The sequence below is a fragment of the Vidua chalybeata genome, chromosome 8 (genome assembly GCF_026979565.1).
Source record: "Vidua chalybeata isolate OUT-0048 chromosome 8, bVidCha1 merged haplotype, whole genome shotgun sequence".
Taxonomy (NCBI): domain Eukaryota; kingdom Metazoa; phylum Chordata; class Aves; order Passeriformes; family Viduidae; genus Vidua; species Vidua chalybeata.
The window spans coordinates 29,812,135-29,955,846 of NC_071537.1; the positions used below are offsets into that span (position 1 = coordinate 29,812,135).

At 41.7% G+C, this 143,712-nt stretch overlaps 2 protein-coding genes across 4 annotated transcripts; one reads left to right on the forward strand and one right to left on the reverse strand.

Annotated features, from left to right (window-relative positions):
• Positions 1-3,943: 3,943 nt before the first annotated feature.
• Positions 3,944-56,390, reverse strand: RTKN2 (rhotekin 2). Of its 3 annotated transcripts, XM_053948959.1 has the most exons (15): positions 56,311-56,390; positions 42,266-42,357; positions 41,064-41,177; positions 35,104-35,303; positions 33,296-33,354; positions 29,656-29,709; positions 28,610-28,727; positions 27,012-27,212; positions 22,275-22,369; positions 20,663-20,769; positions 19,490-19,621; positions 13,240-13,405; positions 11,214-11,321; positions 8,960-9,231; positions 3,945-5,428 (listed from the first exon to the last, which is right to left on the reverse strand). In XM_053948959.1, exons 4-15 carry the CDS (start codon positions 35,262-35,264, stop codon positions 5,387-5,389), a joined length of 1,515 nt encoding a protein of 504 aa, XP_053804934.1. In that variant the 5' UTR covers positions 35,265-35,303; positions 41,064-41,177; positions 42,266-42,357; positions 56,311-56,390; the 3' UTR covers positions 3,945-5,386. The 3 variants fall into 3 exon arrangements, with proteins under 3 accessions (XP_053804933.1, XP_053804934.1, XP_053804935.1); XM_053948958.1 differs by lacking the exons at positions 41,064-41,177; positions 42,266-42,357; positions 56,311-56,390 and adding an exon at positions 38,230-38,272 and having other exon boundaries at positions 3,944-5,428; XM_053948960.1 differs by lacking the exons at positions 41,064-41,177; positions 42,266-42,357; positions 56,311-56,390 and adding an exon at positions 38,230-38,272 and having other exon boundaries at positions 9,163-9,231.
• ZNF365 (zinc finger protein 365) lies at positions 55,551-72,571 on the forward strand. The gene is made up of 4 exons (XM_053948961.1): positions 55,551-56,502; positions 65,395-65,575; positions 67,572-67,609; positions 70,134-72,571. The coding sequence occupies exons 1-4, from the start codon at positions 55,778-55,780 to the stop codon at positions 70,387-70,389; spliced, it is 1,200 nt and encodes a 399-aa protein (XP_053804936.1). The 5' UTR covers positions 55,551-55,777; the 3' UTR covers positions 70,390-72,571.
• The last annotated feature ends 71,141 nt before the right edge of the window (positions 72,572-143,712 follow it).

The window sequence follows — 143,712 nt, forward strand, 5'->3', positions numbered from 1 at the left end:
AACACTGCACTCAGAGGAGGAGCAGGCTCTGGAAAAGCTCATTTGCCTATTTGTTCTTTTATGTTTAGTTTACGAAAACCAGAACATATAATTTGATTATAAGATCAGGATGCTGCTAAAATGGGCCAAAAACTTGAGCATAGTCAGGTCGATAAAGGCTGACACATGGATATCTCATATGTGTAGCCTCCGTGGATGACTTCTGCCATACAAATAATTAACCCAAAGCGTACTGTGAAGTGTAATGATTATAAAGCACTTTAGAACTTTCTCCCAATGGGAACTGTTGTGATTGCACTGGAGTGAGATAAAAAGCAGAACAAGGCATGTGGGGATCTCGACTCTGGACCTGGCTAGGTAAAACTATTTTGGTGCACCTTGATGCTGGGGAATGCCACTCACTCCCTGACAAATGTCCAAGAGGGCATCAGGACAGTTTGTATCTTGAGTTACAAGATCAGTGCTTTGTTGGGACTATAGCATTGTAGAAAATAGTGGGATTGCTGATAAAGCACGATGAAGGCACTGAAGACATCAACTGGAAAGGGGTTTCTGATCTCTCCAGTTCCTTTATCAGCATGAGGAGGACCAGAGTGTTTCACGTGAGACAGTCCCAAACTCTACTCCATGGACAAGTCACAGCCTGCAACACTTGGGACTGGCCAGTCCCAAGCCATGCTTCCTTCTTTCAACTGCTGTAACCTTGTGTGCTTTGCAAGTCAACTGAGATGAAATATGTTTCTGCCAGATAAGACTAATTCCTACAATGACACTGGAAAGGAAAGGAGCACTTAGAGATCCAAAATTCTCTGTAGTAAAGGGCTTCAAAAGTGAAGTACAAGTACTAAACAATATCTTCTCTGAATATTCTGTCACTATAAACAGCTGAAAAAGTTGCCCAGTAAACTGAAGGGCAGTGATAATGTCAGGTGGCTTCTCAGAAATCATCCTGATTGGGCTTTTTGGTCACATCCCATTAGTAACACAGTCAGCTTTTCAAAACTCCCTTGTTCTTACATTAAAAGTTGTTAAGAGTTTGCTAGCATCATCTCTCTAGAAAAGGGAAGAAATATAATTCTTTTCCCTTTCCTGCATACTCCAAGTTCAGAGGGTCTGCAAGGATGGTGGTATTGAAGTCAGTCATGAATATGGCACTATGTTGCCACACCCAACACCCCTAAGGACTAATGCCTCAGAAGTGTGATGGAAACTTCTGTCACAATGGTTCATATTTAAAAGTGAGGGGCAGAGAAACTGTGGCCCCCCATCTTGACTCTTGTTTAAAATCAGTGAGAGCCCAAACGAATTTATACACTTGAATGTATCCTGAATCAAATAATTGTTTCTGCACCAAGCCCTTGGCTCTCTTTAATGCTTCAACATGAGACAGAGCCTAACTAAATAACTGGCTCTATCTTTTCCTTTTCCCTTTTCTGTTTTTTTCTTTTTTTTTTTTTTTATTTTGCAGATATGGTTGACAGAGTTTGCCCTACCAAAGAAAATATAGAAAGAAGCAAGTAAACAAGTTGTTGCTGAAGTTTGTATTTATCATTTTAGTAAGCTGTAGAGTAGCTGAAAACTCACATGTTCTGCTTTATCCTTATGAAAAATGTAAATAGCAGGTTACATATTAATGCTTAGAAATCACTAACTTTACTTGCCAAGGAATTATGCAATTTTTTTAAATGAATGAACAAAAAAGTGTAGATCAGGCTGTAGGCTTAAGTGGCTATTGCACGAGCTGGGTTCAATCTGAGGTGTTCCCAAGACAGCAGACCTTTATTCTTCTTTAGGATAATGATCAAGCAAATGTTTAAGAATCTTCCTAATGAGGTCATGAGTAAAATGTGATGTATTATTAGACACATAAATGAACGCTTATTAAAATAATAGAAAAATTCTGATATATAAAAGGCATAGTGTATTAAATTCAGCTTGACCTGAAGCCATGTGTTGGAATACCATTATTAGGATCTGTCCTTAATAAAAGGCTTTCAATTTAGTGAGTAAAATTTGAGATTCTACTAATTTTGAGCAAAGTTTCTTCCAAGACAAGCCCTCTTGAAGAGCTGGTCTGCCCCATGTCAGGTGGCCCATGCTGTGTGATAAAGCTACAGCAATGAGAAGAGCATTTTTGTCCTTTACATCCAGACCCTAGGTCTGGATTCAGAAGAAAGGCAAAGCTGCCACAGGCTCTCTATTTTCTTACAAGCCAAATATACAGGCTAAGAATCTGTCACCTCAGTGCTTTGGCAGCTGACACTCCAGCTGATCCATCTACATCATGGGAAGGTCAGTTAAATTGCTCTCAGTTTATTTCAAAAGCTCTCAAACATTTTGTACAGATGTTGGACTGAGGAGAAATGACCACTCAAAACCAAAGGAAGTGAAGCAGCTGCTGCCAACTGAAAAAAAAATGCTGTGAGGACAAAGCAGCTCATTCATGTCAGCCACACAGTTATAACAATTTTTCCTGCTATTGAGAAATTTGTGAGATATTAAGCTCACTATAACAGCACTAAGATCTTCACTTGCCTAAGTCATATCTTTCTTTAGGCACACACCATTCTGGCCACAGAGTGATGGAAATATTTTTATTTGGTTTCTGCTAATGCAGAATGAGTAGCTAAAACGGAGGCAATATTAATGAATATATTCTGTTCTTGTAAATCAAGAGTGCCCCTGAGCAAGTAGTGCGTGTTCAGCTCTGGGCACCCAGCTCAAGAAAGATATCATCAAAATACATATGGGATTTTGAAATAGACACTAATTAAAAAATGGAAAATATAATCCAAACAAAGATGGAAAAAACTGGGACCATTTTCCTTTAGGGTGATAAAATCAATGATATTTGTATTTGGAACCACTTTTATAGTGAGTGACATAAAAAGGAATGTGATGAACACTTGCTGACCCTTTCCTTCTTAGCAAGAGAAAATACACAAATTTTAAAGCTTGGAAAGAAAACTTTTGTGGCAATATCATTAAGCTGTAAGTGCCACAAGACAGTAGTGATGCCAAAATTTAAGCAAATTAAAGAATAAATTTTTTTACTTTTAACTGCCACTCTGAATTCATGTCCAGACAGAGACATAAAGTGAAACTTTGACAGACTAAAAGGCTTTCCACATCTGCATATTAAAAAGCCTGTAATTACTAAGGGCTGGGAAAAGGCTGTGTATATAACGACTTTCTTCTGCAAGTATTTTGTATCATTACCGAACACTGGACAAGAGCTCAAAAAAAACACCTTGAGGTGAAACAACATATACTATAAATAATGGCTTCTTGTAGCTATTTTGCAAGAAGTTTATAGAAATGTGAAGAAATACCGTAACAGAATAAAAGACACTTCACTAGCTATTATAAATTTTCTCCCTTTGGGGAGGTACATAAAAAACATTTAGAAAGCTATCTTGATATAAAAATCTTGAAAGATTGTTCTTTCCTCATAAAAAGCAATTTATTTTGATGTCTCACAAACTGGGTTTTTTTGTGAGTATATAACACATACATGGAACAATTACAGTTTAACCATTTACTAATGGTTATATGAAGAGCTCATCATATCTTATATTCCCATGATTCCTTAAAGGAAACTGCAGCAGCTTTAGCTGCAGCACAATTTTCATTAAATCACTCAGCTGCACTGAGTTGCCTTGCAATTGTCAATCTCACTTTCTTTGTTTCATCATGGACTCCAATTCCAAAATTAAAATGTCTCACAATTCCTTTTGCATTTATTACAGTAATTTTATAACTGGGTCAAAAGAACACTTGAGCAGCTCAGTTAGTTCTAAATTAGTAGTGTCACACTGAGCTCTAGCTGGTGAGGTGCATAAGAGCTCCCTTTCAGCACAAGGCTTCCTGTGAAAGGAAAACAATTAATGGATGGATTAATTAATTAATCAATGGATGTCAGTGGCTTATTTATGAAGCCACCTTACAAAGCAGAAAGCAAGATGTAAATCTACTTCATGGCATCTTTTCCTCCATGATTATGAGAGAAGTAAGATGAAACCTAAAACAGGCTGTTTTGTTTTGGCACATTTGTGGAAAAAAGGTGCATCTCATAATATTTCTAACTTTACCGACTCACACAAGGTGGTGTCCGTTGGATTCAGTGAATGGCAGGGAGCATTGATTTAACTGAAAGCCAGTTAAATGGCTTTTCCTCCCTTCCTCCAAGTCAGAAAACTGAGGCTGATACTGTTTGCTGTTGTCAGTATGAGCCTACAGGGCTACATTCATGGCAGGCCCAAGGGAAAAGGAGCTACCCCTGAGCTCTCTCATTTTACAGCAGCCATCACCCATGGCTTATACACTGGAGTAAACCTTAATGTAGTTCCAGATTGAAAAAAATTACACCAAAAACCTTTTATTCTAGAAATGTTTTTAATTTCACTTGCATATTTTAACAGAAATACAATATGCTAGCAGCAAAATAAGAAGATTTCTGTTCTAACATTTCACAATACATTAGTGTCTAAATCTCCATTTTTCTATTAAGGTAGTTTGCATTAATTAGAAATCAATTCTGAATACTACGACAGTATTTCCAAATACGTACAAGCCACCAAAAAATAACTATTAGTATTATTACCATGGGAAAAAAACCCCACAATACTAGTAAAAATGTAAGCATTTGAAGGCAATGCCTTTAAAACCACAGAAGGTACCATCTACCATTCCAAGACCAAATAAACAGCTGAAGACATCAGGTAAATATAAAAAGTTAATAAATTAAGGCTTTGTTCAGTCAATATTTCAGAAGTTCATGTTCTGTGAAATTTATATTCATGTTTGAACTAGCAATTAATTTCAAGTTGTACTTCCTAAAAGAAGAGTTCGGGCTGATTTCTGTCTCCCCCACTTCAAGACTGCATCCAACCCTTAATTCTGGTTTTAAGCAGCATTAATTAATCCCAGCAGAGAACAAGCAAGGTATAGTTTTCAGAGCAGGCCCGACACCTTCCTCAGACAAGTCTCTAATCCCACGTGTAGTTCAGCAGGTACCACCAACGTCCTCCCTGTGCTACACTGGATCATTGGAGCCATTCATCCTGGGAGAAGTGTTTCTCAATGGACTTCCCTGCCAGATGACAGCATTCCAGCTTGCCTACACAAATGTGAACACAGGGGAATGGGACAGAAGGGCTGGAAGAAGCCACAGGTCCTCCAAGCCTCCTCCCAGCAGGAAGCTGCCAAATGACTTGGGTTTTGATCCCTGATATTTTGAGTCACGCAATTAAAGCATCCTCACCGAACACAGCTGCTAAGATGGTGAAATGTTACATTCTCCTCTACTGCTGGGAGCAGCAGTTCCTCCAGGGGCACTGACTTTATTGTATAGCTGAGTTCTCTGTTTCCTGGGAGCCTGCAGGTTTTATTGGTTACACCAACTTGCTTCACAGAAGATGCAAAGGCACTAATGGCAATACAGAAGGGGGAGGGGAAAGAAAGGCAAAGTAACAATAAATACTAAAACCTAAATCAACTCTTTCTTCATAACAGGGATTATATAGTTCTGAAGCAGAAGAACAGAATAATTAATGGCCTTGTTTGCTTAGTGGTGGTCACTGCAATATCGTGAACTGGCCCACGTGAGTCTAATAAGGATAGATATAGAATATCAATACAGCTTCATGGAGAATAGGTCTTGAACAACAGTTTGCATTTTACTCTTTGATATATTAAGTTTGGCTTGCAAAGATACCTGCACAGAGGTGTTACCCACAAGAACCCTGAGTAACCTTCTGAAAACAAGATGAACATGTAATTTTCTTTAAAATATCATAATAATAATTTCAAGATACTGTATTAGTAGGGATTCAGCAAGAAATATAGCTGTTTTCCATCTTACTCAAAGTTTTAAAGGCTCTAGGATAAAAGGGACAGAAATTCAATGGCCTGCCTGTTTGCTTTTCCCCACCCCCTACCCATGTCACTGATGTAATAAAAACTTATCACCTCTCTCTACAAACCTTACCTTGCATTCAATTTTAAAAATCAATGATCTGGAATAAACTGTAAAAATCACTTGCAATAAATTTGCAAAGGACATGCAGACTGCTGGAGTAGTAAAGAATGAGGACAGGTCACTTAGAGCAATGTGGATCACTTCATGAGCAGTATTTTAATGCTGATAAAATACAATCTATATTTCCAAGAAAATATAAGGTAAGATAATGAGAGGATGATGTACCACATTCTTGAGAAAGACTCTGAAGAGGACATGGCCCATAACAGTCAGCATCCAAGGCAATGCTTCCACAAAAAAAAAAAAAAAAAAAAAAAAGCAATTTTTGAGAGGAGAGAGAGAGGGAGATATTCAGAGCAAGAGGATCACATTATAGCTCTACACAGTCCTGATGGATCACTATTGACATGTGGCATCTAATTCAGATGTCACCCTTACAAATATTTCTGTACATGAGAAATACAGAGAAGAACGTGAAGATTAATTAGTCTTGGATAACATTCACTGCCATAGGAAAGTTAAGGAATGCAGTACGTCTCATCAGAGAAAAGGTTAAAAGGGACATAATCATGATTTATAACTACACACAGGCAATTAGAAAAGCTGATACTACGGAGATCAATATAAGCAATCAAATGCATAAAAAGACCAAAATAACTTAAGGTGGAGCTAGAAATGCAAATAGAAAATCAAGTGAAAAATGTACCTGGGGTAATTAAGTGTTGCAACAGGAGGTATGAGTGAATTCTCATCACTTGAAGACTTCCAATTAATATTAAATGCCTTGCTAAAATACATATGTTCAGTTCAAACAAAGCCACTGAATTTAATAGAGAAACTGCTTGTTGAAATTCAATGGTCTGTTGAATTTAAAAATAAATCCTCATTATGGTGCCTTATTTCCTTATAAATGTATGAGATTTTTAAAAAAAATATATCTACAAAATGAAAGGGGGTTACTGAGAAAAGTGTTTGTTTTTTTTTCTTTCTGAGCACAGAAACATTTAAGGCTAGATTTAAAGCTAAATAAACTGCAGCTGCATTTTGGAAAATATGCTTCACCCCCCTCCCAATTTTTCCCATTTCTTGTTCAGAGTTGTACAGTCCACTTAGTTGACTGTCTGATTTACATAATCATGTAGTTTTTCTTCAGTTTTTCTGTTCCTATTTATAAGCCATTCACAAACCATCCACTTAAGTAACAGCATGATTTATTGTAAGAATTATTATGGTTGTTTCAGAGGGAAAATGGAATGTGATTAAATGAAGAATGAACAAGGACGTTCTAGAACAAAGGGCTCTAATCCTGCAAAAAGATTTGTAAATGAAATCTGCCTCTCAACCCCATCCCAAATGAACTACTGAGGGAATTCAGCAGATACCTTTACAACTGTGGAGCCAAGAGCTTAGCGGAAGACAATAAATTAAATAAAATAAATCAACCAACCAACCAACCGTGCCCACAGTATCTTCTGGAGAAATGGTAAAGCTCCCAGAGCTGTCCACACTTAGGGAAAAAATTAATAAATAATGAACAGTATGTATGCAGTTCCTGAAATGACCCTCTCAACACAGGTCTAAGCACCAAGTCTCTCCAGGGGAGAACTGCAAGCAGACCTTTGCCCTTGGATAAGTTCCAGCATCTGAGACAAATGCATCAGACAAGGAAATGGCTGGGTAGTGAAGCTGTGGGTCCAAGAGAACACAGCTTTTTCTTATGCAGTAGATATTTTGCAGGTGCCCCAGGAACCCTAACAACACATACTTCTTATAGAACTGGTGAACAGTCTGATGAAAGAATATCAAAGTTCAGTATCTTCACCTGAAGTGCTTATTCTCTGCTATTGCAGAAAGAACAACTGGTTAAAAAACCCTGTTTTGCTTTCTAGTAACACTGCCTGTTTACAAACCAGCTCCCTACCAGGAACAGCTGAGAGGCTCCACAAAGGAGGAGCTGTGTTACAGACCCACATTTGTCAGGAAAAACAACCCTAAGACAAGCACGTGCACATACCCAGCAACTGCTTTTAAACACCTGTCTTAGCCCAAAATCAACAGCAGTGATGGAGCATATCCTTGCTCGAAGACAGATAACCCTGGTCCATTCCAACTGCACATGAACCAGCAGGAACTTGGGAAATCCCACACTAACTTGATAGAACTGCCTCAGAAATTCGTATGGAGTTACAGAGCCATTCAGAACAGCACAAAAGCTTTTCATACTTGATTACCATATAAGCAATGTTTCCTAAACAGCAAGGGAGAGAGAGGATGCAGTAAGCATGGAGCCCAAGATTACCAGCTTTGCAAGATCTGTGTGGTGAATTTCCACTTAAGTAGTCTGAGGAGCTGTGGATGGGCTAAGCTGAGGCACTGGTAGAAGGCACTGATAACATGCCTGCTGTGGGGACAGCTGAGGTTACCCTGAACACTGTGGTTTTTTTCAAGAGGAAAGTACTGAACTATTGTTTTCAGAAATAGTGCCGTTACTCCAGACAGAGAAAACCACCCCCCCATTCTAGTGCAATTATTTTGATACTACCACTAATGAATACAGCTGAGACTGCAGCTAGCAGTAATGCCCTGGCTTACAGGAAACGCTTGAGCTAAATGCTAAAATCTACTTTTAATGAAGAGTATTAGGAGAAGGCTGAGAAACTTTAAATTCCAAAGACTCCTCTAAGCTAAATATAATGCCTATGGATGCAACCAGGACCTGGGGTCTAGTATTTCTGTGATGCTTTTATGTCTAGGGGTTGGTACTGGTTTGGTGTCAGACTTGGTCTTGCTCACCAGAGAAGTAGGATTCCCCAGGCCAGCTAAAGCACTTTTTCCACACGGACCAATTTTATGAGGGGGAGCAAGGGGGGTTTGCAGCTGCTGCATTTTCGTAGCTAACACTGACTCAAAGGAAGAGCTACTGGCAGGTGTGTGGTCAGGCTTCCTCCAGTTTTCCTTGCCCAGCTGCTCTGTGTTCACCTGTGCTTCTGCACTGTATGGTGACTTCTCAGAGGGTGGAGGCGGAGCTCTTCTTTTCTTTCCTCTGCTGTCCTTAGGACTTGTGGCATCTCTTTTTGGGTCCAGATGCATGTTTTTCTGAACAGTCATCTCATGAGATCCATCAAAGAGTGATGCCCATAGGGCAGATGCAGACTCTTGTTGCTGGCCAAGAAGGAACTCACCATTGCTTTCTTCAATTTTCCTGTGTATGATATCAGCTAAGCCCTCATGTTTCACTGGAGAATCAATGCCTGTAATTTTAAGGGACAGCAATTAACCTAGATTAAAACACCACCAATGATTTTACTTCTATTTTCTTATTACTACTCAGAATACAAAGCTGTATTAATTGTCTCACCAAGTCTGAACTACTAAGAGTATTAATGGATGAAATGGAAAATATTACTTATGCTATCCAAAAGAGAACTGAGGTGACAGGAGGGAATTATTTTTGTGACAGCTGGCATTGAGGCAGCAGGGTAGGCACTGATATTTCTTTCCTAGTAAAAGAAAAAATAAAGTACTACAGGGAAACCTGTATGTATTAGTTATTAAATACATTTTGTTGTATAGTGCTTTGAAAATTTTGTTTCACAGGAGGCCCATGAAAGTCTGACTAAATAGTCTTGTGCTGCCAGCCTGTAGAAAATGGGACATCTTCACATATATCATTTTTCTCTCTGTGCCTTAGGACTGCCTTGCTCCATTTCTTATTCTTCTTACTGAGTTTTCCATGTATACTGCAGAAGTACCAGCCTCAAACAGCAGGAGTACCTGATTTTCAATAGGATCACAGAACAGTTTAGGTTGGAAAAGGCATTTAAAGGTCAGCAAGTCCAACTGTTAACCCTGCCAAATCCACCACCAACCCATGTCCCTAAGCACCAAATCTGCACATCTGTCTTTCAAATACCTCCAAAAATGGTGTCCCCACCACTGTAGCCTGTGTCTCTGCTTGATAACCCTTTCTGTGAAGAAATTCTTCCTAATATCCAATCTAAACCTCCCCTGGGGCAACTGGAGGTTGTTTCCTCTTGCCCTATCACTTGTTACTAAAGTAAAGGGACTGAACCCCCCTAGCTATGCCCTCCTTCCAGGGAGCTGTAGAGAACCATAAGGTCCCTCCTGAGCCTCCTTTCCCTACAGGCTAAACACTCCCAGCTCCCTCAGTCACTCCTGATCACATGTGTGCTCCAGACCCTTTCCCAGCTTCATTGCCCTTCTCTGGACACATTTCAGAGTGTGTCTGGAGTGTGTCTTGTAATGTCTTTCAATATCTTTCTTGTAGTGAGAGGCCCAGAACTGAACACAGGATTTGAGGTGCCTCACCAGTGCTGGGTACAGGGTACTACAAATACTATATATAATTGAGGAAAAAAATGGAGTATTAAGAGTGAAATGTAGTTGTGTTCTGCTCCTCACTGAGGTACATGTGTATCAGTGGAATTATACTACCATGTTACCTTTGTAAAGCTTCTGTGTGGTTCATTTACTGCATTTCTGCTTAGCATTCACAGCTTAGATAAAACTTGATTGTTCAGTGCTCTGATGCATGGTAACTCAGTGACCCACATGGCATTTTGAGCATCATCACAGCTCCATCCCAAGCAGCAAGCAGTCAGGCCTTTAGAGTTGTACAGTGTTTCTCAGTCAATACTGCATGGGAGCCAGTAAAACAAAGTGACCTACTTTTTCTAGTCTGTAAATATTATTTCTGTATCAAAACTATTAAAAAAATCCTGCTGCATACCATTTTTCTCTGCAAAAATACAAGTCCCAGATACACTCTAGCTAGATTTTCCAAGCATATCTTTCAACATCATTACCAAAGACCAAAAAATTAGGTAACTTATGCTAGGTAAACCTTCAAATAGCTGTAAGAACAGCAGATTAATTTCATGCAATTGGTTTGCAAGCTGGACTATTTTACCTTTACATTTCCTGAGCTGTATACTACTCTTACCATGAGTGTTTATTTCTAGTGACAGCTGTTTTGAGTGTATTCAGGGTAGACTGCAGGTTTTTTAGCTCAAGGTATAAAAGTGTATTCATTATTTGCACTATTACAAATTCAGATTTAATACGAACTCCTTGGTATGCAGTTGTGTTGCTCTTTCATTGTCTGAATTGTCCTTGAAAAACTCAGTGTTTCACCACCAACACCAGAAGCCATCTGAATTCAGACAATGTTGTTTCTGTTACTCTGCAACTTGAAAAGGCAAATCCCACTTACTCATATCATGGTAGACGGAGGTCGCTTCCTTTGTCAAGAACAAAGGTGGTTTCCGTGGTGACATAATCTCAATTTTCATAAGTTCCTCACAACAATGCTTCCACTGGCCTGAGAGAGAAAAGAGAACAATGACTGGAACTTAAACACATCAGCCTGGAAAAAAAAAATGGAGGTTATTAGGTTGTGTCAGGAAACTATCTCCAAAGTAATACTAAACAGTGAGAATTTACTTTTGTTTAGCACAAGTGCTCAGGATGTGTTTGTATTTTCACCTCTGTATTCATTCTCTTAGCACAAAGGTCATAAGATCCTCGCTGGAATTTAAGCATCCAGAATTACTCTTACACTATGATTGCTAAAGATCATAATTTGCCTTCAAATCCCCAAACGGTATAAATTCAAGGGAAAAAAAATAGAAAAAAAAATTTAAGGTTTAGGAAGCTTCATCAAGTTATCAGGAACAACCTCCAATATCCTGCAAACCGGGTGTTATACAGCAATGTTACAATGTTATGGCAAAGGAACATTCTGTTTTTAATAGAGGATAACTTGCCTTTTATCCTTTAGCAGACAAGGAAACCTCTTTTTCTATTAATAGATTTTGACCTTAAGGAAAACAAGACACAGTAAAATTACTTTGTTCATACCAATCATTCTAAGTTTTCTGGGCACATTAATTTTAAGAGAATTTTAGAACCAGGGAAGAAAAAAGGCATTTAAATGCCAAGTGACCCATTTTTTCAGAATCCAAGGAAAATGTCTCAAAAAAATCTGTGGGTAGTATTCTATCTATAATGAATAAGAAGTAGATCTTTTACCCTACTCTACAGATAATTTAAAGAGGATGCCCTAGTTTTTGCTTGGTGTGTTTCTTTAATTGATAGTGCTTTTTCTCATTGTAAATCAAAGTTAGAAATGACTGGAAATATGACTACAACACTGAGTTTCTACAACCTCAATTCAATTATTTGATTGGTGTTATCTCTGACTAAAGACTGATATTTCATTAATTGACCTGATTTTGTTTTCTGACCTGATAAAAATGCCTATCAGGAAGCTACTCTACTTTGTCAATAGCAGCATAAAAGCTGACAGTCGCTACTCTCAATAAATCTGTGAGTCAAGCAGAAAGCAGAGAAAAAAGACACAGGCAAATTAATCTATGTAATTTTTATAATAAGGATTTGGTGATAAACAAGGAGCACAATATACTACTTCAACAGTTTTTCACACCAATAAATGAGTTCCCTCTGCCATGTAAGATCAGGATTGTTCCAGAGGTTTGCCAAAGGATCAGGGTAACACTTTAACACCTGTTACAAAGGCTGAGGTACAGCTTTTACCAGGTCCAGGTAAGCAGTGTGTATTTGCCCAACTGCATGGAGTGTGGCTGGGTGAGCATATTCCCATGTGATGAGGGCTACCAGAACATTTGAACTACAACAGAATCAAGCAATCCCTATTATAACAAATTGTAATTTAATTCATCCATGACACTGCTGAGCAAGGAAACCCCAAGTTTACTTGTGACTACTTCCAAGAGCTGGCTGAATCTGCATCCCAGCCAAGGCCCCACACAATTCCAGCATCCTCACCACTTGTCACTAAGACTTCCATACTAAGGCTTTATACTTGCAGGATCTCACCAAACCAACACACCACTGGTTGGATGCCCAGGCAGAGGTGGACTCCTCCCACTACAGTGGGAAGGAGGAAGAGACAGTGAGAATTTATCAGTCTTTAAAAACATTATCAAGAACACTGCCAAGAGAACAAGTTTTCTGAGGTTGATGGACATATTCTGCCTCTGATTTCCTGCAAGAACACATGGACTTTGGTTTAGTCAAATATTTGCCTTCCAACGACTTAGACCACCACCCAGTATTATCCCAGAGAACATATTTCTTTTTGTTCCTGCAAACAAAGGCTTATGAGGCAATTCCAATTCAAATTGCTCAAAGATCCCTTTGATGTCACATAATGCTCCATTCGGAGGGCACACTGCCAGCACTGCTTGCTTACTTACTCAGATCATAAAAGTGCTGCCAGAAAGCCTCCATCCACTGATGAAGTTCATCCCTACTGTCAGTAGCAAAACGTTGCGTCACACCCTCTCCAGACATGGGGTTGATAACGGAGAAGTTATTAGCTCTTCTCTTGGAGTCCTTATCCACAGCTCGAATCCTGGTTTCCTAGGAACAACAAACTGTGGTAGTGACTTACTGCTTCACACTGGCATCACCTTATGGCCAATGACAGTGTAAAGAATTTGGCCTTTTGTCTACTTCAGGTTAATACCCAATTAAAAAAGAAACCTAATGTCAGGAACTGGTTGAAAAATATTTTCTCATAAAAAAAAAAAATTCTCATAAAACTATTAAAATGGCATAAAACATGAAAAATAAGTTAATAAAGGACAATTATTGCAGTTCAGTCTGAATTACAGAATGTACTGTAATTCTGTGTTCCCCCTCTCTCTACCTTCACCAGCTCATGTCACACTGCTCACTCTTCTCCACAGTAGTTTAGTGAATAATCTACATTAACAGCAAGCAGCTCCTTTTCTCCAAATGATTCAGAATGGACAATCACATTAATACAGCTACTATTTACACCTCCTACTGCACTTCTTTGGGCCATCATTCACCCACTGCATTGTAAACTTGTATCAATTTAATGCTCATCTTAGTGCATCAAGACATGCAGGGTAATACAACAGTGACAGGAAAGTTAAAAAGAAACTTACTTAGGCCATCTTTAAAGGGGCATTTGTAGCAATAACCCATACAGTTCTACTAGAACAAGATTTTGCTCTAATAGAAAAAAACTATTTCCCATTTTAAAATAGATATTTTAGTTTTAACTTAATTAGGAAAAGCTACATAGAAATAATTAAATGTGTATATATATCCAGAAAGTATAACACAACTCTAAAAAATCTCTTCAGCTAGAATTAGAAAAACTCTCAGATTACACAGCAACACTGTTAAGGTTTTTCCTTCTGATCAGGGACATAGTTCAATTGCTCTAGACTAGATCCAGTGGTATTTTCAGAGTATTTACTTTCTTATGGCATTAGTACAATTAAAAAAAGTTATGGCATTACTACAATTAAAAAAGAAAATCCCCCTTATCCCTAACTCAGTGGTTTGTGTGTGTGTGTAAAATGCTAAAAGCTTTAAGTCTAGCTAAAACACAACTAAAAGAATTCCAAAACACAACTGGTCAACATTGCTGCTCATCACAACATGATGAGCAAATTAAAACAATTAACATTATTTACAGAAGTAAAGCAGAAGCCCTGGGAATATCTTTGCACATGTAACTTGACCTGACTGAGCAAGCAGCAGCCCATTACAACACTGCTCCTCAGAGGATTTCTGGCATACCCAGGAGAGCAGAGTAATGAGTTTTGGTGCCAGGGCACCAGCTGGCCCCCTGCAGCTGGCCAGCCCCGGTGCCCAGCAGGATATGAGGACATCTAACACACAGCAAGAGCATGCACAGCCCCCCTGCCACACCAGGGTATCCCTGGCATGGGCAGCGCCCAGGATTTGAAGGAAGCCAACAATCACAGCCAGGGCTGTGTTCAAACATCTCCTGTCTGGACGGACAGTGAATCTGACCACAAAGGTGGCTCCTCAAAATACAGTGGGGACAGAACAACCAGTTCCCTTCTACACAACTCAACCAAATGTCAAACATCTGCTAAAGACATTAAACATACACCTAGAGAAATTAAGTTTACGCATGGGATCCCATGGGGATAAGCCTAGTTCCGATACTCAGAAAAACAAAAGTTGCTCTACAGACCATTCCCCAGATTTGAAATGCATTACTGAAGTAACCATTTGAAATACCAACAACTGCTTGTAGCATATCTGATGGATATGTTCATTTAAATTCTTCTGTCTAAAAATAGGAGATGAAGTAATTCATCCATCAGTGCTCTATATCCCATTAACTCAGGTAACCATAGATACCAGCAAAAATGAAATCAAATAGATTAACATTTGACAGGTAAGAACTTCAAGCATACCATACACACAAGTTTATTTAATGATGTTTGCTGCACATTTTATCCCACAACTGTGGTATTATTCAAAGGAGATAAATCCTCAAGCAGCAATCTATATCTGATGCTTGAATATTTCAGCAGTCATACAAGACGCCATTACAGCAATGGGCTGATGAATTTGTCAGGCTTGGGTGAATTACACGACATGCCCAGTTCCACTTAATAAAAGCAAAACCCAATCCAACAAAAAGCTATTAAAAACAAAACAAAAACAAAAGAAGCAGAAAAAGCACCCCAAAAAAAAACCACAACAAAAAGTGTTTTAATTTACCATGTTGTAATAATATCTTTCCCAGTCTTATAAAAAAACTGAACCAACTCTGCTGTAGCAATTGTAAAGACCAGAACAATCAGTGGATGGCAATAGGAAAACAATTGAATCTTGAACTCAAGTGACTCTTCTGGGGAACTGAAAGCCAGTTTTATATTCTTTATGCAAAAGATTGTTTCTGTGAAGATGGGGAAAGACTAGAAGGGAAAAATACATGGTATTTGTAAATACCAACCTTATTCTATATTTTTTGATAACACCTCTCTGGAAAGCTCATATTTCAAGCTAAGAAAAAGACACAGGGATAAAGAGTACTTTTTTACTGCTGAGGTACAACATTTTCCTGATAAGCCAGTCTTGACATGCTAAGAAGCACTGGTTATAAAGACCATTTTAAGATATCAAAACAAATTACAGTTCTTAAAAATATTGAATAACCTAGAGACCCAGTTCCATGCATCTATTTAAAGATTAAACAAATCAAATCACATATAACAATCTCTCTTCATGTTTTTAGTACAAAAAAATAAACCAAACTGAAAATCAGTACAACACTGGAAACAAGTATAACCTGTACATACATTGGTTTCTGTTGTAATATTAATAATTTCCATGAAGTTTGTTTTAGGCAAGCAGGGAAAAAATGGTTAAATTTCAAATTATACCTTTCAAACACATTAATTGACCAAAATCAATCTATCAGCTAATATTTTGTCCCTTCCTTGTTTTGTCAGCTTGTACTAATCATCCTCATGGCCACTGGCTGGTCAGTACAATGTGTATGACATGGATAAGCAATATTAGGATATCTGTGCCATTGTTCTTGGGAGCAATGAAGCAGCTGAAAATATGGAAAAGGAGATAGCAGTGAATGACCAGCAAGCATTTTGAAGCAACAATGAGCCAATAAAGCAGCTTTCAAACTGCTCAATTTGAGCATGTGTGGCTCAAGGATCTGGGTGTTCTACCTGCTTCCCCTGCCTGCATCCACAACTTCTTTCAAGCAACTGCAAGACTCAGCTGAGCAATCAGTTATGAGTTACCAGACATTTGGAGGTACTTAACTAGTCTGTGCTTTTCCAACATATTTTCACATCTATGAAGGCTTTCCCTAAGCCAACTAGTGGGACAAAGTCCTTACTACAGATATTTTCAGGGCTTATCTCATTTCCCTGTGCTGGAGTTCCCCAACACATATAGTGGATATTGCTCATGTTGCTGGCTCCCTAAAAGCTCACATGGTCTAGAACTGACATCCATATTCCTCTGCTCCAGTCCAAGGATGAACTCCCTGCTTCCATAGAAATATGCATGGTTCCCTTGAAGTTACGCTGCGGCAACCATCACCACATTTTCCAACAAAGTCCTGTACCTGATCTAGCCAGAACAGCTGTACCACCAAGGACTGTCATTCAAGGTAATTCCAGATTGATTTTGTCCCTCTGCTCCTGCTGCACTGATCAGCAGTGCTCCCATGACCCTGAGCCTGTGGCTACAAACCCTTGTTCCTCAGCCTGCTCCCCTCAGTGATCAGCATGGGGACGGAGAGAGCCCTGGGCCTGCCGACTGCAGGGCTCCGGGACAAAGACTGCACAGACAAAATATGCCCGGAAGGAAATTGTGGGACTACAACAATTTGAAGCAAGATCCCAGAATCCCTCAAGCTTCAGACACTGATGGCATAAAAATAGTTTTATGATCTATGAACCAAACACAGTAGATTATGTATTCCAAACAATGAGCAACTAACATGAACTGCTGGCACATACACCAATTTACTAAGCTAACGCATGTAGGCAAGGCCTTTATTTTTCATTTCAAATTAAAGAAAACTTGAAAAAAAAATCAGGAACTGGCCCATAAAGGATATTTCTTCAAATTGGATTCCAGTAAATTTTCTTTGCTACAGAAAATATAATTTCTCTTTTCCGACTTAGTTGTGCAATATAATATGTTATAATCACATTTAGCTGGAACAATAACAGTAGCACTTGCATAATAGGAACTGCAGAACCATTCTTGCTCAACAGCAGTAGCAGTGAAGTCATCTAAAGTTGAAGTAATGACTTTGCTGGTCTTAATGGCTTCTTCAAGTCTCAATTCAAAGGGAATTGGAAATACAGCTAATGGTGTGAACATTTTCCAGATAAATCCATTTTCTCATAAATCCAGATGATTTCACTACTTCTCAGAAAATATCTTTAAATTACATGTAAAGAATCAGCTTCACATAAAAAATGAAAATGCCACATATGCAACCCTAAGAGATTTTAGTTAGGACGTCTAGAGCTGATGTTCAATCTCAACTTTCACTTTGAAATTGCTGTTTCTTTAACAACATGTAGCAGACAAGCCCATACGATTAGTCTGCTTTCATTTAATCCATAAGAGAAATTTCATAACAAAGGACTCAAAAAACATCTGCAGGCATTAAGTTATTTTCAAGAGAAACTGTTTAAGTAGTAAAGGATCCAAGTATGTTCTCAATAGCATTTTCTTTTTTTTTTTTTTAAGTTCCATTCAAGAAGCATTCACAGTCATTCTCCAGCAGCCTGATAGCTTTGTAAAATTGTGTAAGATACATAAATTGTGTATCTTTTACATGTTAGCTTTAAGGACACCCTGCAAACATAAAGATAGTCTCTCAGCAAAGGCTTATCAAGCTGGATTTTAGGTTCTGAGTGCATTGGTTACTCGAAGGAGCAAAATATCTTAGTACAATATAGTTATTTTAAAAGGAAAAGCAAAATTAGGATTTAGACTAAAACAGAGAACCCCAAGGAAAGATATGAGGTAGCCTGATAGATAACTTAAAAAAAAAATCCTGTAATGTTTTAGAATTGTTTAATCATTCTATAAATTACTAAAGTTTACCATTTGTTAACTGAACAGCAAGAAAACAGAATTATGGCAGAGGCTGACTTAGTGTGCCTGCCTGGCAGCCGCGGCGCAGCAGCAGCCGGGCCCCGAACACTTCTCTCGGGATCGGTGCTGGCACCGAGCGCTCAGGGCAGCGCAGCAGCAGAACCCAGAGCGGCCTGTGCTGAACACAGCTTCCAAGTGGGTCTGCTTACTTATGCAAGATGAACCCAGCTATGGTATTGCAAATAACATTTAACTCCTCTGCCCATCCTTATGGGATATTAACCCTTGATGCCTGCACCAGTTTTTGAAAGCATCTGTTCTCTCTAATGCTTGCCATTCTAGAGGGTCTTTCCAATAACATTATTAATTTAAATATTATTTCAGATTAATTACTGTTTCTTTGGCCAAATAGTAAGCAATGTTTTAAAATTACATTTTAAACTCAGGTTTTTCAATCAGGGCATGAACAACAGCAACAATATCATCCTAGAGAAGAGAGCTTCCAAAGTTATTATGCTCTGGACAAAAGCAGCATTAAGAAAAGCAGCTTATTTTAAGGCACTAAAATATTTTGAAAAATTTTCCATTTCTCCTTCTAATTAAGACTGTGGCCAAATAACACATAACAACAAAAAAGCTTTTGTTGGAATTCCACCTTGTTGAGGACAAAAGTCTACCAGAGTATTGCTAGGGGACTGTAAGCAATACATTTCTAAGGGCTGTCTTATAGAACTGTGATATAAAAGGTTATTACTTTTCCTATGGAAAAACACCCTCCTTTTTGCTTCTATGCTAACCAGTCTAATGCAATAGAAGGAATTTACATCCACAGCTAAGGAATGTTATGCTCCTGCTGGGGGACTGCAAATTTCACTGAAGTACATCCCACTCTCATTCTACTTATAAAGCACTCTGCATACCAGCAGCTTAGAGCCCAAATGACTGCCCATATTTCTTAAACTAAAAAGAACGTCCCCCAAAATAATAAAATAAATTTTAAAACCCCAATAAAAGAAAAAAAGAAAACAAACAAACAAAATACCCCCATATAACAAATTTTACCTTGTTGATGGAAACTGTCAATGTTGGCTCCACTTTAGCCTCAATTTCTTCTGGTGAGTAATAACAAAGGAGTTTGCCACCTCTCAGCACGCAATACAGCCTCCTCCAGCTTGTTAGACCTCCTACCATTTGCTAAGGGGAAGAAGCAGTCAGAAATTGCCAGACATAAACCTAAAATAAAACCATATTGCAAGGTGCACACATATCAACCCTGAGTGATCAGAACGTAGCCAAATTCATGAACCAAATTCATGCCTTCAACAAAGACTTTCTGTTACAGAACATTCCAGTCCTGATATCTGAAATGTTAGCAGTACTTTAAATGTCTTCTGATGTTTTACAGTTTTCGCAGACTTGCCATGTGACACTAATAGTACAGAATCTGCTGGTTCACACAGAATGAAATCTAGATCTGGTTTCTAGTGTAAAAAAAAAAAAAAGAAAGCACCTTTATTAGCTACAGCAATTACACAATAATAGAAATAAAAAGAGTATTTCACTTTGGAAACACACAGTACATTCAACAGATGTTAAGCAAAGACATTTGTCTAGAATTGCCACTTTCTCAAATGAATTTTCTGAACAGCTTTCATAAAACCATAACAGTTTCACAACCAGTTTAAAGCCTGTAATTCAGCACTCCTGACAAATGACCCAGACCCTCTGGCCCTCCACTATCACCTTCTCATTTGCCTAGTTGTGCAACCAAAATAAAAAGTAAAGTGAGTTCACATGAATAATTTCTGAAGGGATGAGTTTAATATGGCTCTGTTCACCAGCCTGACTCACCATGCTGTGCTAGAAGTTGTGTGACAGCACAACAAGGAGTATGAACAAGGGGTATGTACAAGGATGAGAGCCACAGGATTATTAGGACAGATGCCGTCAAGTACCGCTGCAAACCAACTCTGAAACAAGAGTTGTACTTAATCTTTCCTAACAGCCTACATCATTCATGCCAAGGAAACATTGATTTCTCCATGCTCAGCCACTGAAGGCACCTTTTGTGAATGTAGCTGTGAGAGAGCTACATTCCTCCTTGCTCTAGGTAGAGCAGGTAAAAAACAACAGTTCTCAATACACCACTTCAGGTAGAAGCAAATGTTTTAACAATTGACTCTTCATGACAGCTATTAATAGCCCAGGATGCAAACACAAGCAAGGTCTCCTTACCTGCTGATTTAGAAATCCTGCCATCATATCCCTGGCCATGCAGGTGGGCTGGACAACTAAACGGCAACACATGTTTCCATACAGGGGTAGCCAAAAAGAGGATTCCTCTGGGGGAAAGGAAAAGGCAAAAGACAGACAAACACTCAGGTCTGAAAAATTGCCCTAAACATATAGTTGAGCTTTCTACATCTATTTTTACATTAAGATCCTGAGTGTAAATAAGCATATTTTCATATTTTGAGGAAAGAATGTGGGATTAGATTAAAACTGATTTTTAGTCTTCAGGAAGTGTTTTTTAATTGAAAATTTTCATAAATTATAAAATAATTTCAAGTAAAAATGGCAATGTTGTTCTGCAAAAAAAAGTTGTTCTTACATAAAATGTAGCTCATTCCAGAGCTAGAAACTCTTGAAAGGTAAATACACTGGCCCTCTCATGTCGTGTGATCCCTGAGCCCATCCCATTGTGGCACACAGCTACATTTATACATGAGCACTTTGCTTCAGATTGTTTTAATAAGGCTTGGAATTTGTATCTACTTTTGCCTTCAGCACTAGAGGAGCTAATTTAGAGTTCCAAGGAGTTTCTAATGAATTGGAATAGCTCAGCTCTACTATGCAATAGGCTCTCTCTTCTGTAATTAGAAGTAGGTAATACAATGTTCCATTAATGTGACTCTGTCTTTGGTCAAGGTTTAGAAACGCTTGTAATGAACCAAAATGTCCAGGTATGTCCTTCCTTACCAGACTAAATTATGTAAATTAATGTCAGAAAAAGGAACTTCAAGAAGAAAGATATGAAGTACTATGAAAGAAAGGCTTACAAATATCAAAGGTACCCCGAATTATTCATCCAATACTTCAAGAAATAAATGCCCCACAGATCTTCAAATCTGTACTTATTCAAAATTACTGAAACGTAAAGAAGGCAATTCCCTTTGAGGTCAAGTTTACCCCAGTAAATGATTTAAGTTCCCAGAGGCAACAGAGAGACCCATGTCTTAAGTTAAGAGTTGGAGGATGGCTTATGGGAGGAACTGTCCTTGCAGAAAATGGACAAAGTACCAAAAAGTGAAAATACCACCAGCAGTTCCAGCATAATCCGTCCCTCACAGTGTCAGCATCCAGGCTGACTGCTCCCAACTTGTGCTGCCCCAGAGCTGAAGGACAGCAGCCAGCACAGACTGCAAGCACACACTCTTACATCCTGTGTTAAATCTGGGCCTCAAACAATCTTGCCAAACCAAAGTAATTTTTCTCCTTTCCTTCTGACTACAGAGGAACAAGCTGTTCTTCATTCTGATACCCTTCCTTGGTTGTGAGGAAGGGGAAATAATTTGTATATAACTACAACTCACATAAGATGGAGATGCAAATGACAGAAGAAACTCCCAAAAGAATTAAATTTTTATCTGGACTTGAAATTTTACTCAACATATAGTTTATTCAGCTGTGTACAGATGTCTGGTTTAGAGACGTTAAATATTTTATTAAAGTTGTTCTATATTGAGTATCAAGAAAAATAATCTCTTTAAGCTCTTTAGTTTACAAGACTTTAATGCAAAATGTTACTGGTTTTTTATTTCCTTAAATTGATGCCATATGTACTTACCATTTCCTGTAATGGTAAGGTTGTGGGTCCTGAAGTTGTCCTCAGCACTTTCCAGCCCCAAAGTGGTATATGCTAGCAAGCTGTACTTTGCTCCACTAAATGTGAAAGAAAAGGCATGTTTAGGACATTTCTGCTTCATGTTGCTTGGGCAGTAATTAAAGGGAGTCTAGACACGCCTGAGAGACCACATTTGGGTACAAGGAAACACCAAGGAGCAGGGCAGGACCTGTCAGTAACCACAGATGGACACCTCCACAACCTCTTCCCACACAACTCCTGTATCTCTGGTTCTTCTTGTAAACACTGTTCCACAGTCTGTTCCTCTCCTTCCTAGATCCTTATCTCCTGCCTCCATGTGTGTACCCTCCAGTTCCCCACCCCACAACTTCCAGGCCAATGCCATCATTCATTACAACTCTTTCTCTTGCCTCCTCTCTGGGACCTGCTGGCCAGGAGACTTCTCATGTGGTCACTGCCTATGAGCTGGGCTTGTGCTTCCTGAAGAGCCAGCAGCAGCCAAACACAGGCATACAGGCTGTGCTATCCAAACCCTCTGCACCCTCTGGATGCTCAAAACACCTCTCTCCTCTAGTCACACACCAAGTAACTTCCAATAGTTTTACACCTCTTATTACTAGGCCTAAAGCAATTAGATTTGGTAATAGGTTCAAAAATCCCTAAAGTTAATAGAACAACTGATGACAAACTTTATCTGAAAATAAAGGTTAAAAATTAAAAGGCATTATAATGCTTCTCCATGTTGCTGTGCTTTTTGGTATTCCTATGCAGACTACACTTTATAAACCAGTTGTTTATATATGTATTTTTAATAGGATCCAATAGATTGATGATTCACAGGCAGAAATCTGTAAAAAAATCCTATAGTCAGTTTTGTAGCAGAAAGGATTTCTTTTCACTTATTGGACTTAAGAGGTTTCAGAATCTTTTATCTTAGTTTTGTATTTTGCCTAGGGAAAAAAAGTATCACTCTTACAGTTCAGCACAGTGCAATTGTGGAATGCAGTTCTTGGAATAAACTGGTATAAATTTAGTACGTTTAACCTTTTCTCTAAAATACTCATCGGACCAAGTAACAGATTTATAGTCCAGCAATGCAGTAGGAATTCCACCTGGCTAACGGCAGTTAGAACAAAGTTCACAAGAAAACAAACCCCTCCAAATCACTAACTACTCTCCCTAACAGCATCTAGCATAAGATCCTTAAAATATCTTCAGTAGAATATAAGAAAGCTTAGTGGCGTAAAAGCTGAGAAGACAACATTGAACTAAGATCATCAAGAATAGTTTTCCATCTTAGTATTATTCAAATTTTATTTTTCTTACTAGCACAGTGGGAACATACAGTTTTCAGACCTTTGGCTCTGTGGATAAATAAGGAGAGTGTCTACTTCCCCCTAACCCTAACCAAAGAGGAGGAGGAAAAGTAGGAAGTTTGTTAGAGGGGAGGTCTATTACATATCTGTCTCCAGGGAACAAAGAGAAAATTGCATACAATATAACATCCTGGGTGAAAAAACACTGCTATGAAGCATTTGAAGAGGGCAATCTGAACAAAAAACTCATCAGCATTTGTGTATATTCCCTGCTAAACTGTTCCTTAACAAAAGATTCTCCACTGATTATGTTTGACCATGCAGTTGAGCAATGCATTGCCGTTCTATTTAAACTGTACCAAAAAGTTCAATTTCTTCTCACAGATAAAACTGCTGCGCTGATTTTAAAATTACTTTTTTTTTCTAAAGCATGACTAATTACCACCACAACATTGCCAAAAAAAATAGCTACTTCACTTTTAAAATATGCTCCACAGTAACATTTTCATTCTAAAATACAAGTCATTCCTTTCAGGCAGCTGCAATATAATTTAGGAAAGTTTTATCTACAGATATTTTTCAGATTTAACTGGCTAATCAGGATTGTTGACTGTATTTTTCCTTTGCATTTCAGAGAATTAGCTAACTGCCTTAAATGGCAGTTTCTCTGTATAACAAAGAATAATCTGCCTGCTGCATCTCATTCAGTACTTTGCATATCTGTAGTATTTTTCCATGTAACAACTTCATTTAAAAAAAAAACAACAGCTCATCTCCACAACATGCCTGTGGCAAAGGCTCATTGTTAAATCTGTTTACTGATCAAGACACAGAGGCACCGAAGTTTCTAAACAGACCCGGGTGTGGGAAGGTGTAACTATAACACTCTATCAATGTATGTTAATTAAGACATCTTCAATTCTAGAATCTATTCCTGAATATTAAACCAAATGTTAGAAATCCCAATCTTAGTTCATTCATTCAATGTGAGTGAAGGAGTGAGTAGAAGACTTGTGAGGTAAAAAAAAAAAAAAAAAAAAATTCAATATTCTCAATATTCAATCAGATCTTAAATAATAGAGGGTAAAACCAAATATAACCTTCAGGTGCTAACAAGAATCCAACCATCAAAGTGAGGCCACCAGATTAGACTGTGTACTTCCAGCAAAATATCACTGAGGATTTGCCAAATCAAACACAGGACACGGAAGCTGCTGCACCTTCAGCCCAGTGGAGGACAATATATCAAACAACAACCAGTGCATGCACAGGCCAGTTCTGCAAATGAGTAAACAGGTACTTGAGGGAGACTCTCCAGTGATTTATCCAAACAGCAACCTGGTTACACTGGAATTTAATAGCAAAACTGCACTAAAATTTTTTTTCTTCTATAAAAAATGTAAAAACTAAAAAAAAATATTTAAGGCAGAATTGAAAAACTAAGCCAGCAAAAGACTGTATAGAAACTAAATGAGGGATAATTAAGAGAGAATATCGGTATCTTTCAAATTAACTAACTTAAGCAACCAATCAAGCTCTTTGTCACTAAGTTCTTTCAAGAAGTTCCAAGTCTGACAGTTTCCTCACTAACCAGAGCGATTTCTAAGCCAAGAAGTTTGAAACAGAGGGATCACAGAGTTTTTGGAAAATTGAGAATTTCACTCATGTGTGCATTGGAAAGAAAAAGGCTTGTACAAATGAATTCTACAGAGAAAAGGTGTTCGCATAATATAGAAAGTTCACTTTTTTGTTGCAGTTTAATTTCCCCTGCTGGACTAGTAAAACTCTCTGGGAATACTTGAAAGATCTCTTGTAATCTTGCAGTCTCTTCCCTTTTATAAGGGCTACATACCAAGGTCTAACTAATATAAATCCTTGGAGGAACCTATAAAAAAATTGACAACTTATTTTCTGCCTATAATAACCCATTTCTTTCCAAACAACTATTTTAATCACCCAGAAATGCCATCATTTAACACTTCATTGTTCATTTAATTGTGCTAAGAAAGGAATAGTCACTGTGAGATGATTATCTGCAGTAGAAACAACAAACTTCCAAGATGGAGGGAAGGAAAATTCAATTGAGAAACCAAAAGCAAAACCCAGGGGAGGAGGCAGCTGTTTAAATTGCCTACTGGTGCTTTTTCCTTAAAAGACAGGCAATCTATACTGAAGCAAAGGAGCCAGTGCTTATATCTGATTCAAACTGTGTCTAATGATAGTGTCTCATGGCTCAGCTGAAGCTGGTGCAAGGCACAGCCACCTGACATGATGCAGATTGAAAAATGTATTGTCATTAGGTGGAATCCACTGGAAAGTTAGTGATAAAATTTGTTTTACTCTGTGGATAAGATCTCTTGGATGTCTATTTTTGAATCAAACAGAAAAATCAGTTTGCAGTTATATCAGTTCAACAAAGAGAGAATATGCTTGAATGTTTCCTTGTAAAATCCCAGCAAATAGATTTCTATTAGTCTAGATATGAAACTAGACTAAGACTAAACACAAGAATTAAGCATTGATTCTTTACTGTCAGCTGCCAAAAAAGAGGAATTCCTGGAAAAAATTTCTTTCTTAAAAAATTAAAACAAATGCAATAAACCAATGCTATTAATATTTGCAAATTAGGTATTTGGCCTGCTTAAATTCCAATGAAATTGAAGTAGCTGGAAAATATTAGTAGGTAGTTAATTCTTAAAAGGAAACAGGTACATTATTGGGAAAAGCATTTATATCTACAAACACTGAAAACTAGTAAGTCATTTTAAAGTGTCCTGTGCTAAAGTCAATTCAGAAATCTCCTGCTAAGTAACCTGTAACCATAAAGTGCCTTTGGCAGTGCAGAGTTTTACTGAAAAGCTAGCAAGTGGAATTAGGAAAGAGGGTACAGGCGTGGTTTATTCTGCCTTCATACACAACTTTTCCTATTTCACACAATTTGTAACTTTTACACATATCTACCTGTCAAGTATGAGCAACATTGGCTAGGTGCAAAAATAGTATGGGGGAGGAAGTAAACAGGGAAGGGGGAAGGAGGAGAAGGAGGAGAGGTGGATGGACAGAAAGACACAGACAGACTGTACAAGTTCAGCTTCCTCTAGAGATCAAACTAAAAATATTATGGAGTTTGCAAAGAACAGTGGATTTACCAGCTGGCTGGCTGTGGAGAACAAAGATAAAGGCCGTTTGTGTGTTTCAAGATCAGAACCAGGCCCCAAGGTTCAGCGACATGGTTGAAATTCACACATACTTTCTCATTTCCTATTTAAAATGTAAATTTTTTTTCACTTGGGCAAGTAGAGAAAAAGCAGTTTCTTGGCAGTTTGCCAAAAATTTACAATTATATTTGGCCTATTTCTATTTCAAAAGCTATAAAACCAGAACATCAATATATGTGGCTTACTGGATGACTGGGTCAGCAGGCACAAGGGGTTCAGTGCTGTCTTCCTCCAGTGCAGCTTTGAGTTTCTTCCCTGTAGCTTTGCTGAGGGATGTTTTAAGTTTCTTTGCCAGTTTCTTAGGAGTGTTTGTTATATATAAAGACTCTTCTGTACAGCAGCTATACACTTCAACCTTTACCTGGAAATCTGGGCTTGCTTCATCACTGAAGTGGGGGGAGGAGAAAGTTTCAGAGCATTTGTTAACAAACTGTGTACGAAGCCAAGGAATGCTGCTGCTTTATAGATTAAATATATTTCTAATCTAGGGAAGGAATGCCATCAAATTCAGGCACAGATATACATTAATATGGATTTAAGGACAAGAGTACACAGTAGTAACTTAGCACTGGCCTCATGAGATTGATAACTGCAGCATAAACAATTACAAACTGGAAATTCAACATTTAGATTAAAAATGGAAAAAACACCCACGTTATGGAATACACAGGCAAGACATTCAAACATACTTAAATCTGCCCTCTACTGTTATACAAAAATCACATGATTGAAAACCTATCCCTGCCTACGGTCCTAAATCAGATTGAACTGTTTAAAAGATACCTTAACTGCACCCCATCCCCTTCAAATTACTGAAAAAAAATGCTATATAATAAAATCTGTCTATTACCACTGAACTACCTACTGCTGCATCCTCTGGCCCACAACCTTTCTCAGTTTTCAGCTCTCTGATTGTCTTGTTCTCAAGCTTAGTCATCAAGCCAGAAGCCTAACCTCATCTTTCAGAAACAAATCATGCCATTACACACATGACATTATGAAATCATTCCAAAAAAGCTTTTGTATCAAGTCTTTCTATACCTTGTGGGATACAAGGCAAGTTAGGGTGCCTTTTCTGCTTTTGTTGCAGTGCTTCACAGAAAATTATAATGGTTAAGTTTCATAACTTTGAAGAAGCAGATTTAAATCTTTATCCCCACTCTTAACTTGAACAGGTGTTTAAGAGAGTTTAAAATTTGATTTAAATTCAGTTTTCAGGATCTTGATTTAAAGTTTTTGGTAGTTCTAGTTTTCCAGTCAGTCTTCCTCAGGAGACGGACTCTAAATTGTTGATATAAAAGTAAAGGAAGGGAGCGGAGTCAAGCACACACTCAGGTAGGTGTGACAGACATGAGGTGTTACATGAGGAAAGAGACTGTAACCTGCTAGACAGGATAAAAATGAAACAGGATAAAAATTCAATATAGGTGCAACATTTACACCTATAATGTCATTATGCTTTCAGGTTTTAGCATTAATTTAATGCTGTCCTTGAGATGTAAGCTTGTTTATCTCTTTATATAAAGAAAATGCTTCAGCAGGGCAAAAATGAAAAAAGTACAGATGAACTGTCACATCTACAACCAGCATAATTTTGCACAAAAAAAACCAGCCTTCCAGAGATGGGGATCCTCCACCCACTAAAATGAACAGAGCCTCTGCTGATTCCTTTGCCCACAGCAAAACCTAGTGATCCTCAGCCAATCTTAATCATAATCACATCCACCTGCAAAAGAAAACAGCAATATTTGTACTTCATTCAACAGAAGTAAATTATACTCACAATATGGTTACATTTTCAAAACAGATATCTGTTATTGCTTCATCCACAATAGTCACCTCAGTATCAAAAACCTCAGCTCCCATTCTGAACAAACAAAACACTGCGTAGCGCTGTGATTCTGGAGAGTCACAGAAAACCTTTATCAGCCACATTGCACATCACAATACTAAACACTGCCAGTAATCAAAACTATACAAAATGGTAATTCAGACCTCTAAGGAATTGCCCTCAAATTCTTCCCACCAGAAATTTTCATCATAGGATTTTATGATAATTGACCTATCAAAGCTGCTGTATAGGTAGAATAACATACACAAAAAGGGAAAAAAATGCCTACCTCTATTAGGAGAAAAAAAAAATGTTGAGTAATCAGGTATAGTGTCTGCTAGCAATTTCAAAAACATTAGTAAAAGTGTAATTTTGTTTAGTAAAATTGACTTTACACAAAAAAAAAAGAAAAACATTTGATCCAAAGTCTGTATCATTTTATGAATGTGCTCCATAGGATTAGACTATTTTGCCATGCTTTGCATCTCTGACCCTATTGAAAATCAAAGTGAAATCAATGCCAGGTGACAGCTGGAACAGATTTAGGATTAATCTCCATGACACAGCAAAATGCATGTACTTGAAGGCTATCCAATAATACCCTCAACACCAACAGTCAACTTTCATTTAAATTTCTCATTGGAAACAGCCTCCAATATGCTCTCTCAAGTGCAGACAAGACATAGAACAATGTGTTTAAGCAGAAATTTCCCAGTTAACCATTTAATACAACATTCTTCTGTTGTTTCCTCTGGAATTCTTCCTCAGGTGGACTCTTTAGAGAGTCGGGTTTAAACACAGAACCACAGGACTTTGAACTAACTTAGCTAACTACAACCAGCAACTTCAAATTACAAGCATTTACACAACAAAGAGTAAAATATAGACCTAATGAAAGGTCAAAAAAGGGGTTGAAGTGAGTATGAACTTCCTCATTCAGTTTAAATTTACAAGCATAAGCAAATGCTTATCAGAGTAATTAATTACATCTTACATACTTTCTTTTTTGCTGAAGTGGTCAGAGCCTTTCCACATTAATGGTATTCGAATATCTAAAGGGGGAAAAAAGAAGGAAGGAAGATTAAGTTACAGAATCAATATTGTAGATCTGTGATCAAAACAAATTACAAAAAGGGTGTTGTTTCTTTTTCTGATGTTCTAGTGGCAACGCGGCCTTCCACCCAATGAACAGCATAACTATTCCGAGATTATTATCCACATCAAAAGAAAATGCAATAATTAGTTCAACTTGAAGCGTCATTTCTGTTTAGAAATTATGCTAGAAAAAAGAATATTTTAAATCTCATTTGAAAGTACCTGAAATAACATTTCAGAGAAGCTGTGTAACATACTTCTGAGAGGTATTCTCTGAGCCCATTATTATGCACAGATGTAAACCAAAATCCTGCTTGCCTTGCCTGCTTGCCTGCTGAAAACCACTCATCCCACTGCAAGAGGAAAACCTTCCTGTTTTAATGAAAAGATTGGGATACTTATACTGCAAACACTTCAGTCTTGTTTGGCTAACCACGGAGAAAATACCACTTGTAATCACATTCCCAGTGAGAATTGTCTTAGCATAAAAAGAGTTTAGAAATCTTTTTTCTTTTAACAAAAAATATCCTTCTACTTCAGAACCACAGCAGAGAAGCAATTATGAAGCCATTATTTTAAATCATGCCTGTCATTTTAATATTAGGAAAGTATTTTCTTCACTAAATTTTCCAATTTATCTACTAAACTCAACATAGTAAATGACATTTTCCTCCAGCTTAGAGGACTCAGGTGAAGACATAATGTTTTTTATTAGTTCCCTATTAAAAGACAAATGCTGTGAGGGCTTTATAAATCAAAATCTGATTTCTGAAGTACAAGTGCTGTTTAAAAGTATATGCAATATATTAAGTGACACATGATGGCAGCAGTGAACAGCATGAACTCAGTTGTCTTATGACAAAAATACTCAATATTGTTATAAAGAAGCACTGCTGATTCCAGTGTTGTCTTCATATGAGGCTGATGGAAAAATCCACATTCACTATGCTGATACAAAATAGCGCCAGTATTTTGGCATCAAATAGTCATGTATTCCTACAGGGGTTTACCCTAAAAACTTGTTAAGTGAAATCACATATAGTCACTCTGTCTCAGAAGTTAACTGAAAAATTCAAATTTCAGTTAATTTTTATAATGAGACATCTTATTATAAAAGCTATTTCAATACTGAAACTTTCAAATTCATCTATTTTTAAGTGTTCATGAAAACAAATGAACTTGCAAGTGAACTACCAGCGTACAGCTTTAGACTTCTAACTTCCTAAAAATCAGTACATCACCATGTTCTGAAACTGCCTTCCTCTTCTAAAGATGCATTTGCATAGCAAGCATTTCTAAAAATAGGGGGTTTTACATAAAGAGAAATAGTTTTGTGACAATCCTTACAGAAGTCTCTCTTAAACTTTTACAAGATATATATATTCATCTTTGCCAGAGACAAAGCACAGAATGTTTCTTTCCTAAAATACAAAGGTCTCAAATCTACATTCATATGTAAAAACAGTTACAAATAAAAGCTTTTTCTGTCTTTAATCATAGCAAACACTGAATGACAATTTTAATGTGCTCAAGAGACCTTGTTAGCAATTAGAGTACTAGATTAAAGATTACTTCTGTATGCCACTTTCAATATCTTGCTAGCTGAAAAATTTACACCTTGGTCAGAAAATCATCAGGGTATAGACAATCAATCCTGGAACAAGTTTAACATGATATTTGTAAATCAGCTTTCAATTCATTCTTGTACTGAAAGAGCTGTCATTTATCAAAAACAAAGATCAATTTTCATACACCTTCATTTCAGTTACCATTATCTGTAAATCTGTGTGGATGCAAACTGAATACATTCAAATACTACAATTAATCAAATTTAAACCCAATGATTCCTTTATAAAATTACTTTAAATTATGATAAAGCTTTTTCATCAACATTTGATGTATTATCTTCTGACAAAAAAAAAAAATCGATTGGTACAGTAACATAAATTACAAAATTTATTCAAAAATATGGGGGATAAGTAAAAATTATAGAAGTGTGAAAAACTGTGGATTAAGGAATACACTTCCCACACAGTATCTGACATAGCTGCTTTCTGTAGGAGAATATTCCTCAGTAGTCCTGCATAGTTCTTCCCAAACTTTTGCAGTTGGTCACGATTGCCCCACTTTTTTGGTAATCGTCATCTGGCATGCACTAACTGTATGACACACTAATAAATTAGTGGATATAAATAAGTGGAAATATTATTAGTGGAAATAAATAAGTGGATGGATTACTGAGGGTAGAAAATCAGGAGGTGACCCATAGAAAGAATAAATCAGCAGAGGCCAAGAGCAGCATTTAGGCTTTTCTGCTGTAAACTGGACCTGGCCAGGCTTCCTGACACAAGTATCTGAAGAGGAGTGAGGCATGGCAGCACCCAGCACTCCCAGGCTGGACTGCACAGAGAGGCAGTTGGTTCTTCCTTCTCTTCACCTTGATCTCTGCCACACTTCTGAGGACATAACCTCCGGTTTTGAGAGCCACTGTGTTGGTAACAGTGCAGAATCATTAACAGGTGGCACCATATACAAAGTGGTGTATTTCACCCCCTGTGCTCTTATTCCATCAAAAGAAAGCAGCTAAATCCTTCATATCCTGAGCAAGTTTTTCATACTAAAAAGAGAGTTCTTAAAAAATTCTGATTTTCTAAAGATAGTAGAAGTGTATTATATGACCCTAAAGTCTTCACTGCAGATAGCTCTCCAAATTTGAAGAAAGGTGCAACTGCAACACAGACAGGCAAACAGATGCTTTCATCCAACTACCATAAGGAGGAAAGACAGATACACATTCTGCAAACAGCTGTGCTGGCAAAAAACACTATTGAACCATGTGCTCATCACTCTTCTACTAGGAGTTACCTTGCTTAAAGATATCTCAAAATATGCAGAATTAATTGAAACGGTTTCAGTAGTGAGCTGTTCTCCACTATTTTATTCGTAATGAAGCAGGTCAGGGAGCACAAACAGATCTGTTAGCAAAGCTGGCAGAACAGCCACAGGACTGCTGGAAATACTAACATCCACTGCTGTCACAGGCAAACAAAACAATAAATCCACAGTGCTGAAGTTTGAGAACAGGCTAGAAAACAGCCTACTAGGAATGGTTGTTAAATGTCCTCGTTACTAGCCTGCATTGAAGTCATACCGCTATACCTTTGCTGTAGTAATGTAATCTACACTGCCTAAACAACATTTGCATACTAGTTATAATTCTGCTCTCAAAGCCTGCCGTTGTGGGGAGAAAAAAATTTTCAGCTCACTCACACTAATTTAGCTTTGAAACGCATTCAGTGTTTAGTGGCAAACAGAAAAGAATTTCCCTCTGTGGGATGCCCTGTGAATAAAATGGAAAGAGAGGATAGGATCTTCAAAAGCCCATGTGTAACTTAAGCTCAAGTTCCCTTGCAGCATTAGAGGATTGATGCCTCTGAACCACATACACACTTTAAAAATACAATCTTTTTTGTATAGTTTGTATTACAAGACACTGTACGGCTAATTAGCTTCTATAATTAAGTGACTACTATGGCCTCTTACCTGATATGGCAACCTTTGCTCTGCATGCCATCCGGTCTTTTGTCTCATTTTCTGAAGACCTCCAGAAAAAAAAGAAGAAAAGAAAAAATATATTTGAGCTCAGTGCATTTAGATATCTAAAACTCAACCCTTTAAACACTAAGAAGTCTCAGGATTTTCATATTATAGCTCATTTCAAATGCTTTTCTTTAAAGTTAATTTTGGTATCTCTGGTTTAAGATATGAGTCATTAATTTCTTAATCATAACCTGGAAGGAAGGTACGCCACCATTTTTAAAAATTCCCTAGACGACTTTACTCCAAAGCATATGCAACCAGAGTATTAAAAGACAAGTAGATTCATCTTCCTTGTATTTTCCAGCCACAACAGGATCAAATACATTATCAATTTTTCCGTTCTGTCAGTGAAGATGCAACTTAATTTATCGGTTCTATTATTTAAAGAATTGCCTCCTCCTCTATTAATGAAAGTTTCTAGCTGCTACCATTATCATGACTTCCAGAGGCAATTAGAATATCTTCAGAACTCACAGGTGATAAACCCTAGAAAACCCTAGAATTTTCTCTCTCTGCCACGATTAAGCCTTAAACAAATTCCAGTCTGAAGCAAATATCAAAAGAAAAGGACTCCAAATGGACTATCAACTACCAAAGATACAACTGAAATCAGAGGAATAACTCTGTAGCATGCATCTCTTCTAATGACCTCCACGGACATCTCAAGTACCCCTGAGGACAGAAATCCAAGCAATGCATGGCAGACACAAATCAAGTACACAATGCAACTGTTCAGATACATGTCCAAATATCCCTGTCCTCTTCTGGACATGTGCCATCACCATGCTGTGCTCACAGACAAGGAGTTGACACACTTGATATTATTCCATCACTAAAAATGTAAATAAAAGATTAATCACTATAAAATTCCTTATTTTATTAGGAAAAAGCAATACAAATGCAATAATTACAGAATACCACATGTATTATTCACTAGTTTTCAAAATCAGCTTCAGAATAGTGGACAGAAAACGCTGCTCTTTCCTCCAACACGTTTCTCCTACAAGGCAGCATTTCGAAACCAAAAAGTAGTGGAACTGCTCCTACAGATACAATCAACTGGAGCCAAGCATGTACTCAAAGAGTTTCTACACTAAACTGCAATATAGTATTTCAATAAATTACTAACCTGAGAGCAATAGTGTCTCTGCACTACGATTCTCAACATTGCACCCCAAATAAATTCCATTCAGACCAAAACTTTGCAACATTATTCAAATAAAATACACATATTTTAACTCCTTCAAGAGTTATAGTGCAAGAGTATTTTCTTCCCATTGAGTGTTACATTTATCACTTCGCTGTAGTTAACACAAGTGACCAGCAGAGGGTACCAATTAACCACGATGGGGCCATTATTAAAGGACCCTTGATAACAATAGAAAGAATGAAAAATACGAACAGCTGCATCGTGTCTTGGATAGCTTTGTTTTGTCCCATCAGACTCGGCTAGGTACCTTTTTGTATGCTAAGGGTAATCAAGAAAATATGTCCATTTTGTTACTTGATACTAAATTAGAGTTTAATGTCAAAAATAAAATCTATCCAGGAAAATATGACTTGTATTTAATTTTCTAAAGCAAAAAGAAGACAATGGAATTATTTTATAAAGTAATGCTTTAAGGCAGAAGTAATTTATGTTTAGGAGATAAGGAAGGATTTAAATCCACATTCCTAGACAGACTGCTAAGAATTCATGTAAGTAAATGCCTGCTTCATCCTGCTCCCTCTGAATTTGAGCTGTTACTCACTGCTCCTCAGTCCTGCCCGGGCTGGGCTCCTCCTTTCGGCCCTGCAGCTGTGCCCTGTAGGCCCGGATGCGAGCATTGCAGACCATCAGGTTCTTCACGGCGCGCAGGAGCTGCTCCTTCTGTGTGCTCACTGCCAGCAGCTTGCAGATGCCTTCTCGCATGCGGACCTCAAAGTTGATTTTCTCTTGGGTGTCACATTCCTAGACATGCAAAAAAACCAAAGGATTAAATGAAAAACTAACTAAGAGTATTCTAATTTTTTTGCATCCTCTGCAGTTGGGACAGAGAATTCTAGGTTTTAATTATGCACAGCTACTGCAATGGTTACTGAATGTAGAATGGTAGTTCTCTCTTCAGGAACGAATGAGTAAAACATGGGACAAAACAGATTTACTACATCCATTATACATGCAAATTCCAAACCAAGATTAACTCACTGTACCATCTGAAAGTTACTATAATTTTATGTGCCTCCATGTGTCATTCATAGAATAATAACACATGGTCCTAGAGAGGGCTAACTGAACAAAGCTTATAAATTAACAACCCACTTTTAACAGTGACCCCTACTAAAACGAACTTTAAATTTAAGAAAATGTCTGAAATATTTAAAATCAGAAATTCAATCTCATCACCTCTTCAACTGTCTTTAAAAAAGTGAAGAAAATCTGGTTTTTTCACTATGGTTGATAAGAAATTCAGGTAACAGCAGAAGCAAAAAAAAAAAAAAAGGAGACTGATCTCAAACTCAACTGCATCAGGCCACGAACTGAAAAGTCAAACAGCTGTGGTGACTTCAAGACTATACAGGTATCATGTCAGGCACAATTTTCATTCAAACTATGAAGTAAACTAAACATGGCTGGCAAGTCACTGGAATTCACCATCACTGTATTTTGAAGGAATGGGGGTTTTTAAGGTTTTTTAAAATCTGCTGAGAAGTCAATTTTTCCTGCCCGCTTTCACAGAAAACATTTAAAAATGTGCATTATTCCTCACTTGCGGCTTCAAAGAGGTCAATCCACAGCAGGCCAGACAATAATTAAGGTGAAGGACCACAGACTGCTGTCTCCCAAAGGCCTGCTAGATGCCACTGATGGTTGATACACATTATCTCATTATGTGGCCATGCCTGGCCAAACCAAATATTTCTGACATGTGAAGAACAGAGTGAATAACAGAATGTGGTCATGGTATTGCAGGGTTGCATTGCAAATACTTTGCAGGCCAGTGAAGAGCAATGTTTTCTCATTACTAAACAAGAGTGCCTCAACTACCTGTGGAATTAACAAGTTCATGGTTGTTTGGTGGTAAATAGCTTCCAAAGCTCACATCAGAGATATTTTCCATAGAAGTTCTGCTGGTACAGAAGAACATGGCTACAGCTGATATATGCAAGCCTGGAACCCTGTATGGCAGCACAGACTATCCCATTTTTAACCCTCACAAGTTTGCTTTTCAAAGCTTCAACCACAGCCAGAAGGGGATAAAGCAGGGCAACAACACCTCTGCATTCTCAGCACCTGCATCTTTAGTCACACTTTTTCTTAGGACTCATTCCAGAAAAGAAAACAAAAAAAACAAACAAAAAAAACAAACAAAAAAAGTAGTAAATAGCTGACATCCATCTTCTTTTCTTCCGAGTCAAATTTTACATGGCTATGAAAACCTAAGTAAGGCCCATATCTGTCCTTAAGAAATAATTACTTATTCTCTGAGCCTAAACTAATAAATCAGCTCCAAAGAATGACATCCTACTTCCCCCTAATAATTCCCAAGACAGGAGGTCTCTGCACTGCCCTGGCTCCTCTCCACATCTATCACCTGTTACAGAACTACAGTGAGGAAACAAACACTCAGATTTGGGGCGTCTGCATGTATCCATACTGGCTTTCAAGAACTACACTAAGCATTCAGTCCACACAACATCTCAGCCAGGCTCGCGTAAAATATTCTGGACTAGCAGTAAATGGCTATTGGGCCATAGCATAAACCACACTATATAAATCTCATCTGAAGGAAGGATTTAGCAGCCTGATTTGGGAACGTATGAAGTTCTTTATGCCTACCAAAAGAGACTGGTCAGCCTTTTCCCCCCTCTCCCCCCATTCTGTCTAAAAATATAGGCACACCATCTGGACTTGGAGGAATGACACAGCACTGTATTGCCATATGCTGTCTACTAATGCACCGTTTCCCTGGTGGGGTCCCATCCTTCCCCCACCAGTGGCAGCACAATCCAACAAAATTATTAACAGCTGCTGGGATTTTCAGCCCCACACTCAGGAGCTACCTAACCAATGCTTCTAAGAAGCATTTATATTCCCCACCTAAGTATACCAATAAAATTTTCTAGTATTACACAAGTAATGCAGTCACAAAACAAACAAAAATAACAAGAACAGTTGAGAAAACTTATACGGATACTGCTGAAGGTAGGACAGGTGGAAATTTTACTTCATTTAATTGGTAACTTCATTAGAGGCTTTCAGAATCTTATTCCAAGGTACACACTTCTGATTTACTAACACAGTGGTTTACATGTAAAGCTTAGAAGTCTAAACCCCCTAAGTATAGTATATATTTTTAAAGTAAGCAAGTAACCAGGCAGTAGGTACTCTTCTAGAACACGGGCTATGAAGTCAAGGCAGCACCTTGGGCATTCTGTAGCTAGAGATAGAAATGAGCGTTTGCTGCAATGGACAGCCACAGTTCCACAGACACTCCCGAGCTCGACTTATTTGGGTTTTTAACCAACTCGAAGTGTAAAAAAAACCCTCACGAATCGGAAAATCAGGAAAGATTAAAGAAGTGCAAGGGAGCAGCTCCGAGAGCCTGCGGAGGGGAGCGTGAGTGGGGCCCCAGCTCGGCGCGGCCCAGAGCAGCAGCTCTGCCGGGGCGGCCGCCGCGCCCCACCCCGAGGTCCCTCAGGAGCGCGGCTGCACCGCCGCCGCCGCACAGGAGGGCCACGGTGCGCGGGAGGCTCGCGGCCACCACAGAGCCGAGCTCGGAGACAGCGCAGCTCCCGCCCCCCGGGCCGCCCGCAACGGGGCACCGCCCGCCACACCGCCCCCGCGGCACCCGAGGGTGCGGGCCGGGTCGGGTCTGCCCGGCCCCGGCACTCACCGGCCCCGCGGCGCCCGGCCCGCCCGGCTGCCGCCGCCTCATCATCCTCACCCTCCTCGGCGGCGCCGCCGTTCAAACCTCCCGCCCCGACAACGGCCGCGGCCGCCCCGCCCCCGGCCCCTGCAGCGCCCCGCGGGACAGCGGCCGGCCAGGCTCGGCAGGGAAAGCTGCAGGTCCGCGTCGGGGCCCGCCGACTGCTACTGACAGCAGCGCTAACCCTCTCATGTTCAGCCACAACAGCGAGTGCCAGTGATAAGGGCCAGGACAATACTTTCTTGGCTTCTTTCTTTCCCGAAACAGGTCGGTGCCGCCTCTTTCTGATGAGTGCTCTTACCGGGAGCGGCTCATAGCAGCAACCACTGCTGCTCCAAAGCATGCCATGAATTTTTAACCATGTTCTTGGGTTCCTGCAGTTCATCTAATTATGCATCTTTAATATGATGGTACTCCAATAGTTGCACTAGTAGCACATATTGTTAAAACTGTACTGTTATCTACTGAGTAAAAGTGCATTAATTATTCACTAGACTGGAGAGGAATGGGAATCATCTCTCTTCTGCTGCCAGTTTTGCAGCTCTGTTTCTCTTTGGCAGATGAAACAAATGAGCCAAATAGTGTCTCCCATCCATTCCTCAACCCTGATTTCTTGGCTTTCCTCTCTGAATTCCTCCTCAACAGGTGATGGTCAGAAGCATAGATCCTCATTGCTTTCCACAGGGTTGTCAACATTTGTGGGACGTAAAATGTGCTGGAATGAGTGAGATATACGGTGTTGCTAACAGCTTTCTACAGAAGACAGAAGTCTCCAGATTAACATATGCTTATTTAAAATATAAGAAAATGCAGTTAGAAGGGAAAAATTTAAAGCATCATTGCTTCATCAGGATTTCACATAGGAGCTCTGCAGTTCAGCTGGACCCCTGACATTTACAATTGGGGCACAAACACAGCAGGCTAGCCTTGAAGGAAAATCATGAACTTGTAGAACTTTGTAGACCAAAGGCGCAATGCAGAGGACAGGGAGCTCTGCTTCCTTCCAGAGTGCTCATCTCACCTGGAGGCAGAGATGGCAGAGGCAGCTGTTCTGGAGCTCCTGTCTCCATCTTGGGCCATGTTTCTTAGCGCATTCAGATATTCATTAAATACCTTCATGCCATGCTGAAGTCCTCTGCATATCACTGGCAGGGCACATGCCACAACTGGGAAGCCCTACCCTGTTGCATATAGGTAAAATCTTACAAAATAAGGGCCTTGTTACTCTTGTAAAATCATGGCTCAGGCCTGTTACTTCAGCTGAGCAGAAAAAGACTGTGGGAAAGTGACTCAGCTGAATTAGAGGTAGAAAAACAAATTACATAACCATTACATGTTCATATGTGGTGTGTGGTGGTTAGTTGAATTACATTTGTTGTGCTTAATTGGAATGTAAGTGATAAAGGCCTAACTACTTTAAAAGGCCTGTTTTTTGCAATAAAGGGCTGTCTCTTGCACCTGCCTGGGGAGTCTGCATCACTCTGCTTCATAACACTACCCCAGGTTATATATTTATGGATGCTATATTTTTTCCTGTTGTTTGGATACTCTCTCCTGTTCTTTAGGTACTGTGACTTTCCCAGAAAGTCGTTGTCCAATTCGTTCAGTGGAGAAATCCCATCAGGGAGCCAAAAGGCTTTTGCTTAATCAAGGTACGATACTTAGAGCTACGTATGGACAGCCAATATATCTAAGAGTGAGGTTAAGGGAGGTTTAAAGGGAAGTCTCCACCTAATCCTGGTGCTTCATGCACCCAGGATAAGCCTTGGGCCCATCTCTGCTGCAGAGTTCAGGATTTTGCATAGAGCAAAAGCAATCCACCAAATGAGGGGAGAACATGAGATGACAGCTCAGAATGCCCTTTTGCTTTACAGTATGGCATATCTCTTAAAGTGGGGCCTGCCCTCTCCTGAATCACTCAGGGATGGCATTTGAGCCTCAAAAATCTACAGGCAATTTTCTAGGCTACAGAAGAAAATTAGAAACAGTAACAACATGTCATGGAGTGGAATTGAACCAAACAGGTGAAAGTCTCAGGTGAACTGAACCATATTATCACTGAATCGGTGCTTGACCCACACTGAGTGAGGCTACAGTCTTGACTGAATGGCTGAAACTCTTTGATGATTTTGATGTAAACTGGGAGCAGCTGGAAATTATAACCTTACTGCAGAGATAAATAAGGAATTAATTACTGTAACTCTGCCTTGCTAACATCCCTTCACCAACTCACCAAATAGTGCCCTACCACAGAAAATTGATACAAGTTGTAAAAAAGACACACTGCAACACTTCCTATCCAGCACCATCCCAAGCAGTTTGGGTAAGACTCTAGAACGAACCCACTGGTTCAAACTTTGCAGAAGCACTGCCTCCAAGACCCCTGAGAACAGCTCTCAGGTATGCACCAATGGGGTTTTGTCAAAAGCCAGGATGACTACATGGACACAATAAAAATCACTGCAAAAGGACAAGTTATGCCCCAAATTATTTCAGGCAATCAGCATCTCTAAAACCATTTTGCTGGTGGTATAGACAGCTCCCAGGAATCTGTGGCAGTTGTCCAAGAATTTTAGATGCTAATTAACATGGTTTTCCAGTACAGTCTGTTCAGCAAATCTGAGTCTTAATAAAGTCCCAAAATGTGACTGCTAGTAGCATAAAGAGCCCGTGCCTGCAGCCCGTACACGCTCCTACAGACACTGACTTGAATTGGAGTCCTTAAGAAATCAGTGGCAGTTAAATGTGTAGGACTCAGCTCTAAGCAACATGAATAGTACCTTCTCAAGCTCAGTGCATACCTGCTCTTCAGCTGGTTCAAATGTCCAATTTTCCAGTACATTATGAACATGTTTCTGCAAAGTCTGGCTTCTCACATTCTTGCACCTGCTTCGGTCCTCCGTTGCATTCACCTTCTAGAGATGTTAGGTTTTTTTCATTATAAAATCATGCTTCATAATTCAGTAGATCTGTCAGATGCTTAATTAAAAAATTAAACATTTCACCACATTTCTAGTATTAGCTTTTAAAGGAACATGAGACTGAGGCTTTAAAAGGCATTTCTACAGGTTTAAAATGAGGTGAGATGTTCTTTCCACACCTCATGTCTAGCTCCAACAGGGCTCTTCTGCTGCTGTTACAGCACACAAACTAACTTGAAATGAAGAAGGCTTTATGCCATCTAGACTATCCAGAGATTTCGGATTCAACTAGTAACTAACTATTCTGCTTGCTCCCTAACTGAAGAGCAAATGCAGCAGACAGCAACAAAAAAGGAAGCATTGTAACCATGCTTTTTCTCCAGACAAACCTCCACTGAATGGCAGAGAAACCCAAAGGCACAACCTACCAAACAAGGAAAATCCTGCACAGTCACTGCTGCTAGTGCAGAGAAGTCAGAAGGGGGTAGGGTGAATTAAACAGGGGATCTATAGCCTGCCTTCTGGGGTTTCTTAAGTGAAACATTTTTTTCAGATGAATCACACCATCCTTTTATTTGGCATTTGATTTGCATTGCAAAGCACTTGGCTTCCTTCTAGTATTAGGGAAACTGGATAGCAGAGAAAAGATCATTGTCTATCTAAATCACTGTTCTGCTCAAGTGTTAGATCAGCATATTATTTTAAATGTTAGGCCCATCATTTTGGTTTAGCAGGTACAAAATGTCTACACCTACTCTTGACAGCACTGCAGTATTTTTCTTAATTTCTTAGTTCCCACAGCTTGCTACACCTACTCCTTGAATTTCATCAGAGTGTGCCAGTAGAAATGCATTCAATTCCTCTTCAGATTTATCCTAAATGGAAATCTATGAAGATTTGAACTGGACACATGGGAAAGAATTTGCAAAGGCTTTTTATAACTGACTACTTATTTAATTTTAATCTGAAGAGCAAACTGTTCTCATTGATTGCCACTGGCTTTGATTGCCGTGGTATGTGACCACTATAGATTGGTGAAATGGGCAGAGACTGGAATTTAGGGTGTTTATCTGACCACTTACTGGAGCATCAGTAACTCATTTCTTCATTTCAGCCTCCTGGGGTCAGTTGGAAGTCTCTCCATTCTCTTAGCTGGGCAGAAGGGCAACATGTCCTACAAAACAAAGTAAATATGGGTAATTACCTTATTGTAATGCACTTCAGGTTCAGTTTTGACTGGATAAGGTGAAAATTAATCATCTGACAGTGAGCTAAAGCTTAACCCTATCATGGTGAAAGTTATGGCAAGAGGAAAACTTTATAGGCTTCATCTTAGCTAATTAAGCAGTGTGAAATAGGTTCCTTCTCTAAGGTAGTCACGGAGCCAGTTGTTGAAGATGTCATCCTATAACATGCAGGTGCCTAAGTCAGCTATGATGTATCACCCTTATCTTCCTCCCATAATTAGACAGAGAGGCCAGAACAGCTTAGAATAAACTCATACTATTTCAGATGTTCTCAGATTAATTTTGCCCCAAGAGCTTGTTCATCTTCTGCTCAAGTTTTTTTTTTAATGTTCTGCAGTTCTCCTTCAACTACTATAGTGCTCCCAATGGCACCAAGATCACATCTCTGTATGATCAACTAAACACTGATACCAAAGTGCTTCAGTGAACTATTTTGTTGATCATTGCATGTCCCTGTAGAATTTCTAAAAGAAACTGTAGAAGGTTGAAAAAGCACAAGGAATTATTTTTCCTTTTTCCAGATAAGAGGCCAGAAACTGACTCCTCCCAGTATTCCTGATGTCAATCCTATATTGAAATGCCTTCAGATTAAATTAATGTAGCCTTTTTGAATCACCATATGAGATAAATAACTCAAAATACATTTTATAACAGAAATAGTAAGTTACATAAAATCCATCCCCATATGAATTTGGAAAACACTTCCTGAGATCAAACCTGAAAACCTTGACAATCAAATGAAACATTGCATGACTTGAAACTGCATTTTGATCGTTCTCTACACCCTAAAGTTGCCCATGCCCAAGACAGTGGATGAGTGACTAACTGAGCTATACCAGTCACATGTATTCTTCTGTTTCTGCTTGGGAGATCAGGGGCATTGCTTTTGAAGCCAATTCACATGTGGTTCCCACACAGGTATAGAATCAAGCCCATCAGAAGTATCCTGTTGGACAGGGATCTTCACAGGTGACTGACAGCTTCACTAGAATCCTTTGTCCACCTGAGAACACAATGTGGACACACAGGGTCTAACAAAGCAAAAGTTTTGCGGCCTTTCCCTAAGTTTAGAAATTTAAGTGGTCTGTCTTTTCTATTCCACTTTCTATCTTTACAGCAGCTGAAGGAATGAGGCTATCTTTAATTCCTTTCAAAATCAAAGGTGATTGAAATTGGCTGCTTGGATCCATTGCTAATAGGGGGACATTTATACACACAGAGAAATGGTCACACAAAAATAACACTGCTGTTTAAACCCAGAGAGGTCCTTTCAGCTCTATATTACAGGGACATTCCATACAAGGAGGATTTCCTGGAGATTCTACACTTCCTTACTATGCCTTCTACTAGGATTCCTCTTTTAGTTACAGAGCCCTGATTTGATTTCTTGGGCATTTACTGCAGGTAGCATTTGGTGGGTAAAATATCCATCTGAGACAGCTGCATCCAAATGTTTGCTAGGCAGTGTGCTGGTGAAGTCACCAGTTTGTGTCATGGGAGAATCCAGCTGGGCACTCTGTATTCTGGTTGCAGGGTTAGGCCTGTTAGGATTTTTCCCAATTCATCTTGCAAGTACAAGGCAAGTAAGAAGTCACTGGATTGTTTAATGGATTACCACTTTGAACCTGAAATGGAGAGTAAGTGCACTGACAATATCAAAAATCTAAAGATATACTCCAATATGAGAAAATAATGTCAGAAAATCATCTTCCTTTTGATAGACAGAGGACTTCCACCTACTGCTGTGAGAGCAGACATAAGCCCACTTCTGATAGCGCTCACCCAGGTAAAAGGAGCAATTCTACAGTTAGCTCTTGGGATTGGCTTTTTTTTTTTTCCTGAAGGTAGATCCAAGCTAACTATTTGCAGATGGTTTCTCTGTTTTTCCCAAATAATGCCGAACATCTCTACAGAACACAATACTTGGAAACAATCTCCATCTGAAGCGAGTTTGTAGTTTGGTCTGATTTTTCCAAGTACTGGAATATATGTATCTAGGGAGAGAAAAACAGCAAAGCAGTGTGCTCTGGAGACAAGCAACATTAGCTGCCCTCTGTTCAGCCACCTGCAATCAAGTTCCCCCTGCACTGCAGCATTGCTAAGTAAATAGTAACTTGCCCTTACCACTGCACGTCTTGAGGTGACAGCTGGCACAATAACCCAGTATAAATTGAATTCTTTGCATTTCACACACTATTTGGATTGCTTTGATCCAGTATCAGGGAGGATATTCAAAGGAGCATGGATAGGGATCTATACTTCACTGCAAATTCTCACTTTGCCATAAGAAATGTTTCTCATTCTTATGAGATTGGTTTGTCTCAATAGTTTTCCCAGTCACACTTGGGGCTATGACCATCTGCAGCTCCTTAGGTTTTCCTGCCTTGCCACAAAGCTGTAGTTTTTCTGCATTTTTCTGTCCCGAGTTGGGTTTCAGCTGCATAAATGGGCATTTGTCATACTGATCAGGCCAAGAAAGAGTGAGCCAAAGCAAGAAGTATTAGGGTAAATGTTATTTCATGAAAATAGCACAGTAAAAAAAAAAACAAAACCTCTCATTACTATCAATATATTTATTGATGTGTGCAACATAATAACCATTTCTGGTTGGAAATTTCTATCAGAGGTTTTAAGCCTCTGGTCCTTAAGGAAAATCTGGCTTGCAAATTATGTCCTGTTTCTTACAGAAATAGATACTGAATAAATATTGAACAGTTCATCCACTCAAGTGCTTAGATTAAATAAATACATCCACAGGAATAAAAGGATTTAAGTTTTTAGAACTGCGAGATAATTTTTCTATTCTCAGCATCCCTAGTTGCTGTGCCTTCACCAAACTTCTCCCTAAATCCAGTCTCTTCCTCTGCCCCTCAGAGTGCAATACCACTGTGAAATAACTTGCCTCCTTGAAAGCCCAAAAGCAAAATGTAATTGTCACATCACAGCCAACACTGGGATCCCAACAGGGATGTAAGGCTGTTCCTGGGGAATAAGTCCAGAGTCAGACTACATCTTTTATACAGGTGATGCTTTTTTGTGGAATCACTGTGGTGTTGGATCAAAATTGTCCATTCACCTGTAGGAGGGACTAGGATATCATTCCATAGGGTAGAAGGATCCATTCCATAGGGTAGAAGGATCCAAGGGGAGAAGCTTGCTGCAAAGGACCCTGTGGACACCCTGTGGCTGAGGTGATGGGGCAGCACACACTCTCTTCAAGCTTACCACAGCTGCACTGAAGGAAACCAACCCAGCTATTTTTTTCCTACTCCAGTTCCCCTCAAAGACAAACCATGGGGAGGGGATGAAACTGGGCTGTGCATGTGTTCTCCTCAATGTGAGATGGAAGCGATAATAATGATAATATTTTTTCCCTAACAAAATGACCCATTTTTACTCATCATTATGAAAAATCAAGGGTTGAGTAGCAAATATGAGTAACTACATTTTACCTGAGGTTGGTTTGTCAGACATTTCTATCATCCTTCTAACCATTTCACAGCCTGTTAAATGAGCTGAGACAACACTTGAAGTCACTGTTAGAATTTTAAATTAAAATTATGGTAACAATAAATAGCACCTCATGTTTTACAGACAATTTCATCCTGAAGAATAAAAATAACTAGTTCTGCCTGGATGCATGCATGATTTGCACACATGCACATGTTTACTTTCTTATCTAAAAATCAATTTGAGTTCTAGGAAGCTATTTCTAGCACTTGATTCTAACCATGTGTTTGTACAGTGTCATCAAAAAGCAATCAGGATGTTTAAAGAAAAACCAACAAACAGCAAGTGCATTTTTTATAACAGGTTCTTTAAAAAGCTAATGCAGACCCAGAGGGGAGGTTATCCAAGTCTGATACAGAGGGACACCTGTTCAAGATAATTCCCAAATACTTTTTTGCTAACAATGTTTGTGCACTAAGGCTGTTTCAACCAACAAGTTAAAATCTCTGCTTTCTTTTATTCCTTCTCTGTTCAGGAATGTTTTCCCTGTCCATAAACAATCTCTGCAACACTAAGTCACCCTGCTTACACAGATAAGGCATTGTATTTTGTGAGAGAAAACACCAGCAAAAGCAAGCCACTATCTAACATGAAGACAATTTTTTCTTAGTTTATTTCATAGTGTGGACACTCACAACAAAGTCTTATTTCTTTTTAAATACCCCTGCTCTGTCATACAGCCCCCTTCAGAAGCGTATTAACTTCCATCCTTAAAACACCAGCCCAGGAGGGAGCTTCGAGAGATACAAGTGGGCTGCTGCTTCTCAGCTGCCCTTTGTGTTGCCTAAAGTCTCTCTCCAGAAGTCCATCTCTCACACTTTTGTGAGGGACAGGTTCTTTCATCCATGTGTGTTGCTACACCTGCCTGCTACACAGACACGAGCACACTCTTGCTGAATGGATTTGAACAGCCACTTGGCACCACCAGGCACTGAAGCACCCAGAACTTCACTGGCAGCTTTCATGCAGGCAGTACACACATCACTAATCTGAACAGGTTTTTCTCATTACCACCCGAGTTACACAATTTTTAGGCATTCCTTTCAAATTGTCTTATGACATGACATTGCTAGGTTGGTGGAGAACTTCTTAGGCAATTTTAGAGGTAATAAATTTCATACCTATTTGGCAGCATAATGGTTTATGTGCCACCAAGTGTACTTTACTGGCAGTCATCTCAATAGCTGGCTAGAAAGTCATCCATGGCAAACAAGTTTCTCCAGGCTATGCCTTTGAGGGATCAGATTTTGGTAAGGAATGAATCATTCTCTTGTTACTAATGGTTTCACCTCTGGGCATTTCTAAACTAAATTTACTGATCCAACCAAGTAGCCTGAGTTTGGGATAAAATGTTTCAAAAGAGAACAGGCAGAGGACTCTAATCCCAGGTAGCACTGCAGCTTTCATGAAAGCCTTGGAGAGAAACCACATGGGTAATTTTGCATGCTGGGAAGGCTCACCTGAGGTTAGCATAGACATGAATCAGTTTGGAGATGGAACCAAGCCCCATTTGGATGAGATCAGTCTGGGCTCTGTTCCTGCTCCTAGTGGGAGGATCTTTTGCTGCAAATTATATAAAGTTAGCAGCCATCTGGGGGCAAGAAATTTGAGGAAAAGATAGAAAACACCACGGCCCAATAAATTTTTTCCTTTGGTGAACACATGTTCTTTCAGTTCCCAGCCTCAGATGGAGCTAGCTGGGAAGCTTTCTGGTCTGTCTGATGAAGCTGAATGGTCACACAGATGTCAAGACCTACTGCCTAAAAGATAGATGTGGATGTGAAAACATCTGTTTTCAGGAATCTTTTTACATATTAACTCTTACCTATCTTTCAAACTGTAAATATATCTATGTTTCACTGCACATGTGGCATTGGCAGGAGCACAGTATTTCCCAAGGCTGTGCCTTTTACTTATTCAATTTTTCCTAGGATACATATCTGTTAAACTATCTAGAACACAGCTTGTTTGCTTCCTGCATACATAGCTTTAGTTCATTGCATTTTTTAGCTCCTGTAATAAGAACATGTCATTGACTTCAGAGCCTTCTTTTGAGAAGAAGCTCCTTTGTGCATAAAACCATTTGACAGAACCTTCTTGCATGCTCTCAGGCAGGGCCTTCGAAAGTTATATTAAAGACAGTCCACCACCTTGCTCTGAACATTGCAGATTTAGCAATTGCAAAGGGTAGCATTCATTATAACAACAGAAATTAAACTGTCCCTCAAAGGACAACAAACTCACTTCAACTTGCACTACACAAGACATTGCTTTAACACAGACCATTTGGCACAAAATACCAGATGTAAATAGGGGCCCATTTCTGCAGCAAGACACTGCCTAACACTTCCAGAGTACCACTTAGAGAAGAGCTGCAACAAGAGACAAACAATGCCTTGCTTTCATGCTCAGATGGATTTCATCCCATCTAACAGATTTCTGTCCTTGCCACATGCAGCTGCTGTAGAAGAGGCAAAGGACTCCAAAACAGCTGTGCAGCCATATGATTTTTTTCTGCCCAGTCTGAGCATTGCTTGGCTACAATCTGAAAACTGCACATTAACAGCAAAGCTAAAACTCTGGAAAAAAACAGGCTCTTTCATCTCACTACCATGTAGGAAGTAATGAGTGCTCTGTACTTTTCTTCTAAGCTTGTCCCATTCTTGTAGATTGTGTCTTCTCTTTATCATATAGGAAGCCTGTTGGCTTAAGTGAGCCCCTCTCCAGTAACTTTGAGAGCCTCATTCATCCCCCCCATTCAGAGTCCGACCCAGCAGAAGCCTCCAGCCTACTCAGTCATTCTCCCAGGACAGCAATAGCTGATCCCCCAGACCTTTACATGCAATGCAAACATGAAAGTGAACTGCTCATATGAATATCAGAAAAAACAGGAAAGAGTGTGAAGGAATAGAATTGTCCCTAAGCATCCAATAAAATCAATATACTTTCAGATGACATTAAAGACACAAGTCTGAACTGTCTTCTGTGTCCCTACGTGATTCTTGGGATGCAGGTACCCTGAGAAGGGAATTTAATAGATGGAATCATTTAATATACGACATCAATGTGAAAAGCTGCAGAGCCAAATTTTCTCAGGGAATAGAAATGACTACACTCAAGCTACAGAAAAGTTTGTAGCATTCTACTAAGTTTTGTCAGTATTCTTCTGAATCCAAGCTAAGCTTTCCCTGTTGATTTGAATTTACTACCATTGTGTAATAGTAAACAGAGAAAATACCTTTTATTGCCCAAACTGACATTTTATTCCCTTCCTCTTGTTTTGGTCTTCCTCCTTTTGAAGGAACTGCTGTGTACTGTATGCTTCACAGTCTGGGTATTTTTCAGTATATTCTTCCTTTCCTGTTCCTTCTGAGTTACTGCATTATCATATGTAGAAAAGTGCCCCAAATATAGTGGTTCTTAAAAATCACATGTTAAGATTGTTGATATGTGACAGCAAAGACCAAGTAGCCCATGCCAGTAGGAACCAGAAGCAATATGGCAAATTCTCAGTGGCACTGAAGTCCCTGGCTATAAGAACAGACATGAATTTGAGATTTTACTTAAGAAAATTAAATCAAATAATTTCAAGTCATATTAGTATGCATACTACATAGGAAATGTAATGGTATTTTCTTCATGATTTAAGAATTCTTATCTGAATACAGAGAACACCTAAAGGACATTTGAAATTGAATTGTAATTTGAAATGAAATTCAAATTGAGTTGAAAGGACCACAAACACCTTCTGAGGTTCTTTCCAATGCTTCATTCCAACCAGCACTTGGCAATTTTTCTGCTAATTGAAATTTCAATGGATACATGATTTTGCAAAAATCTATCATCATTCATATTGATATTTTAACTTCCAGAAAGACCAGTGACAGAAGAACTGTGGGCTTTGTGCAATTGATTTGTTTGTATGGCCAGATGTTGTGTGGAAACTTCTTTGCTTGTGCTGTCACTTCCTGTTGATCCGAAATTCATTTCAGATTATGTGATAGCATTACCTGGCCAGAATATGGGAATAAGCAGTGTTTTCAAATAAACTAAAACGGGATGAGCTGTGGATTCTTCTCTTCCATTACTTGGGCTTTACTATCAGCCATGTTAGAAAGTGCTCCCCCCAAAAATATCTTAGCTTTAATAATAGATTACCATCTGCAATGTATTTTGATCTTAAAACTACAGAATCCTCATCCTGACAGTCCCAGTGCTGTAGACAGAGGTGCTGCTACACTGTGGCTGCTCACATGAGGAGCAGAAGTGAAACAACTCTGTTAAAAAGCTCCAGTTTGTTCTCATGAATGTTACAACTCAGAGCTTAGACTTCCAACCTCTGAAAAAGAGATGCTGTTCCTCTTCCCTTTCAAAATAAGCACAGTAAAGAGTCACTTGGCTAGAAGGCAAATCCCCCCAGCTTTTGTACTTGAGAGATGACAGTTGTATTTTCTTTATCCTCCTCCCTCTTAATTGAAGTCACTCTTTTAGAAGAAAAATTAAAATGGCTGAAGTTCCAGCCATATCTCCTGCTGACACTCCTCCCCACAGCCCATCTTCTCCTGTCTCTTGGCAAATATGCTCACAGCCATTTCACACCTGAGAACTCTCACCACATACGGACTAAATGGTGCAAATCAATCCATAAGAGAACCCTTTATTCTCTATTTTCCTATAAGAGCATGCAACAGTATGGGTAGATAAGAGGAAAGCTCTTCAGGAGTCAGCTCCAAGCCAAGGGTTTCCTATCAGGACAAAAAGGAGTTTGGAGAGCCTGAAGGAAGGCTGGATGCTGACTACAAACCAGGCAGGATAAGCTGCTGCAGGACCAGGGGCAGTCTTGCAGCATGGTGCCTCTCTTGATGCTGTGACAACTCATTTGAAAACACAAACTTGACTTCACTTCGGGATCCATCCCCATATGGGCCACCAATTGTTGGCATCAGTGCTTGGCACCAATCGATGGTGGATGGAAACTGACTGTCATCACCGGTTTGTTATCTCACTGTAGAACTTTCATACCTTCTCTCTGTAAGCTCCCACAGGCAGCTCCTCACAGCACTGAGTCCTTTTCTTTCTTCTGCACAGCTGGCTAACTCCTTCCTGTCCCTACCACAGCTGCCTGACTCTTTCTGTCCCTAGCAGCACAAAATAAACCTTACTGTCCCTATCACAACCACCTGACCCTTTCTGTCCCTAGCACAACTGCCTGACCCTTGCTCCTCACAACAGCACAGCAAACTGACTCCAACTCTCCTCTCAACCATCTAACCCAATATTTTATAACACTCATCCTTATTGGACACAGCTGTGATCTATTAAGGGCAAGGCTGTCCCTAGTCTTTTGTAATTAGTACAGCTGCAACTCCTCAGGGGCGAGACTGCCTTCAGCACTATCTCTATTCTCTCACAACTTCATATATGATTTCAAAAGATGGAAGACTGACATTCAGATTGAAGTCCCCCTCAAAAGGAGGAGGAGACAACAACTAACCCGCACCAACAGTCACAAACTCAGCACATACATTCATGTCCTTCTCCTTCCTGTTCACTCTCCCTGCAAGCAGAGTGCCATTCAATCAGTATGCTAAAATCCACCACCAAAAGCCTCTTTCCTACTGCGTGGGTATGAGTGCCAGTGGCAGCAAAATGAACATTGTTGTATCTTTGATGATTCCTGAATATATCTGCATGCAAAGGTAATATGAATCCTCATCTAAAGCACCACTGCCACATAAATCACTCAAATACTTCTTTCAAGTTTCTAAGGTCTTTCCTTGGATTTCACTACTCATTTCTTACTTCCTCTCAATAAACAGGAAGATGGCAAATATTAAATGCAGGTAAGTTTCAGCTGCTCAAGTTATGTGCATCTGTAGTTCACACTCAAACACCAAGAAAAACACAGCACTTCCCAGCATACAAATTAACTGAGCTGAATAGGCATACTTATTTCAGGCACAGCTTTACAGAATGAGAGGACTGAGCCAGAGCCAAACTCCCAATCCCATCTGTATGCAGTGGTAACGGATGTGCAGCTGTGAAACATAAACTTTAACAGATTTAGAGATTTTAGAGGAGCTAAGATTTTAGTTAGAGATAAGCCTTACTAGAGTTAATTAAAATAAATGAGTAGGCCTTGATGAAGTTAAGAGTTAGTAGTTAACTAATAACTGATTGCTTGTCAACACAATGTTTAGTTAGCTGGGTTTATAATGAAGAATATAGAAACTGACAAATAGCTTTTAGGAACATAAGACAGTTGTGGGCCTCCTCTGTTCTGAAACCAATTGAAGACAAGGAATGGGAGTTCTACCAAGGTTCATTTGTCATATTTGCATTGCAAAGGTAGAAAGGTCAGATGAGGAAGACTTCATTTACTTCCTCATTTTGGGACCCTCCCCATGAAAGGGACCACCAACCCATTTCAAGGAACAAACTACGCATGCTTTGAAATGATTAGCATACAAAGCAAGGAATGGGATGTACTAAATGATGAATATGTATTTGTGTTTTGGGTATTCAATTCTTGTGTGGATAAAAGGACTCTGTAATCATCTGAAAGGTGCAGTGTGTATTTGGGAGCTATCACACACGCTGCCCAGCGTCGCAATAAGCATACACTTTCTAACTTTAAACTGTTAGAGAGTTTTTGTCCGTCACAGTTGGATATCGGTGCTAGATCAATATCCATATTTCTTTAATAAATAAGCTGTGTGTTTTTATATAACCATATATAGTTCAGGCAAACTTCCCCAAAAGCAATTCCATGCAAATTCATGTCTCCTATAAACTGGCTAGATCATGCAATGAAGACCTGTGTGGGGAGCGTGGGCATGAAGAGGAGAGACAAAAATTTCTGACACTCCTTTTCAAAGCAAACCAGTACATAAACAAGGAAATTAGAGGCTGCTGAATGTAGCCAAAGTGATCATAGTGAATCCAGCTCTACACCACATAAAAAAGGCTCCTACAAACATGTCAGCATTGAGACCTGAATGGCAAGTGAAAACAAAACTGACTCACCCATGTTCCTCATTTAGAATAAGAAAAATAAAGTATAATAAGATAAACAAGTACAGTAGCATGTAAAAAGAAAACCAGTTTTATAATATTCCCTTTTCTATCTACCTTCAGTAAAGTGGAATCATCAGCTTTAAGGAACTTTAACCTATTTTAAGGTCAGATGGAACCCTATACAACAGCTACAGACTACTACCTGAAAAAAGGCTCAATACTATGAATATTTCACCTTCCTTGCAGCACCAAACAGGTTGGTACATGCTGTTTTCATTTAAGTAACTTTTATCCTTCTGGGAATTATACTGCAAAGTGTTTAAAAAGATCTTGAAAGAGAGAGACGTATACAAATAAACTGCATAATGCCTCCCCAGCAGCTGGAAGAATTTCAGAGTCCTACATTATGGCTGTGTCAACTTGGGCTTTGTCTAAGTGATAGGGGTAGATTCTACCCACTCCAGATTTAAATCAGAGAGGATAAAGCTCAGACGTAGAATGGCTGATGCACATTCTCTGCTACAAAATGCACAGCTACTGGTATATTAAAGGTAGTCTGTTCCTATCCAAATGCTGAGAGAATGACTGAACTGGACATCCAAATGGCAGCATCAGGAATTGAAAACTGAAGACATGAGGAGCTGGATCCCAATCCAGCAAAACAAACACTTGGTGTACAAGTAAACCCTGAGAAATCTTGAAAGAAGAATTGCTGGGGCTAAATGGTTGCCTGATTTCAGATCTAACTGGCCAAAACCATGCAGCTTAGGCTGCAGAACAATGGGCTCCTTCAAAGTCATCAACATTTTCTGTTCCTTAAGATCATGAGGGCTTTCACTGTCAGGCTGGAGAGGGCAGGTGGATGTCACCTCTTCTAAATGTGGATGAAGCCTGAGGTGGCATCCCATCACGCTAAGTTCACCACACTTGTATAGCATTCATCTGCACCTTGGAGCATCAGCACCTGTGATGTGGAGCAGGTAGGAAGGCAATGGGCACAACAGATAGAGAGAATGGACAGTAGAGGACAACAGCCAAGAAAGTGGGAACCAAAACATGGTTACATTCTGTCGGTGTTGGCCTCCTACAAAGAAATAGTCAGGAGTCCCAAATCTGGCAGCAAACATTGTTCAAAGCTATTCCCTCTTGACCTCCTTTCTAGGTTTTGGTACTGCTTGATGACAAAAGAAGGGCAAATCACCACATTTAGGCAAGGTAATAAAGGACAACTAACTCGTGCAAAATGTTGCAGACTGGATGGTAGCCCACACCACTTCAGAGATTAGCTGAAGCTCTGAAAAGCAGTTTGAGTAACTTCCTTTGATGTACCATCTGGTGAATAATTTACTGGGAATGTCTTAATCACATCAAAGGTATCTATCAGTGTGCTCAGATTTTCTCAGTGTTTAAGATTCTACCTGTATATTGCACTCAAGGAACAGACATATTAGTACAGAATTAAACTTTACTGCAGTACTCCCACAGTAATAAAAAAAAATCTGCAGCACATTATCAGTATGGCCTCAAGGACTAGGTTTAGGAAGAGCAATATTTCACTATTACCTCAAAAAGGCTGCTACTCTACAATCAGCCTTGCTCATGTTTCCAAAAATGTATAAAATAGACACATATCAGTGGCATAAAACATGTTAAGAAGCATATCTCCCTATTCAGAGGATGTATTGGCAGGGCTGTCTAACATCAATCACATGGGTCTAGACCAAGAGTAGATTTAGACTAGATATAAGGAAGAAATTTTGTGCAATGAGAGCAGTGAAACACTGGCACAGTTTTCCAGAGATGTTGTGGATGCCCCATCCTTGGAAACATGCAAGGTCACATTGGACAGGGCTCTGAGCAGCCTGATCTAGTTGAAGATATTTCTGCTTATTGCAGGAGGATTGGACTAGAAGGCCTTTGAAGGTCAACACAAACAGTTCTATATGTCTGTGACATCCATTTGTCATATTCTAAATGGAAGTACTATTATGACTGCTTCCCCTCCCTAAATATTGAGACTAAATTGGGGTCATATTAAAAGAAAAAAACACAAAACTTGCTGGCTATTAAATATAGTTTTAAAGTCACATAGATAATTACATTCCCTTAAAACCAAGGCCAGGTTATACTTATTTGCATGTGCCAGTCCTGTCTTGCTGCTTAAGTGCTTTAAATTGCGTTATCCTTCAGCATCACCCCAACGCACCCCGCGCAGCTCACTCACTGCTTTGCTGCGCTGACAGGACCCCGCGAACGCCCCCGGCCAGGTGCTCACGGCAGGCCGGTCAGGAGGAGGTCGCTCCGGGGAGGGGAGAGACTCCGGCCCCGAGATCGTGCCCCCGTCGGCTACTGACACCCACGCCCGCCCGCAGCACCCCCCGCCGGGCATCCCCGCCCCTCCGCATCCCCGCCACTCCCCGCTCCGCATCCCCGCGCGCGGCTCCGCGTCCCCGCCGCTCCCCGCTCCGCATCCTCGCCCCGCCCGCCCCGCCCCGCGGGCTGATTTACGGCTCTGCTGAAAACGCCGCCCCGCTGCCGCCACCAGCAACAAGTCGGGTGAGTGCGGCGACCTTGCGGGTGGCCGAGGCCCGCGCCGAGCCGGGGCCCGGCGCCGCTCCGCTCCGGCAAGGCCCGGGCGGCGGCTGAGGCGAGCGGAGCCGAGCCGAGGCGAGCGGAGCCGGCTGGGCCGTACGGCCGGAGCGCTGCGCCGGGTGGGCGCGTCCTCGGGCGGAGATGGCGCGGTACCCCTGAGGAATCGCCGGGAAAGTTTCCCAAGTTTCCCCGTGGGGCGCGGACACGGGCTGTTCCCTCCGGCGAGGAATGCAACAGACAGCCCGGGATGAAGGCGGGCACCCCTGGCCGGAGCCGCTCGGCAGCGTTAGCCTCCCCTTCCGCTGCCCGCGATGCGGCGACCACACCAGGTTCCGGAGCCTCTCCTCGCTGCGGGTGCACCTGGAGTACAGCCACAGCTTCCAGGAGAGCAGCCTCCTGGCCAGGAGCAGCCTGTTCTCCCCGCTGAAGGACGTGGAGCTGGTGTCTCCGCCGGAGCCCGCAGCCCAGGGCAGCCCGGGCAGCCCCGGCGGCGTTGCCGCGCAGCCCGCGGGGCCCTACCTGAACTTGGGCGGCGCGTCCTGCGGGAGCGGCAAGGGCGAGCAGCCGCGGGAGCTGGCAGCGGAGCGGCCCGGCTCCTACCTGGCCAACTATGTGTCGGCTGAGTCTCCCAGCGAGGTTTCCAAACCCGGCCTCCCCGCCACTGATTCCAAAGCCTCCTTCGAGGCACACGTCAGAGAAAAGTTTAACAGGATGGTAGAGGCCGTGGACAAAACGATCGAGAAGCGGATCGACAAGCTTACCAAAGAGCTGTCCCAGAAGACGGCGGAGCTGCTGGAGGTGCGGGCAGCGTTCGTGCAGCTGTCCCAGAAGAAGCAGGAGGTGCAGCGGCGAGAGCGGGCCCTGAGCCGGCAGGTGGATGTGGCGGTGGAGATGATCGCAGCCTTGAAGCAGCGGCTCAGCGAGTCCGAGGAGGAGCTTCACCGGAAAGAGGAGTAAGTGGGGAGGCGAGTGCCGATGGTTTGGCGAGGGCTGGCCAGCTCCTGCGTGAGTGACAGCCTTTGGGGGAGAAGGCAGGGAATGGCTCAGTTGCTTGCTGATTATGAAAGGACCTGGAGCTCACCAGCTTCAGATCGCTGTATTGCTAGATTTCTAGCCCATGTGACCATGTCCCCTGCAAGGCAGTGGACAGCTCCCTGAGCAGGTGGCTTTCCCGCTTGGCTCCCCAGTGACTAACTTCTACACTTTCTAATGCCTGTGTTGGGCCTCTGGTTTCATGGGGGTAGAGACAAGTAGACGCTCTCATCAAATGTGATTTACACTGACACCTTTAATGCATCATCTTTTAAAGAAGATATGGGTGGATAAGTCTGGATGAAGTATGTGAAAATACCTAATAGCACCTTTTCCCCTAAGCCATCTCACCATGGTCAGCCTGTGCAGTAACATAGTCTCCTGTGCATCAACGAGGCTTTACTGGAGACAGTGTTGAAAAGGCCATGTCCAAGTAGTTCATGTCTCGTGTTTTAGACACAGAACTGTGGAACAGGAATCACTTATATGGGATTAGAAAGCAGATGCCAGAATTCTGACTAACCTAAGCCATCTAAAAATACATTCGTGATGCATCCATTAAAAATGTAGTGATAGCTGATATATAATTTACACATGAACTACTTAGTTTATTCAGCACTTGCTGAAACCTTTCAGGCTTTTCAGAGCAACACAACTTATTTTAGAGAAATGGAAATAAAGAGCCTTGGTGTGCTTCTAAACCAATTCAACAGCTTACAAAAAGAAGATAAGTGGTAGTTGCCATGACACTGATCTTACAAGAAATAAGAAAGGTGGTGTAGGAGTTCAGTGTAGGAAGTTTGGAGGGCTTTCATCATTCCTTCCTGTAGTCTAAGGATAAGAAAGAAAAGATGAGATAGCTCCCACATCAGTAACAGCCATCTATCTTGAAGCAGAGCTATAGATTTTCCAGAAGAGGGGATACATAAAGGTGGTGGGATTTGAGCCTCTCAGATCTTCCTTGAAGGAAGGGATATTCAACAGAACTTCTGATTTTAAAGTATGAGGTGATCCTCATGGAAAAGAAGATTGAAAGACTTGAGGTGAAGCTGAAGCTGAATAGTGTCACTGAGACAGATTTGAAAGTATGCTGGAGGGAAGCCATGAAGATAACATAGTTTCAAGCAGTTTTGGTATTCCCATCTAGCCAGACTGCACTCCTGGGTTCTTTCACAGTGTGACTCATCCTGTTTCCTCTAGAAAAGTATCTTGGAGGGGGAGGGATTGCTCTGTGAAGGTTCTTCTTCCCTCTGCAGACTACCAGGAGACCTCAGGTAAGCAACTGAGCAGCTGTCTTAGGCTACATGCAGAATTTAAGGTATCTCAAGTTAAGTGGCATGAATCTTACCCCAAACTAAAGGCACATTGTGTTTTTAAAAGTCAAGACTAGGATCCCAAAAGGAGAAACATGAGTGTTGGGAGAGAAAAACCATTCAGTGGAACAAACCCGAAGGTCTGCAGTGGTGTAAAAGAAATGACCTTGTGAGAAAAGAGGAAAGGGGCAATTGAGTCATCTGGGTAGAAAGAATGGTTATGATATGGGAGGATGGCAAAGGACGCTGATCTTTGAAAAGAAAAAAAACCAGCTAAAGTTGTGATTTTTAACTGTATTAGGAAAAGGAACAAGGAAGAGGCCACTTGCTCTTTGGCAGACTGCTTACCAGCAGCGGTGTCAGGCTGGTGTTCTGAGGCCAGAAAAGGCAATATAGAATGAGGAGAAGTGGGAAAACATTGTCCTTCACACTAGTACATTGCCAGGCTCAGGAAAGGGGCAGGAGCTCAGATGACTGTTGTTAGAATTCTTGTCTTAAAAGGAGGTGGGTGAATGCATAAACAAATGACAAGGGGCTCCTAAGTTGGGGTTAGAGGGAAGGCTGAAGGTTACTTGGCTAGAAACACTAACCAAAAGAGGCAGCTTCACAAGAGACTTCACAGAGTACAGGGTATTGCTTTTTAGGGTTTTGAATCCACTTTCAACAAAAAGACTTGAAAGCGAGTGCAGCAATAGGAATGAGTGAACAGCTCTTGCATGGTAGTGTGTTAATTTCTAAAGGTAAATGTGTGTAATGCATGGTAGTGGGTAGGATGGAAAAATTGCAGCCCTGAGTACCAAGGGGGAGGAGAGCAGTCAGAATATGTTATTGCCTGTGTCTGTGCCCAGCCCCACAGCATTGCCTCTGAAGTTACTCTGAGGACACTGGGAGGGTAGGCAGGGTGAAAGAATAGGTTGAATTCACTTAGGAAAAACTGGAAGTGTGTTGGGTTTTTCATATTTAGATGTTTCCTCCATTTCCCATCTTGGGGGATAACAAGGGATAGTGCCATAGAAAAATGTACTGTTTGGCTTTCCAATTGAAAGGTCATTGTACAATTAGCAAATTGATAAGGAAGGTAGGTTTAAAAAATGCTTTGTAAGAACAGGACTGATAGTTCTAGAGAGCTTTTCAGAGTTGATTCTTTAAAAATGCCTGGGACAGTTAGCTTTACTCCAGCAGCAGGGAGGCACTGGGTGATGTGCTCTAGAAGAGAAAAAAATTCATGACTCGTAACAACAGTGACACTTGTCTGGCTTTTTCATGGGCCATTGGTAAACTCTGAGACCTGTCTATATATTCAATCCTTTGTGTGTTCAAAACTTACTTGGTGTGCTAAGAAGATAGTGTCCTTCAAAAAAGGAGGATCTCAACTTTGGCTTTGATTTCTGGAAAAAGTCCAGATGATTAGAAAGCCAAACAAGACTGCATAATGGAAATTGCAGAAGCAATTCTCACTGCAGATTGTGTAAAGTCAAAGGCATCCCTTAGGGACAGCTTTGATACTTGCTGACCTTCAGAAATAAATGCTTTCATCAGTTTCTTCGGATTTTTTTTTCCATAAGCAATTTTGTGAATATGGATAACTTTTCCTAAAATTAGCATTAGTATTGAGCTAGTGTAGCTGCAAATCTTTTCCTCTTAGCAGGAGAAAAAAAGAAAACACCTTCCCTGAAACATCTGAGTGTTGGTTTAGACCATCAGCAGGAACAGGGCTGCCCATTTGAAGAGCTTGTAGGATCAGTGGGGTTATTTCTTTAGACTGTCAGTTGATTATTTTTAATTTGTTTTAAATAAGGCCTTTAGCAGTCCAACAAAGACAAAAATGAATATACCTTTTTAGTTAAATGTTCTCTTTGTTTCCTTACAAAAACGGCAGTGCCAATATGCATGCAGGCATGTGCTGATACTGGTGTGAGGCCCTCGTGGAGGTGAACTCTGTTGAGGGGTAGGACAGCTGGAGGTATAACACTGACTATACTAATACGTAGTTGAAATGGTATTACTCTAAGCACAGAGCTGCTGAGCAAAGGAATTATTTAATTAGAAAATGTGCCCTGAAAGGGATTATTCAATGTTTGATGAAGAAGAATGCAACTCAGAGTGAGCACTGTGATCTTAAAGATAACACAGAAGCATGCCCAAAGGGCATAAGACTTTGTTGAGTAAGATATCAAGAAAACCATTGAAACAAAAAGCGGGTATGAACTTAACTTCTAGAGGACACTGAGAGGCTCGTTTCTGGATGTTATGTAAGAAAATTGAAACTGGTAGAGTTTGATTTTCAGTAAGTTGAACAGGGTAAGAAGTGATGGTCTTCGGCTGGAATCTACCTTCAATGGTAACTTGAACAGTTTCACTTTGTCTCCTAATCACAGAGTAAGATCATTAATGTTGTACCTTGCCATATCTCTGGCAGTAATTTCTGTGAACAATCTAATGCATTTGTTTTGAGACTGGTCATACCTCTGCTGTGACATAACCTGGAATGCAAGGATTAATTCAGAATAGCTGTTGTGGGCAGTAGTTATTCTTGCCAGTGGCTTCACCTTAAGTTTGCAATTAATGAAATTATCTGTTCAGATAACATCTTGACAATGGCATTAAGAGCTGGCTTTTAGAGATCACTGCAATTTGTGATTTAGAACAGCTTTCCTTTAAAAAGGGATTTAAATTGTACCACAAAACAGTTTTGATTTGCTTTAAGCAGAGTACAACTACAATTACACATTGTTCTTCCACCCTCAGTTTTAGGTAATCCTGCTCCCTCTTTCCTGTTTTCTTTCATCTTCCTACTCAAGAGATTACTCCCCGCCATGCAGCTGCACAGGTTTAAGCCTAGCATGACTGTCCCATAGAATGGCTCTCTGAAATAAAGCTTAAAATCTTCAGTGTCACCCCAGTAAATTCAGGGCTCAGATGTAGAACACAGCCCACTGAATGGGTGCAATAACTTTCTGAGGGAGGAGGTGTGAATCTCTTAAATCAAATGTGCTTTTAGTGGTGTGGTAATGTGAAACCACAACCTAATGAATAACAGCAGCCTTCAGGCAAAAACACCAGTTGGGTGATGCATAAGGTCAGTGGCATTAATACTTAATGAATACATATATTAAATATTTTGACAAGTAAATCACTTTACTACTTACTATGGTAGGAATTTTCCCACCTTCAGATAAAATAATGTGCTTGGTTTTCTATTGATTTTAGGCAGAGTTATGCTAAGTGTAATTCTTTGAAGTGATTTGATATTGGATGCAAAACCTGCATGGAGCCTCATGCTTATCTCCACCTCCAGAGCACTGCAGGTGTCAGTGTTGCTGTGCACAGTCCTGGGGCCAGCGCTATGCATCCGTGGGAGGGCTTGCTTGCAATGTGAGAACTCATTAGCCCTTCTTGTCAGGTGTTAAGGAGCTGGAGCTGTCCCACCCTCTGCACCTAGTCAGTGTATCACACGCTTGGCTGCTGAAAGTCATACAAACACTCAGCATATCCCAGGATCCCTGTGCTGGCAACTGCTCCAGTAAACAAGAACTGCAGCTTGCTCATCCTAAAGGAGCGCTGAATAATCTGGTGGTAAAGGGAGAAGAATAAATGTCACCTAGTCAGCCTATGATTTATAACTTTATTTACCACATCTCAAGTTGTTTCATGGTTACAGCCTCCATAAAGAAGTTTTTGGGCTAGGCTGCAGTTGGGATGCAAAATGCCAAACTACTTAAGTCTAGTTAACTGTATGTAACAGGTTAACTGCCTGGCAGAGTCAGATTAAAAGAAAAGCTTTGGCAGCAAGTCTTTCTTACTTACAGTGAGTTCTTCCCCCTGCACTTGTTTTTTCAGCTGAACACCTCTGATGTACCTGCTGTACTGCAATAAATTTCTGGCTCTGGGAAGAGCTCCTTTCTGACACTGGTAGTACAGGCATCTCCTGCTTCTGTTGGACACCTCCCAGGTTGCATCCCCCTTGTCTTTCCCTCTCACTTGCCTCACCCTGCTGCTGGCAGCTCAATACATCCCCTGCTCTCCAGGCAGCTGGACCAATTCCCTCTTCCTGAAAGGTTTCATCTGACAGGAGCACCCCCTAAGACAAAGCAAGAAATCCACCTTTCTCCCTGCTGCCCAGTCACAGCCTTACAAACATTTTGCATAAAGTATACCTTAGTATTGGTATAGTAAACTGTGAACAGATGAGATTACAGAAATTTAAGAGATCTAGGGTGCACTGAGCATCATCTACACCACTCAGAAAATACAGTGTCAGGATCTGTTGCTTACCCCTATAAGCAAGTGCCAGGGTGCAGGGCTGGGTGAAAGGGTGCAGGAGGTGCTGGGCAGAGGAGCAGAGCAGAGTGGTAAAGAGATGATGCTGAGAGCAGAGGAGCTCTCAGGAGGAGTTAATAACTCTACATAACCTTTCCTCAATATAACAGAAGTACTCCAGATGTAGAATAGTCAGTGCAGGGTAGCAGAGACCTCTTGTTAGAAAGGGCAACACCTCAGGTCTGAGCCAGACTTTAACAAAATTATTCCTGTTTCAGGTGAACGCTGCTCACAAGGCTGTGCTGTCAAGATACAGAGCCCAGTGGGCCCGTGCTGCTGTGCTCTGGTTTATGCCTCTACCAAGTGGGCCCCACAATATTCATGGCTTCAGCTTCCCCCTGACTTCATGAAGAGCAGTGTCAGACCTCTGTGAACATCCATCTTTCCACAAGCATAAGAACAGAGAGTGAAAGACAGAAATCTTGTCACATAACCCTCAAAAACTTGGCAGAGGTCTGGAGAAATAAGTTGAACGTAAAATAAAGAACATAAGCAAAAAATCATCACAGATATCCAGAAATGAAATTGAAGGGAGAGGATCATCAGTAGGGCTAAGAAAAAGTCTGGGCAAACTACAAGAGACAAGAAGGACAGTTAGACAGATAAACAGCGGCTGCAGGAAGCTACAGTTCTTTGAACCTTTTTCCTATTGTTCACAGTGGGAGGAGGGTAAAAATTCTGGGAACTCCCTTCATGGAGTGAGCTCTCTGAGGAAGAAGTGTTGGAGCAAGTAGAGAGAGTTATTAGCAGTCACTCCTCAGGGCTTGATGTTCTTCTGAGAGATGAGAATGAAGTGGAAACAAAGTAGCTGAACTAACAGAGCTCTGCTTATCAGTGCAAGGCATGTGACAGAGCCCTAATGTGTGGGTGTGTTCTGGCTCCTGTCTTTCCAAAGGGAATTTACAGAGTGCATTTCAGCCCAAAGGAAAATTTTTAGATTTAAGTTATTAAAGGTAGGTTCTTAGGCTGTACAGAGGCAGCTAAACAGAGAGAAGTTATGTATATGCTACTACTGCTGCTAATAACAGTTCCTACAATTAATGGCATGTAGGATGCCAAGTTTTCTTTAGTCTAGAAAGCAAGGACAATACTAGGGAATTTATTGACATTATGAGTCTCTTCTCCTGCTGATAATCCATCTAGATCTTCCTGAAAATAAACTCTGCTCCCCCCTGGCCTCCTTACAGCATTTTAATGAGATATTTGTAGGAAAGGAAAATCTATTGGTGAGTATTTGGGTCATAGAACAGGCAGTTAATGAATTATTATTAATTACTTTTGCTGAGATAATTACAAATGTTAGCATTCTTGAAACTATCACCCTTTTAAAAAAATGCCAGGTACTCATGTTTGTGGCCTCCTGCTGCAGCAAAACTCAGAAGCTGACTGACTCCCTGGGAGGGATATCTTCATGGTGTCCCAGGCTGGCAGCAGGGACTCTCCCACCTTCCCACTGGAGGGTCAGCAGCCTGCCAGGCTGTGCACAGCTCTTCCTTACCAAAAGGGATTTGGAGCCAACCTGCTGAGTTGCTGTCTTTTTGAGCTCCCTGTCCCTGATGAAATGGCAAGGACTTCAAGTTGTTCCTATGTTAACCCAAAACCATCATGAAGTCAAAGAAGTTAGTGTGGTGACAATAAAGCCCTAAAAAGGACCTTTATGAGTTTAAATTGGCTTCTCCCTAAGCATTCCTCAGTGGCTCTCTAGTATCAGGTTGCTCTGGGCAAGCTAATAATCACTAAAACTGTTGAGAGCCTCGAAATGGATTAGCTGAGCTCAACAAACAAGTTACCTCTCTGTTTCCTAAGCCAGATTTTATGGGTGAGTTAATATAAACTAATATGCATCCATGTTCTTCATCCAAACAATATGTCCTTGTTTTTACCTCATTCCTACCATTAGATCAGCCATGCAAACAGAACTCTGCTCAGCCTGAATCCTAGGTGGTGAACTTCCGTGGCTGACCACTCATGCCTGACTTAGCACAAAGCTGCTTACTGTTGAAACAACTATATTACATTGGACCAATTAACTACAACTATGCTGAGTTAAAACAACAAAATGCAGGGAAACTTTGGATTTGTTATAAACAAGCTAAGCTCTGAAAGGTTATTTCTGCCACAAACTGTTTCATAGTTTCTACTTAAAATGCTTTTTCCTCAGGCAATGTATTTCTACTGAGCAATCATGCCCTTTCTCATTTGGCAAGCACTGGTTCTCTCAACTCCCACCCATTTCGTACAAAGCAAAAATTAACATGGCTTCGCTGGCAGAGTAAAATATATTTATCCAGGCATTTATTAACCAGGGAAGTCCTACATGTTCGGATTTGTCTTCTTTTGTAATATATGCTTCAATCTATAGCCAAACTTCTTTCACCCAAATAGCCCTCTGATACTGGAGGTCCAAGTGGTGTCCTGAGTACTGATAGTAAGTATGCAGAGAACTTAGAAATGAATAGTGTCTCAGCTGGGAGCTTTCACAGTCACTGGTGCTCTCTGTTTCTTCCAGTTTTGTTACCAGACAAGACACAGTCCTAAACTCCTTACCTAAAACTTGCTCTTCCCACACATGTACTCCTTAGTCTATAATCTGTAGATAATCTGTTAATCTACCATGATCCCTCTGGCTCCAGGTCATAACACCACACTTGGACATACTTGCAGGATTGCAGCCAAAATTAAATTGAACTGCCACAGTAGCTCTTTTGAGTTAGGAACCACCCCAGCAGCAACATTAAGTGACCATTATTAGATTGTGATGAAATGAGAAGATAAAATTGGGAATTCATCTGTTTCTCTTCATGTTTCAGAGCTAATATTCTCATAGTTAAGTAAAAAAAGAGAAGCAGATAGAGCTGTCTCCAGATACTTTGAGAGGTGATGCTTAATGATATTTCTACCCTGTGGTCCACTAAAGACTAATTCCAAGACACCAAATAAAGTGAAAAAACCCCACCCCAAACCCACTGCTCATAAACCTAAATTCACCATTCAGGCTTCCAGATCTTCACTTTGTCCACAAAAAAGTGGAAATCTTTTGATAATGGTGGAGGACAGTAATTAGCACGACAGGCTATCACCATGACAAACTAGAGAAGCACTAGTAATTTTTGACAACGGTGAGACCAGGGACCTGCTGTTATCTAAATGTGGCCTCTTTGCAATGTTTCCATCTTGCAGAGAAGTTGTTACTTTCAACCACTTCCTGGAAGAAGCAGCAGAAAAAGAAGTGCGGGGGAAAGCCAGGCTCCAGCACTTCATCGAGAACCTGTTGCAGCGCGTGGATCTGGCAGAAAGGCAGCTAGAATATTACCAAAACCAGCAGATGGTGTGCAACCACACTGACATCAGCGAGCACGTGGTAAGCCAGCAGAGTCCTTCCCTGTGCTGTCACCCTCCCCCTGGAGCCAGAGTTCTGGGCTTTGAATATGGGTGGGCTCAGTGGCTCAGGCTAAGCGCTACTGCAGGCAGAAGTGCATTTGTGAAATGTTTCTTTAGGTGTGTTTTATTTGTGTTTTAGACTGCCACTTTACATGAGGGAAAGGAGCTGAGAGCATAAAAGCAGCAATAGCCAAAGATTGTAAAGGGAGAGCAGAGAGTAATGAAATATTTGATAGATATTTAAATTTTTTTCCAGCTTTGGCTATTGCTGCTGTTGCCTTTGCCATGAACACGTTTTTTAATGTGAATTGGCAGTCTTTTTGGGATGCCTGAAGATTTTCAGGAAAGACATAGGTCCCTATAGGTGACACATCAGCTTGCTGGCAAATCATCTTGCCTTTGGTAGTTACCTATCATGGGACTCTTAGAAAAATGGTGAATAGATTCCCACAGGTGTATATCCCATGGATTAGAAATCCAAGAACATTACTTTTAAAAATACATTATTTCTTTAATAGCCCTTATTTTTAATACCTAAACTCAGTATTTTCCTACAATACATTATATTTATATGACAAGTTTTAGGCACAGGACTTCCAAGGAACATTTCAGTTTAATTGAATACCCTGTGCTGCCTGTGCTAAGTAGTTGCTCACCCTGGGATGTGAGAAGAAGGCATTTGATCATGCACAGCACTGAACAGGTATGCAGTGGTGGAAAGGAAAGGTTCCCAGAGCTACTTGGAAGACAGCAAGCTTTAGGTAAGACCTGAATAAACATAGATGAGCTGAAATCCAGTGCAGGCATCTCAGTATCTGTGAGGAGATTGTGGGGCACTGTACAGATGGGCCTCAATAGTAAATCCTCTCTCTTGCTCTGGATGTGTTTATTGTGATGCCAGGCTCAGCAGTGTCCCTTGGGGAAGGCTCTAATTTTTAAGGCACCTGCCCTGATTTCTGGGTGACTTCAGCATTCCTCTAAGGTCATCCATCCAAATACTGACCATCCTGACCTTCAGGAGGTACAGGAAAGTATACCATGAGGTGGCTCCAGACTCCAACCAAGATAAATTACAAGGAAAGTCAGGCTGGGCAAAAATCCATCTGCAAAGTGTGGACAGAAGGAACATTTACAAGAACATAATCATTTTCAGGTGCCAAATCTGACTTGCTTGTCTCAGTGACTTCATTAAATGATATTCAAAGGCTCAGTGTAGAAGCTCTGATGAGAACTCAATACAAAGGACCTATTTAGTATTAAAAAAAAAAAATCAATTTAAAATGAGCTGGCATTAAACACCTCCTTTTCTGACCCCCACAAAAGAGGGACTAGACAAAGTGTTTCCACACTGTGAACCAAACTGCTGTGAAAAATGAAGTCATGCAAATTTGGCCTGGCATTGAAGCTATGCTGTCCCTAGCTGGTCTCAGGATTTGCAGGAGGGGGAGAAAAATGCTTGTGTCCTCACCCTCCAGCCTTCAGTGCAAGTCTGGCAGAGCCAAGGGCTTGTAGCTGGCGTTTCCTAGCCACTTGTGTAAATGAAATGAATCACTGAAAAATTAAAGGATCTGAGAGAAAGTTAATTTCATTCAGCTTATTCAGCCACTGGCCCTTATTAATTATCTTGAACACAATAATTACTTCTCATTGTATCCATACTGTTTAATCTAATGTGAAAGATCTCTGTTCAGCCCACACTTTTTTAGCAAGTTACTTTGATTATAGTTAAAATAAAAATAATGGGGAAAAATCCAACCACTAACAACTCACACATTATGAATTTTAAAAACATGTTCATAAGATGGAAGAGTAATAATCTGTAAAAGAGGTGACTTCTTTGGATTCTTTCCTGAATGTTCTAGTTTTAACAGCATGTGAGAATGGAAATACAATTTTAAAGATTGTGTATATTTTATCCTTGTACTTTAATTACTTGAAAATTTAATAGTAATAACCTGTTTTTGTTTTCATTGCAGTTTACAGACATTTCATTAAATAAGAAACCCAGATGCCTGTATGTATATCTCCTTTTTTTTTTTTAACTTTAATACACTAAGTCGACATGCTCAAATTCCTGCTTTTACATTTCACCTTAGAGGTTGGGACCTGCATGTGGTCATGTTATAAACATGTTACAACATGACCTACATGTCATATTTATATCATATAATGAGGAAAAATAGATTTCTGCTAAAACTAAACTAAAATCAGATATTCTCTAAAGAAAATAAAGAATGCTAATTTTCTGTTAAACAAATTACTCCTTCCTGCTGACTATAATAGCCTATTGCAAAGCTACAGGAGTAGAATCTCTTTGGCTTACACAGTCCAAGTTTCAGTTGAAAATGTCTTTAACCTTCTATAGGTAGGAGAGAGACAGTTGTCATTTCCTAACTGACAGTAACAATCTTATAACCAAACAAGTGCCCTGACAAAGCATGGGCACTAACAATCTCAGGTTACTCAAGCAGCTGTCCTGGGAGCAGCAGAACTAATTGGGCTGGTCTCCCGTGTCTTTGTGACTCGGTCAGGAGTCCCAGTAGGTGGTTTGGAGCATCACGTGCTGCTTGGCCAAGTGGCAGTCAGGCACAGCACCCTTCTTCAGGGCAGCCTTTCATTGTGGGGACACAAGTTCAGGACTTTTTCCCGTTGCATCACCACCAATCCTTCTCCATTCACAACAGATTAGGAATATATGTGAGGAGAGGTTCAGACTGTCTTACAGTCACTTATGTTACAGATCTGCTGCTTTCAGTGAAAAAGCATTTCCTGCATCTGGAGCTGGCAGCTTTGCATTTCACATGCAGTGACCTGCATCTTCCTCCATCTTGGGTACTTTCTTACCCTGACTGTGGATTGGGGTCAGACATCCATCTTCTCTACCATAAAGTCATTCAATTTAAGTACAGTTTAGCCCCTTTAGGTAGCCCCTCAGATCATACTGACCTTGACCTTCTGGTTTTAGTAGCTTCATTCAGTGCAGCAGAGAACTGCCTAACATCACCTGCAATAATGCCTGTGTATGCTTTGGGAATAAATGATGTTGCTTCTTCACTGTAACAACATGTGAGAAAAACAGAGCACTGCATCTTTATCTTAAGTAATGGACTGTAAAAAACAGTACTCAAGAATTGATGGTAAACTGGAGTGGCCAACACTTGTGCATTTACACAGGTCATTCCTAAACCCCAGCAAGTGGTCAGAGCCCAGGCCTGCACCAGGCCAGGATGGCACAATGCCTGCAAGCTCCAGCTTGGACCTGCACAGCATTTCAGCCCCCTAAACCTCCCCCTAGTGAAATCAGCTTAGCAAACCTGCCAACCACGTAATGCTGTTACATAGGTAAATCTTAGTTTCTACAATGTCAGATGGCCCTCACTGCCTCCTACCAACAGACTTCCGTGACACCCTTATCATCTTCCTAAAGAGCAGGAGAGGGTTTACACTGTACACACATGAGTAACCACAACTTTTTCCAAAACTGGCTTTGTCAAGTGTGCAATATGATTTAACTCTCAGAAGAAGTAATACTACAGATATATGGTTTTCAGAAATAACAGCTATGGAAAACAGCCCTATGGGATCCCTTAAGAGATCAACTTATACATCAGCACATCTGCTCTTCACTTCAGTCACAGGAGCTGGGTAGACATGACCTGGTGCCTTACATTCATAGTTCTGCTGTTACACTACATGTATCTGCTGTAAAACATTTCAAGATTATGTTAAAAGGGACTATAATGATCTTAGCTAAACTGTGGAACTGCAGTTTTGATGTAATATTTCAGAGTGCATGGTTCAGCCTTTGCAGCACTGGACACTTTGCTGTCACTCCACCTGAACTCACCAATTTCTGCAAATCTTCCTGGGCTTGAACCATCACAGAGAGAACAAAGAATTCATCTTACTTTGGCCTTTAAGCTTTCATACCCTTCTTTCACCAGTTTTTGTATTCCCCTTTCTTCTGTTTTAAATCAAAGCCTAAAAGGGAAGCTAAAGTTTCCTGGGTGGGTGGTCAGCACAAAGGCAGAGCACAGAGTTTCCTGAGCTATTGGCCATTTGTAGCAGCAGCTCCCTGGGGCCTGGGTGCAGTCCAGGGCAGCGCTGAGATTACACAAAAAAGTCCCTACAGTTCCTACGCCTACTTTCTACTCTTACTGGTGCTGTGTGCTCTTCCAAAGACCAAGGGATTGCAGAATGTGAACATGTGCATCTTTAAAATCCCTGCAGATCAGCAAGTACAGACCTCAGTAAGGTCTCAGCACTCCAAAATCAGCAGAATGCTGATCAGAATAAAGTGTAGATGAACACACATGAAGAGTGCACCAGTAACACACCTAGGGGTTATTTTAATGAGGAATGCTTTTGAATACTAAGGAATGTAATTCATCTTACAACTCTCTTTTTAACATGCAGCCTCATTCTGTAAAACAAAACTATTTTTGTTTTCAAAAATGTAAAGGTTTGGAGTATTTTGGGGACCTGTCAGTTTGCAAGACTGAATAACAGTTATTAATAATCACTATTATTAATTTCAGGAGCCGAGGGAGTCAACACGCTTCATATAACATCCCTGATGCAAAGCCTCATTCCTTTCAAAAAGGAAGGATCCTGTTGAAAAAAGCAAAGGATGAAAAAGCCAGCTTGCAGCCAGTGAAATGCTTCTATGAACCTGTTGATTGCCCAAGAGAAATATGGAGAGCACAAAAGAAGGGTGAGCCAGTCTGCTCTGCCAGGAAAGTGAGTGCAAAATCAAAGATGGGTAAGAAGGCCAAACCGCTACAGGAACGGTGAGCAATATACAGCAACGCAGGAACTTGGCTGCAACACAACAAATATTGAACAAAGTTAGTCATCCTACTTTTCCCTATCCATCTGGCCATGCCAAAACATATCAGATATAATATATAGAAATATATACATATGGAAGTTTTATATTATTTAGTTATAACATTGCCTCTTTGGGCGCTATAAAAGAAGTGACACTTTATTCAGTTTACATGGAGGTTTTTCTATTTATTCATGTATTTATTTATTTATTTATTTAGTCATTTATAGAGCTTATTTTAAATGACTGCAGTTATCTTGCTGGGCAGTACTGTGGCTGTGTGTTTAATTATTTTAGTGGCAGCATGCTCTAACCAACTGGTAATTTATTTTCCATCTGTGTTATTCCTGAAGTTCAGAGGAATCCATTTAATCAGCACCAAAATATTCAATCTTTCAGCTTAGGTAGGTGTAAGATCAGTGACTAACAGACATACTTAGATGCAAAAGGCCTACTCAAAGTCGTTTGAAGGCTGTTTACAGCACTAGATTGCTGTCCTGGGTTTTTGGCTATAAGCACATTGCCATCTTTTATGAAATACATCAAACTACTTCATCCTGCCAGCAGCCATGTTGTCTATTTGGTACAAGTTTGGGCTCCTCTGAGGTGTCCCTTTGCAAGGAGACCAGAAGCTGCCCTGAGAAGCACAGGACAAATTGGGCCAGAGGAGGAATTTCAGTGCCAAGTGCCAGCAGCAGGTTATCAGTTGTGGTGCATGCAGCAAGTGACAGGCCAAAGCAGTGTGTTACTGCATGGCATTGCATTCTATGTCTGTGCTTGGTCTCAGGCATGAGAGGCCAAATTAACCATGATTATACCCCAAATCCTTCACATTTTTATCTCTGAAGAATCTTTACAGGGCTGAGAGATCACTGACTTTGAGCTAAGAACCCAAGTGCAAGGCAGCTAGAGATGACTGCAGAACACAAATGTATATGTTTACATTGGTTTGTGCCAATTAAAAGGATCCTTATTTATCAGAGAATTTATTTATCAAGATGATTTTTTGTGTGTACAGTATTTTGGTAACATGAATCCTCATACCATGTTTACAGATATGAACATCCTGATGATGTTACTGATGAGATTTGTTTTCTCAAGAAAAAGAAAGGATAAGTGAAGACAGGTCTATGTGATTTATTTTTAAACCCTCATAACAGATGTAAATTGTTTATGTGGAAGGTGATTTTTATAGTATGTGTACAAAGATTTGTGAAAATGTTTTTCATTTTTTATAACTATGTCTGTAAGCAGAACTGAGTATTAAAAGACAGTGTATCACTATGATTACTGCTGCAATAAGCACCTGAGTTGCAATATTTTTAAAGCAGAAGATAACCAATCAGTCAGTTAGGATCAGGTAACTACAGATGTCATACATTTGTCAGTATACAGAGCTCCCAGAAAGTAGCAGAGAGAAGAAAAAGTATTATTCCTCACTTTTATTTTAAATAGTGTATATGGAACAATCAAATATATGTTTAAAAGTTTCTCAACACTGTTTCCGTAGAAAGTCACAGTGTAAAAACAATTCAGGTATTTAGGTTGTAATAATATTTCAATATTTATTTAACTATGTCACAAGGCCACACTTGGCCTCATGCTAGGCATTGTGTGTGGTGAAAAGGAGTTGTTCATTGTGTTGCATGGGCTTGGGTCAGATTGTGTGCTACAACAACTTTTATAGGCAAGCTAAAATTAAAGCATTCTTAAGATTTTTTTCTATTGCTTCCCACATCCTTCCACAAACCCGAAAAAGGACCTTTTCTGAAGATAACAAAGGTGAACATTAGATAATAAAGTAAAATATATTAATTCATTTCTTTAGCCACTTGACACTGAAAGCATATTTTTATTTTTAAATGTCTATCAACTCTGTTAGTCACCAAAGTTAAATGCAACTACTAGTTCACAAATGAGATGTTTATTTTATTATTTATCATGCCAAAATCTTGACTGTGAGTTTTCCTTTTGGGAGAGGAAAAGAGTAAGAGAAGTTGCATGGTTTTAAACTTTTCAAAGCCTAATTTACACTTACTTGCTAAACAAATGCCAGTTTAGTTAATTAGAAAGAAATTGGATTATACTGTAATCCCAAGTAAAAGTTTTTAGAATATAAACATTCTAATAATAAAGATATATTTCTCAGTTACTGTGTCATTTGACTTTGTCAAATACATTGTTTCTTACAAAAGCTTCTGAAGCAGCGCAGAAAAAGCCAAGCAGCAGCAGCTTGGACTTTGTTTTATCCCTCACATAAAGCATGGCAGTGAAGTTGGGTTGTGACCCTTCCCAGCAATTAACCTGCAGACAGCTGCTCCATCTTGCCTGCACAGCTCACATGTGTCACCTGCTGCTCTCCTACTGTAATGCTGCTTGAAAATCATTCTGGAGCTGACCCACAGGGTCAGATAACCTGCCCAAAGCACAGGCAGGGGGAGTGGAGGGAAGGGTCAGGCAGAGGAAATTAAGGGCGGAGGCGTTCCCAGGGAATGTCAGTGATGGTGTCTCATTCACACACTGCCAGTTGCAGAGCCATCATTTCATCAGGTATCTCCCTGGTTAGACTTGGAAAGAGAGGTTTTCCCATGGGGAAACCAGGTTCCTATCTCATTAACAGAGACAATATTTGAGAGGAATAGGTACCTGCACCAGGCTGAGTATAACCAGCTTTAGCCTGTGGGGACTTGTCAATTTTAATTTTTGTTTTTAAATGTCAATTAATTTTTTTTTTTTACATCTGAAAGTGTTCTAACAAAGTTGACCTCTCACCTTTGAAAATTAATTTGAAGCGGAGTTCCCATATTTTGCCCTTTGAGATCTCTGCAGGCACCTTAATAGGTTGTATGCTCACATCAAAGTGAATTTCATTAGGACCTGGATACCTCATTCCCATATGAATCTTTTTAATCCCACCTCACTTATTACTAAAAATATCTCAGAGCAGTATATGTACTGGCTGGGCCTTTACAGGCGAGCTTTCTGCTTAAAACAAAATGTTCTGACTGACATATGACATTATAGGGCAGGAAAACAAGAGACTAATTGAAAGGCAGACCTTTAATTAGAGCTATATGTAGAAAAACCCAATCACTTTGAGATGCTCCTGCCAGTTGAAGAGAGAGCATGTTTTCAGAGCACTTAATGACATCTGATCCCTGTCCCCAGGTCTGACTCAGTAGTAAGAACAGCTTCCCCCTACTCTGAGGAGATCTGAACACATTTGTTTTGTTTCAAGTAGAGTTACTGCAACTATTCAATGGCATATTCCTATTCAAAGAGATGGCCACCATTTAGAGCAGGTACTGGGTCAAACAAATCGTCACTTCTATCATCCCTAATAATCCGTCCAATGCCACTGCCTCTTTCAAGCTACTTGAGCAAAAACCAGCTCTTCTCTCTCGTTACTCTGCGTCATCAGATAGTTGCCTCTATTTGTTCTTACCTCAGACTAATGCTGATTGTTTTCATACATCCTGTCTGAAGTGTCTGGAGTGGACTATTTAGTGCTCTCTGCAGTGAGCCTGAGCATTATTTTTTATTGTTTTTTAGAAAAATTAATCCCAGAAGAGATTTTACTACATGAAGCTCTTAAAAATAGATCCTGCTGCAACACAAACAAAATGTCCTTTCCCATTCTGTTGCTAATGCCACCCACTATCTAGCCATGCTTTTTTTATTCTGATCTCTTGAATGTTCATTTGTACATCTAAGGAGAAGGAGAAACAAGCAGCATAAATTAAATGCAGTCATTGGTCTGACAAGCTTTTCCCTTCTCACTGTCTTGGTCCTAGCATCGCACTGCAAGAAGGTAAAAGTGCTTGAATTTTTCATAAAAGCATGGGGAAAACTATATACAACAGATTTTGAGTTCATTAGAATGCTATGGAAGAGCTGAGAGGGAAAGAGGAAGAGAGATACTCCACTTCCTAGAGAAGTCACTTTCAAAGATAAATGTGACAGGTTGGAGGAATTTAGTGTGTGCTGGTGTGAGATGAGGGAAAGCCAGAGTCACATATAAGGCAGCAGTGAAAGGATGGGGGCCTCATTACTGCCTGCTCTGCTGTTTTTTTGGGGCTTTGACCTACAGAACATCATCATAGATTCAGCCTGACACATTCAGTCTTTAAATCACACTTTACACACATGTTTTGCAGCCCAATTACTAGTTTCAAAGTAGTAGACTTTAGCACTAGGGTTTCCAAGAAACTCCCCAAACTCTGTTCATAGTATTTGTTCAGGCCATACATACTTGCCTTACAGTGGGAACCTGTGCTTGTGGGGGCTTGTCAGCAGTGAGGGATTTCTGTGTGCCCCCAGTCCTTGCTGTCTCCTGTCTCTGCTCAGTGACTGATGGCAGCTGGCTGGGTGCTGGCAGTTCTGCTGGACTCTCACCCCACTGACTGTCAGCCAGTTCCACAGCAGTGCTTTCCTTTACAGAACTGTGCTGATTTTTTTGTCTGCTTCCCTCCCCAGTTCCTTCCTTTGTTCTACCAACTCAGTGCCTTTAACATGAGAGAAGGCTCATGCAGCAGGTGTGTTCCCTGAACTTCAGCTTGCTCACAAGTCACTGCATGGCACCAGAGACACTTGCAAAATGCTTTCTGTGGCAGCCCGTGGGCAGCTGCTGCACTAAGGTGGCACATTCCCACTTGTTCTGATGGCTTTGCGCTGCCCAGGGGACAAGTGTGCCCGTCGCCAGTCGTGCTCCTCATGCCTGTTGGCAAACAGGCGGTGGACTGACTAAAGGTCAGAGGGGTGTGTTTCTGAGAGGACATCTGCAGCCCATCACCCCTCAGCTGGAGAACGAGGGTAACCTTGGCTGAGTGTCCTACACTTTACAAGTATTTTCACAACAAATGTTACACACATGGTACTTGCCCTTTGTTGAAGTACAGATCAGGCAGATGTCACAGACCCTTGCTCCTGAAGGGATTTCTTATCTCCCACCAGCCAGCACTGAGTGGGGTGCTTTTGTAAGAGAGGGAAGGCTGAATATTGGTCAGATGAACAACACACATACATGCTCAGGTGTACACACTAGGAGAGGGTCAAGAAAACAACCAAAAAAAGGTTGGTTTTGCTTTGATTTTACTCTACATTAATATTCTATTGCTATTAGAGAGAAGCCCCAAAACAAACTTTTCAAAATAAAACTACCAGCAAGCTAGTCCAGGAATTGTATATATTCCTTTCCCTGAAAAATCACTTCTGGTGTCACAGAACTATTTGTCTATAGCAAATTTCCGGAAAATTTTTCTCCTTGCAGAAAATAATAGGCTTTGAAGATACTTTAAAAATTGTTTCTCATGGGGAAGAAAAAAGCAGGCAGGAAAACTGGAATATTTTATCATGAATCAGCATCACCCCAAACCCACAAGGTTCATGCTAAGAAACGTACCCAGCAGAGTCTGTAATTGTTTCTCTGCCTGCCTTGCCTACCAACCCTTCTGAGATCCAGGCTACAGAGATTACCTCCTAAATATGGCATGGTTTAATTATCCCACCCTCCTGAGCTTTGTGAGGCACCTGTTTAAGAAGAGCACGTGGAAGTCACTGGTTTTGCATGCTGCCAGGGCATGCCATGGTGTGTGTGCCAAGCTATGCTGCGGCCACCCCCGGGCAGAAGCCCTTTGTGGGGATTAGCCTGAGGAACCAAGGGATGGATTAGGCATCACCCAAGCCTGGCAATGGCAGGGGAAGCAAATTGGATTTATGGGAGCTGAACCCATTTCTGTGACAAGGATCATGACTCTCCTGTGGCTGCCAGTGTGGCTGTGCACTTCCCAAGCCAGCCTAGGTTCCCCACCAACCCTAGGAAGATTTGGGGTAATGGACGGCATGGGGATAGGTTGAAAAACCCTTTTGCACACAGCAGCTTTAAAACAGGGTTTAAAAGGCACAGAGGGACTATCTCAGAGGACAGTTTTTGAGCCCACACAAGCTCATCCTACCCTTCTGTGGTCCCCCAGAGGCAGAGGAGTATTTCAGCAATGCTGGGAGCCAACTAGTTCAGTGATGGGGCAGAGACTGCTCCGCCAGCAAACACCTTGCCAACATACCTCTTAAGGGCATTAAACATTTTATCCATTAGGAAATAATTAAAAGAATAATTACAACTAAATGAAGGAGCCATAACTCCATTGTCAGTTATTTAATTGCCACAGTGAGTACACTGAGCTGTCGGTGACAAGTTTTATTGTTGCTTTCTAAAGAAAATGTTGTTGCCAGACATTATCCAGATTTCATCTGTAGACTCCCTTCCAAGGGAGCAGCTGAGTGCAACAAGCAGAAGACAAAATCCTGAGTCCAAGTGAACAAGGAGGAACATTTGCCAGGGGAGAGGCGTAAGTTTAAGATTGTAGAAGCATGGGTGGGGAGAATGAAAGTGAAGATGCAACTGAGGCAGTTCAAACAGACATAGCCTGTGCTAAAGAAAGGACCAGGACAGCAATATACTTTCTATTCCCATTTATTCTTTTAGTGGCCTTCAGTAAGTTCTTAGTTTTGCTAACCACTTTTTAATGAGGAAATGGAGGTGCCCTTCACACCTCAATACCACATAGTATCATCACCTTTGTTTTCTAGGGTACACCACTAAAGGACATAGAAGAACCAGATTATCTTTTACTTTGGGGACAGGGGTTTCTATTCCTTTGATGTAAGCAGATGAAAACCTACATCACAGATACCCATCTCTGTGGATTTCAGGATTGGTGCTGTGAATCTGAGTATGTGAGTCTGGGTGATGTCAAAGGCAGTTCACTTCCTGAGTAAATCGTAAATAAAACACTTCCATTTTAACTGCAGCCACACTCGAGGTGTCCAGGAGACAACATATATGAGTCAGCTTAGATGTCAGTTAGCAGTGGGCAGAAGTGATTCTCTGCACGGAAGAAAATCTTGCATAGTTATAAAAGCTATAGTGAGAAAAGCTGGTATGAGTCCAGGAAAAGACCGGCAAATGAGTACCCTTTTTGAAAATTCAGGTTTTAGGCAAAAATAGTTTTGCAAGTGATATAAACTGGCAGATGAATCCAGACTTTTTGCCACTAGGTGGTGATGGCTGACAATGAATGTGTGCAGGATGCTCTCAGCCCCTCTCTCGCCCCACCGGGGCGGCTCACACCCCCTCACTATTCCCGTCCCCCTCGGGGGCAGTGTATTCCACGGGAACACGCCCTACTGTTACCAGAGACAGGCCGCTCCATCTAATATCAGCTGAGGTACACGTTAATTAGAGGACTTGACTAAAGACGTGGAAGCATCATTTAATTAACTTGCAATGGTGAACGAAGAGACCAAGAAATGACACACTACAGGTGGTCACCTGCAACGGGATGCTAGCAACAAAGGTAGTATCAATAGCTGAGCCAGTTTCAAAATCACATTAACTGAACATAAATGATCAAAATTTGTTTTTCTGCCAGAGCCAAATCTGCACAATATCCACCCCAGTTCCCTGGCAAAAAGCAGGGTTTTCAGAGCAGTGGCTGAAGGCAGAGGTACTGGGCAGGCTGTAAAGTGCAGGGATTACATCACACGGAGACAAAAGCCCTGCTGCCAGAAGAGGCCAAGCACACCTCGCCAGCGCTGTGCCAGTGGCACTGGACAGCAGCTCTCCACCCACAAGCCCCTTGGCTGCGGGACACCCGTGCAGCCACCGTGGTGCAGGGCCACACCCGGCACCACGCCACAGCAGCCCCATCATCCCTTCCACAGCCCATCCTCCTCCCCGAGTTTAGCAGCTACTGCCCTTCCTATTAAGCATGTGATACTCTCCTTCTTCATAACCCTAATTAAGGGGCTTTATTCTTATTATAGAAATTAAGTCTACTTGAAACAAAATAGCAATTTTCTGTTATAAAATGATTGCTTTCTGAAAGACATAAGATGACTAATGCACTCAGCAGCAGCTAATGACTGCTTGCCAAAAGGTCCTTTGCTTTTAGTGTACATCAATCTGCTTCTTGCTTCTCTGCCAATGTGTTAGAATCTACTGAGGACCACCCCAGCCAGTCCAGGTACCCCTGAAAAGGGGGCTCACAAGGACTCACCCTCTCCACTGGGAGATGGCTTCATCCCACAACAAACAAGGAGCTTTGCTGCCAAGGCGGAAAGCCATGAGAAAAGGAAGGGAGAGGGAGAGCATATAGATCACATATGGGTGAGAACCACAGCACGGGATGTTCCCTGCAGTCCCGTGCCTGGTGAGCCCCAGGGGGATACAAAATGACCAAATCTATGGTAAAGCTCACCTAGGAGAGGTGCTAACACTGAATTGGACCTCTCACTATTACACTGATCAGTTCAACAAGTAGAAGCCTGACAATCAACTGTCTCCTGCCCTGAGGAAAGTCTGGGGGGGCTTTATGGTTGCAAATACATATTATAAAGTGGTTTTTTTTTTCCCTAAACAACATCAGATGACCTAAAAAAATATTTTAGTCCATCTTGGCATCGCTCCTCTTTCACTCCAGAAATTACTCCAATTCGTTTTTGGATTGTTTCAAGGGCAACCATGTCTTTCTGCACCTCAACTACCAGTGCCCAAGGAATGAGACAGGCCTGCCTGGCTGAATTCACCAGTCACCCACAAGTAGTGAGTGACACACTGGTAGAAAAGCAGTATTTGCCACTCTCAGAGCAATCCACAAGCAGAAATTTGTTTTTATGAAACATTAGTCATTTTAGATAACAACAAATTGGTACAAATCCCATATTCACATAAATTACAGCTTTGAATAGTTGACCCACTTTATAGCTAATGTTGGCACAAAATCTTGACTCTGAAATTTGAGGCAGATTGCTTTCAGTTTGGTCAACTTGGAAAGAAAGAAATGAAAAATATGTTAATACAGGGCTCAGAATGAGGGCTTTTCACTTGGACTGAAACTGTCTCAATCTTGCAGCAATATAGGGACAAAAAATCTTCTGCAAGTGTCCTGTTTAGATTATCTGCATCAGGTTTCCATTGCAGATAAATTCGAGTGACGGACACAGCTCCAATCTGTCATTTGTGTACTGTCTTATGAGTGTGGCAAATGCCGCTCCCCTGTGAATTGGTTTTGCACAGCCTGGTTTTCGGTAGCAGGGGGGCCACAGAGGTGGCTTCTGTGAGAAGCTGCTGGAAGCTTCCACCACATCCAGCAGAGCCAATCCTTGATGGCTCTAAACATGGACATGCTGCTGGCCAAAGCTGGGCCAATTAGAGATGATGGTAACACCTCTGTGATAACATATTTAAGAAGAAAAACAAAACAAAGTCATACAGTTTTTCTTCTAGCCAGAGAAGAGGAGGAGGTGAGAACATGTGAGGGAAACAACACGGAGAGACCAAGGTCAGTGGAGGAGAGGGAGGAGGTGCTCCAGGTGCTGGAATCAAGATTGCTCTGCAGGCCATGGTGATGCCCATGGTGAAGCAGCTGTGCCCTTGGGGATCCATGGGGGGTGCAAAGATCCACCCCCAGCCCGTGGGGAAGGTGGCCATGTAGGAGTGGGTGGATGCCTGGAGGAGGCTGTGGCCCAGTGGGAGACCCGGTGGAGAGAGGGCCGTGCTCCCAGGCTGGAGCAGCCTGTCCTTGGAGGATGGCACCCCGTGGAAGAGTGACCCACGCCACAGCAGATTTGGGAGGACTGTCTGCCTGTGGGAGGGACACACAATTGCAGCAGTTTTGAGAGGACTGCTGCTAGTGAGATTTGGATCCACACTGGAGAAGTTTGTGGAGGAGTGTCTCCCATGGGAGGGACCCCACCGTCTCACAGGGGAAGGACTCCTCATAGGGGAAGGACTCCCTGGGCCAGTGTCAAACCACAACACCCTGCTACCATACTCCCAATCCAGTGTTTCAGAGCTTCACAAAGGGACTGTATGGGGCAGTGCACTCATTTCTGAAGATTGCATTTAAGTAGAAAGGGAAACCACTTCATGCCTGGATATACCTACTTATATATTCATGATCCAGTGGGTGGTATCCCTGCCCATGGCAGCGGAGTTGCAACTAGATGACCTCTAGGGCCCCTTACAACCAAAACCCTCCTATGATTTACACTTCTTGCACCTAAAACACAAAAGTGTTTCTCATGTGAATTAACCTGCCAAATCTCTATGACCACAAGCCCTTGCTGGTTAACAAGCCTCTGCAGCTGTTGCAGGGTCCTATGGGCTGTCCTTCACCTTCAAGGAGCCACAGCAAACTTGACTATTGCTGACTTGTAGGATTTGAAAATGGAGCAATGAGTTTTGGATGTAAACCCTGTTTAACGACAAGATTTCTTAATGCAAGTATGGCTAATGGGAAAGTTAAGCCATGTTCTAGGGATGGTACAAACTAATCAGAACAGTAAATCTATATCACAAGTTGGCCAAAAATTCAGCTGAGCATCTTAACATAGTCTAAGCCAACACCAGCTTGCACCAGAAAATAAAACTCAAGTCTTCTGGAGACCAAACTCTAGTCCATCACCCAATCCTTCTCCTAAAGGATACCAAGACCCACCATTGTGTCTTCCCCTCTCACCTCCAACTTCAATGAAACATGCCATAAAGTTGCAACCAGTCAGCAAACGACCTTCTCTCTTATGCTGAGGATTCAGTTCAAACCCCAATGCAAACTTTTAATCAGCAACAACACTCATGCAGTATGTAGAAAATCTTTTGTTTTTAATAACACACAGAAAGAGGACTGAGAGCAAAGCCATTGATTCACTATAACAGAACAGCATGTCTGTTTTACAAGTGTGAATTTTCTCGTTGGTAAAGATTTGAGGTGACAAAATATAAGCAGACAACTTCTAGGTAATCAGAAAGGAGAGCTACACACAAAAGGTAGGTGTAATATTCAGAATACCTGCACACATTAACAATGTAATCCTGCCCTAATCATAGCTTGTAATGAACTGTGGCAATAGGGTTCTTGGAAATTGGATGGACTCACATAGCTTGTTACTTTAAATAAATGCCATAATTGGTATGAAATCCCAGCAACTAAAGTATGAAAAACAGTATGAACTACCAGTCTTTTATGGGACAGAAAGAATTATCCATAGCAATCCAAAGGCTAGTTTGGCTTTCATATACTTATATTTGAATTTTACATCATCTTGCCTCCAACTCTTTGTAAAATGTAGAGGTTTTGTTAGTAGTGTTTCAGGTAACTGCAGGTATTCTAGGCTTAGCTTGTGTAGAATGGAAAGAAATTCTAGCCTTTTGCTTAAAAGGAGAGAAAAATTGTATTTATATTGATAAAAGGAGAACAAGGTGAGGAAGCATGTATAAGCAACAGCATTATGAAAATCTTAATATCAGATTCTAGAGGAGAGAATTGCAGATATTTCTCTTCTTATGATAGACAGACCCAGTCCTGATCCAGCAGAGAAAATTCAGGTGATCTCACCCACAAAGCCTCAAGGAGGCTCTGCAGGAGCTACTCCTGTAACACAGGCAAGCCAATATCCTACAGACATGGGCTGCTTACAGAGCCACAGCATTTCAAGAGGTACAAGAAGACTCCTGTGTTATGGCAGTGTCCCTACTGCTTCTCCTGACTTCACACCTGATGCCCCAAAGGAGAAGCAGGGAGCATCAGGAAACCTGGCTCCTGCCACTTGGCCTCTCTGACAGGTCATCACCATTCTCTGTTTCACTGCCCCCACTCACAAAATACAATAACTGTTGGGGAAGATGAAATAGCAAGGCCCTATAAATATGATGGCCTGGTGAAAGAATCAGAGAATACAGATATTGAGATGAAAACAAGGTTTGAAATACCAAACCTTAATCACTGAGCATCTCGAAAACAATAATACAGCCAAGCTGAAAGCAATCCCCCCTTCTGATAGATCCTAAGGTCAAATGGAATGTCCTGTCTCACCCCCCAATGTGTGGTTCATCCCATACCTGTAACCCTCCCCTGAAGTATCAGGTGTCTGTAACCCCATTGGCCCAAGTCCTGTCCCAGCCCTGAAGCCCCCTGATAAGGTGTGGCCGAGGGACCGGACGCTCTCTTTGTTGGATCTTCCTGCTGGGACACCCACCTGGCTCTCTCTCTCTCTCTCTCTCTCTCTCTCCCCACTCTCCCTGGGCCTGCCACGAGTTGCGGCTAGCAACTCTAAGCAGGGCCCTTCATCCTTTACAATAAACCATATGCTCTAAAGACCGGGCCTCAGAGATCCTTGGTCACCACCCATCCAAACCGTCCTGGAGTCCAGCAGTCCCCGCAATAACAATTTCTCCTTTGAACACTTTTAGCCCTTTTGATAGCAGTTGCTACAATTACATTATCACTGCAGGATATTAAATAAGCTTTATTACTGTGTGGTGGAGTGCCCAGATGAGCAGTTTGTCCGTTTTACAGACAAACTGAGATATTGAGATGTTAGCAGAGTAAATTGCCATAAGAATGGTAAAAATAGATTATTCACTTTTGCTTTTCTCTCTTAGCAGCTACCAAATGCTCATGGGAGTACAGAGGGCCCATCCTAAGAGATGCCTTAAATGTTAAGTGTGCTCACTCATCTTAAAGAAACTTATGCTACTTCTCTGTTGAACCCTGTATGCATTTCCAACTTCTAAAACTGACACCAACTCCAGGGCTTCGCAGAGACCTGCCAGCAGCTGGCAGCGAGCTGGCTGCTCCCACTGCCAAAGAGGATTAGTGCCGAATAATGCTGACTGGAGGTAGAAAAGCTAATTCTATTTCTAGACATACTAGTATAAAACCAGAGCGAGTAATGTTGTCTACAAAAGACGGGTGCAATGGTGTAAAAGGATTGCAGTTGGAGAGTATCAGGCTCAGAGGAACTGATGGCATTTTTTTTTTTTAAGGACATACATGTTCAGAACTAATAGAAATGTTACATTTGCTGTAAAGATTTCCAATGGAAAAGTAGCACTACTCCAATAAGCCTAGCTCATGTAAATAATGTAAGTAGGACACATTTAAATTTGTTTGATAGTTACCCAAAAAAGTTATTTACAATCTGTAAGGTGATATGCCCTTAAGCATTATGGCAGCATGTGATTTTATTAGCAGCAAAACAGGCAAAATATACTGCCAGCCAAAATCTCTTTTTCCCCCCACCAACAAAAGTTATCCTAACCCTTTACACTAGAACAGTTGCAGTAGGAAAAGGCCTCTAGGGGGTTTGTTTGGATTTTGCTGGTTCTTTTTGTTTTCACAGAGCATGAGACATTTCCCAGTCTACTGTGTATCATTTGTCTTTAGGCAACCAGAACCTAGCTGCACAAACCCTTCCAAAGAGTGAGGAGAGCTGGCAGGACTCAGACAGCTGCAGCACTCCCAGGGGTCTGAACAGGTCACCCCAGCTCCCCTGGCATGTTCAGGCCACAGAGCATCATCCTGACCCATGTAAGTAGGGACGAGGCCGAGATGACCATTTCAGAGGCAGCAGCTGATGGGGTCAGCATCTAGAATCATCTGGACCACATTCTCCCTCAGCTTTTTTCTGGAGATTTTCAAGGAAAACACTGCTTTCTGAATTTACTGAGATTTAATTGCCTTTCTTTGAACTGCCCCAAGATGAGAACTTGTCTTCAGCATGCCCTGGCCAGATGGGAAATGTTATATCCCTGGTCAAGTTCTTCTCTGACCTTTTCCCTTCCCTAGGGCAAGACAAGACACCCACAGTGACACTGACTCTGTGAGTGACATGGGACTGCACACACTGCCACTAGGTTACGAATTCAGGCCATTTGCCAACACAGCTGGGGAGGAGCTGCTGTATGGGACAAGGACTCCAGTTTTGCCCTTGCTGTGCTTTCTACCAAGGAGGCAGCCATTGTCTGATAGCCCACATTCTGGGACAAATCAGAACTGAATGCAGTCTGGAGCTGAAGAGGCACACTGAATTGCTGGTAGACCAGCAAATGATTTGGTGGTATTTCACAGTGACCCTTTCCCTACTGGTAAAGTAAACCTAAGTACTTTATTTCTTCAGTTTCTTCTCACTGATCACTGGTGGACTCAATGAAGGAAGGACATGACAAATTCTGTCACAGAGCAGGGCAGAGTACCTGATGCCGAATCTCATCCAAACCTCATAGTGCAGCCTCACAGGCCTGCCATGAATGTGCTGATCCCAACACCCTGAGCGACTACCATGAGGACAGAGTGTGGGATGTGAAACTTTGTCTTCCTTCCCAGACCCCCCTAAATACTTTCAGTATCAGGAAATTAATAAAAATGAGTAAAATAAAGGAATACACAAAGGACTACAAATATCCCCTTTGTTGTATCTGATTTGGACCTGGAGTGTTTCCCAGCTTCAGTCTAGCCACTTGATAATCTGAAGTGGGAAACGCTACATAAATTACTCATTATTCCCACCAGATGAGCTGTCAAAGACTGCGGAAACCATGTTCACCTCACCTCTCTCTGCTGTTACTTTCCACTCTGCTAAGCTCTGTTGCTAAACAGTTTTGTCTCAAGACGCTAAAAGAGACAAAGAAAGAAGGAAAGAAATAAAGAAATCCTCCACAAGTGTCCTGTAACTGTACTTTGAACAAAAATCCAGAAGGACACAATGAAACCCAAAGCAACTGTTCTTCCTCCATGAGCTCATCGTTGTGCCCCACAGCTGCCAAGCAGCCTTCACAGCCTCTGCCTGCCTGGGGTTACCACCAGTAAAGACACAGGTATCCAGCCCAAAGACTCCAGGAAAAACACAGATTAAACTCCCCTCTTTTCAGAGGTGATCCCTAAGAAATGTAAAGGCAGTTCTGGGGCACAGTTTGTGCATTTCTTGAGTTGCAGCGACTTGTAGTTATTTTCAAAGCAAATCTCAATGTCATAGTATTGCATAAATACAGAGTCCTTCTGCTTTGCTGCAGCTTCTACTCATCACATCTAGGAACTCCAGCCTCCAGGCCACTCAGCCCAGAACTTGGCACCACAACTAAAATAACACCTTATTTTGATTTTTTCTAAATTAGTCATTATTATTAGATGTTTCCAACCAGTTGCCAGAACCTATGTTTCTGCCTGACCCTTATTCCTAAGGTTTCCTGTTTGTTTTTTGCTTCCACATTGCAGACAGCACAAGTAGCAGAGCACTATTACTTTTGAAAAAGATGTTTTAACATATGGGTCTACCCTAAACACCTGGAAGTACTTGTAGCCCTGGAAAGGCAAGCCCAGATACTGGGCGGCCTTAGAAAGCCAAACATCATTTCAAGTTAACAAATGCTTCCTGTCATTGCTTTTGGATCAGAAAGCCCTGGAGTGAGCCATCCCTAGGGCTAGGAGAGACAAAATTCAAGCCCAGGATGAAATCTAGAACCTCAAGTCTCTCTTGCAATATCCTGATGTTTCTGCCACACTGCTGGCTGGCACATCTCGGCACAAGCTGCTGCTGGTTTGCTGTGCTGCACAACACCAGGCAACACTTCCAATTCCTCTGCAACTGCAGCACAGTGTATTACTGTCTAATGCCATGTGTTCCAGGCCCTGCAGCAAAGGGCATTTGGCACAGCCAGGAACCACAGCAGCCCCCTCCAGCTGGGAGGCAATGAGAATCTCAGGACTCAGTGAAAGGCCTGGAGGAAAAGGGTTCAAGCCAGTACTAAATCCCTCAGGGCTGTGGCAGTAACACCCAAGCCAGGATGGAGCCCAGTCTCACCAGCACAGTCGTTATCAAATCACCGAGTGATGGCTGGAGCTGCACTATTCTCTTTTTCTCAGTATGGATGTGGCAGCCAAGAGTGGACACCAGTTTGCTTTTACTCCACCATGATCTAGCTGGTTGTATGACAGCTCCAAACTAGGCAGGATCAAAGAAAAACAGGGTTGGAAAGGCCCCACAGAGATCATTTACTCCAGTCCCTCATCCTCAAGGCAAGATAAATTTTCCCCTCATCATTCCTGTCAGACTGAAAAATAGAGAAGAAAAAAGAAACCAAATTTCAGGGAACTGGGGTTCAGCTATAACTACAAAAGTATAGTCTGGACAGGAATGAGGCTGAATGCACTTATTCTAGAAAACCATGATACAAAAATAGCGTCAGGAACTTGACTTTATTCTTTTCTAAAATAAACAAACAAATCTGGAAGCTTTAAAATCCAGTGTATGGGTTGAGAATTACTTCATAATCCTTAGTCACCTACATAGTCAGCCAATGCAGAAATGCATCATATCACATCCTAATAAACACTATGCAAATATTTTTGCAATCAAATGCTAATGATATCAAATATTATTAATATGTCATTTGGCACACTATTGTAAAAATTATATTTAACTATGTATTAACTGGAGTTGTAACAAATGATGTATTTAGCTAATTGTATGCAATTAAATTAGAATTAAAAACGGGATGTTTCATAATCTTCTTTGCTTTTCACTAAAAATCTGAGCAGGGAATTCAATAAATGAAAGCTGCTGGAAAATCACATGAAACATCAAGCACTGGAGATTAATATAACACAAGGCATCATATGTTGCTCATCTAAGTTTATTAAAAACCACACCAAGTCTAAATCTTTGCACACTTCATACTGAGCTAAACTTAATTCCTACTTTTTCCCTGATTCTTCATTCTATCTATTATATCCCCCAGGCTTAGATCTATTGCATCATTATATCCAGAAATGAAAATAAAATAAAGTAATATTTTTTTAAATCATGCCTGTATTGAAATGTGTGTTTATCTGAACTGTGAAGGTAATGCAGATCCAGTACAGTATTTCATCTTGAATAATGCCTCCCTATAGCATGCACATGTGCTCCTTGCACTTGTGTCAATAACTAGTAACACATATGAGCAAAAATACAAATGTACAAAGAGCAGCATGGTTTGTTTTAGGAGTTTGCTCTTTGCTTCCCAGTTAACTGCTTGCATGGTTGTGTAAATATTAAATGCCTGGATATGCTCAGGCTTTCAGAGAGAAAGACTGGGAACTCATCCTGTGGCCAGTCCTTTTTTGGACTTAGTTATTTCAAGGATTTCTCGCAGGCATTGATCCAACTTTGTACAGGCAACTGTCCTTGCAGTACTTATAACTGAGTAAAAAGGACTTGTGCGTACAAATTTGGCTACTAGTGATATAAATGAACAACTTACTTGCACATGAAAACAAAAGACAAGACCAGCTGTTTGTGCAGCACCATTGTATTAGTTTTCTCCATTTTTCTGGGCAGCACACAGACCCCTCTGAATGCAGGGGTGTACACCTGACCCTACTTGTGGAGGTCGACCTTTGCATTCACCTCTCTCTCTTTCTCTCTCTCACTTGGGCAGCCCTGCCCTGGCTCCTGCTGCAGTCACAAGTGGTATCATGCCCACTATAAAGGAAGCTGGATCAACTCTACCCACCACGCATTTCAGACTGCATAGTTTCAGCTTAAATCTTTGGCAACACATCAGGACTTCTCTCCTAATGACTCTAGCTAACTTTAGCTGCTGCTTCTACTATTTCATGTAGGCATCCATATCAGTGGAAAGCTCTGAACACATTTTAACTTTTGTATGGGCATCATTCTTTCCATCTACAAGGGGTGGAAAGGTCTGCAGAGGTCCACAGTCTGCTGGTGTGTGGCAGCTTACCGCCTGCACCCAGGGATTTCTCTCAGACCTAAGGAGCAGCAGAGACAAGTGAGCTGCTTTGTCCGCTCATAAATCCTTATTTGCAGCCCAAACTGATTCCTTTTTCCATGTCTATGCTTGCTACCTGCCAGAGGAAGGGGGTGTTATAGGGAGATGAGAGGGGCAGGCATTTGCACAGCAGGAACTTGCAGAGGAGTCCTCTTGCTATCCCTGCCTCTATCCACATCTGCCAAGGCAGCAGGCTCAGGCCTCCGTGCATGGGAACACAGTGCCAGGAAATGAATAAGCACAGAGACCAATGTTCTGTCAGGTTTTGTCCCACACTGCAGGGAAAGCTTGAGGACCCCTCATTTTAACTCCCTGTTATTTATTTAGACACAAGGGATCTCCACCTGCTTTTAGATGCTCATAGCTAGAGTGTTTTAATTCCTAGCCAAGTGGGCATATCAGATAGTGAAAGTTTTAAGATCAGGTATCCTGTCTAAACAGAGGAACTGCTTTCATACACCACTGCAGCTATCACCCAGGACCTGCTGGAGCTGGGGAGAAGCTTCCATTTGCCCTGCTGGTGTTGGCAGGGGTTCCAGCTCTCAGCACTTCCTGCCATCCCCCACCTCACTGGCACATTCTTCAACACCCCTCCACCCAACAGTGTCAACTCAATGAAGCACTGCCACAATTTAAATAGTTATTTGCATTTCATTAACAATGACAACATTTATTTTAATACAGTTAAATCAGAGTAGCATTTAATTTAATTTTAACAAGATAGTTATTAAGCTAACCAAATATCAATTGATTGCTGAAGAGACCACATTGTGAAACAAATAAGTTGAGAAATAAATCTTGTTGCCAGGCCATTAATGTAAAATCACATAAATAATAAACGTCTAATTAGCTTTTCTCTAATGAAGAGCTCCAACTGTTCACTGACATTCTCTGGGATGGCTGGGGCTTCCCAAGTTGGCTATTAGGATAGAGCAGTCTCATCCAAGCACCCAGAGAGCTGTACAGACAGACCCAGGATGGGCAGCTGGATTTAAGGAGAAGCCTTAAATCCTGCCTTGTTCCACACCCCTCCAGGCACTGGCTGCTCAGAGACCTGAAGCACCTCACTCAGGCATGGGTGGGAATCCAAAAGTCAGGAAGCAAGGATAGCAGGGAATGCAAAAGTGGGAATCCAAAAGTCAGGAAGCACCAGGGGCTGCTCCTGTCAACACCATGGGGCTGTAGGGTGTGGGGGTCATTCCCCCAACAAGTGCCACATCTTAATATTGTCCTTAGCATGAATAGTTTACCACATTTCCCTGCAAATTAGCCTGCATCTGGAACACCAAAAATGGGTCAGTTACAGCAAACACAAACATCTCATTTTCTAGCATTGCTAAGGACTTGTAATTTTCATCCATCTGTATGTGTGGATATCACTTTCAAGGGGGTTGTTTGTTTGCTTATTTAAACACAGATCTCTTAGGGAGATCTTTTTCTGACCATCTGCTCTGTCCAGCTGTACAAAACAGACCAAAAGACCTCATTCAGGCAATTGTGAATCAAGTTTGCAAGTTCTGCTTGAAAGATATCAAAGTACCTGCAGGCTTGATTTAAAGCCTTGAAGTGACGGAAAATCCACCAAAAATCCACAAAAATTGCTCCGATGGTTAAAATCTACCCACTGTGAAAAATGTTCACCTTTATTGAGCCTGAATTTGTCTAGTTTTAATGTTTATTCACTGTATCTTCCCATGCCTTCTTTTGCCAGCTACAGCAATCCCTCAGCCTCTTCCTCACAGAAGCTGAAGCAGAGCCTGCCATCAAGAGAGGGCAGGGTCTCTTCTCTCTAACAGCATGATTTTTGGAGGGAAACCAGAGCAATTTCAAGGAAAAAGGGTCAGAAAGCCAGTGAACTAAAATGCAAATGAGTTACAGCACAATTTTCCTTTTTAAAAAATAACAATAACCCACAGCTCACATATCCCTTACCCTTAAAAATTACATGAAAATAAGACTGACTATACAGAGCCCATGCCTCCAGATAACCCACACAAACTGCACTTCACCCAGAATTTCCCATTCAGGCACATAACTCTTCTCGCAAGTGGATCACTGGAGGAGAGGCAGTTGTGCTGTGTTTGGTTCAGTTTATGGATCACCAATGTGCATATTAAGATGCAGTGCTGTGTATCTTAAGATCTTTAAGATCTTAAGAGTGAGTGCCCAGTAAGAAGCTGCTCTCTCTGCTGGAGCTGTTGGAGCCTCCTAAGAGCTCCTCTGTTTGCATCACATTGGGAAGGTGGTACCAAAGGACCACCACCTCCCATGGATGGGCACTGGCAGCAAGGAATGAGGGGTGAGAGGGGACATGGGTGAGCTTGGAACCATGCACACACATCCCCTTGCTCCCTCCAGCTCTCAGGGGAGCTTTTCTGGGTCAACTGTGATCCCAAGTAAACGGTGCTGGATTAGTCACACCCATCAGATAGCCTGGTCCTGCACACTTGAGCTCTTGCAGTGAAGGTAGCTGCAGTTCACATCAAGCCACAAGGGCTCAGAGAGCTGAGACCACTCTTCTACTGCAGCGAGACCTGTCCAGGGGATCAGACACAGATACAGACCCATTCTGCACAATTCTACTGTACCATTCTGAGGCAACGAAGCCACCAGAGTCTGTGACAGCAGTGTCCTGTCTCCATGTGACCATTCCACATGATGTCCAGCTCCAAATCCAACACTCTCCACTGTCTCTGCCCATCTCACTTGTTCACACACAGGAAGCAGACCTTGAGCAGAGGCTGGGACAACACAGAGCTAATTACAATAAAAGCAGCAATGTGGATTTGTCAGTGTTACATTACACAGATCAGAAGCTGTAATTTTTAAGAAAGAAGCAGGTGTTTTGGAATATGATCTATTTTTCCAGGAGGTTAAGATAAGTAGTTTTCAGCTAATTATTTTGTGCCAAACCAAGCAAATAATCTCAAAACTGAACTAGTCAGCTTGGAAGACTCTGAAGATTTTATACCAAATTTTATACTTGACATTGAACATAGAGCAGGATGAGTGGTGGCAGCACGGGATCTAACCTGCTTCAGCTGAATTGCTAACACCAGGGCTACAGCTTGTAGCCAGCTGCAAGGTAACCACACTTTTTCTTGAATCTTTCGATTGTATTTTCCAAACAAGTAACTTTAACACATCTGGGAAGAAAACTGACCAAAAAAAGCCCAGTAATTGAGCAAAAACCAGAAAATGTGAGTGGCCTTGGACTATATAAGCTGTTGGAGACTGACTGAAATAGCCAAGTGATGCACATGGGCATAGAGGATACTGCAGGCTGGGAAGAAAAGTTGTCAGCCACAGAGTCAAAGAACACACATCAATCTCTTCACAATCAGAAGATGCTCCTGCCATGAGGCCATGGATACCCATCATCCCTGAAATGGCCAGCACGCAATAGGTTAAAGCAGTTATGCTGAAAAGGGAGAGAACCTGCAGTGCAAATACTGTTAGTACATCCTTCACTCACAAAAGAGTCAATTATTAACTCCTCACTGGCTGCCACTCCCATCCCACCTCAGGATTTGTAAGGACTGAGCAACCACACTTGGAGGCTTAACAATGCAATCTCTTCCCCACATGACTAAGCAGGACTGTACCAACACCACCCATGCACCAGCTCTTTTGGTCATGGCAGAGGAAAATTCATTTCCTTGGCTTATCATTGTGCAATAAACCTCCAGCGGAAACATTTCTTTCCTGTAAGAAGCAGCATTTTGAGGAAACACCTACAAATCCCTCCCAAGGCCTTTGGGAGAGCCCCGAGAGCTTCCTGCCAATGCCTACCAGCCAGGAGCCATCTGTGAGAGCCCTCATCATCCTGGGTGCTTGTGGTTATGTGGTGACAACGTCAAAGAGCCACCACAGGCACACAAGGACCATTTTCTTTCTTCAAAGTGAACAACAAAAAAGAAACTTGAGTTGATGGTAACAAGACTCTTAGTGTAATTTTTGCAAGTTTGACACTGGCTAAGCATCAGTGCCCCACAAAAAAAATAATTTACTGAATCTCCTCCGCTACAGTTGAACAGAAGAGGGGGAAAGAACAATTAAAAAGGGGTTCATGAGGTGAGGTAAAGATTAGGAAGAAACACTTTAAGGGCAAAACAGGCTCAAAACTTAAAAGGTATGAAAAAAATGTATTAACAGAAGTAAAAGAGGATAATGAGAACTAAAATAAACCTTTAGAACACCTTCCCCCCCACCCCAAGCTCTTCTTTCCTTCCCACTGACAGCACAGGGAGACAAAACATGGGGGTTTTAGTCAGTTTGTCACTTCTAAAAAAGAAAAATCTTTCTTCAGTTCACTTAGGGACAGAAGTTTATTTTGCTATGCCATGGGGTCCCTTCTATGGGAAATAGTTCTCTGTGAATTTTTCCAGCAGTTTAAATTTTCATGACTAGCAGTCCTGCCCTAACCTGCTGCAACATATGAGTTCCTCCCACAGGCAAAGCAGTCTTCCCACAGCTGTGTTTTCATGGACCATTTGGTTCATGGGGTACAGTCTTTTAAGGATGAGCTGTCCTCTTCCTCTATCTCTGGAAGCAAGGGTTCTCTCTGTTCAAGCAAGGGTTCTCTCTGTTCAAGCCTCTCTCCAGATCACACCTTCTCAGCATCCACATGCTCCAGCACGAGCACCTTTTTCTCATGGGCTGCAGGTGAATGCTGTATCCCGTCCATGCACTTAATGAATTACCAGGTAACAATTTGTTGTATTACAGTCTTCACCATGGCTTGCAGAAGAATCTCAGCTCCGAGGCACAGAGAACCTCCTCCTCCCCATCCCTCCTTTGCACCGACCTTAGTGTCGCCATGTTGTTCTTTTCATGTGTTTTCACCTTTTCCTTTTCTCTGACTTGGGAGAGAATTAGTGTGCATTGGTCCATCGGTTCTCAAGTTCTACCAACTGAAAAGTTTTTATAGAGTTCTGCAGTGTTGAAAGGTTGATCTCGCCTGGGCTCTGCATTGGGGAATTGCTCACTCTGCCTTTCGTTGATGATCACGCGGTCCCCATCAGCACTGCGCAAGTCGCGCCACAGTGCTGGCTCCGTTTAGCGCCTCTCTTCATGCGGGGTGCCCAAAAGGGGAAGCTGCTGCCGCCGCTTTTGCCTTTCTGTTTGCAGTGCAGCAGGCTAGAAGTGGCTGGGCAGACAAATTCCATGGCTGGCCATGCCAAGATGGCCACATGGCCGCTTCTGGCTCTGGCCGCTCTCGGCCTCAGGGTCACTTCTGGCACCGGCTGCAGAGCTGCTCCCAGCATTGGGATGGCACCCAGGGACATGGCCCAGCAGCTCTGCTGGGAGAGGGCCCGGCAGCACCCTCGCCACCCCTTGGACATCAGAAAGAAAGAGTTTCGCGGTTTTGTCGGTCTTAAATATGTTATCATAGAGGTGTTACCAGCTTTTCTAATTGGTTAGCATTGTGCCTATTCTCAGAGCAAGCCAGCAATTAGTTTTTCTAGGCACAGAGGAAGCTTTTAGCAGCTCCTCACAAAAAAATCACTTCTGTGGCTGGTTTCTTCCCTCTTCATCAAAAACCAAGCTATGCAAAAACCACCACAGTAATCCTTTCCTATCTCATCTGCTCCACCTCACTTGCATGTTGTCTTCTGCAACCTAAGCAGCACTATTACCTCTTTATTACCCAGGAGCAATGTGCCAGGCAGGGTCTTGCAGGAAGCAGAAGGGCTTGACTGCTCTCCCTCCATCTCTGAAGCAGGCCCACCTCATCTCCCAGCCCTTAGGAGCACAGCAGCCACCACCAAGGGGAAAAGTAAGATCCTGCTCCAGGCACATCCCCTTGGTTTTGGGAGGCAACACACTCTGCCCTGGTACACATCAGGAAGCAAGGAGAGCTTTTTGGGAGGAATCATTGCTTGCTTAGTTGCATAAAATGCTACCAAATAATCACTATACCATCTAGTAATTGATTATTAACTCCATCAGCTGAGGGAGCCACATCATGACTTACAAATTACCTTCTTTCCTGCAAAGTTCTTTCTCTAGACAGGACTTACTAAAACCTGCTCATCCCAGCATATCAGTTTCCAGGTACAATTTGGAAAAAAAAAAAGGGGAAAAAGTAAAGCAATGAACAGCAAGCATGCAACAACAGTGTTGTGAGCTCAGATGATGTTAAATGAATTAATTCGATTCATTCTCAAATTTAATTGGCAAGATTTAGTGGTTCACATTAAAAGCATGAATAACTATTTTGTTCTGTGAATGACTATAGTTTAGTGATTCGATGTCAGTGTATTTTGCCCAGGGTAAAACTCGCTATATGAATTATTCACTGGTGGGTGAATGAAATGAACAGGGTCATGCTCATAGACAGGATGCCAGCTGTGGTTATTTGACATGACGGGGCACACTCGATGCTGACAAAGGACAATAGTTAATTTACAATGTGGTACTGGGGCTCAGTCATTCTCCTTAAGATCTTTATAGAAAGCATGGCACTTTTTGTCATGTACTCCACATTAAGATGGATTCCATGTGCCAAAAAACACTGAAGCATAGCTCACTTTTAAAAATGTTCAGTAGTTTAAAGGCAAAAAAAAAATAATCTACCTTCCTGTCTTGTTTGGCTGAAACATTGCTCCAAAGAAAATGTGTTTAAGAGCAACTTAAAAACAAATGAAGGAACACATCTATATATCACTGGAACATCTTGTCATAGATGCAGTAGTTGATAACTCTTAGGAACCTCTCCCTGATAGGAAAGAATCTGGAAGCCTCTCACACAATGAGGTCTCAGACTGGGAATAATAGAGCTTTTACCTAAGCTTTTACTTCCAAAGCCGAGAGAGAGAACATACTGGACAAAGTTTCTGCACTAACGTATTTACAGTGAGCAATCAGAGCAATTTTCCCAGTCTTCTTAAAAACCTGTTGCTTTAATACAAGACATTTGTAATCTGGAAAGACGGATTCAGTGCAATTCAGCTTGATCTGACAAATGGGCCACAGAAGTTTACTTATGCATACTAATGATACATTCATCTTCACTTTACACTTCTCAGCTGCGTGCTTATTGCAAACATCTGTGTTGCTGAAATGACTGGCATTACAACTCATTTATATGGTTTAAAACTAGTGATCGACGAAAGCTGAGAGAGAGGGGAGGGGCTGTGAATGGGTTGAATCAATGTCCTGGTGAGTATGAAAAGAACTTCATTGGTAACTTCCAAACAACCAGCATGGCACAAACCTTGTGTGCATGAGTATTGCATTGATAAAACACCTATTTAGTATATTTAGTACTTAGAAAAAAGGCTAAAGGAAAGATAATTCAAAGGCAGCTTTGATTTCCCCTCCATGTCACACACTCCCTACCATCCAGTTGAGGGAAAGGTTGCTGTTTCATAGGCCAGCAGCTCTGTGGCCATTGATCACCAGGAAAGCATCTCAGTTCTTAGTGCCATCCCTAATTCAAGCATTTTCTTGCCTTATGCAAAAATGGTACACTTTCTATCAAACTATGGTGTGCTGGAGACTGTGCCTACCTCTGAAATGAACCTGCTTGGATTTGCCTTGTTTTCATCCCTCCTGACACTAGATGATTTGGCATAAATCCTTCCTGAAACACAGTTCTCACATGGTTAAGAATAATGGGATATTACTCCTTGTAATGGAGATAATTATAGCAATGGGATAGTTCTCCTTGGCTCCTACATTTATCAGGTATTTGCTTTTAGACCAGATGGCACTTCTGCTTTATAGCTGCATGTGAAGTATTCAATTTCTGTACACATATTTGTTAGGCATTTGGCTTTCCCATGGAGCTCCTGGATACAGGTTAGTATACCAAAAAGGCTCTGAAGTTGTCTTCAGGGTCTTTCTGTCCTTGGACATCCAGGTATTATCATTATTTGACTGTCTCTATTTATGCCATGACATTGTGTACTCTTCATAGTCACGTGGAACATCTCAGAGACCCTCTAGCTAGGCTGACAGACAACTGGGTGTGAGCAGCTAAAGCCTTTGCCTTAAACCACTTCATATCTCTGTTCTTTAAACTTTGTCTTCTTTACTGTAAATACCGAGATACGCTAGTTCTTTAAACTGGTTCATGGCGGCTTGGTTGATTGTTATGGTGTATCTCAGTATTTACAGTAAAATTAGCAGGTCTGTGTATTCATGTATTCATTCATATTCATTCAAGCTAGGAGAAGGTCAGAAGTCAGTTTTGAACATGGTATATGATCCATCTCTCAGTGCCCATGTGCCACTCTGGCACAGCATTCACAGTCACATGTACTGAGAATATGAACCACAAGCTAAGTAGTATAAAATAATCTCCAAAGTCTTACAAAAGCTTCCCACAACACAATTCCCTGTCTCAAAAATCAATGGCCATGAACGCTTCTGCAAGGCATTTCATTTCATCACCTATTTTCTTAACTGTTGCTAAAACTTCAGTACCAAACTACGGCCCACGTCTGCATAAAGGAGCAACGACTGGAGCCCCACAGCACCATGCTGCTCACTGCAGAAGCATCTGCCAGCTGACAGACCTGCTTCATACCTGCCTCCTGCCGAGGGAGCCCCGCTCCTCTTTGCTGTTTCTCTACTAACACTGCATAAATCACCAAGAAACTTGGATAAACTTGGCAAGTGCAAGTCCCAAGAGCTGCCCAACTGAGCTTGTATTTTCACATGAGGGCACGGTGGAGATTGCTTTTGCACATTGTGGGTCAGCTCATAGACAGGGGTGAGCTGAGTAACCCACAGAAGCTTCTCCAACAATTTCTCCCTTTCACTTCTGCTCCAGAGGCACTGAGAGCCTTCTCTCAGGCTGGACCTGAACCTGTGGCCATCTGAATTGCACACTTGCTTTTGATATGACTGCATTATACTCGCATATGCAATTATTAACTAAAACTACAAGAATATAGAAATAGATGCTTTGTTAGGAAAGGTGAAAGGTGGGAGTTTATTTTGCAGATACTGATTTCATCAGCCTTAATCATAGCCACTCAACCTAGCACATCAACTGGCACATGGGGCTCACTGGCTCAGATCTGAGTTACAGTATTTCAGTTGCCATTTCCTCACATACTCTCCTCTCTGGGCACAGGCATGGAAGAGAGAGGAGCCCATTTCCACACCAGGAATACCATTTCCCACCCTCTGGCTACAGCTCTGGCAGGCACGGGAGCAGCAGGGTGGGTGCCTGACTTTGTGTGCACCACCCCACAGGGAGAGGCAGGGCAAGAAGCATCACACACGGGGCACAGCAAGGGACTGTGGGGCACTTGCCACAGCCACAGCAGAGCAGGGGCTCTGCTGCCAGTGGGGCCGGCTCCAGCCTGTGGAAAAGGCACATCGGGTGCTCCCTCCAATACTTATTCATCTGCAGGGATAAGAAGGGCAAGGGGGAATATGGGAAGAAAGAAAAACTGCCGAGTAAGAATGAACAGCAGTAAAGTAACCAAAACAAATGCAAAGTAAAAAAACCAACCCGCTTCTCTGATTAATTTTGGTCACTGCATTCACCAAAAAAAGGCTGGATGGGACAGCAAAGCAGAGCATGTAACTGTGCTCAGAGGACACATGAATGAAATCCTGTCTCACTGCCACCTTCTTACAGATATGCTCTGCAGACATGGCCCACTTCTAAAATAGCTAATAAAGGCTGCACATTGCTGCACTTATGCAATGGCATAACCAAAGCAGGGAGCATTCACTCCTCTTTAGCCCTTTCAAAAAGAAGAGCCTGTGCCACTCTGAAGTCTAGAATAGAGAAGTTATTAACTTGAGCTATGCTTTCCAGCCCCTGCTATGTTATTTTCAGGGCTGACTGCTGCAGCCTGAAGAATAATTCCTAATTTTTCTCTCTTTCTGTGAGCTCTGAATGTTTATTTTTTTGTAGACATCTGTCCAATTTCAGGTAATTTCACGTCTGGAATGTCTACATAAGTAGGTATGTGGGACTATCACAAGGCAAAAATAAACATTGTTACAGGAATTACTTCCTAATGCTGAGGACTTTTCATGGAGAAGATTTGTGCCTTAGTGTACATATGCTATTGACAAAGATTTACTACATTCAACAGACCTGCATTTTCTTAGTTTGTTACAATTTCTGTCAGAAGTATAATCTGTCATGCACAGAAAATCCCTTTCATGGGGAAAAATGAGAGCTACAAGGCTCTTCACTGCTTTCTTTGTTGTCCTTCTTGTTTCAGGTACATTACCAATGAATAATATCCTACAACAAATTACAAAGATTGCAGTAATTGAACATGTTAAATATTGGTGATACAGTGAGCCTCTGGATTGCTGAACAGTAATTCCATAGTACCATCCCAAAGCAGAAGCACGCTGAACTATGCCATGCCTTGCTGCTTCCAACTCCTACTGATGCTGATAACTATCTACCTTCAAAGCACAGTTGGATGAAATGTAAAGAAAAAGCTAAAACAGTGCACCTTACCATCCATGCATACTCAAGTGCCAATCAGCTAAAGGCTATCTGGGAACAGAAAGTCACAGCTATTATCCTCTTTCACAGTCCATACTGCCATTGCTGAGATGGGATTTTTTGAAAACACACTTGCAAAGTACATCCTGTCACTTAACTTTGGGGTTTTTTTTCACCATATTATCAAGGAGCACTGCCTTTCCCATGCCTGGCTTCATCTGGCTTGTGCAGACAGAGAATAACATGAAAAAATTCTTTTCAGAAGTTTGCTGAATTGATGGGCAGAACAAGCTCAGAGCAGATTACTGCCTGCTGCCCTCCGAGCACAATGCATGGGAAGGTGACAGCACCAGCCACTCACCGCTGTGGCGTAGCTACAGCGACTCACTGCCGGTAGCACTGGCTGCTGCCTCCTTGACTCCAGCTCACAGTTTATCTGTTTGTTGAAAATCCAGTGATAATCACTGCAATAGTTCCAGGCACCAGTGTGGGGATCAGAAATGATCTTCCTGAGTTTCCAATGGGCTAGGAAGTTCCTCTAAGTAATAAAGGATTGAGTATCTGCCACGTCCTGTTTTAGTCAATGGAGAGCTCACAGGATGACTGAATAAAAACCACAATACTCTGAGAATTCCTCCTCTTTGGTCCCTGTGTGACATTTACCTGCTAACTATACCAATGCCTACATCCCCAAGGGAAAGATCCTGGGCTAAGCAGCAGACTTATACCTGGCTTTGGGCAGTGTGTTCCTCAAGCAATCCACAACAGAAGAGTTTGACTTTAACTGCTAGCAAAGCACTCCAAAACATTCCACTACACATCCTTATCCCAGCACTGTCTCTTTGGTTTGGACAAATGGCCCCCAGGGGTCAGGGCTGCAATTTTGTGTGTCCTATACCTGCTTCCTTTTTTTACTGTGAAAGTAATCATTATGCTGGGCTGCTTAATAGCAGAGCTTAATAACAGAGCAGAAGAGCTTCTGGAGGTGCCAAAGCAAAGGTCCTGGGGCTGAAGTCATGTGGATGCACATAACACACACACATATCTGGTTATTCCTGCCCCCCAGATTTGTTGAACCACTTTATAAAAGATGAGAAGATTGGGAGAGCAGACTTTTACTTCACAAATGTTTTGATTTTACTTACTTGTCCCCAAGTGTACAGGCCCCTTGGACAGCCATCACCGCCTCCTCCCACGCATCTGCTTAGAGCACAAATGCCAAAACAAACATGGTAGATACAGAGGTGCTTCTTGGATTATTATAAAGCCTATTTTAACAGATGACTTATGTCTATGGAGTAATGTATGTGGCAAACAGAGATACACATCACATTTTTAGGAAGTTCAGAAAACTGTGATACTTCTAGGAATACAAATTACCTAGGTTTAAGTACATCGCAGAATTTCTATTATCACCTTGTTTAGAAAATCCTTGTGCCTGGATTTCAATTCAGCTTTTCTACTAAGTACCATTTAAATGGTTAACTGAAAAAAATGTTCAATTACCTTAATGAATGTGGATACTCCCTGGTATCTGTTGTACAGATGCACAGGATTGCAGAGGATTTTGTTTACATATGCAATGGAAAGTTTGTTGTTGTTCACATACACAGCAAACATTTCAGCAATATTTCAGCTGTAAACACCAGTTGCTGAAGTTGTGCATCAGTCACTCAGTATGGTCTTTGGATGCAGTGGTTTTGTTTAAGCACCTACAATCTCAGGCAAATCTACCAGCCAGATTTCCATTATTTTATATTTAACAGTACGTGATCAGCTGTAGAAGGGACATTTGCAAGTGTGAAAGCAAATGAAAATGTGGGGGAGGAAGAAGGAGAGAAAATGACAAGTGCTTTACTGAAGATCTCAGCAAAATATTGTTTGGTACTCAACAGGATTTCTCACAATAAAATTATTCAAAGAAAAGGGACACATCAGGGAGGACATGGACAGAGCTGTGATCACAGGAGCAGAGCTCAAAGATGGTGTGGATTCAGATTATTCAGAAATATCACAGCAGGGGCTCTTCTAAAGATCATGGTCTATTTTTCAACTGACACCCACACATCAAAATACTGCCTGTATTTGGTGAAATCTAACAATCTAGTTATTGTCACTTGTAACTATTGGAGTGCAGAAGCTGAAGTAATACTTGGTTAAATTAGCGTTGGTTATCTCTGTAAAAGTCTTACCCTACTCTTGCCAATTTTAGTGTAAAATTTGATGTCTGCAACTATGGATGGATGAAATTAAACTCCAGTGCTCCTTATAGCCATAGGTGGAGATTAACTGCACTGAAAAGCTACTGAAATAGAAGAGCAAGTCTCTGGAAAAGCCTGAAAGGGAAAAATCAGCCTGTGATGTTTTCTACTATAAAGGAGGGATGCGACATAAGAAAAAAGTTTGAATGTCACATGGGTTGAGACTTGCAGAAGGTAGGGAAAAGTATTCTCCTAAAGACATATTTTTGGAACTGCTGTGGGAAATCTTTCTGCAGGCAGATCTTGCTGTGGGGGAAGCTCACACCCTGCCGTGAGGGAGGACTGGCCCATTTGGAGCTTAGGATAAACACTTGGCAGGAAAGCAAGCTCCATCAAGGATCTGTATCAGGACTGGGCATGTCAGTCCTGCAAAGATTAACACATATGCTAAGCTTTCTGCACATGAATGTTCCCACTCTAATTCATGGGTGTAAACATATGCGCGTGCGTAGAATCAGGACCTCAGTGCCTTTCTTCTCTAGATCACATGGAAGTTTTTCTGACTGTAAACGTGCAGGAAGGGTTTTGAGCAGAACTAAACAGCTTCTACTACAGGCTAGAGTGTTTTGAGACCAGCACATAGTCAGAAATATGATTGGTCCATATGGCTTATTGTCACAGGATTCCCTCAACAAAAGTGCCCCTGATAACTAGGAATTATTTCATTTTTTTTTAATTTAATTTTTTGATTGCTACTAAACTTGTTTCTCATCTGCTTAAATGTACCTTTAATATAATGGAGAATTTCCTTCATCTAAATTCAACTACACATTAGTTTGTGGCATATGGGAACCATGTAAAACGAATCTGAATAATTATTTATTACAGTTTTTGCCAAATTACTTAAGATTGTTCACACCTTCAAGGGAATTTTTGCTTACATATTCCTTACTCAGCCCAGTTCACTAAAGACTTGATCATATTTATATCATTATCAGTGTTCGTGTCAAGGGAATTCAGAACATTTTTTATCAGTGGATCATTACATGTGTTATGGCTTTTTATTAGTATTCTTCAAATTATGACAATAACTTGCCTAATTGCATTTTGTTATAGCCTATATGATCTGCTGGTGAGCTGATGTAACTTGAATTTTGAAGCAAAATTATCAACTCAGATGTGGTCAGAGCAATCAGTTCTTCAAGTACTGACAGTCTTGATATTCAGACCAAATATTTTTGTAGTTCATCAACAACTTTCCTTTATAGAAGGATAATTTATGTGCTATCTGACCAATGTGTTGTTTGCAATCATAAGCAGGAAAACTGCTCGATGTACAGCAGGAATTAGTCTCTCTGGTCTTAGCTGACAGCTTTAACCAAGAGCATTTCTCCTACACTAGGAAACTGAGGTCTCTACACCAATTACTGCTGCCTTTTTACAGGCAAGGATTTGGGGGGGGAACAACTCTGAGGATTGGATTCTACAGACGATTTGGTTGAATCATGAGTAAATCAAAAGGGAAGATAAAAAGAATTCCTGGGAAAGTATTTATAAACCCATGGGACTAAATGACAAGCATCTGAGATTGCTAACAGAGCTAGCAGAGGGAAGTGAGATACCTTGAACAGTGATTTTTAAAAGTTCATGGAGAACAGATGAGGTGCCAGAGGATTTCAGAGCCACAAAATACAGCACTCAATTGAGTTATAAAAAAGGGGCATCCAGGAATTTACTAAGCAATTCATTTAACTTCAATAGCAAGTAAACTATGTAAGGAGTCATAAAGGAGCCATTATGAAATCTTAGAGCAACCCAGAATAATAAATAATTGGGTGGGAAAGGGCTTTAAGAGGTCATCTAGTAATCTCATCAAAAATCTTGTAGGAGTCAACATTCAGAAAAATACGGTACTTAGATATGCACATTTCAGCTGGCCCTTTCTACACATCCGAGGAGAGAATTCAGCCTTTGCTTGGGGAGGGGGAGCATTCCTTGAGCAGAGCCCATATTAAATGGAGGACTTCCTTGCCTTTTCTGCACAGCTTGGTCTCACTATTGAATGAAAATGCTCAGAGGTGTCAGGAGAAATTACAGCAGCTGGCACAGAAAAGGAAAGCTGTTAAAGTTGATGATCCTCTTTTTCAAATTAATATTCCCTGGACACAGACCCAAGTAACAGATTAACCGGGGGCGAACTGTGATAACACAAGCAGCTAATGCCACGATGGAGGGCTGTGGGGGAAGAGTGTTCTAGGGAAGGGATGTTGTAAAAGAAACCCTCTCCTGCCCAAACCCGTAGAGCAACAGAGAGGTCAGCCTGCCTTTGGAGAAGCAAAAGAGGCTGCAGCCAGCACCAGGGGAAAGAAGAACCGTGATACCTCCAAAATTCCCACCTGAGCTGAGGCAAGTGAGAGGAGCTCACATCCATGCCCATCCAAGGTTGTTACTCCCTTACCTTCCCTGTTCATCTAACACCCCTGAGTGGCCAAGCAAGGGGAGCTCTGCCATGACTGAGGACAAGGAAAAAAGCTACTTTTTTACAGCTTGAAAGGCTCTTTAACCTTTAACTAAAGGGTTTAAAACCTTCCTTTCAACCCATGCTTCTGTGAGCTTTTATATAGTCACTGCAACATTACATGGTAATATTTGAGTCTCAAGTATTGTACTGAATTTTTCAGGAGATCCAGGGAAATACTGGGTGGCACATTAGATTAGAATAGGATGTGGACTCTGGTGCTCAACCTAAAATGCTGAATTGCAGCCTGCCCTTGACAGAAAACCACTAACCCTGAAACACCAAAGTGCCAGTGTGGTACAAAAGATTTACTTACCTCTGAGGTGAAATTCTGTGTCTTTCCTTGTGCTCACAAACAGCTGCTCACCAAAGCCAACCAGCCAAACAGCATGAGTACTGACTGAAGTAGCAATCTGTAACTGCAAAACTTATCTATGATGTTGCTCAACCAGGTACACGTGTATTTTTCCCCTTAAATGCAGAATGGCGCAAGGTAATTTTGAAAGGATTGAGGAAAAAACCCACAAGTTTACTTGTCATTAGATGTAGATAGTAATAATCAAAAGCAATAATCACACCATGTGAGGAAATTGAATATAGACAAACAGCAATGCTAAATGAGAGAGGAGCACCAATTATGTGCAACAGAGTTCTTATTATACGACATTCTGATTACCTTAAATTATATTTTTAAAGATATCCATTTTTATTTTTACTTCTAAAACAGGAAGTTCTTGTCAAGTATTGACGTCAGCTAGCCTCATCAATTGTTCCTGTAATAGCTCAACTACCACTACAGCCACAAATGCTATGAAAGAGCTAAGTACTCCCTGCACAAAGGGGATTCGGTTTGGGCATTGCCACAGCGAGTATGCATGCCTAGTCTTTTACAGAGTAGTAATTTATATTGATTTTTTGTGGCAGAGGTTCCCTCCCACTATGCATTGGTCTTTATTAAAAAAAAAAAAAAAAAAAAAAAAAAAAAAAAAAAAAAAAAAAAAAAAGTTAAAGACAGGATGATCCATCTTGAAAATAAATCTAATTTTTTTTCTTTTTTAGAAAATGCAGTGAATTCAGTATTCATTAGATGTGTTGGACTGACTCCATGGCAGACCTCCAGCACAGTCTGCAGGAGAACAAGTCTCCATGTAGAACAGCCTGCACCTCTTGACTGTGCTTTTGGGGTGATCCTTTGGGGCAGCACAAGCAGCACCACATGGACTTCTCTTTGGCACAAGGGCCCCCACCACTCAGTGGCCATGTAACAAGAGTAGCATGATCTGCCGCAACCTGGATCAGAGGCTACCAGCTCTGACAGCCATCAGCTGGCAGTGTGGCTGCCACTTCCATGTCCCAGTCACATCCAACCCCTGCTGTGTCCCGACCTGTATCCCTCCATTATTTCCTGTTTGTCTTTCCTTTATGTTTATGACCCTTATTATTACTGAGTCTGTTTCCTTCTCTCTCACAGGAATCCTGGATTGCACTATTTATTTATCACTGCTCTTATTTTGGCTTTAAAAGACATCCACAACTTGGGGATGGGAGGGAAATGGAGTGGGGGGATGGGGGGGGCAGGGAGTGGATGCTACCATGAGTGCCTGGTAATGGTTCAGTGGAAATCTTCAATTCAAGCTGTGCCAGGCTAAATAAGAAAGGCCAGGAGAGCTTCAGAAGCCAACCAAGTCCAAGGAAGCACTTAAACTCCCTGGGGAAGACAAGGGAAATCTACTGAAAACACTGAAATAACACTTTTGCTTCCTTCCTGTTTATAACATGAACCCAACTAGGGTTTTACTTCCAGGTGTGAAGAAGGTTTTCACCATCAGGAGGTTTCACTTGGCACCACAGAAGGGCTGGAGGATATTGGCAAGGTGGCCATGCTCAGAATCCCACAAGGCATCAATGTGCCAAGGCCTTGTGGCATCGTGCAGCCCAGCAGCTTCTCAAAGCCACTTCTGACTGTGCACCTGAATCCTTGGATTCATTTCCTCCTCCTCTGCACCTTGAGAAGGGTTGCACATTTACCAAAACATCTTCACTGGTCACAGATTTCAAGTGCCCTTGGATGCAGTTTTAGTTTAGGTACCAGGTTCGTTTATGACAAATACCTTTCATGAACATAAACACACCTACTTCAGCTATCTGCTGCACCTACACAGAGACCTTAGATGGCAGCTGGCATGTACCTAAGCCTTACAGACAAAACCAAATGTTTTTTAGGGCCCATGGAAATGTGCTCTCCCATAAAATGTCCAGCACCTCTTGCTGCAGCCTGAACTAAAAATACTACAAGTACAGTTCAGGCTTTTGTCATTCCCACTGCCCACAGGAGCAGGATGTGCAGAGGCAGAGGATCAGAGGATATAAAAAGTTCATTCAGGAGTCTGTCTTCTTTACATTCTTAAAGTGACCTCAAACACTCTGAGCTTCCCTTTCAGTTTTGACTGGGAAATTTGGCTTTCTCCTGACCCTCTACTAGCTGGTGGGAAGCGGCAGACAGAGCCCAGGCCATCACTTTGATGCTGCTTTCCTGCGACACTGACAGCTCCCCCAGTTCCCATGGCCACAAATTGGCCATGCCTCCCCATTCCTGCCCAGCACAGCTAAGCATCCCTACAGAATCCATGTCCCAAACTCAGGAGCAGGACTGCTGCCAGCTGAGACCAATGCAGCCCTTGCCCACCTTTGCCAGAGCAAGGCTAGCACAAAATGGGCTCCCAGCTGCACCTAATATTGGTGGCACCAATATTAATTTTGTCCCACAACAAAGAGCAGAGTTACTGTAACTAAGTCAAGCTCTTGTAAAAAGTCTATAAAGTAAGATTAAACATTTCTTCTTTCTAACTTTTTCTCAATCTAAGATTAAAAGCATTTCTTTCTGAAACCTGAAATCTTCCTGATAACCCTAAAGTTTTAACCCAAGTGGTGGTGCAATTTGGAACGAGATGGTGACCATGTATATAAGATGAAGAAGATACAGAGGTTTCATTTCCTACAAATTAATTCTCTACAAGCTGTGTAAACTTTCCTTCATATAAACAAAGTCTTTACAGACAAAGATGTTAGGGTTTTTCCCCTTTCAATTATTTAGAGAAAAAACAGAAATGCAATTTTACTGTCTAGGCACTTCAACCCATACCAGCAAATCGAGAGCTGCTCTGGTTGCCTTCCACAGTGCACTTCCTCATGCTTCTGACTATAAAACAAATGTAAATAAACTTGCAAAGAAACAACCTTGTGCAGCCGGATATTACTTAGTAGTTTCAAGCTTCTACAGTATATTGACAACTATTTGTATTTACACACCCCCCACCCCCAAATACAAATGCTGTGATCTCTCACTACAAAGGGGCAACATATGAGAGATAGCACAACTGCCATGCCAATACCATGCTGTCGTCTTCACTCCTATCACTTTTCCATGCCCTAACTTCAGGGAGGCTCCAAAATTCAGCTCTAAAAATGCATTAAACAGTCATTCTGCAAAAGAGGGAGTAATCCACATTATCAATTTTAGTGGCCCAGCTCAGTGGCCCAGCTGGACATAGAAGTAATGGAGAGGGAACTGCCAATCTACTTTGCCCTAACTCTTGCACTTCAGATCCTCTGTGAGAAGAGGGGAGTTGTCCCTCTTCAGAGAGCTCAGGGCCCCCACAATTTGGAGAAGGAGCATGACAGAGAACAGAGACGATTCAACACCCTGAGGGCTTGGCATACCATTTCTTGAAGGAACAGGGAGCACCCTGAAGTCTCAGTGGTGATGGAGAGATGGTGGCTTGCCTGAGGACATGGAGGAGTGGGCTAGAGGCTGTAATACAGGAGGCACCAGACTCAAAAACAAGACAGGGGAAGGACCTACCCTCCAAGGAGACGAAAAGAGCCTTATTTTAACATGAGAATTCTTCTTCTTCAAAAAGTCACACTGGTCAAGCTTGTTTTCTGAGAAAACATGGAGCACAGAGTCCCTAGGAGACTCCTCATGTGTGTACTTTCAGGAAATATTGAAGGTCTACCAGAGGGCTTGACTCACAGGCCATTAGATGCAGTTTTGCCAAACAGACAAACAAGTCATTGTGGACAAATATAAAGTACACTCAGAAAACAGCAGCATTACCCTTTAAAAATATTCCAGAGCACTTAAATCCATCTCATATTCAAGTGTCCAGAAGACCAAATAGAAATGCTATTTGCTGGGTTTTTTTGTTTTCCTTCATAGTATTAATCTAAACTAGTACATTGCATATCATTTAAGAGGAAGAGTGTTTTCATATATCTGAAAAATATTTTTGTTTCATTAATGCCCCATGCCTAAAAATAAACCCAGCAGATTTAGAATGAATGCTCATGATATTTGCCTACCCTTTAAAAAAAAATTTCCATGCCTGAAGACATGATTTCCTAGAGAAACAAGGGAAACCTTCTCTAAATTATGCTGTTTAGGAAATAAAGCAGAAGAAAAGAGTCACTTGTGCTCACAGTTCCCCACATGGGTTTAACCTCTACCTTCAGGCATTTTGCACAACCCCATGGGTAGCATTCATGCTGTGTTGCCCAGGGCTGAGCACTTGGGGTCAGGCACCAGGAGCAGCAGTGCTGCCAGGCTGCTGAGAGCCCCAGCTTTGCCTGCAGTACCTGCAAGAGAAGATCGCTGGGAGCAGTGACTGCCTTGCTCTGCCTCATTCTGGAGTACTTCAGAATTAATTCTGGAGGGCAAAATTTCAGAGCAGCAACTTCTAGAGGAGCTATTTTGCATCAAGAATAAAATAACATGGGAATATGTTGTCACTGCAACCATCTGTACTTCAGTCAAACAACCTCATTGGACAGTACCACTCTGAACCTGTTTCTCCATCTGTTTATGGTGAGTTCTCAGTCACACATGAGAGGCTCACAAGAAGGCAGGGCTACACTTCCTTCTATGTCACTTCTATCTCCAGCCACTGCTTCTCAGGACAGATACAATCTGCTGCTGAGATAACAGTCCCAAACTCTGCTTTTTTTTTTTTTTTTTTTTTTTCCCTTATCTCTCCCCAGTGACTGTAATACCTGTTCTGACAGTACCAATGGTCTGACTTTCCAGCATTGACTGGAAAAAAAAAATACCAGCAGTGAGAATAATGCTTTAATTCTACTGCTCCTTAACTTAATAAAGTCAAATATGCAACAGAATCTGATTTTTCACTTTTCTTTATTAGGTGCTTTATCATTTGAGCTTTATTGTCCAATCTAATTTGTTACTAGAAGATAAAGCAATTACATGCTCAAACATGATTCACTGTAAAACTCCAGCCTGTGAAACCACAGTCCAGCAAAAGAGCTGTGCTGGCAATACCATGGCTAACAAACACAACTTATGTGCGACACTTGGGGAGAGCAGCGACCACAGGCCTGTGCTATCCCTCTCTTCTACTGCTCCCCAAATCCCCCTGAAGTGGCACAGAACACAAACTGGGGAGAAACCACCACGGGGTCTGCCTCAGAGGGCAAGGAGGCCACCAGTGCATGGGGCCAAATGCAATCCAGACCAAAGGGGAGCCACAGGCAAGAAAAGGAAGAGCATGGTAACCCATGAGGAAACCAGGAAAGAAAAAGGAAAGAAAACCTCTCCCAACAGCTGCAGAGAGGTTTTGCCAGACAAAGAGAGAAGCCAGGCAACTGCATAGCTGCTCTCTAAATCACTGCTCAGACATGCTACATGGTCCTGACTGGCTGGGGTGCAGTATCTGGCTGGCCCCTTAGCCAGTCCAGCAGGCTCAGGCTGTTTCTAAATGGGGTGAAGGCCAACAGGTCTCCCCAGTGTCCTGCAGGAGCCCTACTGGCAGCCCTGCCTGCAGGTGCTTACATCACAGACAGCATTCTGCCAGCCACCAGCTCCTCACCCCCAGCACCAGGGCCAGACAGGATGAGAGGCAGCTGCTGGCCACTCGCCAGCACATCTTGCATTGCCTTAAATGCTCTGTTCTGACTACATGTCCTGTTTGCTATGAAACAAATCTAATGGAGGAAATGAGCAGGATTTTGCTTTTAAAAGGATTGTGTCAGGTACATTAACAGTTCTACCATACATGTTACTCGGCTCTTCAGAGAGTGCTTGGGTTTCATTTCTGCTGTAATTTTATCAGCATCTTGCTCAAGCCTCTCCTTGGTTTCCTGCTACTTAATTTATTTTCCTTTGCAGTCATATATTGAGCCATCTACAGTGCTCTGCTGGCTGCCAAACCTCTGAAAACACATCACACCAAAGTGTTGTAGTGAGTCACCTATGGCTCTTGTTTGCAGTTTTTACTCATGTAGCCAAATACTAACTCTGTGTTTAGGACCTATTACTCCAATGATTGCCCTTTTTCAGCTTAGCAGTTGCTGAGCACAGATAGTAAAAATGAAGACTTCTGTGGCAGAATAGCAGTCATTTGTCAGGTTTTAACAAAATCTCTGACACAGAGGTGGCTCACAGAAAGCAAAGAACTATTGTCTAGTTATTAGTACAATAAAGGTGAATATAAACCCAGCTGCCATCCTGGAAGCAGCAAGTCATTAAGGGGGTGCTGCAGCTAGCAGGATCAGTTCAGCTCCCTCAGCATCAGCGCCGAGATGAATGCCATTCACCCTATTTATCAGTGGCATTACTTATTCTGTGTTATTTATTGGTGGAATATGTGAATTTGACAGCTATCTGTGGATGACAAGCAGCTAACAGGTATATCAAGTATCAGGAGCCATACATGCTAAATGTAGATGATTTAAATAACTTGGAGATTTGTAAGAACAATGAGACATGAACTTCAGTGAGAGGGAACAGAAAAGGCAGATGCCAGACTATGGGTGGGGCAGACATTGGCAGAGGATGGATAAGTCAGGCTCACTTGTATGGAGCAGGACTGGAAGGAGGAGGTTGGCCACCCACAAGTCCTGTCACACTGTTGTAGATACACTAACTTCTGACCCTGATTGTTCACTGGAGTTTGGGGATATGCAAAGTCAAGGAAAATGGAAATTTTTGGCTTTAGAGAAGAGGTAGTGGCAGATCAGAGCCACATAGCTTGGCTAGTGCTGCTGCTGCTGCCCCCAGGGAGGAAGGGGAGGTGTATTTTGGGATGGTCTGTTATCTTCCCTTACCCATAGCCACTGCTACATGTGCCCTGCTCCCATCTCACAAGGCAGCTGCTACTCTGGCTCTTGGCAGCACTAGCACTGGCAAAGTGGGCAGTGAAGCTATTGCTCTTTAGCTTGTACATTTCTCTGTATTTGCCAGTGTGTAGAAGCAGGCAGAAACACTCTCCTCTTTGGCACAGAGAAAAGCAGCAGGCAGAGAGCTTCCCTCCACCATGGGTGTGCTAGGAAAAATACTCGTCCATGTGGTAGACTCCCTGCACCTCACTTGTCTTCTCACCTCCAGACTCAGCACGTGCTATCTGTGTGGAAGTCCATATACAACAGGAAAGGCTTCCAGGGGAAGGCAAAGCATTTTGTTTGCTTCAAGACTTTAAACAGCTTTTTCTGGGATAATGCCAGGATCCCTGGAGGATGAACTGCAGTCACTGAACTCCAAAAATTCAGAACAACTTTGAGACAGTTCAAGTTTGGGGGCCAAAACTGGCTATCCCAAAAATCAATATTCAACCTTGAAAATACACACCTAAAAGGATCTTGGCTTAAGTTGGGGGTTCTGTCACAAGTAAATCACAAGCAACTTCTGTTAAAATACTTTGAGAGTATTGGGTGTCGCAAATGAACGGCAGCTCCCAGGAGCCAGAACTGTGACACAAAAACAGTTATCTTACAGAAACTGGGGAGAGATATTAAAAGTTAACTGCTCCAAGGAGCCAGCAGATGTTAAATTGAGTAATTAGTTTAGTCTGAAATGGGAGAGCCCTGTCATCAGAGGGCTCCTGTCCCGTGAGGAAAGGACAGACATTGACCTGATGAGGTGTCTGAAAAAATGCTTTTCATCAGGAGACAACACATGAGAATTAAAGAATAGTTGACAATATCACTCAGGAAAGAAAGCCATCTCTAACTGGACTCACAACCGCTTACAGGGAAAAATCACTTCATAGGAAAGAAGTAAATGTGGTCTCAGTTGAAACTATTGCAAGAGGTCCAATAAAGGATATGAACCCAAATAACAAGCAAGGAAAGAGGGTATATGTACAGGAATAGATATACAGACCCTTGGGGCCTGAGATAGGAAAGTGAAGAACACTGGCAGGTTGGTGGCAGGGACCAGGAGCCACTGCTGCCTCCACACAGCCCTGCCCACAGCGCAGGCAGGCACAGCCCACCACTGCCAGACAGCCCATGCTGCAAAAGCTATTGCTACAAAAAGCTACTGCTACAACTCAGTCCTGTCCACAAGATGTGATTCACCCCCTGCATTAACCTGTGCCATGGCAGAGACCATGGGGAGCACGGATGGGAAAACTCCCGGGGGTCTGTTCCAAAAGGCGTGTGGGAAAACATCTGGGAATAGACTCTCTGTGGGCTCTCGAGGGCGAATTCAGAGTAACAAAAGCTCTCAAGAGGATCTTGTGGAAAAAAATGAAGAGCCCTTCCCCCCTCAATTCTGGTAGTTTCCAGATGGGAAACTGAAATGAAACTTTAAAAAAAAATGTTCAGAAACCTTTTGAACCTCATTAGTTTTCATTTCATATGGCTCTGCACAAAGAAGTTTATAAACCTGCAGCTCTTTTAGATGAAATGATGTAACATTCAGATTATATCAATTGGAGTGGGGGGGGGAGCATTCGTCTCAGTAATATTTTAACAAAAGAAGTCATTTTATGCAGTCTTTACAATGCTTTCTTATTTCAGGGGTCATGGGAGCTGCATAACACCAGGTCTTCACAGTCTCAGAAACCAAATTACCTAATTTTGAGGAAACAATACCTGCATGCAATTAAGCTCTTAACTTTACTCATGTGAGTAGTTTGAATTGGTGCATGGAGAATACTTGCAGGCTTTCAAGTCCATATGTGTAAGTTTTGGCAGGGCTTGGTTTTTAACCATGTTAATTTTGAAGCCTTGCTTTCTTTTTTTCAGCAGCAAGCCTAGAAAAACTACATATATGCTATCAACTTTAAAAATCCTGTAAAATCAGTTTTGGAGACTTCAAGGAAATCAAAGCAAATGTGATAAAATTAAAATGCTCCCACTTAAATAAAATTTTATTTCCCTTCCAGTAACATACAATATTTAACTAAGAATTTTAATATATTCAGTAAAATATGAGCATATTATTAACCTCCTCAGAACGACACGATTTACTGTAAAGTCATTACCATTCTGTTCACTCATGTCTGGCCTCTTTGTTTCAAGTCTGTTTTCCCAGCTTACAGTATCAGGTCAACAGACTAACATAAATGAGTAATGTGTCTGGAATTTTTCCTTGCAATACCAAACCTCAGACCAAGCTCAGGCAGAAGGGCCATGCTGAGAAAAGGATGGGAAGCAGCTTCAGCTGTACCTCTTCTCTACATTCTCCATCCTGTCCCACTTTCCCTTGCAAGAGGCTCCTACCTAGGCTGCTGTCTGTTGCTGACTTCACTTCCTTCTCTCACAGCTCTCAGACAGAATCTGGACTTTTGGAAGTCCAAACCCGCCCTTTCTCAGGGTCTAGTAGACCAAAAACAATTCTGTGCTTCCCATGGCCAGTGTTCAAAATCTACAACAGTGACCTCAGAAGTCCAGAAATTTGTTTCTGTAAGGTGGGACAGTCAGAGGGGATCTACTCAGCTAATTAAGTATTTGTGGTCATTTCTGAGGTGCTGCCCACAGTTAACTCAGGGAAGTGAGGGAATGTCCTGCTTGTTGCTGTCTGTCCCCACAGTCAGCAGGGACTTATTAATAGTGCTGAAGGTGTCAGCACAAGAGAAGGATGTCAGTCTTTCCTCAGCACTTTAAACTTCTATAGCCTTCAGGTCAGGGGGAAGCTGGATGTCCTTCTGAAACATTCTGTCAGTAAATCTAGTCTTTTATACAGTTATTAACAAATAAAAACCAAGTTGTATGGAAAATGCCAGTTCTATTTTTGCCAACTAAAATATAATAGGAAATTGTATGCTTAACATATGTGGAGAACTGCAAAACTGAACCACAGATAAGTAACCACTATTATTAAGAATGGTAAACACAGTTGCAGAGGTGAAACGGATTATGCTGCTGGATGTTTCCTTTAATATGAATTCCAGCTACAGACTTGCTTTGCATATGAAAGTTAATAGAAAATCCTTAAAGCAACTTAAGGAAACAGAATTGAATTCTTACAAAATAGTCACGTACTTATCCAGTGCTTTAATACACTGATGGGAAAACATATGTATTATGGTACACAAACTAAACAAATTGTTCCTGAATACACTAATTTCAGAAACACACAAATAGCTCTGATAGGAAGAACTTGAATATGAATGTCATACCAACCAAAAAGGAAAAGAAAAACCAATCTGAGTAGCTAAGCTACAAGCTGTTTTGAATGATGTCCAGAATCCAGATGAACCAAAGCCTGTCACTCCAAATCTGTATCATAAGTGCAGGTCTCTTCTGGGATGCCCCAGAAAACCCCATGCAGAAACCACAGCTCCACCAAGGTTTCAGTGGAGTGCTCTGCAAAGTGTGCCTGGATGCTGCTGCACCAGGAAGGTGGAACACAGGGGCCCTGAGAATATGGGCCTAGCCCCCTCTGTCAGCAGGGTAACTACATAAGCAGGGAGTCTGAAAAACACTGTTGCAAATATTTTTATCAGAACAAGAGGGTGTTGGAAATCTTCTGTTTGTTCTTTGAAAGCACTCATTTTCCTGAAGAAACAGACAACTTCTTTCCACAGCTCTGAGGCTCAGGGCTAAATATTTACCATAGTAACTTTTTTCCCCACCAACTGGTGTAGTTACTCCAGCAGCTAAACCTGCCCTTTCTAGTCACTAGTACAGCCAACATCAAGAGAGGGTACTATGTGTAACAAATCATACACCTAAGAGAGGCAAGCCACTCAACCCTTTCACTGTCTCTTTAAATTAAAAGCAAATACTATTCACACCTATAAGTTCAATCAACTTAATGTTCCAAATGAAGGAGTCCCACTCTTGGATCCTATGCCAAAAAGGCACAGTAGACCATAGACATAGACCAACAGAGATTAATTTTTTTAAGACCTTCAATTTTCTATGCAAAGAAACACTTTAATTTTTAGGAAAAACAGGGTTTCAGGCAGCATCCTTAAGGGTGAATGAAGACAGCATATGCCAAAAGCAATTTATGATGATTTTTCCTCCAAATTCTTACTGCCGTATCCATCACATAGGGAGAGAGAAATGCTGAGTGCTCGTGAGGCACAGGCAATAACCACAAGCAAGAACTGGCTGTGTTTTTTACAGACAGCCCTGAGTATTTGCTCTTTTGAAATTAAACTCATATTCAAAGTCATGATAGGACAAAAGAACTTAGCAGAGAGAAATCAGAGCACCCAGCAACCCTGACAGCCCCCAGCTCAGGGTGCTGCCAAGCCCACAGGCACTCATGTGTGATGAGGACCCTCTCCCTAAAACACATCCTGGGGGAGGCTCCCAATATACTTAAAGTTCAGGGCTACGAATCTAATTTCTTTTCAGACTGGTAATTTGTGACTCACAGGCAGGTATCTATTTTTAGGGATGGCTTCAGCAAGCTCCAAATGGAAGTACAACAGACTGTGGCCTCTGGCCACTTCAACAGCCCAGCTCCTGACATAAGTCCGGAAGCTTTGGCCAGTGCAACTCAGGCACAAACTGTAACTGTTCAGTATTATAATTATGCGTTTTAACCTGTGGGTCCCCCATCACACAGGTTATTTTGAATTATAGAAGAAATGCCATGGTTTTGCACTGTTTTTCTTCTCCCTGCCTGTTCAAATACAAGTTGGAAGCCTTTCCAAAACCACTCCGTCACCGTGTCTTCCAGCACGAACTGTCTGATATGCTCTGAGTCAGCTACATCTGAGGAGCCACAGCTGGCCTGGAAGTAAGCCAAAGACTTTTCCCTTCAGTTTTGTTGCACAATGTGATCTAAATACCCAGTCCCATCTAATTTGTTTCCTTCTGGGGTTTAAGGAAACTGTCTTTCACTTTGCGAGGTCTCAAGTTAGGGAAACATCATAAGGTCAGTGTCCAAAACCAATTCAGACAGCAATACAAATAAACATCGATTGGAAAAAGAGACACAGCTCGGGGGGGGGGGGGGAAAGCAACAAACTTTTATGACTAGACTATCGCTTTCCTTCACATCATGCTCTGGAATTTAAGTTTCATCTGTTTCTATGAAAAATATGAACGAAGCAATGTATACCAAGGAATGAATTCTTACTTGATTGTGTGTCCTGGCTTTGGCTGGGGTTAAACCACAGCACTGTGTAACCTTTTCCTTCTCGGGAATTTGTCAAGATAGTATTTGTCAATTTTAGTAAAATTGGGTTAAAAAAGATATTTTTTTGGAGTGATGCTGAATCACTAAAATTCTTTAAGGTGAAGATTGCCAAGATGCTTGGAAGTCAGCTACAGTAGACACTGCATTAAGAAGCAGCCCAATATATATTTTTTCACTATCTTTATTTTTACTTCATCCTCACAGACAACATATCTTTGTAAAAGGCAGCATATTTCACTAATTTCTATTTTACAACTTTAAAAAGCTGTAGCGTGATCTAAAAATGAAATTTGATTATCCAGTGCCATAGAATTTTGAAAATAAATCATCTCTACTCAAGAGATACTGAAATATTAAGATGCTAAATTAATTTTCTTCTTGGCTCAAATTTTGAGGCAAAAGGAGTTTTTTGAAGCATGCATGTATACTTTTCTAGTATTCTATCCATATTCTATCAATGACTTGCATTTTGGCTGACAATATAAAAATTATTTTTAGTTGTAAATTATATTAGAAAGAGAGAATCTATGATGTGATTCCCATAATGGAACAAAAACTGTACATTGTTTTAAATGGCTTCTGTGCTTGCAAACATCCCTGAATTTATACCCAAATAAGGGATAGAAAACAACAAAAAAAAAAAAAAGTCTGGCTGTGCCACACACATCCACTAAGGGATAAGTGTACTTCTCCCAAGGGGTAGAAACTCATGTCCACCTAAACAACAGGCAAAGAAATATCAGCTTGCTGCCATCACACTTTGTAGCCCCTAATACAAGCAAAAGCCAGAGGAGTATGCAAGACTGCTGCACAACATCAGCGTTTCTCAAGATTTTCAGGAGTCTCCTGACTCCTTGGGCCTTGCCCAGTCTACAGCTGCTCCATGGCTTGGTGGGGGCAGCAGATGCTGCCCACCAAAGGCACTGAGCACCCTGTCACTGGGCAGCATCCCGGGACATGGGGCAGCTCCTCTCTGCTCTGCTGTAGAAGACCTCAGTGATCACCATCTAAATTACCTCTTTGGGGTATTCCATGCAATTTTTCAAGAGGCCCTTTGGAAATTGTTCATCAATTGACAGATTTTTCTCCCTAAAACTGGTGTCAGTGGTGTGAGGAGCATGGCACTACCAAGGAGAGGTGCTCTGATGGCACTGAGCTCAACTAGCACCCTCTGTAACACACTTCTGATGCAAGATGAAGGACACCACTGGAGCGCACCTTCTCCACCTTGAACAGCCTCATGATGACCCATGAGGAGTTGATGGGAGACACCGTGACTTTTTAAAGGTTTCAGACCACCTTTTGTCATAAACCTGGTGACAGCCCAGGCTGGTGCAACACAGGCTTCGTGCCTGTCCTGCTCTTCCTCTGCTACATGAATCAGAAGCTCTCATGTTAGCTGCCCTCAGAGAAGCCAGCACGATCCTCTTTCTCCAAGATTATGACTACACCCCAACTTCCATCCAACACAGATCTCCCACTGGTAACCAGAAAGTTAAAAAGGGCTAACAGAAATTATCTTACCAGCAGTTTCAAAATCTAGCAAATTCCACACGAGGGTGGAGAATTAGTTTCAGTCTGACTGGTCCTCTTATTTATTTGTTTAAGGACTACTCTAGCAGCAAGCAGGGAAGAATTCCATTCCCATGTAGGAGTGTGATGCCAAGTTCCTCTGACTTGCAGCAAGACTCACCTACATTTCCTGGCTCCCTCCATCCTGAAATGCTAGCAAGAAGCCTATTCTATACCTCACAGCAAACAGCAAGATCTTTCATATTGCAAAGGAATAATTTAACTATGGGAAATAAATTTACCTTTTCATTGAAAATTCTACTTTGAGTATAGCCAACTGAACATATTTCCACTTAAACTGGTGGTAAATGGATAGGAGGAACTTGCAAGGAGAAGTGCCAATTTGCCTGTGCCCAAATCAAAGCAGTTGCTACTTGAAAGCATTAGGGCAGCAGCATGCGCAGAAGCACATTGTTCAAATGGAGTTCCTATTGCAAAAATAAAAGCTTGCACGTGGTGAAAATGAGGTAGAAAATCTTACATTCTCTTCCTCATTAGCACAGTGGGACAGCAATATCAGAGGTGTTAACTGGCAGGTATGTTCATACAGAACTGCTCATTCCTGTTGTATGGTGTAGCAGAGAACAGAAATCAGGTTCAAAAGTAAACATGCACTAGGTCTCTTTTCACCCAGGCTGGGCCCTATGGCCATAATTTATTACTGTGGATAATACATATTGTTCAATAGCACCGTATAACCTTTTTTCATGGATTTTAACTCTTGCAGAGGTGCAATATGATTTCTAGAGGTCAAGTCCTCAGAATAAGAGTCAGGGCTGAGAAGCAGAATGTTCAGTGTAGGCAGTAGCAGTGAGCACCCACATGCAGCAGCCCTGGCTCATGCTCCCAGGGCTCCCTAACATGCTAACATCCCCAGGCTGCACTGCAAGGATGCGTGGGTGCTGCCAGACCTTTCCACCCCCCAAAAGCAGAAATAAGGCGAAAAAAAGTTTTTAAGAGGCTCCTGGAGACATCTCCAGGACTGCAGGTGTTTAAAACCTTAGCATGCAAAGGTTCCAACAGATCTAGGAGCATCTGCTGCAATCCGTGGAAATGACTCCAATGATCTCACTGGTCTCAGTAACCTGTCTCAAGGGTTGACCCATTTGTTTCTCTCTGGATTAATAACTTTTCAGACAGCTCATCTAACACAAATCTGTCTTGTCTATGCATACAAGTCTAGAATTGACCAATTTATAAAAATAGCAAGAAATTAGCAAGTCCAGTGATAAGCCTTAGAAATAATCAACTACACTGACTGCAGCTTTTCCTCTGTCACCCATTTGTGCTTAAGATGTGATTACTACAGCATGTGATTACTGTAGATGCTGCCATGCCCAGGCTCATTTCAAACTATTTTCCTTACAATAAAATCCTTTTTGTTCTTTGTTCCTTTCTTAAAATATTTTTTTCTTTACACAGGAAATAAGCTATAATATTCTTTTCATGCATAAAATGATATTGTTTCTATAACCTATGTGCACTCACCATGCAGGGGCTGGAGTGCTTCACCTAAGAGCCCTTTTGCTGGTTTTCTTCAGGGTTTTTTTTGTTGCTGTTGTTGCAGACCTGTGCCATGAACCAGGTCTTAAGACAGTATAAAGGAAATTGTTGCCAAATTGGTTAGTCCTTACACCAGCACTAGAACAGAATCTGATTCCAAAGTTTTAAAGAAAATTCATGGATACAGGAGACACTGCCCTGGATTTCTACATGCCAGGACTGGACTGATTTGATGCAGCAGGATGCTGTGTCACCCACTGGCAGTCAGCTCCTATCCTGGCTGAGATTGGTTACTGCTCTCAACAGGAACTGAACTGCACTCTTCACTCTCTCCATAACATTTTGGCTGAATAAAGAATTTTTCAATCAGGGTGGGATGGGAAAATTAAGAACCTTTTAGGAATGGCATATCCTGAATTTCCAAAAGATGTCTAGGTCAACCTAGAGTCTAGCCAGCTGGTGCACTCATCCCCAGTATTTACACTGACAGTGGAAACATGCTTGGAACACCTGCAAACAATTACATCTCTGACCCTCTCATGGTGAGGCCCTGTAAGGCAGGATACTGCCATTCACACTGCACATTGCAGCACCTACCATTCACTTCCCATGGAAAACATCCACACTAATCTTATTTCATTATAGCTAATTGGCACCCAACTGAATTCTTTTTAAAGGTGTGCTTTCCAGTATCGGTAATCTCAAAGCCTCCCTTACGATGAGGAAACATCTGTCTTCTCTGTGGGTTGAATGTAAAGGTTTTCTGCTTCCACATTATATATGTATACCAGAGAGTGTCAAAGCAGAGCAAAACAAGGGTTCAAAATTGTATCATGCTCTGCTATTGACCAACCTGTCAGTTCCAGTTCTGAGGCCTCCCACTCATATCCATATGTTTTTTCCACCACTCCTATCCATCCAAAAGTATCCCCTAAGCCATTGTCCACTTTCACTACAGAATTTGTCCAAACCAAAACTCCAGCCTCAAGTCCTACACACACTGAGTCCTCCGCCTCCTCCCTTATTCCTGACCTAGACCTGTGTTACCAACCCACAGTCCCTCACTTGATCTCAGCACAGCCTGGCTTTCAACGTCAAGACTTGCCCACGGCTAGGAAGCTCATACCTTGCCATGGTGCTCAGAAGTGGAGCTCCAGGTAGGAACAATCATTTCTCACAACCACACTACTCTGAAAAAGCCCCTGCATATCACATCATTTACACAACTAAGCAAAATCAACCAAGAGCCAGGCCTGACATTCGTCTACGATTTCTACCTCCCTCCTCTACTAATTTATTTCTGCAAGGCAAGGAAAATATTGTCATGTATGTCTTGCTTCCCTCAGCAAGAGTAGATCCTGGACTGATATGGAAAGGATTGCTGTCACCTCAAAATAATCCTGGCACAGGGAGTGTACAGAAAGGTGGTTTAGGAACAGAAACATTAAGAGGAAAACAGAAACCAGCAACCTGGCTGGTAAGACAGAAGGCATGAAATGCCAAGACTCTTCATATTTACAGACTCATGCAGTTTATGGGCTTAACTAAATGCTTCAGTAACAGGAAAAAAAAAAAAAAGAAATAATGGAGTCATCAATCTATAGCCCTTGAGACTAATGGAAAGAATGACTGGACCACAACAGTCAAACCACACTCTAGTTTCTTTGACCTAATATTAGGATCTTTCCTTCCTTCTCTCACATACAGATTTTTTCAGTAACATTTTAGATCTTAATTCCTGCACACAAGGAAAGTTTGAAACACAAGCAGAGTTGGAGTTGAACAGTGCAACAGCCCTGGACTTTGGCTGAGCCGGAATCAGGCAGCCTACATTTTGCTGTGTTCCTTGATGGGCTGCAAATAGACACTCATACAAGTCTTATTTGTTGTCCTTCCTGATATAGGCTTGAGTAATGAAAAGAGAAACAGCATATAAAACAACTCTGGCTACTCTGATGGCTGAATTGAAAAGTTTTCCTCCAAGGAATTTGTTAATTGAGAAAGCAGATTAGAAAAAAAAGTGGCAAGAAATATGACTGTAATCTGAGACTAGAAAATGTATTCCATTGACTAATAAGTAACAGGAAGAAATGTAACATTTTCATTTACACTTGCATTTCCAGTTATATGGTTACAGAAGAAATTATTAGGAGGGATTTTTATTTGTGGACTCTCAAAGGAGAAGACAGAAAACAGAAGACTATAGAGTTTGAACCTAAGGATAAAATACTTAGGATAGTGCTCAGGAAAAGATGCCAGCTTGCAAATGGCAGAAGGAGAGACCAAGACCACAGCTCACTGCCCTCTATCACCTGATGGGAGTCTGCTGTAAATTGTTATTCCCTTTTGAGGACACTTTGTGAGGTTACTGGCAGACCAGCATGGTTGGTGAAACAGCAATGAGCAAGAGAGCTGTGTAAGCTGTGTAACACTCAGGTCACACCTGCTGGAGTCACCCTTTAGCCTTAAGTTTTCTGAACTGTCCCTCTGAGTCTTTGCAAGGACATAGACCACTGCTTATAATGATCCAAATTATACAAATCTCCTCTTAAAACAACACACATCTTACTAAAATATCCCTGTAACAAGTAGTAAGTCCCCTGGCAAAGCAGCTCATTCTGGTACTAAAATAGCAAAATACAAAACCACGCAAAAATCCAACCAAAAACACTTGTTTAACTGAGGAAAAACACTGTCATGAGTGCCTGGGAGTCTGAGTTGCATTCAGGGTTTATTGGAGCTACAGCTGCTCCCGGTGAGTTATCCACCAAAACTCCAGTGGAAACAGGTGAAACTCACAGCAGTGGGTCAGCAGTGTACAATGTGACACAGAGGCAGAGTGGTGGACTGGATCCTTCAAGCCCAGCTTGTGTGTTCAGTGTGAATACCTTACATGAACTACATGGCACACTTTCTCTAAGCCTGGCAGGAGAAAGGGAAAGAGGAAAAAGCTAACCCGTAACTCTTTTTTAAATAAGTTGTATTAATTTCATGCAATAGATTGAAAAAAAATAAATGTCAGTTTCACATGTCTGCAAGGTGAAAGCTGGTTTCTAGACTGCCTGTTTGAATCACAACATGTACCTAGTTTTGGTATTAGTGGAAAGAACAACTGATCTGACACTCAGTAGATTATTGTGGTGTTTTACTATTGATATTGGGATTTTACATGCCAGTGCTGGACTGTTCAGGTCTGCTGTTCATGAGGCTTGGGTTTTTGGATGCATTAAGAGGGAGACTGCTGAGTCTTGATCATTTCCAGCCATTACTTGCCAAAATAAATGGCAGCAAGATCAATATTGATTGGCTTGATGCTCATAAGTTATGTTCAGGCTGTATTTTGCTCTTTGGGCTTTGCACTGAGGATAGAAAAACACAATCAGGTAGAAGAAAAGTGACCATAGCCTTTCAAGGCACCACAAGCCAGGAGGCAAGACAGATGAGACTTGTCAGTATCTTGGACAACAGGTTTGGACTTTAAAATTTTTTTGACTGCTTGCAGAAATGCGCTGGGAGAGGGGAAAATTCAATACAGAAAATTGAAAGATGCTTCTGTCAGGCAGGAAGAGCCAGGTTCACAGCTAAGGGAGGAAAATAACTTGTCCAGGCAACAGCTATGCAGAGAAGGACCTGGAGGTGGATAGCTCACCAGGGAAACCAGGAGTCAATGGCACCACAGTGTTGCAGAGTCAAACACAGCACTGGCACGAGCAGACTGAGCCAGAAGCCTTCACTGCTCATGAAGTCACACATCCAGTGCACACAGCCTTGCTCCGAGGACCCATCTTCCTCATGCCTGTTTTAAGGACTAGGCACTGCACCTGACAAAATATGAGAATGACTGGAAAGAATACAGGGAACAAGAAAAAAGTTGGGACTGTTTTCTGGCCTTTCAATCAAGAAAAAAGAAGGAAGATGATGTGATTATTTCATCTCAAGAAATGGAAACTGGGAAACTCATGAAAACAGTTACAGATATATAAAGTTTGTGGCTTGGAAAAAAGAAATAATCTACTTTCTAATGTCCATAATATTCAGAAGAGTGTAGGAAGCGATGAGTTTATTGCACAGCTGAGATGATGTAGTTCAGGCATGAGATAAACCCTCTGAAAGGTGAAGGGGGAGAAGAACACCCAGAGCTTGCATTGAGAAAATGTAAAGTTTCTAGCATCCAGGAAAAGCATCCTTCAGAAATGAGAGGTAGTGCAGATCCTGCCTTTGGCCAAGAACTTTTTCAGGTCTGTCTAGCTCCACAACACAGGCATGGTCTTTCCTGGCCTCTGGTGAGCCATGCCACTCTGGACTGTTATACTCACAGAAACAGGGAGTCAACTGGAACACTGCAAAGAGATCCAGCACATACTGGGAACAGCAAACTTCCTTTTATGAGAAGAATAATATATAGAATAAGGGCATAATTTAAACTCAAGGAAAGGAAATAGTGCCTTTACTGGCAAAAGTAGCATTTGCCTGCATAGTCAGCCTACACGTTTTTACAGCAAGTTATCATCTAATTCCATCCTGTACTGTAAATTGGAGTTGCTTGTTAGCAATCACAACAGCTTATCTCCTATTAGAATGGAGTAATCATGGAGTGACATGCAGTAGCTGGAAACACAGCCCTGAGACAGATGGGGCTGTGCTCACTCTCTCCTCATGAAGACACACAATTAACAGAGACTGGACACCTATGGCTAGAGAGAAACTTTTAGAAGTATCTTCTGTCAAGAGATTAAACTTCCTTCTAAAAATATTTTCTAGGCACAGCAAAAATACACATGTATTACTTTTAAAAAGTTGCCACACCACAACTAGACATGGAAATAAAAAGCCACTTTCCTTATATTGATGAAATGCCCCACAAAAAGTGGGAGACCTGTTGCTGTTTGAGAAGGAAAAGGAGAGTCCATTTTTTTATTGGCATGCAAGTCATTTGAAGCCTTTTTGGATCTTGGCCTTAAAATACCAAGCCCTCCTTCCACTTTTGGTAGGATATGTACACTAGGAACAGAACCCAGCTAAGCCCAACAACAGCACTAGCCCAAGGAGATACCTCTTGGCTCTCAGAACAGCCTTTTCTCTGCATACCTGCCCAGCATTTACAGGGGACAGGCACTGCCAGCACAGACTTTTGCAGAAGCACAAGGCTCCCGCTTTGGTTTTGATCTAAAGGTGTTTACACCTTTCCCACACAGACCACTTTGATGTCTTTTAAATATATCCTGAGCTTGCACTTGCCAAAAAGAATAAACATAGCATTGTTTTCATTCATTTTTTAGTTGTGAAGTACTTAGTTCAGAATTGTTTGCATAATGATTTAGCAAGAGGTAAATGTCAGCAGCAAGAGAGATACTGAACACATTAAACACGTGTATTATTGTCTTGCACGGAGAAATTTACCTTAGTAAAATTCTGTGTTGTGTTGAACAAAAAAGAGCTGAATCACAACCTCTAACAGTATTGTCTTCTACACAGTTCCCTGAACAGTTTGTTTTCCTACAGTATGAGTTCTGGAAAAGCTAGAAATGGTTGAATTACTATTCTGCAATCATCTGGGCTGAAAGTGGGACAGTGAGTGACACTGGTGATTCACAGCAGTCAGCACACCTGGATCCACTGCTGTTCATCAGGTTTAGTGACCATCTGCCCCTATGTGTTAGACCAATGCCTCTCCTTACATGGGCAACCTGTTATACCCTCTATAGACTAGAGTATTCTGCATGTAGGAAGAAGTTATTTAGAGAGTATCACACGACAGGGATATCCATGGCACTTGGCCACTTTGTGTCACTATAGAGATACAGACTTTCAGTAAAAAAAAAAAAAAAAAAAAAAAAAAAAAAAAAAAAAAAAAAAAAAAACCACACAAAAAAAACCCCAAAACAAAAAAAAACACCCAAACAACTAAAACTAACCAAAACCAAACCAAAACAAACAACCAACCAAAAACCAAAACCAACCAACCAAAAATACAAACAAAAAAAAATCTCAAGTGTGACACCAAGAAATTGTAGCCAGCACCAATGGGCATGCCTGGTCCACTGCTTTTGTTAGCTCCATTTAGCCCTTTAGAAATGGTTCTGTCTGCAGTATGTGTGGTCTTATCCTTAACCCTTTTCTAAAAAAGCATAAATGCTTTGTATTTGAAAAATGAAAAAGCACTAAGATAACAAAGCTGTGTTAATATTAGAAGGAGTTGTGCATCACTGGTTCACATTGAATGGGTATCAGCATTATGTTCACTGGTGCTAGGATACCATGGTGATGGGCCTTGAAGAATTACCAAAAATAGATTAAATGCATGTGGCAAGTGATAATAAGCACAAAATGTTTTCCATACAGTAAAAATGCCTCAGAAAAGCAGAATAACACATTCTATAAATCAGCTCAAAGAATCAACAATGTCCAGGCAGAATACTTGGGTATCTGAATGCATAGTCAGAGCTGAACTCCTGAGCCCAAAATTGCCAAGAAACCAAATCTGGCAATAATGTCTGCACCTAGAGAAATTCAGACCAAGGAGACTGGCACAGAATCTGCTGTTGCTAGCAAAAATGTATGAAAGGAGCTGAAAGGTTTGTATTTAAAGTAAGAGACATTAATCACTGGGTAACACCTACCACAGTGACTGCGTCTTCCCAAGCTGTTGGAGTCTCATCCCTTTTTGGATTGAGTCAATCAAAATATTAAAAATGCCATTCTTTGAAGCTGTTCTGAGCCAGGCTGCTTGTTCGCTGCTGTATAAAACAAATCACTCGAAAGCATCTCACTGACGCTGCCCACTGATTCAGCAGGGTGCTCATACACAGAATTAAAGACACGTGCAAACACCAGAAGCTCTTGTGTGGGAATGACAGGACACAGTGCACCCCGCTTTCTCATTAACAACCACTGTGCTGCATTACCACTAAGTGGGTGACATCAAAGGGACAAGAAATGTCTGACATGGCACCGCTACTTGCTCACAACTGTCAGCAGCACTTGGCTCAAACCATCCTTTATGGAGAAATATGCACATTTGTTTATGAAAACAACAGCTACCTAAAGCCATATTGAAAATTCATTAACTGGGATGATCTACCAAGGCAACTCACTGTATGTAGACACATATAAATATTTAGGTTGTTGCTCCAGATGTTAAGCCACCCTCAACCCAAAGTGACAAGACTTTCTGAAGCAAAAATTCTCTATGCTTTAGAGCTTGGAAGAGCTCCCACCAAAGGGAGCAGGTACCAGAAAGCAACTGCGAAGGAATATCCCACTGCATAGCAACATACCAAAGGTATTCGGGGGAAAGCACACAGAACATGCAAGAAGAAAAGATATCAAAGATAGGCTTTTGAGGAAGAACATGTCACAGATTTCCATGGCTTTGAAACACTGCAGTTAATGCAAAATCCTTAGTGCCCATCAGCCAGAGCAGATCTTTCAAGCGAGACAACAACAGCAGAGTCCTCCCGAGATTGGCAGGATTTTTCAACATGCAGGGGCAACAGAGATATCTAATTACAAAGTCTGTTACTAGGTGACATACCAAGTCCTGACAAACTATAATGGGTGGTATTTTGATATATCAGTCTATGCAGCAAACTGCGCAAAAAAAAATCCACTTTCACCAACTCCACCCTCTGTTTTTTCCGATGACTGAGACATAGGGCCCCCAAATATACATGCCAAGAGAAATCCTCTGGAGACCAGAAGGTCAAGGACTAAAACTTCATGGCCTTTATATTTTCTGTAGGAAGTGAAGAAACATGAAAACTGCTAAGATATAATCACAGAATCATTTATGAGGGAAAATACTTTAAGACCACTGAGTCCAGCTATTACCTCATGACTACCAAGCCCACCACTAAAACATGTCCCTAAGCACCACATCTACAAATCTTTAAAATGCCTTCAAGGATTGCAACTCCATCACTTCCCTGGGTAGAATGTTCCAGTGTCTTGGGAAGAAATTTTTCATAATATCCGATCTAAACCCCTCCTGGTACAACTTGAGGCCATTTCCTCTTATCATATTGCTTGTTGTTTGGGAGAAGAGACACACACCCCCACAGACACACCCACCCTGGCTACAATCTCTTTCCAGGTACTTGTAGAGGACCATAAGGTCCCTCCTGAGCCTCCTTTCCTTCAGGCTAAACACTCCCAGCTCCCTCAGTCACTCCTGATCACATGTGTGCTCCAGACCCTTTCCCAGCTTCATTGCCCTTCTCTGGACACACTCCAGCCCCTCAGTGTCTTTCTTGTAGTGAGGGGCCCAGAACTGAACACATGATTTGAGGTGCCTCACCAGTGCTGAGTACAGGGGGACAATCAGTGCCTTGGTCCTGCTGGCCACACTGATTCTGATACAAGCCAGGAAGCCATTGGCCTTCTCTGCCACCTGGGCACACTCTGGCTCATGCTGAGCCACTGTCAACCAGCACACCCAGGCCCTTCTCTGTTGGGACACTTTTCAGCCACTCTTCCCCCAGCCTATAACAAGGCATGGAATTGTTGTGACCTTAGGGCAGGACCCAGTACTTCATCTTGTTAAGCCTCACACAATTGACCTCAGGACCATCGATCCAGTCTGTTCAGATCTCTGTGAAGAACCTTTCTACCCTCAAGCAAATCAACAATCCCATTGAACCTGGTGCCATCTGCAAACTCACCGAGAGTGTCCTTGATCACCTCATCCAGATCACTAATAAAGATTCTTCCTACAAAATTATTTCCATCTCCTGCTACAGGACAAGAGACTGAAGGATGTGTAAAAAAAACAAAACCCTCCCAAAATCCAGGGAATCATTTGGGAAATCAATTTTTCCCGGTAAAAATGTGTTTTATATATCTTTTTGGAGCATGAAAACATCAGAAGTATAAGCATCTCCACTCTCCATGCAAGACAATACTTTGCTTAAACACTTCAGCTCTTAGCCAGAAGAAGCAGGTTTTACTTGCTTTTTAAGCAATTTAAACCCAAAATTTGATTGAGATAATGCAGCAAAGCTTCTATAGGGTTTATAGATCCCAGTTGGTCCTGAGGATATGGTGTTTCTCTCACCAGCTTTGAGACCTCAAAGACACCAGATAAGAGGAACAATACCAGTGTGACATCTTAGACCTTGTGGCCACCAGAGAGCTGCTGAGCTTGGGCTGCTTCAGCAAGGCTCAAAGGACCCCTGCAACAGCAAAGGCCCACTGTGATAGTGGCCTTACTGGGGAAAAAGTGCAGTCTGGATACCTTTGAGCCTGGGCCATGCTACAGAAACTCCTGTGTGACCTCTTAAACCAGTTTCACAGTCCCTTGATAGTATAAGAGTAGTAGAATGAAGGCAGGATCTATAGCAACAAAAAAATTAAAATTATACCAGAAATGTATGTACTGCATTAAAGACAAGAAATGAGCAAAGGGGTAGATTTCAGTTGACAGTTCATCTCCATTTCAGCTATAATAAAAACCACAGAATAAAGTACAAAATATTGGTTGATGTAGCACCAACTTCCAAGGTTTTTGTGCCTGCTAATTACCTTTGTGTGCTGCCATGCAAAAGGTCTGTTCACAGAACCAATGCTTTTGTAGTACAGCAAGTGCAATGTCAGAGCAGCTTAAGGGGTCATGCCAAGCAACTGTGATTCCAAAAGACCAAAAGTCAGGGAAGGATATTGGATAGATGGTAGCCATAGCACAGAGCCACAGAAACACACAGACACATTTTTTATAAGATCTGAAGGGGATGTCTGACTTCTGCTTTATGATTCCACAGTGCTTGGGCCTAATATGCTCCACACAGTGCTTGAGAAAGCAGACCTGCCACTTTCCTGATCACAAAACACTGTTCTGAAACGACAGGACTTATTTCACTTTCTCATAACCTTCAGGGATATAAAAGATTTCACATGCAAATGACGGCATTCAACATAAGAATTGAATTTGGAGACAGTAATACAAGGAAAAAAAATTCTGAAATCAGCATGGTACTACCAACATCTCACTACTTAAAAACTTAGCAAACCAAACATTTCAAATTAGATAGAAGTGTGCTTTGCAGTAGAGAATTTAGATCACTAAATTGGCTATTATTTTTCAGCCAGACCTGCTCACTTTCAGTATCTGATGTGTCCTGAGAGCTCTCTAGGACTCTCCCTTGACTGGTCTAGCTGTGTATAGATTTGAGAAGCTTCAGTGTCCTGATAAATTATTTCCTTATTGAAAGGAAAGACCTACACTGACAGGACTTGGTTTTGAGGAAGTAACTGGAAAAGAGGAGCTATCAAGCAAAGGGCTTGCAAAGGGAATTCTGCTACCAGCTTCCCAGTAGCAGCCTCTCTGTTGTGCAGAGCAACTTAACCACGACCTAAACTTTCAAAGGTTTCTGTTCCTTCTAGCATACCATATCCCTTAACACTTAGAGATCCAAAAGTAAGGAACAGTCTAAGGCAGAGCTACTGTTTGTACAAGCAGGAGACAAAACGTCATCCTTTGGGCATTACTGTCCTGGTCCTTTCTCCAGCTGAAAATACCATGCACTTCGCATCCAGGTGAGGAGAATCACCAGCCGGGGAGGGTAGGCGTTGTTCCAGAGGACGCACGGCCGGGCCGGGCTGGCGAGGCTGCCCAGGCCGGCGGGAGCTGCCGGCGGCTCCCCCGGCCGCGGGGACGAGAGAGGGCGCTGGAGCCTCAGGCAGCGGCGGGGCCGGCGCTCCGCAGAAGGATGCCCGTCTGAAAGGTGCCCGGGGCCGGGCAGGTGCGCTCACAGCTCCGGGTGACAGCCCTCTGGAAATCCTAGTCATGGGAAAGGGGAAGTCGGAGAAGCGCCTTGACTTTTTTTTTTTTTTTCCCCCCAGTATATACACAAGCATCTTAAGCATCTTTCAGGGCTTTGAAGGGCTGAATTCTCATAGGACATTGCACATATTGTAAAAAAGGAAAAATTAAAAAAAAAATTGAAGATGTGTAGGACAAGAAAACAAAAAAAGCAACTTTCAAAGCAGTCATTCACCATGTGTTTATATCTAGACTAGAGACACTGAAAACAGCTTCAAACAATTCTTTTGCCTAACACACACTCCTGTCAGAGGAGAGCTGCTGGCCAGCTCTGCCTGCTCACAGCCTCTCCCTTCAGCCACTAGGAATCAGAGAAGGCAGCTCCAACAGCCAGCACAGCTCAGGGACATCACATCCCAAACAGCAGTGTGAACATCCAAAGGAGACAAGGAAGACTCCACAGAAGTAGAGATTTCCAAGCCCCATTGCAGATTTTATGAAAGAATCACCTTTTCTATTGGATTGGCCTCTTGATTTTCAAATAAAGCAAATCCAACTAGTTTATATTTCAGAGCACTGAAATGCATTCCTTGTTCATCATCCAAGTAATTACTCTAGACTTCCCTTGAGCACCGCTGAAAAACAATTGAATGGAGTCCTGCAAGCTAAAGAGAAGTCTGGTCCCTGTGCACAGATATCACTTGTTCTTAGTATTTCCACATAAAAGCAGTTTTTCTGCTTCACTGTCTATTTTGCCATTAGGTGTTCTCCTGAATGTAGGTCACAAAGGCATGAATATACCTCATATTGGCAAATACTGCACAACTGATCTGAGGGTCAATTTCAGCACTGTATAATAATTCTTTCTACATTTTTCCCCACAAACATCCTCAGATCACAACCTAAACATAAAATATTGTGATGACTTCCAAGTAATTTTGGCCTGAAATATATTGCTGATGTCCAGAGCTGGGTCAGTTTTACAATTCCACTTCAAAAAAATCAAGGTTAATTATAGCTTTTGTCCCCAAAATAGGACATGTAGGACAAAAATTAGAGACTGATGTTGAATGTTCCCCAAGGTAAACCTCAGCACCTGCAGTCTCACTCATCTTCTGATTCTCCAGACCTAGACATAAAAGACCTAGGCTGATTCCAGATTAGGCATAGTGCAAGAGTTATGTCCCACTGGATAAGTGGAGGACTGTGTCAGTGGATTGTCCCCTCACATTTTTGGTCTGACACACATTTCTAACTCATTGTCTACATGAGCATGAGGACTCCCAGAAATAGAGGCTGGAAGAGCAGAGTCTGCTTGACAGCTGTCAGTAGATTCAAACACCCTGAGCTCCAGTTTGGCCTCAGCTGTACACCTGATCTACCAGGGTAGTATTCAGGCTCTCTACAGCAAGTAACAGACAAGATGCACATCTGAAATCGTTCCTGAGCTTCACATGCCCTGAAGAGGTCCCCTCAGAGAAATAACAGCCTAGTGCACATACCAGAAGCTTCTACTGAGCACAGATACTTTCCCAGCCTGTGGACCGACTGTGCTTAGAAAGAAATTGAAAGGATCATACAAAGCTGAAGGTAGACTTGAGTAGACTAAAATACTTTCCACTTAATTTTGGCCTCTATCTGTTGTCAGTCTCCCAGATTCACACCTCCTGAATACATGCAGCAGAGCCATGATTATTACTTCAATGCTTCAGAAGCAAGCTAAATTTTCCAGTAAAGATGGGCTCCTAAATCATATCCTAAACAAGAGTTAAGTTCTGCAGAAAAGAAACTACACAAATTATTAAATAATTTTGCCCATCTAGAAGGTTGGCTCAGGACCATCACTTGCAAATTCAAAGGACTTCTTAAATGTGGAAGTTCCCAGGGTGATGTTCAGACGTATGGTATTAGAGCTCTCCAGAAGAGAAGATAAAGAGTCAGTACTAGACAATACTGGAAAATCTGGGAGTTAAATAGATGGTAGTACATCAGAACACTGGAGTATTTTTCTTAATTTTGACAAGTAGGTAATTTTGCTCTTTTGTCCAGACCAAAAGGCTACACAGTGTCTGAAGGCACAGTCAGGACTACTCCTTCAGTGAGGGGGGCAGGGTGGGTGGTCAAGGACCATCCCTTTGGTGTGTTGGAACACCCTTCCCTGTTCCTAGCTGCTCCAACCCTGAGACAGTGCTTCTTGATGGGCCAGCCACCTCTAGACTGGAGGGTGCAGCAGCAGGAGGATTTCACTCTAAGCTCCAGGGAAGATCTCAGGGCTCCTGACAATTGTCAGGAGTAAATATCAACTACTGCTTCTTAGCCTTGAGGCAGGGGAATCTTGTGATAGCAAGGCCAGGGGGCAGAATTCAGACCATTTCCACACGAGTGGGGCTTGCCATTGTCTTACTCCATTATCACTCATTATTCCAGCTACGGAGGACCCAAAGACAAAGGTCAAGTTGCTCCCAATCTTCCAACCAACTTTTATTCTGGCTTTATTCATAGACCATATCCAGCCCAGACTATACAAAACTCAATCAATCTCTGCTGGTAGCAGAGTTTCTTATAGTAGTGCAGGCTCAGTAAGATAACTGCAGAGGAAGGGAGGATGTTAAGAGGTTTGATCTGGAGTAGAAAAGCATCACTGAGGGGAAAAAAACAGGGGAATGATCTCAGTATTTCCCAGGCATTATCAGCAGGCATAGATGCTACCAGTAGGAATAAAAAGGAAAGTAAGATTTGGTCCAGGACATGTATGAAAAGGAAACCCAATGGATAAGAGGACTGAAAGGAACAGAAAATGCAGGAGAAGGTTGTTTAGGGAAAAAAAAAATAAAAAGGGGGAGGCGGTGCAAGAGGAAGGGCAAAAACCAGACTATATCTGTCACTTGCCTCTCCCCGCCCACTCTGAGAAGCTTCAAAAGAGATCTGGAAATAGAGAGGAAAAAAAACGACAGTCAGATATTACTGTTCCAGCCACTGAGTCATGGCAGGAAACTACTGATACTGTAAACCAAGTTCTGTAAGGTCAGAGACTATTTGAGTTTTGTCAAGGCTCACTGTAAAAGGAACAAATATTTAGTGGTGAAGATTTGCCCCTTTCATAACTCTTGGGGTTATCATAGAACAATTTCATGAAGCATGTGTGAAAAAAGCTGCCTTTATTTTATCATTTCATATAAATGCAGATGTTTCTTCTCTTTCTCACTTCTTGGATCTTTGATTTTATTGCAACAGATACTTATTAAGAAAAGGGTGTGGAGGAAGTAGAAAAAGCCACCAGTCTCTGGCGTGCTAGTGGATGCTTGGTCCACTCCAACTCTTATAATTGCTGTGCCACAGAGAAATAATTTTACTATGATCTCCTTATCCTTTCTTCAAATTAGTCCCTGACAGTTGTCAATACTTTAGTGGCATTTTTAGACACGGTTTACATCAGCCCAGTACATGTACTGGGTAGAATTGCTTCTACTGGAATGACACAGCCATCCTAATTGCCACAGAAATACAACAAAGGGGAAAAAAAAAAAGCTGGAACTTGCTGTTGTGCAGAGGGCTCACCAGATTCCTCCCAGCCCTCTAGGAAAGCACCCTTACACTCCTTGCACTGCCCAGACATGTTTAAGTGTTTTTGATTCTCCACCAAGAGTTGAACAGGCAGTGCACACATGCATGCCATCCAGGCAAATTACATTTTTCAATTGACAAGCCCATTTGGAAAGGGCTACCTAGCCCCAAAGTGCTAAAGAAAATAAAACAGCAGACACAGGATTCAGAGATAACTGGGGAAGAAGCAGTACAGTACGGGACATGGATTCTTGGAAAACTGTTATCTGTGTTACTTGTTAATTAAAGTTTTTAATGACCAAGTTTTGCTTCTGATGCCTAGGCATACCCACCATAGCTTTGCAGCCGCCCATCATAGTGAACACAGCCAGGAGCTCTTGTCCCACTTCAGAGATTAAGGCATTATGGGATGCTTGTTCATCTGCTACAGAAACCTACTATGCAACTCACTGGGCAACTTTCCAACTCAGTCAGCTAAAGCTAATTGCTTCCATAAGTCCTGAGGGTCTCTCTCCAGTCCATCTGAGTCACTGTACCAAGCCTGAACCAGATCTGGTCAAGCACAGCTCAGCAAAAAGACATGTTGTCAAGAATAGCCCTGTGGTAGCAACGCCTGCCAAATCAAGGAAGTCAGTCACACCAGGGAAAGACACTGCTGACCCTGGAAATTTGTCCCATTCTTCCTCCTCCAAGAAAACAGACCAAAACAGAACTTTACCTTATGAGGCTGAAGGCTTTCAATCCAGTGATATATGGAACAAGAGGATGCATGAAAGCTGCAGGGCAACTTCCTGCACAATCATCTTATGAACTGGGAAGTCATGGCTGGAGGCATTACACCTCATGGTAGGCTACAGGAAAGCACAAACACAGGCATCTGCTGCTGAGAGAAGCACTGAAGGGCCTTGAGTGTGGAATCCCTCCACCTTTTTCTGACAGTAGCTTTAAAGGCTGATTAATAGCTTTGATGTTTTAACAAATAAAAGAATTTGTGATGTTACAGAAACTAGCCAGATTCTATCTATGGTACATCACCATTACATACAACATGTCTGAACCTCAAAACATTCCTGTCAGAGATCACTGGCCAAAAAGAAAATCTATTCCCTTTTTGTTTGGTCTTACAGGTACTGTTAAACTTCACGACATGATGATGATTTCCAGCAGGGGAGCAATATTTGTCTCAGTTTCCACACCAAAAACAGCCATGGAAAAGGGTAAAGAATATAATGACTAAGCATCAAAGGGTGGAGACTAATTAGTAGCAGATCAGGAGCAGGCAGTGGTCTCTGGAAGAAGGTGCTTTCATGAACAGAGCACAATTTTACTCATCACCAGAGGTTTCCATGAAACAAAGGCTACAGCTGCCTCAAACTGACCAAAAAATTTTGGTGTTTTTTTGTTTGATTATTTGAAAAGTAGTGCCTCTGTCTGGGTTCTTCCTTAGTCTTTTCTTCCAGTATCCATTTAATCCTGGTAGAGTGGGACCTCACCTCCAAGAACCAGAATCTCACTGGACAGCAGGAGCGCTTATCAGGCAGTGCCTCTCAGTTCACTGCGAGCAGATAATAAAAATATTAAGATTATGAGGATAGAATCATCCTTTCACTCAATCAATGTAGATACACGACAGGCTTATTTCAGCAATTGCTTTTTTCAAGACATGCTATTCTCCTCTGTGATTTCAGGCAACCAATGAACTCACAGCACATGCCTTTTCACTGGTACAAAACTACTACAAAAACATTTTATCTAGTTAGCTATCACATTACCCCATCAGCAAGGTGGATTTTATTCCTGTTTTAACAAACCTGCCATTATTTTGGGTTTATCTGAAAGGTATACTGTGAATACACTGAAAGATAATTCTGGACTAACAAATTATTTAGTTGGTTTTTTTCTAGGAATATATTGGGAAATTATGGCAAAACTAAGATTTTAATCTGGGTCTCCTAGTGCTCCTACTGTTCTTAATGGGACTCATTGGATTGCCACCGAGTAAGTTTTTTCTTCTAATAAATCTATTGCTTACTTTAGGAAGCTTAAATGCTCAAAAGCCCCAAAATTGATTTGCTTATTTTTTAACTAAATCAGCAAGTTCATTTTTCAGGAGTCAATGTATGCCCATTCATATTGAGAAAGGTCTTGATAATTAGCATTTATCTTTAGCTAAACAGAGCTGAACGATGACACTGACATGAATTTTAAAGTCTTCATTCCCCAGGAAGTAGAGTGTGGCTCTTCCTGCCATTCTCAGCTTGGCTGGAACTGCAGGAGGGCCAGTCAGGATGCCCTATAAACCAAGAGAATTTGGGCTGTGTGCCACGCACCCATCTCCCTGCTGGCACAGGTGCCTCCTCAATCCCACATAGCCTGAAACACTGGAGAAATAACAGAGACTCCCTAAGCATTCCTGCTTAAAAGAATTACAATAAACATGGGCAAACACATGCCCTATAAAATATTCTGAAGGGTTTTAACAATCACTTTGTTGTTTGGTGACCAGGAATTTGTCAAGCAAAGGTGATAGATGCCACCCACTCACCCCAGCTGAGGTCTGAACCAAGCCATCAGTATGACACAGTGACAAGGCCCTCTGGCTCTCTCTTGCCTTGCTGGTCTGTCATTGCATATCTTTAATGCAGCAGGAACTCTGGTATCCCAAAAATCCTCCTCTCCTAGGCAACAAACTGATTGACTATCCCAATCATTGACATTTTTTGGTTTTTTTTTCATTCATTCTCAACTCCATAACTGGCAGTTGCATCTACTAGGTTCTCTATTTCTGCAGCTTGTGATTTTTTGAAGCAGACAAAGGGATTTAGGAACTTAAACCTCCCTGCAGCAGCAGATGGGCAGATTTTTACCAAAATCAGCCAGGCTAGAAAAGGCACATTAAGCACTTGCTCTGACACAGCACTTGTTCTGTCACAGTCTGGATGACACATCTGGGTGCTCACACAAGATGAGAAGGTGTGTGGCAATCTGTGGCAGGATGAGAATAGAGATGAGTGGGGACAGATCCCTTGATTTATTTTGAAAACACCACCCATGGTCAGTTAAACTTGTTTCCTAGGCAGCCTGGCCATGCATGGAGCAGCCCACTGCTTTACACGGCTCTGCAGCCTGGAAGGATGTGCCAGCAAGAGCACCTGGGAGCAAAAGCACAAGGCAGCGGTCTCATACACAGGACATGTCCAACCAAGGCAGATCTTGTCCCTCTCCTGAGAGGGCACAACTGGTGAGAAGTACCTAAGGTGAGATGCCCATGCTGCATTGCCAGACTGGTGTCCTTCAGAGAGGCCTGACAGAATTTCACACTATATCCAGTGCTGTGAGATGTCCCCACTGGTGGCCTCAGCCCCCTGTTTGATGTATAAAATCTTCCAGCCTAACTCCTGAACATCATCTCAGACAGAGAAGAACACATCCCCCAGTCTCAAAGCTCATTCCACTCTGTGACAGCTGCAGAAGTTACTATGGAGAAAAACAGTTCAGCATGAGAAAGTACTGCAGTAAATCTCTCTACGGTTTATTGTTAGAAACATGGAGGAATGCAAGAGGCCAAGTGACTTTCTTGGGTCTCTCAGTGGCCTCCCACAGCCCACCACTGCTGCAGCCCCTGTGCCTCCAAACTGCTCACTGATCTTCTGCTGGATAGCTCTAGTATCTAGTAGCTCCAACCAATGGGTACAGCTGACTTACATAGATATATTTCAGTTATGTATAAAAAGCCAAATTCATTACACATTAAAGCATGGCAGTTTTAACCTAACACTTTTAGGCTTTTCCCTACTTCTCCTGGCAAGACCACTGTATTTTCTCATACATGTGAGGAAGCTTTCCCAAATAGTATCACTGGGAAAAAAAATCCCTATATACATCATTCTCTGTAGGATGCCCAAATCACCAAGCTTGCAGTGAGTGATGCAGTAGCTGAGAGGATTGAGCCTGTGCCTGCTCAGTGGGAGGCATGAGGATCTCCTCAAGGCATCAGCAGATGGCTGGGTGCTGAAGGTATCTCCCTGGTGACACCCACAGGAAACAGCTGGCAGAAATCTAGGGTGAAGTTGCCTCACAAGTTGTCCAAGGTATTTTCACCACTTCTGGGCATCTACAAGGCCTTCACTGGGCTCAGATCATGGCACAGGGCACTTGGGAGGCCACTGCTCCTCTACAACAATAGCTGAAGTTCAGATACCTCAAATAGCACTAGTCCTCCACATTTACACACTTGAATAATTCCTCTGCAAAACAAACTAAAAACAACTGGAAGAGCAGGTTAAGAAGAACTCAAGTTATAGCTCTCCTGTCTGCATTATTAAAATTAGACTTTAGGGTTCAATATGTGAATATCATGATCTGATAACAATTAACAGAAAAATACCAACATAAAGGGCAGTGACACATCCTCCCTGCACTGTTTACAAATGTCATGGTCATATGAGATAGTAGTCAAACAAATCAGCAGACTAAAAATAAACCACATAGGATATGTTGATAAATATTTATTTCAAAACAGTATAGCTTTTTATATATGACTAATGTGATTTAATGTGATTTCAGACTGAGAAGAAAACAACCAAAGCTGATTGCTTGCTAACTGTGTTTGGAGGAGTGACACAGGTAATGAACTACCATCAACTCTGGCATTTTATTCTCCTGGTAGAAAATTTGAGTAGGTAGACCAGTCAACACCATTATTGCTTTTAATACACCAGTGAGGACTAGTGCAGGATGCAACTAGAAGGCCACAGGTAACACCTTGGAAGAGGAGCAGCCATTTGCATGCAAAAGAGTTCATCCTTTACAACTGTGTGGGCTGGTTTCATGCACCAGCCACCACAGCCTGTATCACAGAGAGGTTAGAAAATGTCTGCCTGGACCTTTAAGACAATTTTATTCCCAGTTAGATCACCATCAAACCCTTTTCACAACAGCATCTGCCACTGAACCACTGCTAATTAGTCAGTCCCTGTTCAGCGAGGGAGGAAGACGTGACAGCAAAGATGAAATTATTTTTAAAAACGGCCCAAAAAGCCCCGATAAGGATTGCAGCACTTTATGACCAACACCATGTTTGTCACAGGGCAGGGAGAGGGAATTTGCCTATCACTACATGTTGCAATCACGGCGGAAATATCTCTCTCTTCTTGCTTCCTCTCCACCCTTGTTCACAGAGTTAAGGTAAGATGGGAAAGCAGCTGCAGCTTCTAGGACATCCCATATGGAGAGCCAGGACAGCACTGGCAATGCTCCTTTGCTGTGCTCTATAAGCCCCAGTTGCTTTAATGTTTTCGCTAGTATCACTTTTCTCTAACTGTTGTGAGCAGTGTGAAGAAAATTCATGAAAGATCCTGAACAGTTTGGGTGTGGTGCAGGAGGGGCCACACAACAGGCAATGCAGTCAGGGGATATACTGAAGCAAATAGTTCTGTTGTGCTGGGGGAGAGAGAGAATTGGGAGAAGCATCTTGACTGAGGGAGAGGGATTCATAGCTCAGTGAAAGTCTGTGGAATGATTATTCTAACACTTAAAAGTTTTCATTCTGCACACCACAATCTCCAAGTGAAAAAGTGGGGTTCTTCCAGGGATAAGGGATTACTAGGCTGAAAGGTAAACTCCTGAGTCCCAGGAGTGTGAGTCTTCATTTAGCTCTTTGTTCTCATGGATATGGACAGATAGAGCCTGACCACCTAAGCACAAGAGCAACTTTATTGGAATTCCTTGTCCATCATTCTCCCAAGAATATGGAGACAGAGAGGGGATTGCAGAGTTGAGTGTTTCTGCAGTTCCTTGGTGAGGACAGAAACATGCCTACAAGGCTTAGAGAAAGATCTTTGAAAAGAGAAAGTGGTGTGTTTCAAATGAGACACCCACCTTCTCTAGAGTGATGTACTGGCAATACCTGATAGTAATGGGCTGCTCTGATGGTTCCTTGAAGACAGGAAAGCCTAGCAGGGGGATGGCAGATTCTGTATGTCCTCTCTTCTACCTCTTTCCAAACAAAGCAGGGCTTACAGCATGGGAGGGGACTGCTGCCTGTAGCAGTAATCCCCACACTATGGTAGCGTCATCCATGTGAGCATCCATAGAGCATGATGCCCACTAGAGCATGTGTCCACTCCTGATTCCACAGGGAATAGAAACACTAAGCATACTGCTCCAAAAGCAATTTTCATTCTATCATAGACTGTAATGACACCAGCATGGTATGCACCCTCCTAAATGCACTCAGCTCAGCAGTTTACCAAGCACACTTGGAAGGGCACACAAGAAGACAGGGTACCAACCCTGACGGGCTGAATTTTAGAAAAGTTAAGAAGCAGGTTATAGAGAGAAAATGAAATATTTCAAAGCACATATTTGTTCTACTGTCCTGTTATGCATCTGCCTAAGTTGCACTAGTAGTCAGCAAACTTTCTCTGTCATTCTCTACTTCCATGAAACGGAACTTATTTCTGGTGAAAAATAATATATATACCCTAATGCTGTGTACATCATTCATACAGAATAGCAAAGTATTCAGTGCAAAGTGTCATCTTTCAAATGCTGCAAAACCCATAAACAGACAAAAGTTACATTCAGTTGCTAAGTATTAAGAAATACACATAAAAAGGAGACTTCCTACCCAGATGGCAGAAAGCTCAAACAAAAGGAAGAAGGAAAGGACAGTATGATATCCCCTTGTGTCCTGCTATTTTTTATTATTATGGAGTGCTCTACTTATACAGAGTGTGCAATAAGAACATGCTTGTGTAGTAAGGTAGAGTCAACCAAAATCATCAGCAGAAAACCTATGAAAAAAGATATTTTTTCCAGTGCTTTCAATATTTATAAAAGTTCAGAAATTAACAAATTCAGAAATTAACATTGGTGAAGCATTATCTCAAGAAACACTTTGGCATTCATGTTGTGTTTATCTAGGGCATTGCTGAAAGCTCACAGACCTTCTGAAACCTACCATAGTGTAAATGTCTGCTTCAGTCATGTTCCATTTCTCTGCAGAGGAAACTAAATCAAGGACTTAGCACTCTATGAAGCAAGGTATATGATAATCACCAGGTGGAAACTCATCATAGTTGAGAATCTAAGACATCTTCCTTCTTTTCCAAGACATCTTTAATCCTGACCAGTCATGGGAGGACAACGAAATATATATGGCCTAAATTGTCAACCAGTCAATACACCAAATAAAAAAATTCAATGTCTTTTTCCCCGCATGTATTTCCCACAAGCCTCTTCTGTAATCTTTTCCTTTCCACACACCCCAACTACGTGAAGACCATGGGCCTTCCCATGATATTGGACTGATTGGGTTTTGTAATGGCTGCTAGTGTGAAAATCCTTCATAACACAAATACTTTTAGCCAGTCCCCTTTTGTACATCTGCTTATTTTCCTCATGTCAATTTAAATAGCAATTTAAATAAACTACTAATTAGTAATTTAAATAAAAGACATAATAAAACTGAAAAAAGTATTTCCTAGTAAGATGTTTAAAAACTGATAGGAACATGCAATGTATCATGGTAATTTTTAATTACATTTTGTATGTGGTCACTTCAGACATGCTAGAAACAGAGGAATTATCCAATACATAACTTTGGCAAATATATTTACAAATATATTCCAGAGACGCTGTCAGAAGTTGATACTAAGAATAAAAGTTATCATTAAAAAAAAAGACAGTAGATACTAATCCTTGGTGGGGGAAAAGCTATTTTAAAATGTGAACTTAACCACATCCTCTTTTATCAACATTCAATACTCTCTTCCTGAATCTATACAAAGTCTGAGACAACAGTTCAGAAAAGCATATAAATATACATTTCATATTAAAAGAAAGGCTCCCTCTGAAAACCAGCTATAATAATTAGACATTAATACTCAATGAGTATGTCCATGTTTGGGCCTGGAACAAGCCTGTGCTCTCTCAGAGCTGCCAGACAGTGCAAAGGCTGCAGGAGGACCACCATCTCTTTGGAACAACAAAGAGCAGGAACTAATAACCCAAGGCCTCAGACTTCATGGGAAAGGAAAGGGAAAAGGAAGGCACACTGAGAACTTCTTTCAAGTCTAGCATCTCATAACTGTAACCCAGCTCAAATGCTTTCCAGGGTGGCAGTCCCTCTCCCACACCTGCTCATCCAGCACTCTCATACTTCCAAAACAGAGTCCATTCTATCCAGTGGACATGCAGAACACTTAGTCTATGGAAAAGACTGCATCTGAGCACATCACAAAACCAAATTTACTTTCCAGCAGTCAACATGAGGAACAAACAACACAAGGAATAAATTGCTTCCAAGCTTTGTGCTTTTCATAGTAACAGCTTAATTTCTGAGCTTACCTGTAGCTGCCACATAGCTTGGAGTTTACTGCAGATCCATAGCTGTCTTGTCATTTTCATCACAGAAGTAGCAGGTAGGAGTGTTGTTCTCTTCTTTCTGGGAAGCAAATGAAAGACACAGGTGGTTTGTGGGTATTTATTTAACCCACATTCCAGTCATTTAACTAATGACCAGGGGAAGGAAGCAGGAAAAGGAGAAACAGAGCCAGTTTTAACTCAGCTTAGTGATCTCCATCTGTCCACACCTTTGCATACACAACAGCAATGTAAGTGTGCCATGCTGACAATAAGTGGTGGCCAAATCAACAGTCTATGCCTCTACATGGGCAACCTCAAAGAACTGGGCTGTCAATCCCAAATAGTTTGTTGCACTATTGAAACACCTGATGCTCATGACTATAATGACATAGAACACACCTGATCTAATTGGGATTTAGCTTTGGTAATAGTCCTTTATCACCAGCACAGCAGGACATAATAAAGCCTCCACAATTAAGTGAGCAACAAAACTATTTTCCTGCTTTTCTTTCTTCTAATAGTTTCTTTACGATGGCATAAGCACTGAAATTGGTGCTATTAACATTTATTATAAATGGTTTGGTTAAAGTTTAGAATTTTTCTGTGCTAGACGCAACAAGCTTTGTCCACTGAGGCTCCTATTCGGCTGCCACAGGCTGCAAAGCAGAGAGAGACCAGGGGTTTGTAAAGCCCAGCACTATGGTCCAAGGCAGATGCTCACTGTTCAGGAACCCCTCCAGAGAGTACCGTCATGTTTCCAAGCCAGAATTACCACCTATTTTACCTATATGCAAGTCTGGGGGTCCTTTCGCCCCCTTCTTTCATCCAAAACCCCAGTTTGTGCTATTCTATCTCTGTTCAACCCCACAGCTCCTCAGTGAGGCCCCTGCAATGAGAAGCATGGGGAGGGGGATTGCAAGTTCAGCCTCATCTCACAGCCTGCCTGACACATGTGCAGGGGCTAGCACCTCCCCAGGGCTGGGGAAAAGGGGACAGCCAAAAGCACATTAAGGGAATTAATTTAGGTCTTCTTGAGACTTTAAAGTAAACACTTCCAGAAGGGGATGCAGAGGAGGGTCACAAATCTACACTGGCTGGCCTGTGCAGCAATGTCCACAAGGCAAAAGCTGCCCAGCTGCACCCACGCCATACTCCAAGTCATGATGGCAAGCCCAGAGACACCCACGGCCCTCCCACCATTCCCTCAGCCCAGAGACACCCACGGCCCTGCCACCATTCCCTCAGTCCAGAGACACCCACGGCCCTGCCACCATTCCCTCAGCCCAGAGACACCCACAGCCCTGCCACCATTCCCTCAGCCCAGAGACACCCACGGCCCTGCCACCATTCCCTCAGTCCAGAGACACCCACGGCCCTGCCACCATTCCCTCAGCCCAGAGACACCCACGGCCCTGCCACCATTCCCTCAGTCCAGAGACACCCACGGCCCTGCCACCATTCCCTCAGCCCAGAGACACCCACGGCCCTGCCACCATTCCCTCAGCCCAGAGACACCCACGGCCCTGCCACCATTCCCTCAGTCCAGAGACACCCACGGCCCTCCCACCATTCCCTCAGTCCAGAGACACCCACGGCCCTCCCACCATTCCCTCAGTCCAGAGACACCCACGGCCCTGCCACCATTCCCTCAGCCCAGAGACACCCACGGCCCTGCCACCATTCCCTCAGTCCAGAGACACCCACGGCCCTGCCACCATTCCCTCAGTCCAGAGACACCCACAGCTCTCCCAGCATTCCCTCAGCCCAGAGACACCCATGGCCCTCCGGCCATCGCCTCAGCCCCTCAGGACAGGAATGACCTCTCCACAGCCCTCTATACCAGCAGCCTCACCTGCTGGGGTGACCCAGACTGTCATGTGAGAGTGGGAAAGGGGAGCCCTATGCCTGTGGGGCAGGAGGCCCAGTGCCTGCCCACTATGGGAATGCCCTTGCCCAGGCCACTGGAACCTGTGAAGTCAGAGAATTCCCACCAATGTAGAAATTATCTTCTCTGTGAGTGCCTGAGGGAGCAAAACAGTCCATGAGGCTACTGGAGAAGAGCAACTCTACCCAGATACACAGGCGATCCTGCTAGAAGCATCTCAACTCCAACTGGACACTAACAGCGATTAAAAAAAAAAAAATAAAAGAATAAAAATAGTAACTGAAAAAGCATGGAAAGCTGATTTCCAGCTGGTGGGCTCCTCCTGGCTGCATAAGCAGTTAGGAGACCTGAGGAAAAAAACCAATTCTATCCAAGATTAACAGTTGCCCTTACACTGTGGTGTGGTGTTTTTGCTAGTAGAGCCTGTGTGGTGCTGCAGGAAACAATGGCAAAAAAGGGGAATTGAAAGCCTTAAAG

Excerpts from the sequence above, each read along its gene's own strand:
- ZNF365 (XM_053948961.1), top strand. The coding sequence starts at position 55,778 with ATGCAACAGACAGCCCGGGATGAAGGCGGGCACCCCTGGCCGGAGCCG. Across the intron at positions 65,576-67,571 it reads CTGACATCAGCGAGCACGTG|TTTACAGACATTTCATTAAA; the intron begins GTAAGCCAGCAG and ends TTTTCATTGCAG. Across the intron at positions 67,610-70,133 it reads AATAAGAAACCCAGATGCCT|GAGCCGAGGGAGTCAACACG; the intron begins GTATGTATATCT and ends TATTAATTTCAG.
- RTKN2 (XM_053948958.1), bottom strand. The coding sequence starts at position 38,271 with ATGAGGCGGCGGCAGCCGGGCGGGCCGGGCGCCGCGGGGCCG. Across the intron at positions 28,728-29,655 it reads CCACTTCAGCAAAAAAGAAA|AATCACAGCGCTACGCAGTG; the intron begins GTATGTAAGATG and ends GTGACTCTCCAG. Across the intron at positions 27,213-28,609 it reads TTTGAAAATGTAACCATATT|TGATGAAGCAAGCCCAGATT; the intron begins GTGAGTATAATT and ends CCCCCACTTCAG.